The 144179-nt window shown below is 43.3% G+C and overlaps 4 protein-coding genes and 1 long non-coding RNA gene across 11 annotated transcripts in view; 2 read left to right on the top strand and 3 right to left on the bottom strand.

Annotated features, from left to right (window-relative positions):
• MSN (moesin) overlaps positions 1-34407 on the bottom strand; it is a 42412-nt gene extending 8005 nt beyond the window's left edge. Inside the window, 5 exon segments of the mRNA XM_086619582.1 lie at positions 1-69; positions 604-699; positions 9629-9657; positions 9660-9711; positions 34337-34407. The exon segment at positions 1-69 is cut by the window's left edge and continues 206 nt beyond it. Of these exon segments, the coding sequence (XP_086475708.1) occupies positions 1-69; positions 604-699; positions 9629-9657; positions 9660-9711; positions 34337-34348 (258 nt within the window). The 5' untranslated portion in view covers positions 34349-34407.
• A 20891-nt stretch (positions 34408-55298) lies between these two features.
• LAS1L (LAS1 like ribosome biogenesis factor) lies at positions 55299-78937 on the top strand. Of its 3 annotated transcripts, XM_086619852.1 has the most exons (14): positions 55299-55522; positions 56135-56260; positions 56450-56519; positions 57738-57819; positions 58839-59030; positions 60896-60942; positions 64102-64211; positions 65348-65433; positions 66381-66596; positions 67770-67905; positions 68494-68870; positions 71257-71398; positions 76707-77719; positions 78577-78937. In XM_086619852.1, exons 1-13 carry the CDS (start codon positions 55326-55328, stop codon positions 76795-76797), a joined length of 1872 nt encoding a protein of 623 aa, XP_086475978.1. In that variant the 5' UTR covers positions 55299-55325; the 3' UTR covers positions 76798-77719; positions 78577-78937. The 3 variants fall into 3 exon arrangements, with proteins under 3 accessions (XP_086475978.1, XP_086475976.1, XP_086475977.1); XM_086619850.1 differs by lacking the exons at positions 76707-77719; positions 78577-78937 and adding an exon at positions 75510-75633 and having other exon boundaries at positions 55326-55522; XM_086619851.1 differs by lacking the exons at positions 76707-77719; positions 78577-78937 and having other exon boundaries at positions 55326-55522; positions 68494-70780; positions 71257-71294.
• Positions 78938-79845: 908 nt separating this feature from the next.
• Positions 79846-108293, bottom strand: ZC3H12B (zinc finger CCCH-type containing 12B). 4 transcript variants are annotated; one of them, XM_086619847.1, is made up of 6 exons: positions 108237-108293; positions 90420-91194; positions 87051-87190; positions 86072-86306; positions 85875-85981; positions 79846-85320 (listed from the first exon to the last, which is right to left on the bottom strand). In XM_086619847.1, exons 2-6 carry the CDS (start codon positions 91028-91030, stop codon positions 83900-83902), a joined length of 2514 nt encoding a protein of 837 aa, XP_086475973.1. In that variant the 5' UTR covers positions 91031-91194; positions 108237-108293; the 3' UTR covers positions 79846-83899. The 4 variants fall into 4 exon arrangements, with proteins under 4 accessions (XP_086475973.1, XP_086475974.1, XP_086475975.1 ...); XM_086619848.1 differs by having other exon boundaries at positions 108241-108293; XM_086619849.1 differs by lacking the exon at positions 108237-108293 and adding an exon at positions 107717-107732.
• A 5021-nt stretch (positions 108294-113314) lies between these two features.
• On the top strand, positions 113315-123502 carry ZC4H2 (zinc finger C4H2-type containing). The gene is made up of 5 exons (XM_009987856.2): positions 113315-113504; positions 118418-118589; positions 119879-120051; positions 121212-121374; positions 122532-123502. The coding sequence occupies exons 1-5, from the start codon at positions 113452-113454 to the stop codon at positions 122643-122645; spliced, it is 675 nt and encodes a 224-aa protein (XP_009986158.2). The 5' UTR covers positions 113315-113451; the 3' UTR covers positions 122646-123502.
• Positions 123503-125227: 1725 nt separating this feature from the next.
• On the bottom strand, positions 125228-131371 carry LOC147527896 (uncharacterized). 2 transcript variants are annotated; one of them, XR_015222499.1, is made up of 4 exons: positions 131260-131371; positions 130609-130712; positions 129235-129355; positions 125228-125363 (listed from the first exon to the last, which is right to left on the bottom strand). It is a non-coding gene; the product is annotated as an uncharacterized LOC147527896 (long non-coding RNA). The 2 variants fall into 2 exon arrangements; XR_015222498.1 differs by lacking the exon at positions 125228-125363 and having other exon boundaries at positions 127477-129355.
• Positions 131372-144179: the final 12808 nt, after the last annotated feature.

The raw sequence follows: 144179 nt of genomic DNA, 5'->3' as shown, positions 1-144179 counted from the left end.
CTCTGGGTAGAACTTGGCACGAAATTTGAAAAGCAGGGGGCTTTCTTTGCGTACATCCTGTGCTGTTACCTGGAACAGAGTTATTGGATTTTATAGCCTACACACTAAGTGAAGGGGAGCAGATTTATGAACAGGAAGATAAGCAGCATTAGAAAAAAAATTCTCCTTTCCAATGCAGAAGTGAGCGAGTAGAAAAGTAAGGATTTTCAATTCCTTACCACTAAATAGTTCATAGCCTCTCCTCACAGAGCTTAGGACAAGCCACTAGTTATGAATAGTGCTAGGTAAGTTACTTGCCAGGTTTCTCTCCAACGATCATGCTCACACAAGCACCAAGTTAGTGTGTTATTGGGAAGGGTAACAGATCTGCCTGGATAACAAACAGGACTGGATGCAGGATGACCAGGTCAGACACCATGACTCCTGGTACCTGGGGATGAGGTGTGTGGACTGAAGGAAGGCAACACCAATCAGTAATGTTGCGGTACTTCAGGCAAGTGGAGAGGCAAGAACAGACCCCCGATAGAAATATGGAGACTGAATTTGCCCCTGGCCTCCAAGAGAAGGGAACCCAGGTCAAGTGAAAGCTTAGAGCAAGCATACCTTTTTGTTCAATTTCAGCCATGTTGAGAAGCCTTTGGTGTCCTGATACTGAAGTCCAAAAAACCAGACCTCTCTTAGACCAATCGTCTTGACGACCTGAAAGAAAAATGATTAGCAATAGCCCCAGCCAGATGGGCTGATCTCACTGGTGGCAGAGACCACATTAGAGGTAAGTTCAGATGAACACAAAGATGACCAGTGCCCTAGTCTTCTGGCTCCCCTGCTACAGTGCACACACATAGATAATAGGGCATCTGAGGTGTCTCACTTGGTAAGCTTATTCTATTCTTTTCTCTCCCTCATCTCTTTACGGCTTGTTGCTATTTATAAACAGCTGGGACACTATTTTCTTCAGCTACTTATAAGACAACACATATAGCCCAAATACGATGCAACAGGTCTGACAGGTGTAATAGCTGCCAGGAATCCACAACAGCTCTGTTTTCAGGTACACTCCTCACTTATCATGCAAATGTACTACCCCTAGGAAAGCCATCAATCTGCCTGCTAGGTTGGGTCCTGCTAGGCTGTGCTGGTTTAAGGTTTGTATTCTGCTCCACCGATCGGTGCGGACAGGCCTTTCATGCAGCTCTTCAGTGAGTGGCACCATTAAGAGGTACTGCAGCAGGTAAATCGATATGCTATCCCTCGTGCCAGGACAAAGAACCACCACAGAAATTAACTACACCGCTCTGTAAGCTCTCTCCACAGTCATTTTCCTAGCACACCATGGGTGCTATGTAAATAAGAATTAAGAGGGCTTTACAGACATACTGTAACAAGAGACAAGAGCCTCATGGGGGGGCAAGACTACTGCAGAATAATGCTACTGCTGGTAAAACGGAGGGGGAAGTTTCTTGGTGAAGTCTGTTCGCTAGCACAAGGCCACAGCTTTGTGCGCTGGCAAGTGTGGGACATGTCACAAGGTGCAGCAAGTCCAGAAACTGAAGTTCGCTGACATCCTCTCCTGAACCCCCAGGAGTTGTTCTCATACCAGCAAACAAGGCACCTACCTGTCACCTCGATTACCAGACAAGGAAGGGGAAGAGAGAGAAGACATTAGTCTTTAGGTCAACGCTGTACTCAAAGCACAACACTGTGAGCTACTTTTACACCCCACACACCTCTCGGGTTGCTCACAGAGGGACTCAACAACCGGACAGGAGGGGGATGAGCCTGGCCCTGGGGAAAACCAGCTGCCTGATCCTGGTGTCCTCCCTGCCAGGTCAGTAGAGGTAATTTTGTACTGCCTTGTCCCACGTTTTATGATTTCTCCCTAAATGCCTACTTCCTTTTGAATTACTTCCTTGTTGAATCCTAAGGATGCACTCTGTTCCCTTCTGACGTGGTCTCTACTTTTGGCAAGATACCACACCAAGGACATAGGTTCTCTGCAAACACAGTATTAGTTAATATTTTTCAGGGCTTGGATCAGACACTTCGTCTGGCCTCACAAAAGCAGCATTAGGGCCCTAGTTCCTTTCAGACCCAAAAGCCAAAGGGAGCTTTCAGCAGAGACATGCTATTAGTAGCACACACAGAAACAAAGCCTACGCAGGGTCATGCTGCCTATATACATCATCCCACTGGAGTTCGTGAAATTATTCAGCCCGTCCTTGCTTGTATATGGCAAGCTCCTAAAGCCGCGCAAAGACAGGGGAACGTGGGGCAGATAAACCTTCACCCGTGCATTTCACACACCAGGATGCACACAACTAAGGAGAAGAACTGGAGTCTGCTGTATGCATTGAAAGCACGTGGCACAAGAAGCGGCTACTCTGGAGCCCAGGGAAAGCTCCATTCTCGGCAGCACTGACATCTGAATGGGATGGAGGCTCCCCCTCTGCCGCCTGTGTCCGCTTGCCTCACTGCTTCCATTTGTCCACAGCTTGTGCCTGGAATTCAACAGGCTGGGCTGCCAGCAAGGAGCTGAACGGCCTCATGCTGCGGCCCCACACAAAAGGGCTTTCATTCCGCAGCAGGAGCTGTGCGGCAACAGTAGAGACACAGGGAGCAGGCAGAGCCAAGGGGCAGGGGCATGGCACAGCATCAGAGCCCAACCACTGAGCCCACCAGAGCCCTACTGAACCGGACGGGCCCACGATACGGCCCTCCGCCCTCCTTCCATCCCAGCTTCAGCAGGTTATGCAGTTCCGTTCAGCACAGGAAAAAGCCTAACGAAGGAATGGCTTTAGAGCTGCCAGGAGCCCGGCTGGCAGCCAGTCCCCAGTTACGGCAGGGGTTGTATGGCACAGAGCCCTGGGGAACTGCAAGATGCTCCAAAAAGCAAACAGCTCCTGGCAGGGGCTGAGGATGGGGAAGGGCTGGCACAGCACAGGAGAACACAAAGCACTGTTTACACAAAACCGCTATACTTAAATACTTAAAGTTTACACTCTCATCTGGAGACTGGTGTCTTTTCTCCATGCCAGGAAGAGGTAAGTGCCTGGGTCCTGCTCAGCCCGCAGCACCAAGCTTGGTCCCCAGCTGACGCAGACTGCAGGCAGCCTGAAACCCGCTGTCCCAGTGTGCCCTGACTGCCAGGACAAGCTCTTCATCAAGCACCATTAGCTTAAAATTCTACTTAGTAGGCAATACTGCCTCAGGGGAAAAAGAGCATTTCTGGCAACTTTCACTTCACCTTCTACACACAGTCTAAGCACACAGTAGTACTTTTTTTGCTTATGTTCAGAGAAGAAACAAAAGGTTCTTCTAGGTAGCCTCTTCTCTCACTCCTCCATACTCCACATTTTCCAAGTCTGCATGACTCCTCCTGTCCTTCCCCTCAGCACTCACCCATCTCCCTCCGAACTATGCTCTTGCCATCATAGTTCTTGCCATAGAGCGCTGCCCCACAGCAAAAGGAGAGGCATAAGCAGCCTCTTAAATGTAGATTATAGCATTGAGATGACGATTGAAGATTGCCCTCTTTCTCAGCCCAGGAAATATACCATTGCGCTGGCAAACAAGTACGATCCTGTACGAAAGCACTATCTGCACATGGGCAAGACCAAAACATGCAAGCAGAAAAGACATTCCCCTCGCACCAAGTTCCTGCACCAAAGGCCAAAGCACCTCAGGCTATACCACAGCACAAGTCTGTCTTGAATCTCACCTGCTGTCCTAGTTAAAAAGGGAGAGAAGCCCTCTTCATCTTTATGACAGGCATGTCAAGTACTTCTGAGAGAAAACTGCTAGCAAACCTTACTGCGAGAGGAGCTCTGAACTGGTGTCACATCTGCAGTTTCATTCATATGCCACAGTGAAAAACGACCTAGAACATGGTCTTCCAGGTACTCTAATTTAACACCCAAGACGGGCTCCATCTACAGCCATAAATATTCAACTGTTCCCTTTCCATTTGGCTGATGGATACATTCCTAACTTTTCCTTCCAAACTGCTAAAATGCTGAAGTGCTAAATGACAGGATCTTCTTTGAGTTCTTAAGCTTATTACAGTTTGTCATTGGCCTCCTTAGCAACAAGCAGTCCATTTTTGGTTGGACTACTGCTTTTATAAAAGCCAGTAAGTTTCCACATGGTCCTGTGAAATTGGAGACACATTTCCATGCCACTCAACCACAAGCCTTAGCTGGAGGAATCGGCCACCGTCCCAAGACTTGCTGCTTTCTACCATGAAACTGCCATAGTAACTTTTCAGTTTAGTGCTTTCATCTACTGGATCAAGTGCTCCAGACCAGTTTCCTATGTATTTGAACACTACTAGGTAGGACCTTAGCAAGGCTAAAGGCTTCTCTACAGTCTCCCTCTGCACAAAGCTTAGGTTACAGGCCATGAGAGACCAGTCACTCTCGTTTCAAACACAGTCCAACTCAGTCGAGTTACTCAAAGTTAAGAGGGATTTGGTCAGCCTGTGTTGTCAGCTTTAGCAACCATGAAAGAAGAGACTGATGAATGGGCACTCCACAAAACCATTAAACTCACTGCAGAAGATAAGCAACCTTAGAATCTTAGCAATCAATCTTAGGAGCTCTGGCTCTTAATGAAATCTGTAGGATCTTTAAGAATTAAAAAGAAAAAATAAGAGAAATACTCCTACACTCCATTACGTATTAGGCTCAATGTTGAACATAAAATATAGCATCAGTGACTAGGTTTAGAGTGAGCAGAGATATGCTTATTGTTACAGTTTAATCCATAGCTGAGTGCACTTTTCTAATAGGTTTTGATTCCAAAAGCTCATGAGACTGAGGAAAGTCTGCTAGGAAGGTTAACCACATGCTTTCAAAATCTGAAGTGATAGATACTAAAGCTTTTCTAATATCACATTTCTCCTTAACCTGTGACTTGGCTTATGGTTTTTAATTGGACAAATATCACCTTTAATGAGATTGGGTGCTTCTGGTTACTCTAAAGGCTTATTCTGGAGTGGCATGCTGAAGCCACCATTTCCTGGATTTTGCAATGTCCAAAAGCTAGCATTGGAAGGACTGAAGTTTACACAGTTATACAGTTCTGAAGCTGGAGAACCTGAGTTCATCTTAGCTTGGGGAATGAAGTACTGGCTGAACAGTTCAGTACTCACAACTGATTGTTATGAAGATCCTCATGTAAGGCCAATCAACTGGGAAGAGATCCCCACTCATCGACTGCTTTCACCACCCACCAGACAGCTAAGACTCCTCTACCCAAGACTAGGCGTGAGGGGCTCTGAAGGGGAACGAAAGAAGGTGCCTGTAGCAAAGGGGTATGCTTTCACACCACAGAAGTGCAAGCCGCTGAGGATTTTGTGACTAGTCTGTAGGCAGGCTGCCCGAGGAGCCTGCGAGACGCAGTGCCCGCTAAACCAGGGCGATTCTGTGGAAGCTGGCCAGTCAGCTGTAGAGTTAGGGCAAGTCAGTCACTTCTCCCCCTGCCCAAGGCACAGGCTAACCCCTCTTGTCCTCCAACTGGCACTAGTCTCCAGCCCAACTGCACTTCAGTCTGATACAGAAAAGGGTCAAAGAGGGAAAACATGCAGCTATTACTGTTGCAGTGGCCTGTATCCCCTGGAAAGCAGTATTTCAAGGTACCTGTGAAGTAATTAGGCCTGTGGGATAAGCAGCACCTCTGACAGGCATAGCCTATCCTCAAGCTCTTCTTCTAATCCATCAGTGGCAGTTGAGGAATGGGAGCAGAGTTACTGTTCTTGCTAACGAGTCAGTAAGAACTGGAGTTTTGCAGCTGACACTGAGAGGTACGTAAGCAAAGCTGCAGAAGACAGACAGTACAATCCTCCTGTCTCAGTCCAGGTTTTGTCCATGCACACAAGCTTAAGCTATTTAAGCTAAAGCTGTATGGTTACAAGCCAAGGGGATGGGGTGTTACAGGAAGATCTCCAGAATAAATAGTGCAGTAACATAATGATTTATCAGCTCAATGATATTTCTACAGCCAGCTACTTTGGGGCAGAAGAATACTGCCAACAAAGCAGTGAAGCACCTGCATTGTTTTATCACTATAAAAATTCACTTTGGAATTTAACCACGCAGGAAAGAGGGAGACCAGAACATTTCTACCTCAAGCCCATTCACCTACTATTACTATGGAACTTTAGACTCAAACCGCTCCTCCTCATAAAGCTCCTACCTAGATATAAGCTTTCCGGAAGTCTTCTGAATCCTATTTAAAGTCAGAATTATGTGTGGCATAACAAATGTATCTATCTACCTTTTACATAACAGGTGGAAACAAATACAGCCTAAGTGTTACCGAACAAAGCCAGCAGCATGCACTGAGGTAGCTGTGCAGCTAGAAACCTTGGTAATGCTTAGCAGCTTCCTTTTTCTTTAACTCAGAACTGACAGCTCAAAGTGAAAGGGCAGTCTAGGACAAAAACATGCAGGATATCTTAAAATTTTTCTGTGAAAGAGTCAAAAGTCAGGTTTCACATCAGAAGGTCAGTGTGCTGTGACAGCAAAACCGTAAATTTGCTTTGTAGAGGAACTCTCTCTTCCCTCAAAAAAAAGCATTGACGAAAGCAGCTCCTTTTCAGAGCCAGCATCATGCAGAAAATACTAGATTAGCAATTCCAGAAGCACAACATAGTTTAAGGGAGCTAGAAAAATCAATAGCCATAATTTTGTTCTTACACATCCCATCATGGGACCCAAGACCACCTCAGGATAGAAACTGAGATGGAGTGGACAGATTATCAGTCAGACAGCAGTCGTTGCTTAGTCCCTGTTAGCAGTGTCAGCGGGGAAAACAGCTCCAGACTATCCCTTTACAGGAACTAATCCACACAAACAGCTGACAATATATTCAAAGCCCCATCCTCAGACTAAAGGGAGCGAGTTTAGCATTTACTGTCAGCTCACTAGAGGCTTTCATGTTTTCGTTTGCTATTCAGTTAGTGCTTTATGCAAAGATCAATAATCTGAGCATGTCCATACAGAAGAGGTATTTGCTTTCCTTTAGGTTCAAGTCTGACTATAAAGCTTCTTTTGCAATAGAAAAGAACCTTGAATTTTCTATCTCCCCACTTCAACCCCCAAACAAGAAGAAAAAAAGAAAAAAAAAAAAAGAGATGGATAGGCAACAGTCTGTTGTGTATTTGCATTCAGAGACCAAGATGAAATGTTTCCCATTATGGCAGAAGCTGAACAGCTACCTCCTTCACAATTAGTTTCCTTAATTGTAAGGGGCCAATGATTAGACCGCAGGGCAGCAACAGAAGCTGGGATTAGGCTCCTCAACCGCTCACATAGTGGTAGACTCCAAAACTTCTCACTCACGCTAGAGGTAGAAGACTTTTGACATCCCCATATATACTGCCAGCTCCCTGCCTTACTGCTCACAATGTTCTCAAGCCCTAGCAGAGGGTTAGTCTTCCTACCACCATCACTGTGGTGGTACCATACCACCACCACCACCTAGCACTGCTGTGCTAGGACTGACTACTCATTTAGTCGAAGACTGGACATTTGCCACTGGTGAGGCTCTAGGACATTCATTCCAGTATCAGCCCTATCAGGAAACAAGATCACTACCTCTGCAAGGATATACTGTGTGCTAGGCAGTAGGAAACGGTTTAATTCTTATTCCAGCAAGCATGATATATGGACAGTATAAAGAGATGGTGTCCATCAGACCCTTTTAGAAACAGTAAGTTTTTAACAGCTAGCTTCGGACACCTTTCCCGCCCCCACTGTATTTCCTCTTCCACCAATTTAGCTGAAGTAAACATTGTCCCATTTACATTAGCAACTTAGAAACTTAGTTCTGCAACGGTGTTTGTTTTCTTCCTTTGCAAAATGTTTATTATGGGAAAAACAAAACAAAACTTTTGTTTGGACAGGTGCTGTGTGAAACACTGCAGGGAGGAGAACTGCAGCTGTTCAAGAACACAAAACAAAGCAGTGAAATCAATTACTAAGACATAAGAGTTCCCATGCTGGAAACATGATCATATGCTTCTCAGACAGAGACAAGTTGCTGAAGGCCAAGTCTGCCACCACAATGTCAGTCTGCAGCAAAAGCTGCAGATGGCCTAGAGCTGACTAAAAAAAAAAAAAAATAAAAATCATGTGCAGATTAAAAATACTGTTGACTTCAGCACTATCACTTCTTAGGACCTAGTGCTTTGCTTGGATAATGTCAGAAGCCAGATATTGAAAAATACCATGGGAAGCATCCACATGAAGAACACCCCCTCCACAAAAACATTTCACCTTTTGATGAACTTGGGACTATGTCACCTCAGCTCCATTGCATGTGCTTTCATGAACTAACTGTGGTGCAGTTCCACATTGCACACATGGACTCCAGACAGAACCCAGCTCTTGCTTCTATCAATCAAAACTGTCAGATTTGAGTCCACACGGGGTTAAAAATACAGAGGAGCTACTATGTAGTAACACACAGACAGACAGCTGAGAACTACTCTGCAACTGGGAACTTTCCTGAAAGCCTTTCTGCTTTTCCCACAATGAAAGGATGCTCTTTTAGCAAAGCCTGGGATCTTGCTGCGTTTCCCTTCATTTCAGGCTGGCTGCAAAGAGGCAACACAGTACCCAGTGTTGAATCATCCAGCTGAGTATGAGAGAAAGTAGTAGTTTGTGGTTAAACGAAAAAAAAAATCTAACTTAGGTTTGCTGGCCCCAGATGAAATAGCTGACTCTTATGGGTGGGTCAGCTGTTAGTTTCTCTTTGTCAAGATCGGTACCACACAGAGCCACCCCCAGAACGCTTAGCACTACTGAGCACACCTGTATCTGCATGTTTCATCTGGTAGCTCCTTCATCTTGTCAGTAACCCAAGAATTCATGTTACTTGTCTTTAAGCTATGAACTTACTGTTCAGATTTTCCTCCAAGTAGCAAATCCAGTGCCTTCAGGATTACAGCAGAGTAACACAACAAAGCCTGTCAAAGCTTCAACCACTGCAATCGACAGTGTCTGTCATCAGCTGCTCCACCTCTGGACTGCACATGCCCCTCTGCTTCTCCCAGAGCAGGAGGGAATTTGCACAGCCAGTGAACGCAGGGGAGGGCTGATGCACCCAGATAAAGACAGCCCAACACAGTACCCTACATAACTTCTCTTAAAATCTCCCTCAGGGCCTGATGGGAGTATAAATATCACTTCACCTGCACTTAGAGTTACAGTAACATCTGAAACCCAGCTAAGCCTCTGCTGTTGTAGAGACCAACTACTCCTTGAAATCAATTACACAATGCTTGCAAGTGAGCCAACCAAAGATAGCTTACTAGCTCCCTCCTAAGAGTTTTATCATCTTATGAATTATGACTGCAGACATCTACTGCTTTCCAATTATTATTATTACGAGCTATAGCACCAATTCAGTTCATTAGAAGTAAGAATAGCTCCTAACACATTCTTGGAGATAAAAAATGCAGTAGTTTTGAAAAAAAAAAGTATAATTTCTTACTATGCTGAGTTCTCTTGAAGTTATCATACACATTGTTGCTTAATTTTAAAGTCCTTTAGAAATTGTTGCTGTTACCTTAATAGAATCACAACATCTGTATCAACTCTAGGTCTTCTGCAGTTCCATCACTTACCTGATCAAAGAGTTGCTTCCCTGTAGTGTTGGCTGGATGGCAAACTCCAGCTCAGCATCCATGGTGGTAACACGCACACTGATCTGGAAGACAGAAAATGCATCTTTACAACCCATGCTCTAAGTGACACTACCCAATCATGAAAACCACCATCTGCCTACAGCCAGGGACCAGCTCCCGGGCCTCTGGGAACTTCACTGCCAGCAGTTACAAAGTCACCTGCCCTGCCAGCACAGTGTTCCCAGTTTTCCTGTACTTTCCTGTTTCACAGTGTAAGAATTTATTGTCTATGTTCCTACTAATATTCCTATCTATATACCGGCACACGTGAGAGCCATTTAGAGCTTATGAAGTTGAATTTCTAGTGTAGAACATCCTGGTGTATTTCACAAAAGCAGAGATGTTCCAAACCTCAGTCTACACAGCCAGACAGACACCCAACCCTTCCATCTGAAGAATGTATGTCCAGGAAGTCCCCGGAAGCATTAACAACTCAGCCTGCTACAGAAGACTAGTCTATACTAACGATATTGTAGAAAGATCTCCTGACAGTATTAGCCTTAGACATAAGTAGTAAGATTAGGAACAGTTTTCCAGAAGAAACATTATATAATGCACTATCTTGACAGGAAAGTTTCACCATCATGTTTCCACATGTGAAATTAAAGCGGCAAGGGACTGCAGCAAGAGAGTTTGCGGTTTCACCCCACAGAATCAGGAAGACATCTGTACATCTTTCAACAATAGTTCTCAGGAAGTTAAACAGCAGAGGCATTTCACCTCAAAGATTAGGGTAAAACATACCCAATTCCATTCACAACTCCTGATCATTACTGGAAACCACCACGTAGATTCTTAGGGGCAGACAGGAATACTCCTGCCTGAATGCAGATGCCTTAACGTTTGACAAGGCGAAGCAAGGCCTGCAAGTACACCAAGCTGTCTGAGAATTCAATCTCGTTTTCGTACCTATCAACTGAAAAAAGTAGATATTCCACAATTTATGAACAGGAGCTGCATATCTTTTAGATCAAACTGTTTTAATGCTTTTCCATCAAAGCAAAGCTGCAAAATTTAAAACCGTACAGCAGATACTGACAGTGCACCAAACCCCAGCATGCAGGCCTTGCTTCCGTAGTTCTCCTTGCCAACAGCCTTTTATCCCACATCTACAAACCCTAATTTATTTGCTCTTCAGTGCAATCAATCCTCTTAGCACACTCCACCAGCCTTCCAGGGGTGAGGGGAATTACGCTGTGAACAACTTTAGTAAAAATAACTTAAACTCACATTTAGACTATAAACTAACCACATGACACTAGAGACCAAAAAAAGCTAGAGCAAGCAGAGAAATATTCAAGGAACCAACTAATACTGGTATGACCGCAGCCAGTTCTGATCCCTGTATTTCTACCACATGTATGGACAGATTTCACATCTTGTTTACTAAGAAAACAGCAGCAGACTGCAAGAGAGCTACAACCAGGTTTTTCCCCATAAGCAAGAAGCATTCTGCTAGTTAAGTCTAAGTCAAGCGTTGAAAGAGACCACTGCATCCAAATACGTTTTGAAGTTTCCCAAGAAGCCTATGGACACCATTATTTTGTACACGATATATCCCCTCATGATGAACCTCAGTTTTCTCATTTTATCTAAAAATTTAACTATGTTCTGTAAGAGGTTAAAAGTAGGCTTAGCACAGCAAAGCTGAAGTCAAGAAGAGCTGCAGTTCCAATTGTTGCATGCATAAGGAGTGCTACTTCAACACTATTGGAGCAAAGACACCATGAACAAGCAGACTGGGAATAAGCTGGTTTTGAAACCCTCTGAACCTTCTGCCACAATGAAGTCAAACGAGGAAGAATCATCTCACAGAAGCAGCAAGGAAAGAGCAACAACAACCTAAACTCATAAGCAATAAAGCTTTGTTTAAAATTAGCAGCTTTCAATAGCATGCATTTGCCTTAAGTTCTCTTCCTATACCTTCCCAAAATTATTCTTCTCAGATCCCAGATGTTGACCATTGGCTAATTTCACAGTGCTTTAGTGCACCAGGAATCCAGTCGCCTGCTAGAAGGGCTGAACGCTCCCCAAAACAGCTTTGCTGCTTATACTTGAGTAACTGAATACTCCTTTACCAGGAGTTGCTGGCTTGTAAGCCAGTCTTGCCCAGCACACCTCCAGTGAGAGCAAAGACGTCCATAAGCAGCTACTCTTATCTGCTATCATCTGCGTAGGTGGTTGAACACTGAAGTATCTGAGCACAGAGGAAGCATCAAAAAACAGAACCGAAACATTTGTGGCAGCTCTTTGCAACCTGTGCCCAAACAGCTTTTAAGCTATTCAGAGCAAATCAGACCTTAAAATTTAAAGTGAAGCTGCTTCAGTAAGTATCCTCACAATTCATGCAGAATACTTATTTGTAAGACTCACATTTTTGTCAGCACAGTAAAATAAGGTTCCATGCTGGAACCATTGTGACAGTAGGATTGCGTGAACCCTCACCAAGTTTTGTAGATGACACCAAGCTGTGTGGTGTGGTGGACACGCTGGAGGGAAGGGTTGCCATCCAGAGGGACCTTGACAGACTGGAGAGGTGGGCCTGTGAGAATGTCATCAAGTTCAAAAAGGCCAAGTGCAAGGTCCTGCACGTGGGTCAGGGCAATCCCAAGCAAAAGTACAGGCTGGGTGGAGAACCGATTGAGAGCAGCCCTGAGGAAAAGGACTTGGGAGTGCTGGTTGATGAGAAGCTCAACATGAGCCGGCAACATGCACTTGCAGCCCAGAAAGTCAACTGTATCCCGGGCTGAATCCAAAGCAGTGCAGCCAGCAGGTCGAGGGAGGGGATTCTGCCCCTCTACTCTGCTCTCCTGAGACCTCATCTGGAATACTGCATTCAGCTCGAGTTCCCAACACAACAAGAACATGGAGCTGCTGGAGCGAGTCCAGAGGAGCGACACAGAAATGATCCGAGTGCTGGAACACCTCTGCTATGAAGACAGGCTGAGAGAGTTGGAGTTGTTCAGCCTGGAGAAGAGAAGGCTCTATGGAGACAGTATAGCAGTCTCCAGTACCTAAAGGAGGCCTACAAGAAAGCTGGAGAGGGACTTTTTCCAAAGGGATGTATGCAGTGATAGGACAAGGGGCAATGGCTTTAAACTGAAAAGAGGGGAGATTTACATTAGATCCAAGGAAGAAATTCTTCCCTCTGAGGGTGGTGAGGCACTGGACCAGGTTGCCCAGAGAAGTTGTGGCTGCCCCATCCCTGGAAGTATTCAAGGCCAGGTTGGATGAGGCTTTGAAAAACCTGGTGTAGTGGAACGTGTCTCTGCCCATGGCAGGGGGGTTGGAACTAGATGATCTTTAAGGTCTCTCCCAACCCAAACCATTCTATGATTCTAACCAGCAAAACTCCTTCGCTGCCACTCACTTAAATGAACTTAAGCTATCTGACTAGTTATTATCCTTCAATTAGTACATTCCATAGGAAGAGATATACCTTTTCCCCTAGTAGAAGCCCCCTGTGCTCAAGATGAGTAGCAACCTAAGGTTTAGGAGCAGCAGAGTCTTGAATGGGGTCTGCACTTGCAACTTCAGCCCATGCTATTTTAGAAGACAACATGAGCTGACAGATACCACAGGAAACAGGCTTGTGCTTTAGAGAACCACACCCCGGTAACACTGGCTTCCCTGATCTGAACAAAGCTTTAAACACATTCAACAGCTCACTGCTGTTAACTGTCAGTGAGCTGAGCTGGGGAAAGCATGTCCTGGGCTGTACAGGTGACATTTTAACCACTGGTTTCATTGTAATTTAATACTTGGCTGAGAAGTATTTGCTGCAAAACTGAGCTTTGTTAAGCCTCATTGATGTGGAAACAACATACAAATAATTTTTTCCCCCCATACGCTACCAAGCCAGGGTTTGAGCCGGTTGTTGTGAACTGGAAAAGCAAAGTGAGGTTTCTGCCATTTCAGGTGGGGGGAGGCACTGCTCTCCACTCCCAGACAGCAGATAAGACGCCTGACAATACTTGGGAGCAGATGCAGCTTTACCAAGTGTTTTGTTTCATTCCAAGAGCCTGCGTACTGGCACAGAAATAGAAATTGGTTCTCCTAGCATTTAAAAAGGCTGAAAAACCAAGCACCAAGGCGGCTTCATTCCGAAAGATACCCAGGGGCCACCTCACTATCGGCCAGTCACTTCCACTGATCCGAGCGTGCTCTGCCTGCAGCTCAGACAAACTACAGACTGCTGTCATCTCCACCTGAGCAGTAAGTGCCAGGCACTGCATGTTTACCTTCCTCTTTCTTATTAATTTGAAGTTTGAAATCTTACTGTTACTAAAACTGCCCTACTGAGGCATTCACAGCTCAGTACTGCCCAACACAGATGTTATACACAGTTTACACACCAAAAGTGCTATACCAGAAGAAACGAGCGCAGTCCAGTCCCATCCTAATTTAGAGTCTTGTTTGCCTTGTCCCTTGAGAATTACCATGCCAAAGCACCATTTATCTAATTTACCATCAATGCTTATTTTAAGAAGAGCCTCAAGATTCGTTAGCATTAAGCTTTTATATTTTGCATTTCTAAATCATCTAGTGAGATTTTCCTAGGTTTGAGGGCTGTCATAGCCATCAGCACGCTTACCATTTGGGTTGGAAACAGAATAAAACACACCTCCATAAGAAAGCCAACTTGAACTGCTGACCATATACAAATCTAGCTCTGTCAGTCCAGACAGGGAAGGTGCACGCTGCTGAGATGTAAGGAATAGGAGTAAATACAGTGAGAAAAAGACATTGCCCACCAGCAATCAGATCACAAGGTCCACAGCGGCAGAACTCATCCTCAAGAACACACTATACTTTTTCCAAAATTTATGTTAGTAAACTTTTGCCTTAAACTTTCAACACTCAGGAGGTGTTTTTAGAGGACCTCCTGGATTTCATTGTCAATGGATTTACCAAAAATACTCAAATTTATACTCAAATTCTATTTAAAGCAACTCATTGAGATTTTTTCATCATAGTATTTATAATGCACTCACTGCTGCATTCAAGTGTCTGCAACCCTCCAAATTCTGCTTAGATCTTAAACGAGCAGAAGTTTTACCCTAGTCGATGGCCTCTAGATAGTCGTCTTTTGTCTTTCCATCATCATTTAATACAATATTTTGCATACAAACAGTTAGCAACATTATATGAAAAGCATCCAGAGGAGGCCATCTTGCATATTACAAGCAAATTCAAGTATCACATTTCAACAGGCAAACTTATACTTACCACGCTAAAAAACACTCAAGAAAAAAAGCCCATATTTAACTGATTAATTTCATAACAGCTACAGGAAAGAGCTAGAAACCTAGCAACTCTTCCTCTTCTCTATTTGAGGAATCACCATTGTTCTACCCATCTAAGCATAGCTGAAGATTGGCACTACCAGAGCATACTAAAGAGCTTCCTGCTGTCAAGGACAGTGTTGTAGTGAGGGCGAGACCTCCTGCACAGACAGAACCTCTTGCATGGAAGAGACACTGTTCCAGCCCCTAGAGCAGCTGCAGCCAAAGAAAGCTCCTTTTGACAGGCAAAAGCTTTCAAAAGCTACAGGACACCGCTACCCTCCTCCCATGATGTTTAGCAGACTACAGGAGATAGACTTAATAGACAGTGGCATCTGCAACAACTTTTCAGAAATTTTAACATTGCCTGTATATCTTCAAGTCTCACTTTCTGCCCCACTGAGATTCTCAGTAAGTTTTACTAGCGGCTATGATTATTGGTTACCTTCCAGGTCTCTGAGTGAGCCCTACTAATAACCTGCTATAACTGCTTCCTAAGATGAAAATTTGTAGCTGTGTATGGCAGGACAAACAGGAAAGACTGATACCGTCACACTAAGTAACGGATGTATCACTCATACTGATGCCCTAGTGCGTTGATCAGTGCAAGAGGTAGAACAGACAATGCTTTTTGTCATAAATTGAGACAGGAACAGAGCACTAGGAAATTCACATCAAAATAATAGGTAGAGTCAGCACAACAGATTATTGACCTCTACAAAACCCTGACCCTGAGCTAAAGCTTCTTTCCTCCCTGGATTTCCTGAATGCAGGCAAGCTGATATACCCTGCTGGTCTGTAGGCTTCAAGCTTCAGGTGTTCAAATTCCCAGGTTCAAGTTACGAAATGGACTACTTTTGGAGAAAACAGTATAGGGAAAAGTCACACTTTACTGCTCATTTGACTGTTACGGAACAGAATTAAGCTCAGTTATGAAATTCCAGGCCATCCTTTACAGACCTCTCTACATTATAGGGCACCAGCTCACCCAGCTGTTACAGCAGGTAAGGATACCAGACTAACACCACACATCAGTTCCAATAGCTCTGATCAGAGAAGCACATCAAATGCAGCTGGAGTTGCATAAACTCTGAACTCAAGATCTCTTAAGGCACCTTAGGAATCTAAAAGGCTTTCCTGTATTGGCTTTCAGCAAGATTAGCAACAGTATAGTAAGTATAATAAGAATTGTTCCCCTGTCCCTTAAAACACACAAATGTTTTCTGGAGGACAAATGCTCCCCAAGGCTGTGCTCCACCTCCCACCACGCTGGCCAGCCAGCACAGCCCCGCTGCACAGATAGGAGCTGCACACTGACCCACAGAGCATACCAGTGCATCATGCTTCACGAAGAGCGTCAGAAGCAATGCCCCCCACCTGCAGCACCAGAATACTCACAGACATCTGGCTCCTTCCCCAGTGCCAGCACTCTGCTGAAACAGCTCGGGGTCCTCTGTGTCAGGTGAGGCTGGAATCGGGTCATGTGAAAGTGCTTGCCATTTCTAAAGGGATTATACTTAATTAAACCAAGCCCCCTTCCAACAGTCTTAAAGGGCCTTTTCATACCTCTAAGCTTCTCAGGAAGAGAGCAGCAGCAGGTACACCCCAGGCACCAGCCCTGGCCCTGCTGCACCACAGCTCCCAGAGAGAGCACTAACCCTTCCAAGGGCTCCCTGGAGCCTTCCAGCCTTCTCCACCACCCTCCTCCCTGCTCAGCTGGGAACACAGCACTCCCCATTTGACTGGAGCCACGTGAGGAGGCCCATAAGGCCAAGGAAGGTGTCCCATTCCACTCCACTATGACGAACTGAATGAAGTGGCCATTACGTAGTCAAGGAGGAAGCTTGCCCACCTTTGATGCAGTCAGTACCAGCTAGCCAGAAGTATGACTTACATACTAAAGAGTATGTGTCATAACATCACTCTTACAGACACCATGTCTTGGCTTCGTTTTGGTACCCAACTACAGTCTGAAACAGGAACTTGCCCTTTAAAGAATTCTTAAGGATTTTAGAGCAGAACCTAAAGACAAAGAGCTGATGCTACAGAAAAAATGAGCTTCTTTGCACATACGTCTTTCAGTCATCTAATGCTAAGACTAGAAACCAACACAGCAAAGATCATTATCTGAAAACATTTTACCAGCTATGACACCCCCCCATGACTGTTGTTAAGACGAAAATAAAAAACAAAACTGCACTTTCTCCACCCATCCCCTGTTCTCTTTGCACATTTGACAGTGCAGCATCTAAGCTCATTTCACAGAAGTAGTTGTCAGTTAATTCAGCTGGGGCTATTTTTACTGTCACTTCCGACAAAGCCAGACAGATACAGAGCTGACTGTACCTTTCAGCAATACACTAGTTAAAAACACATCCCACCTGCCTCTACCTGCTGTATGCTAATATATAACACAGAACTGTCAGCTATAGATTGCGAATCAAGTTTCTGAAGGTACTGAGATGCCCACAGGTCTTGCAGCTTACTGCCTTTCTTACACGTTACCTTATGCGCTCAACCGCCACTTAAAACTAGCTCAATATTACAAGCTTCAGACTACTTTACATGAACAAGACATACATGGCTGTCATTAAAGCACAGAAAATGCCAACTGTAACAGTTGGACTCAGCAAGAAATGGCAGGTTTACACAAAGGTTACAGTAAAGTTTCATCCACTATTATGCTGAATTCCACAGCTCAGTGTCATCTACCGAGGGAAACTTCAGTTTGTACCTATAATAAAACTAAATTAAAAGCCACCTGCAGAGGGAGGACAGGCTTCTCTATATGCAGTCAGCAACAAAAGGAATAAGGGACTGGATACTCCAATCCCAATTAATGGGCTCAACCACTGTTTATGTTCAGCTTGGCAGAGACATCAAGAACTGCAGTCTGGAAGCACAGAAAGAAGCTCCAATTATTAGCTTCAGTAACAAATACTTTTTCTGGCCTGTTCCCTTATCCCCACCACACGTTCGTTGCAGAAGGATGGAGGAAATCATACAGCTAGTGTGGTACGAAACACACCACCAGGCTCTAGACCAGAAACATGAGGAACTGGGAGCATCCTCCAGATTCTACTGGAAAGTGCATGTTGCTGCTGACTGTGACAGAGAACACAAACATGATCCAAGTTCTCAAGAAGAGTCCATAACCACTGGATTTATGTGCAGAGCCCTGTAGTCACATATGCAATATACTGCTCTACCCTACTTATACCACATGTATTAAGTTCACTTTAAAAACAAACAAAAAAACCCTACACCCAAAACCCAAATTCCCTTCATTTAAAATCAAGTGGTGGATAGGGCTGAGCAGCACCCCATCAATAAAATCTCATATTTAGGTCAGCATTTGAACAAAAAGCTATAAAAGAGCAAATCACTTGAATTGTAGCATGATTATCATATGCAAGCAAGTTGGGCGAATGATAAACTGAGGAAAAGGTGGGAGAAGGCCCCGCCGGCTGACATCTCAGACGGACAGCCGGTTCCGTCGGCTCCGGTGCCCTCCGAAGCTGCGGCAGGCGCCGAGCTCCGCCCGCGCCGCGGGCTGCGCTGCGCTGCGCTGCCGGCGGGGAGAGGCGGCCGGTGCGGCGCGGCGTTGCGGCGGCACGGCTTCGCGGCACGGGCCCGCCCTCGCACGGGCGCTGGCGACCGCGCTCGGGGCGATGGGGCCGGATCCAACCCGATTCGCGGTCAGGGCTCTCGCTCCTTCCCCGCGGAGCCGCGCAGCAGCCAGCTTAGGCTCGGGAACCGCCGCGGAGCCGCACCGTAACGGGGCCCGTCGGCGCCGCGCCCCTCCGCCCAACCCGGCGCCGCACGCAGCGCCAGGAAGCGCTCTGCCCGCACCTTCCAGCAAAGCCCACCGCTGTGGCGCTGATTTACTAACGCGGGGCGGGGGGACGCTGGTTACAGCACGTCGGCCGTTAAAACGCGTCGCTGCAGGTCACCGGCTCGGCCGGCGCTCGGTGACCAGCACGGAAGCTTTTAGAAGTACCTCTGCCCCGTGCGGGGCTCGGGAGAGCAGAGAATTTCTGCCTTATTATCAAAGGGGTTCAAAATAAGCTGATTTGTGTCCACTCTAACAGCGTTTTCTGTACAAGTTTTCTGCCAGGGTTTATAGTAGGCATGGTATCCAGTGGTTGAAAGCTGATCCCTATTCTTGAAAAGGGTATGGAGAAGAGATTGACTGGGGTGGCTCTAAAAACCTGGTACAAAATAACACGCTAAAGCAGGCAGTTTCAAAAAGGAAACCAAGTAATTTATCCTAATATAAACCCTGTCATACTGTAGTGTCAGAGCCTCAAGTACGTTATTTGTTTGGTTGTTAACATGAGAGACTATTTTGAGATGAATTTGGACTGTTCATCTTCCAGTGATAAGGAAATAAAATTCATCCATGCAGCCAGTAGTAAACAGAAATGTTTCATTGAAAAAAAAAAAAAGTCAGTTTCCCTGAAGACACTTCCTGTCAATAAAAAGGTAATGCCTGCAAAGCAGACAACATAGCCACATTTTGCTGCTTTGCTGGTTCTCAGGAACAAGTGTGAGAAGCCACCACTACCGTTCGTGTTGAGTATTGAGAGAGGCCTAAGTACAGAGTAACCAGGCTGAGCCTGAGCAGATCCCTCCTTGCAGGACATGTCCATCGGTTCAGAGATCAGTCACTCGTATCTAGTCAAGGAGTCTACCTGAGGCATCCTTATATAAAACTAGGGCTTTTTTGACTCCAGTGGTGGAGAATCAGATATATCACCCCAAGGACAGTTCCTCTAAAAAACGATGTTTCCTTCAAACCACATTCACAGAACTCACAAGAGGGCTTCCAAAAAAGCTTATTCCTTATGCAAAGGCACAGAGTTGCTGTACTTCACTCACCCACCCTGCCCCAACTCACCCTTCACTCACCCACCCTGCCCCAACTTTTCAGTTTTCTCATAACCAATGTTTGAAAGGTCCAGAACTGTCTTTTTCAATTTGAAAGCACACACTAGTAATGCAGAGCCATGCAAAGCCAGGGCTATGCCAACCCTTCTTAGTTTAGAACACTACAGGCATCATTTACCCAATTTATTTAGTGAACTGATTTGGGCAGACAACTTTTTCAGGACTAAAGTTATACTTTATAGGAAGATTATTACAAAGTTATTCATTCAAAACAATAAAAAAATACAGAGAATTGCCCTACACAACATGGCTTCAAAAATCATTAATGACAAGTTCCCATGTTAAGGGTACTTGAATATAATCCCTTCAGACAGTAAGTAGTCACATCCTACCAGTGGTGTTTCAACACTATAGCTGCTAGCCCCTTACCACCCTGTCCAGAGGGCAAACACGTTTCAGTTTGACAAAAGGAGTTGCAAGATGAGTACTAAGCCAGTAAAAGAAGCCATGGGTGGATCCTCACATTTTACAGTCAAGCCCAGATATCTGTATGCCACTTATTACACAACTCACAACCTTGTGCAATGGATCAATTCCTCTATTTTTGCCATTTCCTTTCTCATAAATAGATTCTTCATACACCTCCCTTTGCTTTCCTGTAGCTGTTCCAAGCCATTAACATTGTCATTTACTATTTCTTTAGAACTAGTTTGAAGAAGCCCTTAGAATAACTACTTTTGTACCTGTTGTTTTAGTTACTTAGAAACCATCCTTTATTAGTCAAAACCCAGAAGGAGACTAAAAAAATCATGAAAAACCCTGAGCCCTCTTCCACAACATCTGGATCAGGAGGTAAAACTTGAAGCAAAATCTAGCCATATGCAGTTGCCATCATTTAACTTCTACACACCAGGTTTTGTTTCAGGGGTTTTCTGTTTTGTAAACACTCATTTGTTTTGTGCCTGTTAGAAGGTGCTATTCTCTGGAGAAACAGTATATGCCTATTATGGCCTCTGCACCCTGATAGCAGGGTTTGCAGTTGTACTTCACATGTCTGAGCCCAACCACATCCCCGGCTCTTCAGCTTCATGGCAGTTAGCAGGACAGTTGGCATGTGAAATGCCAGCAGTGGTACAGGGTGACATTCCTTGCAGCTATTGTGTGCCCCTCCTGGGCAATTCTGTTCACATGTTACAAATAAGTATTTTGTGCTCCCCCCGCCCCCCCCCCAGTTGTACACTGCACACTAGTGTTACGATCCTGGCTGCTCCTGCAGTAACTTAACCAGGAAAACAGTTCCAACACTCCCTATCGCCACTGGAAGCATTTCAGATTTTCTGAGAAGAGAAATCTCAGAAATCTCCCTATCCCTAAACTTGCCTTAGTCTAGTTCTTCCCTCCCAAGCTTCATTCCACAGGCACAGGATTTCCCAGTACCATTAAACAGCTGCAAAAACCCAGTTCAAGGGGTTAAGCAGACAAGCTTGGTAGCCAAGACGCATTTCCAGACAGCCAATAAGGTTTCCAAACCTAGCATCCAGTGGATGTCCGCCAAAATTACAAGCAGCTATTTTGCTGGAAGGGGCTCAAAACCAGATCAAGACAGGATACTAACAAGACAAGTGTGAGCTGCACAGAAGCATCACATGTACAGTAAGTACTTGAGGTTCATGAGCTAATAGACTAAATATTCATTCCCTATGTAAAGGTCTCTAAATTGACCTGTGGTTAAGAATTGTTTTAGCAGTGACTTGGAATTAAGGACAAGTTTTAAAAAAAAGCTATGCTCAGATGCTCCACTTATCATTCAAGAGACTTTCCACAAGGAAGACAGCATGAAGATAACTGCAGTGACTGTGCTCTTCCTTCCAAACGATTCTCGTGTTTAGATGAACAAGTCCGAAGCGGTCTCACATGCTACTCTGTTCTTCAACCAAGAGACACCCAGTATTTCAGCTCCCTGGTAATGAGGGGCAGCCGAACACAGGGCTGCCTGTTTCAGACATCCCAAGCAGTGCCTGGGTGTGGCACATCAAGTTCTTGGCCAGCTCACAGCACTCACTGAATATCTGAACAATAGCCAGACTTCTAGGAGCTAGAACACAGCCTTACTGTGGGATCTGACTGCCCAGACTATGAGCCATTCCTCCAAATTTAACTGCAGGCACAGTCAAGTGTGAGGTAAAGCAATGTTTCACCATCCTGTGATTCTCAGCTTTATCATTTCCAGTGTGCTAGACAAACCCTGCAACTTCCTTTCGGCACAGGGTCTCATTTAGGCTGGCTGCCTTTTCGTGTCTATTTAGGTCATGGTTCCCTAAAACACAGGATTTCCCTGAAACGGCTCAATTCTACACTTTTTAATATTCAGTTTCCCCACCCATATTTGCTTCCCTCACCACCAACATATTTTAGGTTTTAAATAGCTCTGTTGGGAGTGTACATAGTTTATTAAAGACCAGTTTGTGATTGCTGAAGTACTTTTTGTTATTTTAAGCTCCATCTAGTTCAAGCACTCGAGTTTTCCTAATATAGAGGAGAGTAGCTACAACACCAGGATATACAGAACCCGTGTCCCAGAAAGCTCCCAAATGGCTGTGGAGCGGCTCGGGCAGCCGCAGAGTGGTGCCAGCACACACAGGGTGTGGTCCCACCACCACGGCAAACCATCCTCAATGACCCGCACCCACCCTCTGCCGCCTTTGGGTTGGTATTAGCACTCCATGACTACGTCAGAGCAGGACCAAAGAATGAATCAGGCTGAGAATAACTCATCTGTTATTTTTTCCAGCAGAACCATGCCATTGGTCCCATTCACTACATTTACACGGCGGCACTGCTGCTGGCGCAGATCACAGGAAGAGGGAAGGGTAAGATTTTTTTGGGGTACAGTTGGCCACAATGGGCCAAGCTACTGAACCACGTCTTATTCCTCGCTCCCAGATACTCCTGCTTCATCCTTTGCAGTAGCTCTGAAACACAATCCCTTGGTGAGATTTATCCTTCATCAAGCCACTTGTGCACATGCCATTAACCCAGTTTTCTGCTGAGCTAGCAGAACAGAACCGATACTCTATCGAGTTGGACTAACTGAGGCCATGCAGGGCAGGAACACGCAGATCGGAGCAAAACTTTACAGTGGCAGGAAACTGTCCAAGCTCTCAAACACACAGTCAAATTGATCTAGTTCATTGAAGGCTGCAGTTAAGTGCACACCCTCAAGTTCACACTCATACACCTCCAACTACATTGTTTGAAATGGGGCTATTTGAAAAGAACGTCTGATAAACTTCAGTTATCATTTGAGACCTAGATGCATGCATGAAGACATCGCTAAATGCCCTGGAATCCCAGTGGTCAAGTAAGATCTATTGACATGTCTTCTTTTTAAATATGGGTCCATCACATACCATTCCTTACAATGTAGAGAATTAAGGTTAGACAACAGTCTGACATTCGATAGATCAGGCAGACACCATGAGACCAAGCAGTCAAAAACCAGTCACAGTATCACTTAGACCATTTCAGATGCAAAAATAAATAACATTCTGCATCATGTAGACTTTCACAGAAGACCTGACTCAACTGAAGAAAAAAAAAATACACCACAAAAGACTTCTTTAATATAAGAAGACATTTAAATTACCCCTTCCATCCAGAGTATTTACTCTTTAATATTTCAGGGTGTTCTCACAAAGTCTTTTAATAAAGTTACAGCTACCCGAATGTAATACACATCTAGTAGACTTGAGTTAAAGGCTGTAGCTGTGTATACAGTTTTACAGAGAGACAGTCACAATCTAAAGAAAAGAATAAAGCCTTAGACTTACAGTGACCACTACAGAGTCAAGCTATTGTTCTGAAACAGTGCTATAAGCATTGCTAAGAAGCAACTATCAAATGCATCAGTAACATACTGCCTCGGGACTCTCGCAGCTTAGCATCATCTTCTGGCCTATGCTAGCTGCACGAGGGAAAGCATTTTTAGAATACTGCCAGGACATAACCAGAGACGACACCCTGCACAGATCAACTGTACCAGCAAACACACACATAAGGAAGCTGTATTCACAAGTAAATGCGCTTATATTAAGCGTTCCTGAAAAAAGGGTTTGCTTTCAATAGTTTTTAATCATTATGCTTGATAGCTCTTTTACTTTCTTCATGACTCTGCACTCCAGAAGATGAGGTGAAGAACTTCCAGGCATCTACACAATACTTCGCAGGTTCCAGTACTTCCCAAGTTATCTTTGTCAAGAACTATTGTCCTAGCGTAACAAAAACAAGACCCTGAACAGAAGAAGATCAATTAACTACTCTTGCTCAGGCTTGTGAAAACAGATAGATCCACATTAATGCATCCAATAACCCATCTTTCTCTAAGGGAATGGCAGACCAATGAAATCACTTGGTTTACAAGACTGACTGACTCTCCTCAGATCGAAGTTATTTTCAAATTCTTCCAAACACTGTCAAATCAAAGCTGTCATTAGAATATTGTAAAAGCTTTTCACTGGAAAGTCCTCTATGCCAAACTTTTCTGTGATCAAAGCATTTGATAGCCATTTCCAAAGTGATAAGGAAATATCTGAAAGGACAGAGTAATGCAGCACACAGTCCCAAGATATAAAGGAAAAAGCCACACAACATGCACCCCCTCCTCCAAACTGAGGGAACTAGCTTACTAAGAAGCAAGCTATGATGCAGTGAATCTTAAATTTGAAATAACTTACAGGAATTTGAGGGGTTCTATACAGAAAGAAGAGATACCCACTAACCAGCTTTTTTTGCAGTATGAACAAAAGACACTTTCAAAGCTTAGCCATGGGAGAAGCAGTTGGTCACCTCCTCTAAGCTACATTTGGTACTTAGTGGCAGAAGAGACCTTTGCACAGAGGTGAACCAAGTACAAAGGAAGCAACAAAGCCTATATACTAAATTTGTCAGAAGCGAAGCAACAAAGGAGAAGCAAGACAGCCTTCTGTTAGATTTCTACTTGATTATTTAGCATTTGACAGAACAAACACTAAGATAGCATTGTATTTCCTGTGTATGATGCTGAAGCAAGTATTGTTTGGGACATCTCATCTTCAGTTGATTGCTCTGATCTTTTGGTGATTTTAAAGTTACTTTGTCACTCTCTTTGCTCTGTCTTTTGTTAGAGAGATCCAAGACAGACACTACAGTGGTATGTTGTTACAGTTGAAGATCCTGATGTATTCTTATTTGAAAAAGGTCTCTATTCTGTTGGGTATGCAAAGGGGTATTGAAACTAAGCATAATATGTTGCATTGCAGCTTGCAGTCAACCTTCAACTTGAGATGTTAGTAACAAACCACAGAGCAAGATAAAGGGAAGAAAAAACACACCACCACACACACCAACTTAGGGGTTTTCGAGCTTTAACTCGCTTCCGCGTGTACAGCTGTCACCACAACACCCTAAGTACACATTGTGCCTGTCAGTGCAGAAGACGTCAGTGTCTACAGATTTCACATAGCCTAAAACACTTGCTGCACCAAGTCTTTAAAAGAAGAGTAAGAAAATCCTCAGTCTTCAGGAACTTACCGCTAGAATTTACTGCTTCCCAGTTTGTTGTGGCTGGGTCAGAATACCATCAGTTTGAGGTGCAGTTTCGTGTTTTAAGCCAAAAAAAAAAAAATTACATCAGCAGGCAGTAAACACTCTTGGATTTTCCTGAACACCAAGTTCAAGTAACAGAGGCTCCTTGCTTACTTTTTGGAGCAGAGGACTAATGTTATAGCAGCAAGGAAAATGTGTCATCTCAGTATTCCAGGAAAGAATAAGTTACAGCCCAGGTCCCATAACAAAGGCAGCACAACAGAGCTGCAGGCTGGAGGACTAAGATACATTGCTTATTGATTATTCTTGGTTTATTGATTAAGTGTTTTATGGTGCTGAATAAGAAAGCTCTCAAAACCTACCACCTTTGCAATCATAGACTCAAGAGCTTTCAGGTATTATAGGTAACACTAGCCTTTTCTGACCACATTATTCAAGCTACTAGTAACCTTGCAGCTCTGGAGGCAGCTCACAAAATGAGCAGTCGTGCAACAGTTCATTCATACAGCAGCTGATGATTCTCTAGGAGATTGTGAATATTGCCGAGAACATAATCATTTTACTGCTCTCTCCTTCCTGTATTTCACCTGTGCAAACCATTTCTTAGTTTTCCTGCACAGATACACCATTGGTCAAATTCTGCAAGAACCTCCTTTTGCATGCAGGGAGAAAATATTTCTAAAGATGTCTATACAAAGACTTCTATGCTATATGCCTCTTGCTAACTTGCACATGATCAGGTCAACCATTCATTAAAGCACCACAAGCATCTTAACGGATCAGTATGTAAACCCTTACTTTTAATACATATGTACAAATCCTTCCTTTTCTGTCATTTCTAACTGGAACTCCACAGTTACCAGTGACTTGTCATACTAATAGGATTAACAGGATTGTTTTCATATAAGAGGATGTACTAGACCACAGAGTATTGCGTGCATTTTGTATCACCACTTTTTTTAATCAGGCGACTTGACATTGCTTGAATTTGTCAGCAGTGGAACTGCCTTACGTCCAGAGTGCCATTTGCTGCCATTCTGCAAGTCCTGTGGATTATGATCATGTTAGGATGACATCAAGTTCTGGATTTTGATAGAGGAAAAAAACACACCATCAGAACATTCTTGTCCATCCAGCGGCCTGAAAAGACATTTAGCATATTGAGGAAATAGATAAATCTTTATTTTTTAATTCACTATTCCAGAATAGCATATTCACAGGGTGAAAAAAATAATTATTCCTTATTATTCTTAGAGACAACATAAACAAAAAGCCACACCTTGCAGAGGTGGGGGATATTGAGAGCCCTGAAACTTCACCTTAATAATTTGTCTGGCAGCTCATTTTTTGCACTGTAACCAAGCACAGAATTAATACCAGAGAGTAAGTTCGCTACAGTTTAAAAACCATGGCAAGGGAAAATTTAGCCCAGAATTCCATGCTTTATTAGCCTGTATCACATGAAACCAAATACATTTTTATTAAAAGCTGTGACTAAGTGATTGATCAGACTGTAATGGCAGATTCTTTCCTGTATTTCGTCACTTCCACACCTTAACTAGGTCTCCCAATCCAAAAAAGCCTGAGTCACAAGGGCTTACTAAGCAGAAGAGGACAAATCAGTGATATACAGATGGACATGAATGGCTCATGGATGCAGGAAGTCATCAGTTTTGCTTTAAAAAGAAAATACCTGGAGAACATAGGAAGCCACAGAGTTGCAAAAGAGCAGATCTCCAATATGCTGCACAAAATTCTCTGACATCGAATGAACCCCCTCTTCCCCCCCCTCAAAAAAAGAAAAAAACACACAGAAAATTTACAGTATTCACACTCTAGTACAATGAAGTCTGTTCTTCTGTGTAGCCTTCCTCTGCAAAACAAATTGACCAATAGTGCTAGAAACTGGAGAGTACAGATCAGTCTGGACCAGCCATGCCATGCCAGTCTTATTCACTGCTTCAGTCATCCTCTTTTCTGATCTATTCTGAGATTTCGGTTTTCTCTACACAGAATCACTGTTGGAAGAATCTGTCTCTTCTGCCTCCTAGTCTATCATCTCATTCTCGCCTAATTACATGTTTCTCTACGGAGTGGATCAGATTCAGAGCCTTCTCATTCATTTCTCCTTCAGGGGCACCCCTGTGCTTTTGTCTATAGCTATTCATCAACCCACAACAGCCAAAGGGAGAGAAACCTAGCATGGCCAAACACTTCTATTTCTTAGCCTGGAAAGGAGATGAGAACCAAATATTATTCCTTCATCCAAAGTTTGTATTTTTTAATAGGTTCCTCAGAACAACTACAGCTTCAGAGATGTTGGAACAACTAGAAAAAAGCATTTTGCAGGAGTCATATCATTAAAAACTCCTCAAAGAGTGTCTTCTCTCCATTTAATACAAGTTCAACAAGCTGCGATACATAGGCCAAGAGTTTCTGACTGCCCCAGTACTCTGCTGGAGGATCACACATTCACACAAGTGAAAGCATCCTTTCACCGCTGCACAGGAAGAAAGCAGCACTACATTGCTTACCTATGTACCCACAGTTGCTGCAGCCATAATTGCCTCTGGTCAATATAAGGCCCAAACCTCTGCAATTTCAGGTTTTAAACCTCTGAACAGTTGCAGCTGATCCTCTGGTTTTATAGCCACCAAGCCTGCCAGCAACTGTCTCTTCCTACATTCCTGCCAAGTATTTGCTGCACAATCTTTTAAACATTACAGTGAGAGTCGGCATTAGCTGCTGGAGTTGGAAGGGTGGGGTTTATGCCCACAACTTCCAAAACACCTAGAAACAGCCGTCAAAGTGTTACGAAGCGTTGCCCAAAAGAGAAGCCTTCCATGAATCTGGAGACTTCAGCCTGTTTCGGACGGGATAAAAAACAAACTCCTTTGATGCAGTATTATTGACTGTACTAAGCAAATTCGGGCTGTTCCCAAACATCCCTAGGGAAAAGGCAAGTGATTAACTGGCTGCTCACTAGTGCTCTTAATTTACATCGGTTAATTGCCCTGGATGATTCCGAGGCAGAGAAGGATTTCCTCTTTTACAGCAGTGTGTCTGCAACAGCTGAGACTCCGCAGGGTGATGCTGATTTCCAGTACAATCATTTAGCAGACACACAAACAAGATACGGGGAGGTGGGAGGTGGCAGCGAGGAGTCACAAGGAGTTAGTGTTGAGATCTTGGAACTCTTTTCCAAACAGACCCCATTGTAGTCCTCAGAACAGCCATTAAGCACAGATAACAGCTTTATTCTGCAGATTCAGGGAGGCCCTCTCACTGCACAGAAGAGGAAAAGGAAAAAAAAAAGAAAAAAAAGTCAGCCAAATAAGGTTGTTTGAGCTGCACCAAGCCAGGAAAGAGGCCAGGAGCTGACGTCGCCAGAGGAAGCTTTTAGTCAGTTTCCTTTATCCCCTGGAGCAGGGCCAGAGCTACCTCCTTCCGAGGAGTTTCGCCCAGAAAAGTGCCAGCTGATGAGCAGGGACACGCAAAGCCTGGCAGCTCGGGAAGGGCCCTGCTCCCCCTGCACACCCGGCTCCACCAGGAGCAAAGGCCGACAGTATCCAAATCACTCGGGTTCAGTTCGTTCGCTGTCACGTAGCTACACAGGGACTTCAGCGAGCTCTGTGCAGCAGCGTTTCACTTCAGATCAGATATTAAACATAAAACAACTGAAACAAGTTTCCTCTAGTGGCAGCAGTGCCATTTCCTGTCAAGAAAAGGAGTCCATATCAAGGCATCTTATGAACTATCCCCATGAGAAAAGCAAGAATTGTCATTAACCTTCAGGGGTGATTAATCAGACAAGGCAGAGTCACCTCAAGGAAAGTGCTGCAACTCCTTGCAGGTCCAAAAGAGGTGCTGCCTGCAAACGTTAAGGGGACAGGACATTTGCGAGAAGTAAGCGATGACCAACCCCTGATGTCAGGCACTCTTTTCCCCATAAGATTCCCTACCGCAGAAGCAGCAGATCTAAAGCTTTCCTTGGGCTCCTTTTGTTACGTGCATCTCACTAACCTGCTGCTTGTTTATCTGCCTCAAGGAAGACATCAAGAGGTCAAAAACAAAAGAAAGGACTCAACTAATACTTTTAATCTTCTAGAACCTCTGGTATCATAAGCACTCTTGAGCCTAACACTGTCACATTAAAGTTTTAAGAACTGGATCATGACTTCCAATTCAGATCAGGCACTCAGAACAGTTCTTGCTCGCTAGTCTGAAGCCGCTACAACCGATGTTTTCTGCACGCTGCTGCTAGTCAGGTGCACGACTTGCCGTAAGAAGTGGAAGCCAGATTTTACCAGCATGCAAAAACGAAGTGAACTTTAGTTTATCAATGGTATTCTTTAAACTCCCTGTTTACCTTTAACACAGAAGACCCAAAAGTACCAAACAGAAGCTTTTGCTCACTATCAGGCTTAACTGCTTCATCTGCACAAGAGGTAAAACCTGTTCTCACACAACCTAGAAACCAAGCTGATGAATACAATACAAGCTAGGGTGTAAAGGCCTTTCCCGGTTTCTAAAATCCCATAGTATAGGATAGATAATTCACTGTATACCAGTCCAGTAGTTTACTTGGTTCCACTGTACACTCAGCATGTTTTAGCTATTGTTGCTTCTGAAGTACAAAGTCATCTGAAATTCACCAACAGGGGCAACACCGGCTTCTGTATAAAGTAAGGTCTTTGAGAACTCTCAAACACATGGCTTTACAGCAACTCCATGTATCTGATAGTGTTACAAGTAAGGTACAACGGATTGAGTTTGCCTAACAAGCTAGCACCCATGTCACATCAAAGCCTGCCCAACTTTGGTCAGTGCTGCCAAGCTTCCCAAGTTATACTGAGTGAGGGAGAGGAGATGTAACACTGAAGGGTTGGTCCTCAGATAAGACAGAAGGCACCCTGGAACACTGCTAGTGTTCCTTCACAGCACAACAGGATCCAAACCCAGGACACTAAAAGAAAAGTGTCCATCCATTACAAGTCATAGTTTCTATCACTGTCCACTCTTCCCCCTTAGCTTTCAAGACCTCTAGCAAATTCCACAAGAAAAAAAACCACAAAAAAATCACCCCAAACAAGTGCAACACCCTGCTCATAGCTGCCGACTTGTTGCAGCATTTGGTACCAAGTAGCTACACACAAAGAAACTAATTATCCAGAGGATTCTCATGATACCTACCCCAGTCTCTCAGTCACCCTTCTTCTAATCAGACCTATGCAGTTCCAAAGAACAAAGGGAAATATGCTTCAAGGATCACTGGGCATTAGGACCATAAATTTAAGCTACAGACAGGGCCCCTGAAGGCCCCAATGGCTATTGCTACACTGAATTTTAGAAGGTATTACAGGAAAAGGCAACAGCAGAAAAGACTTTTTTTAAAAAAAAAAAAAGTAATCTTAAATAGCATCATAGAGCTGAGACCTAAGAATCCCACTATTCTTTTGTGCTGAAAAGTTCATGCTTGTCCAAGTTGATTTTCTCCGAAGAAACACTTTGCTCTAGAAACCTGGAGACTTGTTCTGAACATAGAGAAACACTTAGTTCTGCTAATACAATGAGAGGAGTCCAAACTTTACTATACCTTAGTTTGAAGCTTTCTATGTTCACTAGATTAGCTCTGATTAAACCCATTTCTCTACAACAAGACGATGTCACCTAAAACAGAACTGCTCAAGTCCTAGTGATAAGACAGTTGAATGCACAACTCATACACAACGCCCACGTTTCAAACTCAGCGGCCTATCTGTTCACATAGCCACAAAGTAAGTACATGCATAGGCAAAACAGTTAATGAATCCCGATAGAGAAATGCTGCTTTTGTAATAGCTAAAAGTAAAGTATCAGTCCATTAAATGGACATGACTGGTACAAAAAAGGTTGCTTTCCTTCCTGCTCCTGCAACTAAGGTGGTTTTTGGAATACTAAAGTTCAAGTGTTTAACCATGGGGCTCAGACTAGCCCTCAACATGACAGTTCATTCACTTCTATCAGGATTTCGAACTGAGAGTGACTTCCAGCTCTGCCCAGCCTGAAATGACTCAGAGAGACCAGAGCCCTAGTCATTAAGCATGAGATCAGAGCCTAGTCATGGCCAATAAACAGACTTCTCATCTGGGGGACTTTTCAGAGCTTGACAATGGCTTGCAAGAGGCATTTTAGTACTCAACTACTTCCACCTCTCTGCAATACAAAACGTGGGAGGAATTATATGCCCTCTTTGGTGCGTGCTTTAATTGTTTACATCTTGCAGACTTTTCAGCTCAAAAAAAATTATAAACCAGAGTTGGTTGCTTAACTATAAGATCACTCTAGATAAAACAGTGAAGCTTTCCTGCCAAGAGGATGGCAGGATCAGCAGGCCGATCCATGATGGACTTTCCACACAGCCCACGAGGCCGCTGGCAACCAAACCCCCCAATTGTGCAGACATTTCAGTTCACAACAGCAAATCACGTGCCACTAGTTCAAAGGTTACCAGAGTTAATCTTGGATTCCTATTAATAGTGCACCAAAGCATAATGCCACTTGTAGCAAAGCTCACGTAACAAAATGGCAATCTCCAGCTAGACATGTTAACATTTAGCCTAGCTTAACGAAGAGTAGGGACTCAGAACTCAACAGGTTTTGCTGCTCAAGCCACACAGCAGCATGTTCTGTAGGCTTGGTAAGATGAATGATAAGAGCTACCAAACACTTTAGACACAAATGTTTTTCCTGCCCAGCCAGAACTGTTCCCTGAAACATTTCCTTCATCTGTCTTCTTCACAATGGATTTATTTTTGCAATGAAGCCCACATATAGCTACATCTAACTGCTCAAGTTTCACCTAGGTTTGACCTTGATTGAGGAAAGTCACTTGCATTTTACTGTTTTGTTAATTAAGTAGCTATTAACAAATCTTAAGCTAACACACTAGTAGTCATGTTTCTTTCACATGAAGAACTGATCGCACAGTTATGCCAGCACATCCTGTTCCTGCAAAACATACCTCAAGAAATAATGTGTAAAATATTATTTCAGTTGGGTCTGCAACCAGAGCAGATGGAGCAGGAAACCAAAGGCTGACACGGCAGAGGCCTGCAGCTCCGTACCTCAACAGGCACAAACATTTGAACCGCTTTCTGCAGAATCTGCGGTGGGCAATACACAGTATCACAGCAAAGCACTTACTTTTCTTCATCTGTTCCAGTTTTAAAAAGCTCTGAAAGCAGAACTGCTCCGTCAGAACCAGAAAGCAGCAGACTGAGAACACAAATCCAGCCCAGGGTGTGTCTGAAGACACCAGAGGCTGCAATGAGCTCCTTGTAGCGAGTGCAGTGTCACAAAGTTTGGATTCAGCCAGCCGGTGGGAACTCTGTCCCATAGCATATCCGCAATACATTAAGCATTTCTTGGCTGATTCGCACTACAAGAAGTCACTCATCGCAACTCGAAACTCTCTGGCTAAAAGGCCTCAACTGCGTTTTCCACAGAAGTCCCCTAACCCGAACTACTTCTGTTAATCTTACAGAACTTATTGCCCGTTTTTTTTTTTTTTAAGGAAGTAAATCTTCATGAATCATTGCTGATGTCCGAAGAAAAGTCTCTCTAAAGCTTCAGAAAATACTGTCTTAACCTTTAAGTGGCCTGAGTTTGATATCCTTTAAGAAGTTGACGTTTTAAAAAAAAATAAAATAATTCAGCCATTGTCTCTGAGAGCTAGCATTTAAGACAGTAGGAAAAGCAGAAGTCAGTGAAACAGTTCTTGAGTATCTATTTTAAAGTAACAAAATTAAACTCTCTGTAAAAAAAAATAAAATAAATGGGGGGAGGAATTCCATTTCAACGTTCACTTGCAAAGGGGTGGGGTTTTGATTTGGTTTGGTTTTTTTCTCTCCTTTATGTAAATCACAGACTCTTAGCTTAAACATCGGATGTTCTTAGGCCACTTCAGATCACTTCCAGTGAGGAAACGTGCAGAGCCTTCCAGTCTGCCCCTTCCTGTCCTATCACTGCAGGGCCGGGACCCATGCTTTTACTTCTACTAGGAGACACTAAGTGGAAAAACCCCATGCTCCTCATTAGTCACCGAACTCCTGCTGCGAGGAGAGTCAAGTACAGACTTGACCAGACTTTCTGAGCACCAAGATCTCTCCAGCCAAGAAATACTTCGAGTCAAGCTGGGACAAGGCTCCGTAGCAACTCGAGCTGACTAATTACAAGCCGTGAAAGCCTCAACTTCTCCTCTTTACGGAGCACGTGAGAGGCGGCCATAGAATTAACTAATTCCCCATCGGGCTCCAGAAAGCCTCATTCGCGCTCGCCTCCCCAGGCCGGGCACACGCCGAGTCCCGGGGCGCACAGGGCGGCGGGCAGCGCTCCGGCAGCCACCGCTCCACCGGGCATCGCGGAGAGGCGGCCTCCGCAGGGCGCTGCCCCGCCGCGCCGTTAGCCAGCCTCCCCGAGCGGGCAGCCGCGGCCCAGGCGGGGCCCCGGCCCGGCAGCCGCCCTGCGCCCGGCCCGGCCCCTCGGGCGGGGGTGCCGCGGCAGAGGGACGTACAAGATGGAGGGGCGGGCGGCTCGGCCCAGCTCCGCTCCCCTGCCGCCCGACCCGCGCCGCGCTTCCCAGGACTCCCTCCTTCACCATCTCCCGTCTCCCTCGGGGCAGCCGCCGGCGCCGCCCGGGCCCCGCCACCGGCCGCAGCCGCTCCCGGGCGGGGCGCAGGCGAGCCCAGGCGGGAAGAGCCCCTCGGGCCGGCGAGGCGGACAGCCGCGGCGCTGCCGTCCTCTCCCGCCGCGAGGCCCAGGCGCCGCCACACCCGCCCAGCCCCGCGCTCCCGTCGCCGAGAGCCGCCCCCGTGGCGGGGCCCCCCCGCTCCGCTCCAGCTGTACCCACCGTTTTCGGCATCTTCCCGGCAGACTGGGCACGGCACGTCGCTGGTCCTGCGCCGCTGGGGCTCTCCGCGGGCTCCGCGCTGCTTCTAACGGGACGCCGCGCCGCGCCTCTCCGCCCGCCCGCCCCGGCACAAGCCCCGCCCCGCAGGCCCCGCCCGGCTGCCCGCCGCCGCCCTCGGGGCTGCTGCTGCGGCGCGGCGGGCCCGGCGCGGCCGGGCCGAAGCTCCAGGAGGCCTCGCCTCGGCGCGAGCGGAGGGCGAAGTGCTTCTGGCCTCCCCGGCGGAGCGGGCCGCTGCGGGGCGGTCGCGGAAGGGAGCGGCTGTGGGGGTAGCGGCGGAGCCCTGCCGGGGCAAAAGCCGGGGGTCTTCAGCGCCTGCGAAACTGGGTGCCGAGAAGGCCCTGAACGCTGAAGTTTATTTGCGTATCAGGTGTCACTGGGACTTCTAGCCCTTGCTAAAAGCGTTGTTTAAAGAAATAATGCTGTTTTATGGGCTAACGCGCTGCTCGAAGTAAGACCACGGCGCTGACGTGACGGATTCTTCGTCTCCCGTTCAGGCTGAGTCATGCGCCCGTGGGGTGCAGCTCAGAGATGGCGGGCGGTCTCCCCGGTCCTTGGCGTGTTGTGCGAGCGTGCTGTCGTGGACAAGGTTTTCAGAGCTGTTTAACTAAAAAGCACACATCCAGCTCCAGGTGCTTCAAAAGCACGAGGGGCTGTGTCTCCCTGGCAGGCAAACCACCTCTAGTCTTCAAGCCTCCTCAGAGGCCACCGCCATAATCCCACGGTATAAACGAGCAATCAAATTCATGGATGAAAAGAGTTCCGAGAACCAGCTGCAGATCACTCACCAGAGCTTCCTGTGCCATCTATGTTTTGGAAACACTGATGGAAGGAATCAAGGTCCAGCATTTTCATGGGGATTTAAAGAAGCCATCTCATCTCATTTGGGACTTCAAACATAACTGTCAAGCAGTGACCCAAGTCCTGTTTTCTCCCAGAAGGAAAAAAAAAGTCCTTTTTAAGGTTAACAACCTGTGTCCAGAAAAAGGAAATTAAATGTTCTCAATATATTTAACGTCTTATTTTTTAAGGATAGTAGAAACCTATGTTCCTATTTCTCTTGAGTTTGTGTCTTCTTGTCAAATCTAAATATTTTCACTCTTGAAGTCATCTTGGTTGATGCAAAGACCATGCAGACTAGCAGAACTTCATACCTACTTTTTTCCCAGCATGTTGAATAAATGAAGATTGCATTAATATGAGAACACAAATTCAGATAAAAAGTAGGAAGAGAGCAAGCCAAGTTCTACTAGGCAGATCAGCACAGACTCCTGCTGAGTAAACTGTTTTCTTTAATTTGATTACAGGATTCTGCTGGGATTAATATTAAACTGAGGTATGCTGAGAATTGACATCAGATTCATAACAACACTTTGCACATCTTTAAAAATTGCAGTTCATTCAAAAGCTCTCAAAGTGCTTTGTAAATACTTGTAATTAAACCCTCAGGGTCTACAGAAAGGAAGTTTCTCTTTTTTCCCCAAGGAATAATATTGTTGTGAATGCATACGTAATATAACAGAAATAATTTTTCAACTAGAGGTTTATAAATGTGTTGATTTGCTTTTCAATGTGATATTTCCTCATCCTGCAGCATGATGTGAGAAAGAAAATCCAGAATAGTTCTCACTCTGTTAAAAAAAAAAATTGTAAAGATTGTGAGAGACAAGGCCTTGCCTCACCTTAGAGTAAACTAGGAGTACTACTGTAAAGAGTAATAAAACTATTCCTGCGCCCATCTGGCAGGAGATGGAAATGAGGTCTGTAAGCTTTGTTTGCTTCGTCTGAATATGCAGGTTTCACCTAAACTAGAATCTCTATGCTGTGTCTACATAGGAAAAAACATCAGTATAATCAGATTGATGTAAACTGGTGTAAGTTTTCTGCACAAAAAGTCACAGGGTCCATAAGAGTTCATTTTACAAAGTCTTCTTGCTTTTCTGATTCATTTTTACATTGAGACTTTCTTAGACAAGGTCAAACAAGACTGCTCCATGAAAGGGTTCCACTTGTTTCCTACAGAAATTGATACTGACAGAAGAGATCCAGAATAATAAAGGTACCTGGTCATGATTTTTGCCAGGTTTGGATCCAGGAATGTTAAGGGTGAGCTTTCTCACTGAATTCATTACCATGCTAACAACATCATATATGACAGGGAGACCCCAGTTCTGCTTCTGTTGTGACTTCTATTCCAACATCTGATTGCTTCACTGGCATGGGGCTTCCTAAGATGGAGGTAACTGTTTGGAGGATTTAATCATTCTTTTTCAGGAAGATGACAAAACTTCAGATGATGAAAGTCTAGCTATTTCCTTGACAAATTTAAGGAGCCCGTAGTTTAGCATCTAGGTACCTAGTGTTTTCTTCATCTTGCTAACAACAGGAGATGTGATGCAAATGAAGCCCCATGCCAGTGAAACAATCAGATCCAAAGCAACTGCATTCCCACTCATAGTGTGCAAGCACTGGCCACGTGCACAGAAAGTCATAGACCGTATGTTGAACAGTCTTCAAACAGTTTGAAGGGGCAAGACAAGGCAAAGTGAGTTCTATAGCATGACAGATGCTTCTTTTTCACCCCAGCCACTTCTCTTGTCCTTCTTCTCTATTACTCATAGCAACAGCCAAACAAAATACCATTCATGCCACATTGAAAGACAAGGGTTCCCTCTGACAGGCACAGGAGTCTCTACGCTTTAGTTCCTCTCCTGCTTCTTCCTCCCCTCTTCCCCTTGGCTGTTGAGGGGGAGGACAAGACATCCGAAACATCTGAACCACACAGTGCTCCAGCTACAGTGTCATGAGCAAGTCCTGCTGCAGAGGTGCTGCACTGAGATCTCGCCTCCCCCACAGACCTCTCCGTTGGCTGCTGAGGAGGGACGGTGGTATCAAGCAGCCTTTCACTGAGCCCTCCCTGCCTGGCCATGTGTGAGAAAAAGCACATCGGTGGATTCCTTGAGAGCCACAGGCAGGGGTTATCTCTCCTCCCTGACTGCAGGATGAGATTCCAAGGGGTAAAAGCGTCACCGGACTAAAGATCCTCCCTGCAGGAGGCTGTAGAGATGAGTAACATTACCCAGGGCCTCAAAAATGCTGTTATTTCCAGGCTGCTCAGAGCCCAAATAATATTAAAGTATTTCAGAATTAGATTAGACCTGGATGACATTAAGCATTCTCCTGGGAGGAGGTCTGGATTTTCGCTGGGGATTTATTGTCTTGGTTTCATTTACATCAAACCTTTTGTAATACCTTCTTTTAAGCAGAAAAAGCACGTAAATTATTTGGTCTGAAATACCAGAATTATTTAGCATGAGCACTTAAACAGGGGCCATTTCATCCGCTTATAGTTTTTTAAGCTAATGCTGAGTAACTTGAACTGCCCTTCACGTAGCTTTGACAGAAGATAGAGGCCTTATTCCATTCAGCTTCCCACAATGTGATTAAAAAAACCCCACAAAACAAACCCAAAGCAAAGGTGTTCCATACTAGAAGGTATATTTCAGAGGGCTGAAAGAAATTTAGTTTGATTCACTTAGGCAAAAGAAGGCATAAAATGAAAGATCAGCACCTCCCTCTCCACGTCCCCTCCCCTGGAAGCTGCAGAGAGCAATGAGGTTGCCCCTCAGCCTCATTCTCTCCAGACTAGACAAACCCAGAGTCCTCAGCTGCTCCTCGTAGCACATGCAGATCAGAACTAGATCTTCAACAAGTGGTTATCAATTTCTTAACTTTTTCAAGAGTTTGAGGAAATCCTGCATTAATTTGCCTTTTAGCGATGGGTGAAACAATGACCTGTCATTTGTGTTGGTTACAAGGGCTGTACACTTAGATTTAGAGAAACCTGTGGAAAGATATCTCACATTTCTCTTCACCTTTTATAACTTCTTTTTCTTGCCTATCCCCTCTTCATAGACACATACACACACTTTTGCAATACACTGTAATTTATGAGATTAAATGGGATCTAGCTTTAACACCAGCAAGGGACCTGACACACAGATAGTAGTGAATCAGCAAGTGCCCTCCTCACAAATGGCTCCTGGAGGAGTTAAAAAGGTTCTAAATGAATTCAAGTGCCCAGATGCCTACATGCCACGTTTGGTGCTGGTGCAAGGAAGGAAAGATCTGCTGACTTAGCATGATTCAGACTCTCACTATTTTGGCTACAGAGTGGTTATTAAAAGTTTCTGGCCATTGACTTTGAAGCAAGGGGACTGTTACCAATCAACTAGGTAGCAAAGCAGCTGTGCTGAGGTGGCAGCGAAATGGACTCTGCCTGGGAGCTGATGTCTATTCCAAAAATAGGTTATGAAAGAAGAGCCAATATAAGTTATTAATTCCTATCTCTCTATTTTTTCCAATCAAATAAACTTCTGGATTCTGGTGTGCTCCTAAAACCTCATTAACCAGCACCCATGAAAATATCTTCAAAAAATGTTCCAAGGAGAATCTCTGATCAGTAAGTCATTCTGTGCGCAATAGAAAGCAAAGAGAGAAGGAATGGGTGGAAGAGGAAATGGGGATAAAAAGCAATGAACAGGAAAATGAGAGCTTTACAGGGACAGCAATAACAAACCTCATTTCTTCCAAAGTCCTGAGACTGCCATCAACACAGGACCTGCCTGCATTGTTCAAACATTACAGCTTTCTCTTTCTTTCAAAAAATGCCCGATCAATTTGCGTCTCCATGAGCAAAGTAAAAGTAGCTGAGGCACTGAAAATCCACAGCCTCCAGCCTAGGAAAAATTAGGCTGTTAAGGTACTGTCCCATAGATTAAGGAAAGAGACTAGAAGATAGTTCTCCTTCGTCCTATGAGCTCTGTCAGTGGGTAACTGGATGATCTTATATTATTTTTAATTAGCCCAGCTATAAAAGTAATATAATAATACTGACTATCTTAGAGGGGGCTGACAAAGTTGTCATTTTAAGGTTTCAGGCAACAGTGCAAATTCTATACTTTATATTAGTTATTTATAAATAAATGTTTCTACGTATTATCTAAATTCTTAATTTAGAAGAATTGTTTCCTGGGTATTTTTTGAAGCTGTTAGTGCAAAGAGTTTATTTTTAAAGTCTCTCAAGTTTTTATAGCTCGAGTACTTCAGAGCACCGCAAGAACCAGAGAGGAAGATGGCAGGACACGAACAGCAGCTGTTTTTCTTGTCCAGGCTCTGTGACACATAAAAAAGGAAAAAACGCACAAGATGGGGATCCAGATCTCACCAACTGCAAATTTGCACAACAGATGCAGAAGATTATGGAGTCTCACTCTCCACATCTTAGTATTTTGTATCATCATGCACAGTAATGGACTAAAATATGCCTCTTTACTTGAAAAATGTCTCTGTGCTCATGTTGCAGAGGTGTCGAGAACAGCTGGAAAGTCAGGGTCATGTATATGACCCATTCACTCTCCACAGGTAGAAATACACCTGTACCACTGTACAATATGATTTGAATAACTCAGTATTACAGCACATCCACTTGTGCATCTTGATCATCCTAGAAAGTGGGTGATGCAGCCTGTTGGCCTAAAAACTTCCTCGCTTACTTGCGAGATTCAAAACTAAATCAGAGTGACAGAGTAACAGATCCTGCATTGTTCTCCCTGCCTTCTTTTTTTCTTTAGGTACAGAGCATTTAGTGCCCTGGGGCGGCAACATGTAGGCTCTTGCATGCACAATCTGCCCCGTGACCCTGTTTCAAGTCTGCAGAATGCTGCTCGCTGCCTTCTCACACGGACAGGGAGGCCCAAGCAAATCTCCCATCACTTCAATATTCCTAGCCTGAACTTGGCTCCCTTTTGCATTCATTAACAGCATAGTGGAACCACTGTGGGAGAGGGAACAGAATTATTTCTCCAAGAATCATCTGTCATAAGTAGCAGTCACCTACGCGGAAGCAGGCGTGGGTGAATAGGTTGTGCGCTAACCCCCAGGCAGCCGGCCTCTGGCGTGGTCGTGGTTTGGGCTGTAGTGCATTCCGCTGCAGACCAGCATGGTGTTCAGGCCATAACTGGGCTAGATTAAGAATTTTTCACACACACCTATCATCACCACCTCTGTCTCTGCTGGAGATTATCACCAAACTATATAAGCAAGCTGCATCTCCATTAGCTTTTTAGTTCAGATCAGGAGTTTGTTTTTTAAGTTAATTTCCTATTCACTGCATTCTGTTTCCCATCGTGGTGCAGTCTCATACCTGGTGAACTGAATTCTTTTTGGATGAAAATTAGCCAGAAGATGTGCTTCCAGGGGTGCACCTATTGTGTCCCAGCTACTGGCAAGCATTCAGTTAACTGGACCAGAACAGAGCAAGTCCAAAATAAGCTCCCTCTGAAACACACTTAGTGTGAATGTTAAATATTCAGCAGCAGCTCTTTTGTTTTCCAGATCTGCTCCTGTTACACTACTTATAGACATGCCTACCTGTCAAAATGATCCAGGCTTGCTTGTGCATCTTTTGAACCTGTTCAAACATTTTTAGCAGGATGGATTTTAACTTGGATCAGGGTGGCAGAACTGAGTTAGGGAGCAAGGACATATGCAGATTTACTGACCCCTCTGTGGGGACAGTAACCTCCAAGGAAGACAGTCTCAAATGCAGCCAAAACAGCACCTCCAGCCTCAGGCCAGCTGAGCCATCCCTGGGAGCCAGGCTATGCCACGGATGCACTGAGTACCAAACTGCAGTTCTGAAGTTGGCTTCTAAATTCTTCCCTCTGTAAACTGCCATAGGCTCACCCATGGACTTAGGCTTCACTGATTGGCATCAGATTCATCCTGGAATGTGAGTGTGCACCTCCCCAGAGCTTTTACCCTCCAGTTAGCCCTGCTCCCACTCATCTCTCCCTGACCTTCTCTCTCATCTGCCATTGTGATTCGAAAACCTTCTTACCGTCTCACACAGAGCAGCTGCTTATAATCTAACTTCCCTCTGCTTCTCCAGGGCTCCAAGACTGACTTGGTGCTCCAGGCATTCCAGCTCCTACAGAGCAGAAGCAGAGCAGGGAGGGAGCACTCAGTCTCAGCACTAACATTAAGTCAGTTCTCCCCACTGTACCGAAATTTGGTCAAGTGAATCAATGCAGTGGAACACAGGGCTCAGACAGCCATAAAGAGGGAAAAGAAAACTGGTCTGTGTTTCCAGGTAGTGGCACATAATGTGGAAGATGATCTCAGCACTAACTGTTTCAGACAAATGACCCTTTACCAGTTCTTTCCATCTAAGTCTTGGCTCCATTCATTTTGCCTGAGACTTAGATCTATTTTTGGAAACCTTAAAAATATACAGGCAGTTGCCAGCCATTTTTATTCCAATGCAGGAACATTATATACTTAAGACATTACTCGGCCCCTGCTCAGATGGCAGGGGTTTTTTTCCAGGTGAACACCAAACCTCGACCCATGACAATGTTGTCTAGTAAGTATTGCAGCTGTTTCTGGACTAGAACATGAAGTAGACTCAAAAACCCAGCACGTTATTGTTCAGGAGATGCCTAGAGCAGGAGTCTAATCTGGGAATGTTCATGCTACCTCTCCCACCCAGCTGATTCACACTCAAGTGAAGGGAATTTCCTCCCACCCTGTTAACATTACACAGTGTTATCTGCAGTCAGGGTTGCATGACTGTGAGATACATGCATCCCTGGGCAGCCCTAACTCCCCCACACACTCTGCATCCAGTTCTTTTCCTCACAGCAAAACGTGACGATGCACCACATGCTGCCTCGTCCAGTTAGACACAGGCGTGACAGGTGACATCATTCGTTTTTCTTAGGTTTTTACTAGACACATGGCATCTCTGATCCGACAATGCAGAGAATTAAGGCATTTAGGCTATTTATAAAAAAGAGGAACAGATAGGTGGGTGGGTAGATAGATAGATAGATAGATAGATAGATAGATAGATAGATAGATAGATACACACATACATACAGTGTTCTTAGCTGTTTTCTGTCCCAGAAGTGGCTGTCTTCAGCAACAGACACAGAGGAGTAGACGCTCAGTCCCAATTAAGCCTATTCTGTTTCAGGAGAATTCTTCTATATTCATAGGGAATACAGACCTCCACTTTTAAAACACAGCCATAACTTTTTTTCTTTGTCTTAGAAGTTTTTTCTATCACTTAACCTGATTTTGTATGTTTGTTTTTAAGAAAAGAAAACCCCTTGAGTTAAAATGACAAGGAACACATGGTTGTTTTTGCCATAGATTATTCTGCAATGGCACTTGCTGACAGTACAGGAGGAACAACCCACTTTTGTATTCTGGTAAGTCCAAGTGAGAGTAACAGCAAAACTTATACATGGTTGTTATTTTTTGTCCACTAAACTGCAAGGCCATTCTGTTTCTTTTTAATGTCAATCCCAAGTGTGCTTTATTTACTAAACTTGCTTGCATCATTCTTCTCTAGGCTGACTTTCTTCAGACATTTCAAGTCTACTTTATGGTAAGACAAATCTAATTTTCTGATACTATCTGGATCGGTTTAAACCCACGTTAAGAGAATATGTTCTATTCTGTAAGGTAGTGGTTCATTTAATCTCAGTGCCTCAGTTTCCTTACATATAACATGAAAACACTGATTTGTCCTGTTTCAAGAACAAAAAGTTACACTATAATTACTCATGTTTCCCAAGCAGTTGGCAGGTGTGCAAGGGAGGGTATGAGTCCAAATGATAACAAAAAGAGTAAAGTGTTTATGAAGTTTGTTACCTTGCTTAGGAAAAAACAAATTTTGCAGCTATCCCACTATGGTCTATCTGAAAGGCTCCCCACAGCGAATGTAGCTGAAGGGTGCGGTGTGGAAGTTATTATCCCTCTCAGAAAAGTTATGAGAGCCCATCTCTGGGAACCTGATTCTGTTGTTCTTTACAGTGGTGTGGACTGAGTGCAGTGATTCAGGATTAACTGTAACTGAGATACAAATCTGACCCTTTGGGTCAAATTCCGGGATAGTTTGTGTATCCAGGCTCAGAAGAGCTTGGCTCTTCACTTTCCAGTAAATGTCTCTATTGATATAATACTCAGGAAAGGAAGAAGAACATTCCACTGACAATCTCTGCTATATTGAGGTCTAGGTTCACCTTTAAAAATTATCATATTAATTCCATATTGGACTGGTTTATATAATCCACAGCTTTTGACTTAATTACCTTGTTTGTAGAGTGATTTGGAATAAAAGTACTATAAAAAAAGTGGATGTCTGGAAGCCATGAACTGATGTGATTTCGGTGAGGGGCTCCCCTGTGCTCATCCCCAGCTAAAAGTATTTCCTCTGCTTCTAAAATAACCATGGTTCAAGGCATCAATATTTCATGAGGCATAAACGGTTCCCCTTTAGGAAAAGTAAAAGCAGTTTTTCCTGTTTGTGAAATCTCCACGTTGCCAAGAACAAGAAAGCTTTCGAAACTCTATCTTTGCTGCTTTGCAGAGCTTCACTGCCTTATAGGGTCTGAATCCCCTGGATTCATACCGGGGGCGGGCTGGGAATGCTGGCTTTTCCTCCTTCTGGGTGATTCTGGGAGGCCCGCGAATGATGTCATGGTACATTTTAGGCTACAATAACAGGAAATCATCAAATGTTTACACTGGCAGACTGAACTCTGATGTGATTTTCCTCCTCTTCCTCTCCACCCCCCACCCACCTCGCCCCTGCCATTGACTTCCTCGATGTATCTGCTTCCTCCGATTAAAAGACTATGAGATGACAACACTGAAGGAGGAAAAAGGAAATTGGGGGAGGGAATCAGAAAGGCGTATTTGAAAAGGGTGATTCTCCATGTATCACTCACGCAGAGCACAGTCCCCCCACCTCACACACTGTGTTGGTACAGCAGTCTGGACACGGGTCAGCAGCCTGTCCTGCACCTCCCTGGGCTGCAGAAACAGAAAGAAACTCTGCCTTCCCAAGCACAGACGAGTCACAGAAGAGACCTCCCTGGCAAAGTTTTGCTTCTGAATTTCCCTGTGGCTGGGGGAACTGTGCCACACATACATCAGGACATGTATGGCATAGGCTGATGGACTCCAAGGCAGAGGAGGCCACACGTTTAGAGCTTGAGTCAGAGGAAGGATGCGAGTGAACTTTACCCAGAGACAGCCACAATTTGAGGCCAACATCAGGTTTCAGTGAGAGGTGAGTGAAGGTGCTGGGTTTGGGCTGGGTTCAGACACTGCTTGGACCAGGGATGCACAGCAGGAATGTTAGACATTCTGTCCTTTCCAGCTTGCTAATATGGAGGGAAGAAGGCAGAAGATGTAAGGAAGTATCCAGAAGACAAGTGGTTCCAATGAGGAAAAACAGGAGCATTGCTAGTCTAACTGGCTTTGGGGCAGTTCATGTTTCCCTGAAGGATATGGCGTGACTATATTCTTCCAGCTCATTGCTACTGTGCTGGGCTGGCAGATTTCACACAAGCAGCTCGGAGCTGGGAGATGCTAAGGAGTAGCTAAGGATGGCTAACTCTAGAGCAGGTATCAGGATTGCTAGAGTTGAAGGAGGATGCATGAAGAGACAGGTCATTTACAGCAATGTGGAAGAAAGCCTGAGAAAGGGGGCAAATATTAGAGAAGTTTTCTGTAAATGAAGATGTGTAAAACAAGAATACCTCAAGATAAGGTAAGATAAAAGGCACTTACACTCTGCATCTATGCTGCAAGTGTAAAGTGCAATTTACAGCAGTTAGCAGAAGGAACAGGAACCACGAAGATGTGACTCCACCACTTTAAGTTACTCAAATACTTATCTGTGGTCAGTGACAAGCTGATACAAACTGCACTTAAACCCCTGGTGCTATGTCCTCAGTGTTATTACCGGTTATGTTATTACCTGAGGCAGTTAATCAGGCTTGTGAGGGAAAGACCATCCCAGCAATGCTCGCACATCATAATCCTCCAGCATGGATCTATCCTGGTCCAGAATAAATAGGAAGCAGGTAGCTGAGATCTTAAGCCCACTTAAACGTGTACTTCAGCCTTAGACATGCTTAAAATGAAGCACAATCTCAAATGCTTTGCTGAATGAGGGGTCGAGGCTTTCCTGTCTTTAGTAATCTTGAAAACAAATTGTAATGGTTTACCTACTGTAAGCTGAGTGGACTAACTAGCTCACCTTTAGGAAGCACTTTAAAGATGAGGAGTCCTGTGCACTCTTATTATTAAATATACCTCCGAGGCAGCAATGTGAAAGGAGAGAGTTGTGCACTCTGTCACAAGCTTTTTTAACAGGCAAAAAGCAATAGTCTAAAACTACAACCTGATCTATGCTATGAAACCATACCGCTGCTGAGAACCATGTGAATAGATGTGGATATGATTCTTAACGCTGCTAACACAGAGGGCACAGAAGGTCAACTTCATGCAAGGCCGGGGTGAGGGCAGGATATTCACTTCATATTTTGCTTCCAAATGAGTGGTGGGATGAAGATTTGTTTCAAAGAAAGCCGAGTAAGCAGTACATTAAAGTCAACCTCACTACATCATTCATGCCTTCTTCTTAAATAGTGACAAAGGTGGCCTCACTGGGGAATGACTTCTGCCGTTTGGCCGCCGGGAGGGAGGGTGCTTGCAATTAAGGCCTTTGGTGGGGAATTACGAGTGTCACTCCTCACCAGTTTTCCTCCAGTGCTCCTCTGCAGGTAAGGGCAGGCTGAAAGAAGGATACTCAAGAGTGTTAGGCAGGAAGGATTTAGCCTTACTGCAAGCAGCTGTTTTTCCAGGCACAAGCTTTAGGCTGAAAACAGGTTTGTTCAACCTGTGGTAGCATCAGAGTGGTTACAGGCTGCCTGGCCACAGCGAGTGGACAGGGCCCCCCATATACACACACACACACATGCTCCCACCATTTAGTCACCAAAGATTTTCCATCACTTCTTCGCAAACTTTTTGGATCTGAAAGCAAACCTTCTGAAACAAGTACAACAACATCAAATCTAAGTATGTCCAGGAAAGCAGTGCTACAATTGCACAGGGACACAGAAAGGCAGAAATATCTGGAAGGGGCACTACTTGCACTTCAGTGAGCAAAAGTGTAATAACACGACCATTTGAGAGTCAGTGTATCTCTCGAGAGTGCTTGTTCTTGAGTGCTGAGAAACATCCAGATTTGGGAACTTTCATTCTCTTCCCGCATATGTCAAATGCATTTGCTTTCTGTGAGTCAGAGCCTGGGTCTTCACCAGGCTGACTTCACCATCCTTAACTGAATTTCCCTTTGCTGCTGAGTCACTCTGCCCACAGACAGGCTGTGCAGATGCTCTGTACACACAGGCTGAATGATTGTGGGAGTGTGCTGCACTAGACCCTAGATTTTCCATACCCTGTGGGCCCAGGAAAGTCACTGCTCTCACTGGCACAACTAGCTCTCACCAGTCATGGTGCTGGTAGTATTCAGGGTAGCTGAGAACCTGGCTTGTCTCTCTGAAGGTGTCTTGAGCTGTGTCAGTGGCCCCTCTCATCCATGTCATGGGTGCAGTAAGTCTGACATCCTGTCCCTTCTGTGAACAGTAGCCATCTCTGTAACAGCCTTTATAGGGGAAGAGAAGCAGTGGATGAGTAATGAAACACTTGACCAAGACATTTCTTGCAAGGGGCTTACGGCTTCTTCGCCCAGCCTTGGGCAGGTTGGTTCCAATAACTGCACAATGTTCAAAGCATAGGGAGCACAGAGTTGTCGTAACTCCAAGAAGCACAGCAGCAAGCACGTGCTTTGGAGTATTTGGGGATGCTATGGAGTTAACATGGCTAAAATCACTGGAAATTCAGCCTATCAAGTGTAGACAATATTAAGAAAACAGACTCAGAAGAGAGGGACAGGAGTACCGAACTTTTAACTGCTTTCAGGCTGTCACCGGCTGGGAAGCAAGTCGGAGTTAATGTTATCTATCAGTGGTGAATGGCCACTGTGAGCAGTCCTCTCCCTCAGTTTGAATCCTGCTCACATCGTTAAGCTTTGCAACTGTGTCAGAAGACAGAAGATCAAATTGCATCAGCTAATTTGCTGCCACTCTGTGGCAAAACGGATAGTGAGATGGAGCATGAAACTGGCTGCAAATCAATGCAAGGGTGTGGGAGACAGCACAGAGTAAAGGCTCCCACTTGCAGTGGCAGCAAAGAACTGCACTTTGTGCAGTTATGCCTCGAAATCTCATTCGAGCAAGAAAACTGATAACCAGGATGGCTCATTTTATCTTGCTGCAGAAGGCTTTATTCTTCCTCTCTCTGCTGCTCTTGATGAGTGGACAACACTAGTCTGAACGTGCTTCGCTGGGATGGGGAGTAGCCACAAAACACACTCCTTAGATACCTTGCGTGGAAACCAAGGTCACATGGAGGTGCCAAAGGGCGTGGGGGTCTAGCAGAGACCTCATGACCGTGAATTTGTTTATCATGCAGAGCATCAGAAACAGCTTGGTTCTTAATCCACTGTTAAATACTTTAAGTGAAAGAGGAAAGAGTTTCAGAATAAGAAAGAAAACAAGCATTGGAGGTGAATGTAGCAAGCTAGGAAGATAGTGACTTCTAAGCACAAAGTGCATGACGTGGCTGGTTAAGGAAACTACTCACCGAAAAATCATGTCTAGGAGTCCAATGCAATCCATCCCCATGCCATTACTCTCATCTGCTCCTAGATCATGTAATGTCTGAGACCTGACTCCTTACTCCCATCCAAGCACTGCAACAGAGACTGAAAGCTGATGAGAGGCTACAGTTGTCAGTTCCCCAGCAGGGCCAAAGGAGCAGGTCATAAGCATGGGTAAGCCTCAGTACCTTCCTTTGTTGGGCTGCACTGGAGTCATCAGGGAATAGTCCCACAAACTGCTCTTGTGGTGGGTAACACCAGCAGGCAGCAATCCTCTTCCTTTATCACTCACTAAAGCACAACTCCTCACAGTGCTCCTCTCACTTGGGAAATCTGCAGCCAAGAGGCTCCACAAGGGAGAGGGAGAAGCGTGGTCTAGAAAGGGGAAGGGACTCTCATCTGCTTTGGCAAAGCTGTATTGCCACGAACAAGGCTGCTTTTCCCCATCACTTTTGCATTGTAGGAAGCTGTGTTGGTGTTTCCCGGTAACAAGCAACTCCTCATCCTTCCACACTGGGGAGCACTGGGAACATGAAAGGAGGGGTAGCTGTATCTATTTCATGCTGGTTCAGAGGTCAGCACAAGTTAGCAGCGCTGGCCAGCATGCGCAAAGAAATTTTCTGCTGGGAAATCCTAAGCTGTTTTGCAGGAACATGTTCTTTTTACTGATATTGTCATAAAAGAAGTCAAAGGTGCTCTTTGTTGTATGATTTAGTTTTAAGTAGTCCTGCAAGGAACAGGGAGTTGGATTCAATGATCCTTAAGGGTCCCTTCCAACTTGAGATATTCTATAATTATGATTCTATGAAAAGTGGTTTTTTTTACTTTCTGATCAATAAAGATGGAAGGATTATGATGAGCTAAAAATGCCTCATTACATCTTTCTTACTTGGGACATTATATCTGTATTAATACATTATTGTGTTCACGTTAAACACATTTAGATGTTGTCTCTTGATTTGCCTTAATTGCAATCAAGTGGTTTTACTGAATCAAAATGAGACAATTTGGTATTCTCAAAATGATGTCTTCAGTCTGGACCTACCCAGAGATCACTGGACTGTGTGACCGTGGTAAATGTCACTGGACATGATCCTGACCCTGTCTGCAGAGTCGCTTCTTATCAGCACAAATTGGCCTCACGATCAGGAGTCCGGCCTGGACCCAGGTCTGCCCTGCTCACCATGCCTGATGTGGCACCGGCTTGCCGGCTCCTGGCTGGCAAGGACCCTGCTCTGGTGTCACGGCTTTGTGCGTGACTCCCGGCTGCCCAACCCTTCAGGAGCCTCTGGCCCCTACTGCATCCCAACAACGCAGTTCTTAGATATTCAGTTTTTGACTTTTTATTCTAATTCAGAATAAAAGCACGTTACCAACTGCTGGGATCCCATCTGGGATGGGAATCCTCACAAAGTCCACTTTCACTGCACATGAAAGACTCTTACCTGAATCCCATCTGTGTAGTTAATACTGCAGAAAGGTTAATTTGTCACATCCAACGCTCTAGTGACTGGGGAGCTGAAGGTTTGGGTGGGCACTGCGTGCTGGTATAAAATGCCACCGGTTTCTCCTGCTCTCCATTGTGAATCCCGGCCTTCTCAGTACCGGAATCTGCTACAGGCTTTTTCGCAGTCTGCCGTCAAAAGCTCTCCCCTTTTTTCAGGAAGAGTCTGTCACGTCCTCTGTAAGGGCTGTGTGTCCATGGCCCAGCCATGACAAAAGGGATGGCACAAACAGTCTGTGCTGGGAACGTGTCTCCTCTGGGATTTCCAGCTGCAGGACAGATTGCCGAGCATTAGGGATCTCTTCATCCCTGTGCTGACCTTCGCCTGGGAGCACAGCCTCTTCCGAGTCTCCATACTGCTGCTCTGGCACAGCGGGGCTCAGGGAGCATCCGCGCTGGACGGCCCGGCAGCCTGGGGACAGAGGCACATGGACTCGGCGACACGACCGCACCAGGGACTGTGGGAGACCTCTGCAAGGACAGGCAGGGTGCCGTGCCGGACACCCGCGGCCCCGGCCAGCGCCAGCCCCCCCAGCAGGGACAGCTGGGCTGCCAGCCAGCTGCTGCTGCAGGAGGTGGAGGAGTGAGGCTGAGCCCAGAAAAAATGGGGAGGGGAAGGTGGTGGTTTAATTTTCGGTTTCATGCCTCACTACTCGAATCTGTTTCAATTGGCAGTAATGTAATTTTCCCCAAGTCGCGTCTGTTTAACAAACGGATAAACCCAGCGCTGAGCTCTCCACAGGGTCAGATCCTGTGATCCAGAGGAACTACAGCTCCTCTATCACATTGATGTTGACTTCACATTGCTGCTGTAACTGCCGGTTTTATGACAAACAGGAGCGGACACTGACTGATGTGATGGGAATGTACATCCGGATCTAAATGGAGTCGTGTTGCAGAGACCAGTGTCATACCCTGTTCTGATGTTCACATCGTGCCTCCCGTGCAGAAATGGGGCTGCTGTCTGCATTTAGAGAGCACTCCCTTCTCGGGGCAGCAGTCGAGGCTGCTTTTCTTAATTGCAGAAAATCTGTCTCTTGTGAAGCACCTGCTGAAAATGGATGTACACCAGCAGAGCTGGCTAAACACAGAAAAAAATCACTGCAGCATTCTGAACCACCTTCTAATTTCACAGCTAGTAAGATGTAACTTTTCCAGTGGACTTGACTTGGATTCTTAAAATGGGGTCATGGCCTGTGATCATATTGTGTACCCTTTCCCAGACTGGTGAAAACTTGAGAACGGTTACTGCTAAATCTCTGTTAAACTGTTGCAATTAATATAAATTTCCAAGAAGACTACATATGTCCACAGAAAACATAGCACCACTTCAATCTAATTAAGAAAAATCCCTATGCACCAGCATGCATGGCTTCACCCTGCGCACCCCCTCCACTCTATGCATAGCAAAGGTGGGTGCAGAATACCTAGACCTTCCTTCCACTGCCAGGGTGTCTCCAACTTCTCGTGTGCTTTGTGCCTGAAATGTTTGCGTTCTTTTTCTTTCTCTTTGGATAAAAACTAATTAATTGTAATTGCATTGGAATAGAGGGAAGTTACCTGGTGTTTCAATGAAAATAAAGCAGCCTTAAAATGCTATCCTGAACAGAAAAATCACAGTAATAGACAAAACTTAATCAAAACTGCAATTAAAATACAGACTCAATGAAATTAAAATACATAAATGTTATTGTATACAGAAATATTTACTTACAAAATAAGTTAGTTTTATAATAATATAAACTATTAAAACTATTATAAATTTTATAATAATATAAACAAAATAATGTTAGCACATCATCATGCTATATAAACAATGGGATGAGTGTTTTTTTCGTGCCTCAACAATATTTGTTATTTCAAAATTAAACATAGGTAACAAGACTATCCAGTTAAAAGATAAACATATTCCTAGTTTATGTCTATGCTGTAAGAAAGTAGATGATGCTAAAATTATATTGAGTACTGCAGATTATGTTCTTCCTTTGGAACCACAAAAGCCATATAGACATTTTGGCAAATAGCTCAGTGACTTTGTTACATTAAAATCAAGAACAGCTGAAATGTGCTGACCCACTGGAAGCGTCCAATGAAATCTGGATCTCACTGAGGTCAAGGAAAGATTGCCATTGACTTCAGCAGAGCCAAAAAGGATTTGCTGTCAGAGGGCTCCCTTCCTGCTACCTAAATGCTACAGCGATTCCTGTGAGCCTGCAAAGCAGGTTATCAAACTGGATATCTGAGTGGCTCTCAGAACCACAGACATGCGGTTCAGCCTGCTCCCTTCTTTACGTCAGTGCATAAGTGCAGGCAAATCAGATCTGCTGCCTTGTTTGGGTAAAATGAAGAAACTGAACATTGTTAAAAAAAAAAAACAAAAACAAAAACAAAAAAACAACCCATGCTTCCTCCTCACTGTCAGAGCAGGACCGTGCACAAACCCAGCATGAAAAATGAGATGATAGTCTGTCAGGCAATGGAGGGCACAGCTAGCATCATGGGTTGTATGCCAGCTGAGGGAGTATGCTGTGGTCACAGGTCACGGAACTGGGCTATGTTGCACACATTCAGGCTATAATGCAGCATCACAGCCTGTCTCCAAGCAGCTAGATGAGAGAGAGATGCTGTGGTATATCAAAGAGCGTGAGGTGAAGTACAACATGGGACAGACAGCTGAAATTTGACAGGTCTGATTAATTGTGTATCAAGTACTGCAACCTGAGGCCTCACCAATGGTTTGAAATATGCTAAGGCAGCAAGTAAATGCAGCAAGAACTATTTGCACTCCTCTCCCACCAAAGGGAATAAATCATGCTGAAGGTTTATTGCTAAAGACAAAGGGGAACAGAGGTTCTGAAGTGTTAATGCTTCCTGGTCCTTTTCAGTTTCTGTTTGAAGATAGCAATGTCATAGTAGCTTTTAAATTTCACCAGGAAAACGGGTATTGAGATGAAATAGTTAACATGCCAAATACCGTGGCTAAGGCTGCCATCACTTGACCAACTGTGATGAGAGGTATAATATCTCCGTAGCCCACTGTAGTGAGTGTGATCAAAGCCCACCAGAAGCAAACAAGAATGTCAGTGAAGTGCAGCTCTCCTGTGTAGGAGGGATGGCTACCCAGTAACTCTGCATAGAAAAAGAGAGAGCCAAAGAAGAGAGTCTCAAAGGCCAAAATCATCAGCAGGATGCAAGTCTCTCTGAGGACTGACTTGAGAGTGTAGCACAGAACCCTGAGGATCAGTGGTGTTTCTATCAGCTTGGATATCTTCAGAAGTTTGAGGAGATAGACAATGCGAGCACAGCCCAACCAAAGCCTGAGGCTTGGCATTCTCTGAATCTGCCCAGCCACAGAGAGTTCAATATAAACTGGGAAGAGGGAGAGGAAGTCAATCATGTTCAAAGGATTTTGGAAGAACAGCTTCTTGTCTGGGCAGAAACAAAATCACACAGAGAACTCAAAAGTAAACCAGAGGACACAGAAAAGCTCCAGATGAAGTAAGTAGGCAGCCTGGTGGTAATAGGGTTCATAGTCATTGTGGAAGACCGCAGAATAGCCAACAGAAGTGAAGTTAGCAGTAAAGAACTCAAATTGTGCCTTCATCTCCTCACAGAATATGATGACAATTCCAACGATGAACAGCAGAGAAACAAAAGCCAAGCACTGCAGAGGGTGGAGAGGGCACACACGCAGTTAGTCCAACAAACAAGCGTTGCATAACCTCGTGGCCCCACCACAACCCCAGGATCCCTCCACAGGCACAGTACAATCCCAGACTAATCTTTCTCAAATCACCACTGTTTTGCTCACATGGAGTGCATTTTCTCCTTCCAGATTTGAAAAATAATAGACAAGTTTGAAGTCAAAGGAAAAAACACCTGAACTCCTATATCAGTGTTTGTAAGGAAGGGGAAATGTCGACTGCTGAAGTAACGCAGACAGACTCACACTGAGGGTCTCTTCAGCACTAAATGTTGGCTCCAGGAATACCAACAGCACAGAGAACGTCCCCTGCAGTCCCTGACTTGTGTTTGTTGCTCTGTATGCCTGACATTTGAAAGAGGCATGGGGTATGCATTTGGTACAGGGAACAGGGGAAAGAGGAGGAGAGAAGAAGGTGACTGTTAATGAGAAGAAAGAACTTTATTTTCTTTTTTAATCTGGGACTCAAAGCATACTTATCAAAGCTATGAAGCCATTAGCATTTTTCATGGACCCATCCAGTAATGCCAGAGGACACAGGCTGTGTCCATCTCCACCTATAGTATTACCTTAGCACTGAAAGAGGAAAAGGGTTTTTCAAACATAGACCAAATCTTTGGCTGCCACCTGGTTCACCAGCTGAAATCTCTTCTTTCTGTCTGGACTATGAGGCACTGGTCATCAGCCTGTTCATTTTCATCCCAAATGTTAAACTCCTCTGGCTGCACCTCTTTGTTATTCAGCTTCAGCCAGCAACAAGATGCCAGCTGTGTCTCGTTTATCTCCCAGAAAGCCAGCTCTTCTTCTAAGACTGACCTGCAGGTATCAATGGGGCAGTGGAAATGTTTGGTCCTATAATAGTTCAACATGTAGCTGAAGATCTCAGCACTCCCATCAAAAAAGAACTCTTTGGTTGTGGGATCATAGTCATAGATGCTTGGGGCATGGGGCTTTGTTAGGCTGCCCAGCTTGGTGCCTGGGAAGGTCCAGAGGGTGCTGCTGTACGTCTCATATCTGACTCCCCCAATATTCAGGAGGATTTTTTCCTTGGAGCCTTCCATTTGTGAAGGAGGAGGGAGGTGCAAGTCCCCATAGGCTCTTATTTTCAGTCAAAAAGAGAAGAACACAAATTAAAAGAAGTAAAGCAACTTTTGGGCAGGAAGGTTTCCCAGGGTAACTCATTCCAGTGCTTTTAAAGCACATTTTGTACATGAAACCTGCATCTCCTATAGGGAGGAAGGCACTACTTCCCATCATGTTCAGTACCTGTTCCTGAACTCTGCTCTGTGGCCTTATTGTCTGAGCATTTTTCAGGAGATGCATCAAATGAAATTACAAACAACTGGTTTGCATTATTCTCCCGTTCAGCTTTTCTCCATGGGGACAGAGCACACAGTCCAGAGTCTGCCCCGACAGAGTCGCTTGGGGAACTTGGGGAGAGCTCCGCTCCCAGGGCGCCTGCCGGGCCGAGTTCACCCAGAAAAGACTGAGATCTGGGAGAAACGGCCACACAGATAAGAGGTCAGTGAAGATGGAACGGAACGTGTGCCGCGGTTGAGTCCCCCTTGCGAGCAGCCCCTTGTAACCAGCCCTCGGTGGAGCAAGCAGAGACCCACTCGCAACCCGTGGAGGATCCACGTCGGGAAGAGATGCCCGAGCCTGAGCACGGTGCATCTCGAGCCCGTGGGATGCCCCCGCCGATGGGGAGGGGTTTCGTTAAGGGAGATGCCTGAGCCTGAGACCGTTGTGAATCATGGGCACAGGTCGAGGCACATTTACCCCAAGGCCTTCCAGCCGCCCACCCTCGCGCTGCTCCCCTCACCCTGACCCGCACACTCCTCAGCGCCCCACAGCTGCCCCCAGCGCCCCCAGGGGAGACCACACCCGCTCTGCACCGGCCTCCAAACGCCCGAAACTCCTCTGGCCGCGGAGCACAAGCCCCGCAGTGAAGCGCCGGACACACCCCCTGACATGGGAGACAACTCCCACAGCCCCCGGACAGACCCGCCACCCGCGCAGCCTCCCGCCACCCGCGCGCCGCGCCGGAACCCTCAGGCGCCCTTCACCGCCCGCCCCGGAAGTGGCCCCCGCGCCGAGAACGGACGCTCGGCGCAGGCGCGACGGGCCGGGCCGGGGCATGGCGGGCCGCGCGGAGCTGGCCTGGCGCCGCGGACGGCGGTGTTTGTCCCCGGCCCGCAAGCGGCTGAAGCCGCTGCGCACTGTGGTGGCGTGGAGGGGCAGGGCGGAGTGGGACCAGGTGATGGTGGGGCTGTACTGCGGCGACAGCCGGCTGCAGCAGGAAGCGCTGGACCGGGTCTCGGCGTGGAAGAGTCGGTACGAGCCGCGCACCGCGGGCGGGGAGGGCGCCGCGGCCCTGAGGGGCTGGCGCTGCCTTCTGCGCTGCTTCTTCTGCCCCTGGAGCGGCCCTCCTGGCCCTCGAGCCCCGGCGGCTCCCTGCGCTCTCTGTCGTGGGCCCGTCGGGCGCCCGGGACCCGGCCGCAGCTCCCCGGTGTTGCGGGGTGCCGCCCTCGTGCAGTGGGCTCCGGGCACGTAGCTCGTGCCGGAGGCAGGCTTCTGCCCCGTGTGCACCGGAGGACGCGGCAGCCGAAGCCTTGCATGATGGCCACGGCTTCCCAGACTGGTTCCTCAAGGCAGAGCGCTGCAGGAGCACATCCAAGGCCCTCCAGTTGCCTTATTCTCTTTGTGTTGCCCCTGCTGCGTCCATAGGCAAGACCAGTCTTCCAACCCGAACCGTTCTATGATTCTGTGTAATCACTCTGTTCCAAATAAAAGCCTTTTGGAAAGAGCCTTTGATGCTGTCGACCTGCATGGCGTTACTCAGGCTGTTGTGTACCACAGAGCACAAAATATAGCTGGAAAGCTATGCGTTTTGCAGAGGAAGTGTATTCGTGTGAGACTGCTCACCTGTTTTTCCTTTATCTCTAGATATGGTCCCAAAATGCCTCTTGCAGTGGATTGTACTGCTGAACTGATTCGTTGCAAGGTTCTGGATTCATCTGGCAGATTGAAGTCACACGAGCTCATCCTCTCTTATGGGCTGGCTCTTGTAAGGTGGGGCTCTGGAGGCCTGTGTGCTGTGAGAGAGACAGACCTGAACAGATAGTGGTGTTCAGTTGTCAAATTTCACTTTGCATCTTTGGGACCACAGTGTTGCACAGCATGTGGGGGATTTGTCTCTGGGGCTGCAAGTTTCTCTGCAGCTCTTGATAGTCATTTATCTTTTTTGTAACCTGCATGCAGGTTTGTCAACTTGATCACAGAAAGGAAACAGAAAATGGTCAGCATTCCTCTGAGACAGTTAGCCAGAGAGGTAAGTATTTAGTAAGAGTTACTTGATAACTTATGTATATACAGTGAGCATACGCATTGTCTGTTAACAACACTGGGTGGAGGGAGCTGTGGGGGGGTCATTCTTTTGTAACCAAAATAATATAGATGCCACTTCTTTCCAACTGAAAGGTTTTAAAGAGGCTTGATGTAACTAGATATAAAACTTTGTTCTTTAAAGTTAGATTAGGAGTAACAAAGACTGATGATCATTAAAACGTTTTTGGATCACGTGTGATCAAGAGTCCTGATTTACATGTAAACAGTCCCACTTGACATATACACCACACGTTTTTGTTTCTTAGCTACTGAGATACGGAACAAAAGCTAAACCTATGGTTTATAAATTCTAGTCTTTGACAAGCAAGGTTATACTTAAAAAGCACTTAATCACATTTGCAGGCATTTTCATCTTGTATCTCTCACTTGAGGTGAGCTTGTCAACTTCTGTGTGGAGGAGGGAAGGTTCAAGGTGTAATTGCAGTAGCAGGACCAGCTTGAGTCCTTTTATTGCCAGCTGCACTGAGCATCATATCTGGGTCTGAACAGCAAGTTTTGAAAGTGAAGAACAGGCAGTACTTGAGACTCTCCAATATATGCAGCCTTGTATGGGGCCCCAGTGTGAGAATGATCAATTGTGGGGTTTATTTTTTTCCCCCTGGATTTTTAAGAAAGGTGCTGCTTCTCACCTTTTAAAACTGATCAAGCTTAAAAATAGAGGTTATTTTACTATTAGCTATAGCTAAAGTTAGTTTTCCTTAGGAAAGTTGCAAAAAATTGCATGCAACTTAGTGTGTACGATTTGAGTATTATATATGATATGATTTGTATCTTTGATGTGCAAACTGTCATCCAGAATGTTTATCAGTTTAAATATAATTTAACTGCTTCTCAGTGTCTCATTAAATTGTACGTAGCACCTCTGTCTAAAAAGACATCTGTTGTTGCAAGTAACATTGAAGAACTGTAAAATCCCAAGTTTGTATGGATCCTAGGCCACTGGAGGAGTGGGATCAGAGAGGAGGGGATCTCATCCCACCCTTGAAGTGGGAGGCTGGGGGACTGTGGTGCAGGAGTGGCCCAGAAGAAGCTGTTCCCACCCAGGTAGAGGTTCTCTGCAGCATTGCAAGGCTGCATGCGGTTGTGGCATTGGCATGATGCAGTGGGAACTGTGAGGTGACGCCCATGGCTTTTCTTCCAGGTGGATATCCCCATCTGGGTTGTGGATCTCCGTCACGAGCTGACCCACGGGAAGCTGCCACGCCTGGCTCTGTGCCGCAAGGGTGAGTACTGCCAGTGGATGGCATTGAGAGGACCTGGCCTGAGGTGCACTCAGGGCAGCAATTCCAGTGCCACAGGCCCTCAGGGGAGCCCCCTTCCCTCCATGTCGGGGCCCTACAGCACAGGTGGCGAGCTTGTCCTGGTAAGGGAGAGTTGTGGTGTGAGACACCAGGAGGCTTTGCCACTGCCCTGGGGGGTAGCTGAACTGTGTCTGGTGGTTCCAGACTGTGGTGCATCACAGAGCAGGTGTTCAGAGACTTTCTCCTTCCCCTGAAAAAAATACTAGAAACAATAGTTTAGCCCTCTTGTTTCCTTACAGCTCAGGAAGTTCATCTTGGGGAAAGGGGTAAATGCTTTTCCTGGTGGCTTGGAGATACCTGAGACTCTTAAATCCCATTTAGGGAGAAATGCAGTAGGTACTGCAAGCCTGAACGAATGACCAGCTCATGGCCTTTGAAGGGATTCTTGGGAATTTTGGGTTAAGCACTGAGGAGCCAGTTAAGCTTCAGCAGGGTCCTTAGATTGAGTTGGGCTTTGAAATAGTGATGGGAGAAAAGGGTTTTCTCTCTGACCTGTCTCATGTATGCCTAGTGTAGTCTCTGCACAAAAAATTAATGTTATTGTTATAGACACTGTGTAGATCGTGGTGGTACTAAAGAATTGACTCATTTTCTCATCAGAATGCCACTGCTGGGACTTAGTTTCTGCTGAAATTTGGCCTAGCTTGAGCGAGGTGCAGCACTGGAAGAGTGTCCAGTGTTTCTTGTTGCCAAAAAGACTGCAGATGGATGTTACCAGGCCTGTGATACTGGGGGGTTTTTGGTTGTGTTTTTTTGGGGTGGTTTGTTTTTTTAAACCTCATTCACCTTTTTATTGATGGAGTTGTATGAGATTTTAGGGTTTGTAACTTGTTAACAGCATTGCTTTTCACAGTGCAAGTTAGCAATGTGTCACCTGTATTTTTTTTTTCAATAACAAAGAAAATGTCACTGAGAAGAGGATATTTTCTTTTCTCCCTTAGGTTGTGATGTTGTGCTGGACTGGCTACGAAAGACATATTGGAGCCGTCAGCTGGGCAATAACTTGTGCGAAGAAAGTGAAGATGAGGACGAGGAGCAGGAAGAAGTGGAAAGAAATGCAGAGTTGGACAATGATGCATGGGAGATTCAAACTCCACAGCATGAGGCCTGTCAGAAACACAAGGAATTCCATGGTAACTGTCACTAGTACAATGGCAGATACAAGGATTAGATATGTGCTCTGCTAGAGAAATCAGTTTGTAAGTGTCATCTTCTAGCCCTGGCAGTGTGTAAAGAGATACCTTTAGCTCAGATTTTGGGATTCCTCTTTGGGCCTTCGTGGATTCTTGGGGTGATTGACTTTTTGTGGTATTAGCTCACTGAATTTGTAACATAAAATCTTTTTCTGCTATTGAATATGCAGTATTAACAGTTACCCTGGGATGGTTTAGGACCAAGCATTTTAAAAATTAGTTGTAGTGTCTTGCCAGCCACAGTTTTGGTATTGAGGCCACTGTGCACAAAGACGACTATGATCCTTTTATAGCTCTCAAAACTCTGAAGACTCATAAATTGAGCAAAAGCAGGATAAAGGCAGTACAGTCAGTTTCAAAATACTTCTCATGTGGACAGAACAATCACTAGCTGCCAATAGTATAAAAAAAAAAATCACAGGTAACTCAACCTGGACATAATGTAAGATATAAAGTGCAAAACAATGAGAAAACTGTAGTAAACTGTTCCACTGGTAGCTTTTCCATTACCAGAAGTCTGTGAACCCAAAATAAGGAGCTTTTCTCGAAGTGGATTTCTAGTTTGAATGACTTACTGGAGGAAGTGTGAGTTCTGATTCGATGACTGGTCTGCAAGTTTGAGGCATTGGAGGTATCAAACAGTAAAACCAATTAGTTATATTTTTTCTGACAAAACATGGCATGCATATAGGGAGTAACTCACCCAGGAGATTACAGCAGCCAAATCCAAGGTCCAGAAAGTGTGCAGAAATGCTGAAGTGACCCTTAGTGCTCTCTGGAAGGTCACACTTTCTGGCTTTAGGTTCTATAGATTTGTTGCAAGTCTTTTCTAATAACAGACTCATACATAGATACAGTAGCTGTGATCCAGAAAATACTAACTAATTTGTTGTGCACTTTGAGTTTAATACAGAATTTAGTAGAAGGGTCTAAACCTAGAGGCAGTACTAAACTTTGGAATGCAGCAGCACTTGCCACTTTTCTTGTCGGAGTGTATGTCTGGACTTCTGTCTGACTTCATGTTGGATCAGATCCAAGCATGTGCTATTCCTTCCTCTCTCTGGCTACCCTGAAAAAACAGCAGAGCCCACACCCCACCCCGAGTTGCTGAAGGAGAGAACCACAGATTGATATGGTAAATTCTATGATTTATATATCCAGAGTAATGGAATGCCACTGATGTGTCAGTCCTACAGTTCAAATGCATCTGAAGTTTTATCTGGCTAATACTGGGTGGTGGGCACCCTGATAGCAGGTGACAATGACACCTGAATGGTGAAGCAATTTGAAAGGTGGTGCTATTTCAGGTACAAAGTAAAAGTGTTCCACAGATAGAGAAAGGACGTTTCATGTAGATGGTATATTCAAGTTTAATAAAATCCTATAAAGATATGGTTCATTTGTGAATAGCCACAGTGCTGTTGCAATAGATTTAAAATGCAAGTATAAGGAATGCAAAAATGCATCAGAGCATGAACTGCCTATGGGAACAATTTCTTTCTAAACTGATCTATTTAGGAATTTTTTTGGAGCTGTCTGGATTTATCCAACTTGTCTGTCTTTGGCCACTGTTAGTGATGGAATACTGAACTCCTGGTTCAACCCTGCTTGATAAAACTTATGTTGCTAGAAAAGTCTGGGAAATGTAGGAGTCTTCACAGTGTTGTCTGAATCAGAATTTATGACTTCATTTGGCTGATGTCTTCCTTGAGTGTATATTCAGCAGAACTAAGCAGCTTGTCCAGATACAAAATTACCTTTTATAGTTGATCCATTCCCTGTTTAAACTATATGTTTATTTCTAGAAAAAGTCAGAGATGTGCTGATATCCTACAAGAATGAGCAATTTCGGGTAAGTGCAGTCTGATCATTGGCACTTGCGTTTTTTCTCATTTCCTGCTTGCGACAATAAGTATTCTCTTCATTCTTACCCAAACTGAAGAGCTGGTGCTCTTGGCCAGGGCTCATTTGAAACACCTGAGTGCTAGCATGACCAAGTTGCTGTGCCAGGAGTTTGTTTCATATAACTGCAGGGATTCCTTTTTTTCTCCCTGTAGTGTCCTCCCATAGTTAGAATCTCTCCAGAAGCGTCAGTGATACAGGGGTGGTATTTGCATCGGTGCCGCAGAGGTGGCAGGAAGCTGGTGTCCGCAGTGCTCCAGCGCTTGCCAGGTTGTGTGCTCTTGCCCGAAGTAGTGCTGCTGCCTAGTGTGTAGCCCACAGGGGACCTGTGCCTGCTGTGTTTGCGAGGAGAGGCTTGGTTAGTTCCTTGTTCGGATCTCTCTCCTCATGTCATAGGTGGCTTGCCAAAGTAGAGCTTCACTGCAGAGAGCAAGCAATTTGAGCTGCGATGGTTTCTGATGTGAACACTTTGTTCATGTTTGTAGATGAGATATGTACTGGTTGAAGATCCCAATTCTTCCTTGTGCGGGTGGCTAGTACTCTGTTTTCTTTCATCCTAGTGTCTCTGGAAATTGAAACCTGTCATTCAGAAGTCATTAGCCTATGTTTTATATCATGCACCGTGTATTTTTGCAGTGCCCAAGGTGCTGCAGTTCAGATTTGTGACCAGTTTGCCCCAGAAATCGCTCTCTGCACAGCTTCCCCTTAGTAATGGGATCATTCTTAGGATGTGTCGAGAGCTGGGTTACAGACCTTGTAAAATGTCTTTGAATACAACCTCACCAATCTACTGTTGTTACTGGAGAGCTGTTCTCTCTTCTATTTCAATTAATATCATTAGGGCTAAAGGAGAAAGTGTGCTAACATTCCAGTGAAGTGTAGACTTAATCAGCAGTGAGAACTAGGGTCAGGAATTTTATTGAAAATGAACATCCAGTTTCCTTCGTTGTCTTGATTTTGGAGTACATAATGTGATGATTCTTTGTTCATCTATTTCTGTAGTGGGTACTGGCTTATTTTGTATGTTTTGCATTGCATTGTAAAGGAGACGATTATATGTGGTGAGTGACTTCTTAACAGAGGGAAATATTTCAAACTGAATAGGAAAATGCAAATTCAAAATTTAAACTGGCCAGGATTGAATGGGGGAAAGGAGTAGTCAGTCAATTGCAAAAGAGTTATTTAAAAACTTTTGTTTCAAAGTGTATGTGAAACTCTCCTTATCCCATCAAATTGGTGTAAATACAGGCTGAAGAGTAAACTCTTGTTGTATGCCTCAATTTAATTGAATGCTGCATACTGTGCTTTTCAGATTTTTCTGTTCACCCTGCAAGGCTGTCTTTCTTGTTGAGTGATTTCAAGTGGTGTACTTCTAAGACTCAGCTGTGAGAAAATACAGCTGAATTGTGAAAAATGAATGCTCTGTAGATACATGTATTGTGGATATAGCTTTTAATGTATTATTTTTGCCACTCTGAGGTTCACTGAGTAAGGGTGGGCAAAGGCCTTGCCAAGATACTTCAGCGCTAAGGAGTATTACTCCTTGTGGCTGATACCTGCAAGTTCTTAGCTGAAGTTTGTCTTTAATAAAAACCACAATACTACTTATATGCATTAATAACTATTGCTAGTAATTTGAAGAGATGCAAACATATTGGTCCTTTGTTGGTCTCTGAAAATCTGTTCTGTACAACAGTAGACCTGTAATTTAAAACTGATTATAGCTGATAAAATCTCTGAAACTTAGAAATGGGTTGAAAAAAATGACATGGACTTGTTCTTGTACCCTTTAAGGGCAAATGGTTTGGTGCGTCCAAGTAATTTCTTAACCGCAACAGCAACTGAATGTTCCAAATATCAAATAGATACTACTTGAAGCTTTTTTTATTTTAAACACTTACCCTGGATTGGCATAGCAAGAGTGGTACAGTATCTTTGCTAGTCTCCCTGCAGGGACACTCTGCTGTGAGTCTCCCTGCATAAAAGTAATCTTTTTCAAGTAAGAAAGAGAATCAATTACACCTAAGTTATCTTTAGAACGGTGTAACTGTACAGTCTCTGATCCAGATACTTCTCTAGCTATTTTGTTAGCTACTCGTTATACTTAAAAGTTTATACAAATGTGTAAGGTGTGAACTAGGCCAAAATAACCTCTGTCATTGGGGCCATGTACTTTGTTGTCTCATTGTTCGTATAGGTAGTCTAGAGGTTCTTTAGTAATTTAGGTCATGTGTTTATACTTGATTTGTCATTTAAAGTATCTTTTGCGTGCAGTAGTAGCTTTGTATATATAGGTTTAGAGAGCTAATCACAGTCCTGAAAATGACGCCTTGTTTTTTTGTTCTCATTTTACATTAGATTCATACCTGGCAGGAAAAATAATTTCTTCTTTTCTCTCAGTAATTATTGTCTTCCGAAAAGAATTTGCTAGATTCTTGTTGGTGATGTAACGTGCTTCATGCCAATGTTTTATAGAAGGTGGTGATGGCAGAATTGCCACTTGGGTAGGTTGTGAGCCGAAGTGGAAGGCATGTCTTGCTGGACAGACTGAGATAAGATATATATCAAGCCAAGAAATCACTGACTTTCAGAGGAGTACTAACCTCCAATATTCTCTCTTCTGTTCTTGGTACAACTTGGTAGTCTGTTTTGTGTATTGCTCCTACTCACCAGATGCTCTCAGCTGATTACAGGTTGTCTAGATGGCTGTGTTGATTTGACATTTTGATCTACTGTATGCATAATGTGACTGGCAGAACCTTGTTCTGACTAGGCAACCTCATCCTCACCCCACATGGGGTGTGGGGATGATTCAAAATGATTCTGTCCTGGTTTGTGCTGAAGTCAGGGAGAGCAAGATTTATAACCAGGATGAGGTTGACAGGTCTGACTTCTTGGTGTTGCTGCCTTTTTAATCTAGGCCTTTTCCAAGTATGACATGGCTTATATTAATTTTTAATATACCCCTAGGAAGGGGAACTTTTGTGAGTTTTTCGAAGTGCTGTTCATGAAGTACATGTGGCAAGTGCATCTTCTCTTCATAGCAATGCCTTTCTGTTCATCATTGGAGCATATTTTCTGTTAATGCTTGGATTTTTCCTTCACTCAGGTTATGCAGACTGTGCAGTCTGTTTCGAAGTCTCGAGAACTGTGGTCTGATTCATCTTCAGAAGTGGACTGGATTTTGGCTCAGATCAAAGACCTGATGCAAGAGAACAGGTACATCTCTGATGAGGAGCTGAAGTGGAAGGTACAGTGCAGAGCTGGGCCTGTAGACCTTTTGCACTACCTTTTCACCATGTCCTTCAGCTGATCATGGAGAAAGCAATTGATTGATTTCCTCAACATCTTTGAGGATTGAGTTGTTAATCTATGTTAATGGGTAATGTTCCCTGTGCCAGATGGTCTCCAAGGTGTTGTCCCTGACTTAGCTGTGCTGGCCTGAAGGCATGTCAGCACCTTCAGTGTCTTCAAAAGCTCTCCCAACAACCTTGTGTAGACTTTGATTTCACGGTAACCTTTAGAATTCTTCAAAATTGCAGGACAATGCTTGGCCTCTTCTATACTTTCTAGTACTGCAGGGCCTCTATGACCTTGAGACTTTATTATTACTATATAAATTTGCGTGAAGATCCTGTCCCACTCTGAGAAACACAATCAGTGTAACTCTGTAGACAGGATAGAGTATCACATTACAGATATGAGCTATAACTCCTGATGTTGGATATAAATATATATACCATACAAGCTGCTGGTTAGTTTAAGAGGTCATCAAATGTTGTGCCAGAAGAAAACCCTGAGGACGAGACTTGCACCTTAAGTGTCATTGCCCATTGGTTACTGAGCATGGAGTAATGAGCATGAAGGTTCTATAATGAAAAGCATAACTTAATAAACATGACATTTCTATATCACTTGAACTGTCTGTTGCTAGATGGTTGGTAGGTACTGGTGGAAGCAAACCATTGCACCTACTGGTGATTATGATCCTCTCTTCCCTAAGCATCCTCTGTTAGCCACTATCAGAGCACGAATGGACCCACAGGTATTTCAATATGATAAATGTTTCTGTGCTTTTGAAATACCAAGATATTTGCCTCTGGAACTGGAGCAGAAATGTTTCCTTCAAGGTTCTGGTTATGTTCTGGTTTACACAAGTATACATTCTGTCCCAGTCTAGTGGGATATATATCCAGCCCCAAACTGCCATATAATTTTAATGCCTTAAAACAAGCTACATCACCTCCTCATAGTTCCAGGTATTTGGCTGTCGAACTTGTTTCAGAACGGGTGCAAGTGGTATTTTGATATGCAAAGGAGTAAGTGGCATTAATAAGACTCTTGAATTGCTCTAGGGAGACAGTGGCTGAAGCTCTTCTCAGTGATGGCTTTCTCATCCCAAAGATGGATTGTCTGAAGATGCTAAATATCAAGTATGAAGGTTAGTGTTTTGGGCACCACATAAGTAAAAAGTGCATAGCTAGTGTTATGTCTAAGTCTGTTCTTTTTTTTCTCATTATGTTGTAATTTGTAATTCTCTGCATATTTTTCATATATCTGCCTCCTTAAACATCTTTTGACTTGTTCTCCAGGCCCTTTTACGGCCACGCTTAGCTATTGCTTTTGCATAAATGTCTGCCATGGAAGGATAGCACTTCAGCACTGAATGCTGCCTGGCCGAAACATCTTCTGGAGATTGCATCTCTGCCTGTCTGCAATAGTTACTGATTTCATGAACTCCCACTAATTCATTTTCTACATTGAAGATTTGAAGCAAACCTAAATTTTTTTTTTGAGCCTCGTTCACCAGTTGTATCTTGGTTCCATGCTGCTGTCAATACATGTGGATTAGGTAAAAGGATTAGGTACCTAGAGGCAATGAAAATTAATAATTTGTCTGTTCTCCTGGGACCTCTTGGAAACATCAGCCAAAGAACTTTCCAAGAAAGATCCTCAAATTTCTGTGACTATATTATAGTAGTAAACATATAGGAGCTTTTTGATTCTGTGTTGCTTTGCTCAGTGTGCCTTCTCTTTGCAGTATGTTTTTAGACAGAAGAGCTCTTCGTTATGTGTGAAATAAGGTCAAACTGGAAAGGGATTAGCAAAACAGGTAGATTTTCCTGTGGTTTACCATGTGATTAGATCAGACGTTGTAATTTTTGCTTTCATTGCACTGTTGTGTTAATTATCAATTTGCTGCTTCTTTTACTTCCCTAACGTAAGAAAATAGTACTTCCAGGTTCAGTGAGAATCCCAGTAAACACCCTGAGTTTGATCTCAGAACAAACTGCTTTACTTTGGAACAAGTGTCATACCTGTGGTTCACAAAAAATTACAAAACTGTGATTTTTGACTTCCTTTTTTTTTTTTTTCTTGTTATTGCAGTAAATAAAGAGGTATGGCAGTTCAAAATTCCTCAGACGTTTTACTGCTTTTGGCAGCCTTTGCTGACAGGCCTCCTCTCCCGAAGTTTTACACAGATCCTAATAGAGAAAATGTTTATGGAGTTGAAGGAATGTTCTGACTCTTCAGAGCTCCGGCCTCAGTTCTTGATCAACTGGATTTCTGAGATGCTGACTGGCATTGCCAAAGTAAACGCTGGTGAGTATGTCTGGAATCTTCTGTGTGTAAAAAATGTAAGTCTCTTCTGTACTATTGCGAAAACAGGGAGAGTGGTGTGACCTTTAGATGGAAAGTTCAGAACCTGATTATTACCTTTTTGTCATGTGAACGCAGAGCTTTTGTTGTTGCATTTTCTTACACTTTCAACCTGCAGCTTATGTATGTCATGGATTTCTTAGCAAAAAATTGAAATTGTTATTGGCAACTTGGCAGCAGCCTCCTCAAGATAGGAAGAGCCAATCTCTCCCATGAAGGATCAGGCCCTTAAGTGCTATTTTTTCCAGATATCAGTACTTGTAGGAAATAACAGCAGATTACAAACAACCTGTTGAGTTCCCTGTTCCCAGTTTTTTCCTCACTTAACAGAAGCCTGCCTTTGCAAGATACTTACATAGTCTTGCTGTCCTTTTTCAGTCGTATCACAGTATTTTCACCCCTTCTAAACTTTACACAAAGGTAATAAGTAACATTTCGTTTTCTGTTCCAAACTCCTCAGAACTGTTTAAATTGGCAAACTCTGTTTCACTCAAGAGACGGGCACAGAAGAGCTTTAATTATTCAAAGCGTGTCACAGGAATTCTCTTAACAGAGCTTTTGTACTGCGATATAGCGTATCCCTCAGGAGGTTTCCAGCTGGCTAATTTTGCCACCTCTTCTGTCCTCTCCCGGTCTGGCTCAGTCTGCAGCAACGTTTTGCCAGTGTCTGTGGCAGTCACAGGTTCATGTTTGATGCTTTCAGTCAGCACTGAGCATATCTATTATGTACCAAGATCCCTGGAATGGTGGTAGTTCCCACCTGTGAAGTCTACTCATTGCATTGTCATCCGGAATGATCTCAGGTCCCAGAAGCAGAATCCTGCATTTATTTGGGACAATGCTGTACAAAGACATCTTGTGGCTTTCCTTTCTGGGATGGCATGCACAGAACCAGCTTGGGAAGGTCTGCACCTCACTGTGGTCACGTCTTGTGGAGCTCATCGAGCTGTGGGTGCATTGGCAAGTCCCTGTAACAACCTTGGTGTGTTTGATCGGTACATCTGGTCTTGGAATGCCATCTTATTTGAGGATGAGTGTTCCAGTAAAAATGCAAAGGGATGAAGGGTGTATTTTTAACGAGTTTTGAGCCTCTTGTTTGCACTATCTTCTTTGAAGGGAAGAAAAGACAACACTGTAACAAACAGGTGCCGGTGAAGGAGCTGTTCCTCCATAAAGTTCCTTTGCAGTGGATAAAACTGACTGATAATTGCTTGGAAGCTCCCTGCTGGGCAACTCCACACCTTCTTCAGCTGTAAGTTTGATCCTGTGGCCTAGAAAAGGGACAGCAAACAGTGCTCTGTAACAGCTTTGTCCTGCTCCCCTGTGATATGCCAAGTTACAGCCCCATTCCTTTCCCTTCCTTTGCATCTAGTAGAAATTGTAGCAGGTGCATATAAAGCCCTGCTTGTTGCTGCTCATCTCCTTGTTAATTCTACAAAGAGAAGGAGGAGAATTTAAAAGGATTGCACCTTGAAAATTAAAGCAGAGATTATGTGGGGAGGTATTAAAGAAACAACTTGGTCAGAAGAAAAGTGACTTGGTAGCAGAGATATGACTGCTTATACAGATGATACAAATTTAGCACAGTTGGTGACTTTTTCACATGAAAACAGCAAAGGAGGAATTAAGTTAAAAGTATCCCAAGTCCTCAATTTTATCACAAAGAGGGAGTATTCCAGCATCCAGCCAGCAGGGAATAATCGGATTTGCCCGTTAGAGGGGATATGTGAACGAGCCATCCTGGAGGAAACTGACACTTAAAAGGCTGCTCAGCTTGATAAACCTTCATCTGGAATCTATTTTGCTTTTAAGACTTTTACATTGCCCTTTTCCTTTCTAGGATCCTCACAATCATGAGACCTCGCTTGCCACGTTCTTCGCGAAAGAACCTTCTCTATCTTGCTTCTGTTTACACAGAAGGAGGTGGCCCTTTGTCCAGTCCAGGCCTCTCTTCAATCTGCAGTGAACAGCCAATTTACACTATAGAGAGCTTACAGTGGAGGGCCAGGCAAGAAAATCAGGTTAAAAATCAAGGGCAGAATGTAGACAAACAAGAAGATGTGCTGGAGAGAGATGGTGTAGAGGAGGTGGAGGAGGAGGAAGAAGAGATGGTAACTGAAACAAATCCTTTGGAAGGACTTGCTCATTCTGGTGATGTAGTGGCTATTGCTGAGAAAAAGGCAGCACTGCAAGGGTCCGCCTGGCAGATCACTGCAGGTAACAAATAACTTTGTAAGACTGAGACACTCTTTGTCACTGGCAAATGTTAATTGAAATGCAAAGACGTCTCAAGCCCTCTGGGTGTGGCCAGAATTGAAACGTGCTTCAAACTCATCTAAATGCCAAATCACTGAAAACTTTTTTTTTTTTTTCAGTCTTCTGTTTATGGGCAGGAGTCATCTCTTTTAAACTCTTGAAATACTGAGAGTGCCTTTTTCGGGAGTATGTTGTTACTACCTCATTAAAGTTTTTGTCAGGCCTTTCCAAACTGTTTAAAATTTCAGTGTATCCAATTGGTGGGGCAGCATATATGCCAGCTGTGAATGGCAAAGAAAATACGGATGTTCCTTGGACTTCTGTTTGTCAGACTTAGTGGTATTTGAAAGCAGAGTTTGGCTGTGCTGGAAATCACCAGTCATACATTCCTAAGTTCCATGCTCCCGGAAAATTGCTGTTAAGACATGGTGACAAACAAAAGAAAGGAGCAAGGCAGGTTTTTAGAGGGAATAAACAGTATATCCAGTGTTTTGTTAGCTTTATTACAGTTTCTCCTCGTTGGAGTGGAGGATTCTGTAGCTTAGATGATTTTTGGGTGAGTGATTTATGGAGGGACTTGAAGACAGGAGGAGGAGGTTGGTGGAGAGAAGTTGGAGGCAAAGTGATATTTAAAGGAAGAAGAGGAAAAGCAGCCAGTAGAAGACAATGAAGTCTTGTACCTCACTCACAGGGAAATTTTCCCAAGTCAGAAAAAAAAAAGCCTTCTGCCTGAGTAGCTTGACTTAGTTCTGCTGATGTGAACAGCTTGTTGGAGCTGGACGTTTTGAGGACAGAAGCAAAATTGTCCTCTGCTTCACTGACTTAGTTACCATCTTTAAACAATTTGAAATTATAGCCACTAGGTATGTACAAACCCATGACAACATGTGGTATGTCAGCTATTTACTAGGTTGTTCCCCAAAGAGAGGTCTTAGCCAGTTAAATATATATAATGGTAATTTGCCTTACAGGTGCATTGGATGTTACCAAGTGCTATTTCTGCCCCTTTTGTAATTGTAAAATTATAACACTTAAAAAGCACTATCCTATGTCAAGATTTTTTGTTCTATTAAATGCCCAAGAATGGTATAAAAAGGAAAACAAATAAATCTGCTGGTTCTTTTGGTCATTGCTTGGGTTTTTGAGCAGGTATAAAGTACACAAAATAAATCCGTTTCAGGCAAAGAGAAGGAAATGGCCAGGTTGTATGTGATTAGCAGGGGTCTCAAACAGTCTGTGTAATTATGGCTGGCTCTCTGGAGTGGAGTGCCTTATCTTCTGAAGGCTTCTGTTTGCTGATCTTCGCTGAGCTGCTAGTAAGCGTTCCAGAAATAAGAGTTCTGGTATCAAAAAAGCATATAGGCTTAAGAAATGTTATTGTCAAAACAATGCCACATAGTAATTTGTGTCTTTCATTTAGATGTGAAATAAGGATGAAATTTAAAGGAGGATTTCCCCGTTGAGAACTGCCTTTGAAATTTTGGCACCACAGTATAAACGAATTGACTCACTGATGTTATCAGTTGCAATGGATGGTTTCCCCTTGTGCAGTTTCTGACCCCCATTGGAAGCCAAATTTAACAAATGTGAAGTCATGGAGAGGAAATAGCAATAGGTGCTCATAAAAACAAATAGCAAAATTCCCAAGACATTGTTGTATTGTTTTTCTTTGCCATCTCATCCCAGCCCAGCTGTCTGTCCAGCATTCCTTAATTGGTTTAATTAGGCTTCCCCAGCCTTATGCTCTTCTACGTTTGTGGCTTCAGTTCTTTAGTCACTGCTGCACTGTTGCTGTGCAGCCACTAATCTCAGCAAGTCGTTAAGAAGCGGATGCTGAATCGAACTGGAGGAATGAGCTACTGGATGCAAAGGTGCTGGTTTCTATCTTTATAGTGTACAAATGGCTCTTTCCATTTACAGAAGTATGCAGAGTAATTTTTTAAATTAACATATGTAAGTCAATGTGTACATTTCAAACAAAAGTATGCTTAAAAAAGGAAGGTAAATATGAAGGGTTACTCTAGAATACTGTGGGGTTTCTTTTAATGAGCATTGTCTTATAGTGGTTTGGACGAGCTGCACTGTGTAGACTGCGTGATGTTACATGACTCCAGATGTGTCCCTGTTGTCTTGCATACTATAGAGACTTTCTCTGGAAGAGATAGTAAGGTTAGAAATAAAATTAGTTAAAACCATAGTTCAAACTTATTTTTGAGTACCTGAAATTGTTCATTTTTGCTGAATGGCTGAGTTGTGTGAGACAGTATTTGTGGACTTGGGGGATCTTGTTTTTTGAAAATCAGTCTGGGGAGCTCTGACTTCCTGTTTATGTACTGTTTTTACCCAGATGAAGTACGATGGAAAGACTTTCCTCTTGGGAAACTCCCAGGTCAGACAGATGACCCCGATGGTCTCATGTTGGATAATTATTCCATGATGTCTCTGCTTGATCAGCCAGTGAGAGATGAGTGGAAGTCTCCTATTACAAAGTGAGTAATGGTGTGGGCAGGACTCTGCCCTCGAACCATGAAATGTATTTGTCTCTCTGTGCCTTGTACTGTATGATGTGAAAAATTAAGGATGAGATTTCCTTTTTACTTCTGTTTGACTAAATAGTTTGACCTAAATATCTACTACTATCTCTAATACCTACTAACTGCACTTCTCATGGATTTTTAAAGCAATGTGTGTGCTTGGAAGGACCTTTGCAGTGCTGGTGTAATAGCGTAGCAGTCTGCTCTTCAGACTGCTGACAACTCTGTGTTCTCTGATGCTGTTAATAGGATACAGTCTGCTGATCCCTTAAATTAACTAGTCTGGAAGTGCAGAACTTTGAAAACAAGCTACGGAGAGCTGGTGCAGAATGTGCTTGGTGATACACTGGGATGAGTAACTTTAATGGGAAGAACTGTGGCTTTACAATTAAAGCGTTGTCAATTCAGGCCTGCTCAGTGGGTATTGTTTCTGCTTGATTCATCCAATTGACATGTAAAATTAGCACCTCAGAGATTGTTAGGTAATCAAAAAGAAACTATCCTTTCCTGCTGCTCCTCTTTCTGATGATTCAAATAATGAAGTCCTTGGTTCTTACACTTCTACCAGAGGCAGGACCAAAACTGCAGCAAGGTAATTTTCTCCTTGCTTTTACTTTGGTTGTGACTGCTTTCGTTTAATGCCCACTAAATCTTTCTTCCTACTACAATTACAAGTTTTGCTTGATAGCCCTTCATTAGAAAGCTGTGGATGCTGGCAGCGGACCTTGGAGATGTTTTCTGGGCAGTGTCTAGATAATGTTTCCAATGTATTTTGGTTATGTTCCAACAAGAAAAAGTCCTCCATATTTAGAGTTCTGTCATAGCTCCTAACAACTAGAAGCTATTGCTTCCATGAAGCAAGCAACCAGCGGATGCATTGGTCCTGATGCACCTTCAGTGTTATGTTCCTTTCTCCTCTTTATCAAACTTTGACACTTGTAGCTGCTTTTGTGATGCTCAGTTGTTGCAGTGAGTCATGTGAAGCAGTTCAAGTCTGGGCATTTTTACGGCACTGACAAGCAGTAGTTGAGTGTTGTGATTAAATGGTAACGTCCCTGACTTAGTATCACCTATTGTGACTTCAGAATAAATGTGATCTAATTCTTTGGATTTGGAGGGCATATAAGGGTAGTAGGAAAGAGTTTCAGGAGGTAAAACTTGTTAGGATTTTTGCAAATCCATTAAAAGTCCAAAGCAGGTAAGATTTCTTGTTTTCCAAAACTTGCTTTCCTTATCATGCTTTAAGAGCAAAACATCGCAGTGTCATTAACATGGAAGCTGGAACTATGATTCTGGGAATGATGATGTCTGTGAAGGTGCTTTGAGATTCTTGCTTGAATAATCTGCAAATACACATATTTGAAGGATCTTAAGAAGAAAACCCAAACACAAAACAAACACCCACACCTCAACAAGTGCACTTAAACACAAGCCTGACCTTTGGCTTAGCAAGTTTCTGATTCACAAACTGCTTACAGGTGGGAGGGTAATTGGGAACACTGTTCTGTTGTGCTTGGGTGCATATGCATCTGCTTTTGAATGTAGCTGGAGATGGGCAATTCAGACCTTTGATCTCAGCTACTGCAAACATTTTTACATACTGGAACTGATGTGCAGTTAAATCTGGACCCTAACAGCATGATGCATGCTCTGCAAGATCTCCTAGGATGCATTCATCCTCCCCTCTCCCTGAACATTGTCTAGGAAATACACATGGCTATCATTTTAGAAGGCCTTTTTCTCATAACAGACTTTTCAGGGGTATTTTTCTCCCATCCATGCTGTAAAAAGCATTGAAAAGTCAGGTTAGTACTTGGTCATAAACATGCAGGTTTAAAAAAAAAACCACATAGCTGTAGAGTCACTCTAGTTTTAAAACAAAATGAAAAAAATACTGATACTGTTAATTAGATACTGGATGGATTCTCACAGTTACAAGTGCACTGTTTAATGATTTTTTTCCACAGGTGAGCTGTTACTTATCCATACTTTAGGTAATGTTCTCTAGATTTTACTTTCTAGGACTCGTTTATGATTCCATTGCTTGCAACAAGTTAGAAATAAGTGATCCTTGCTTCTAGGTATATGAAAAGAAGCAGCAAGTCATACAGAACGGACATGGCTATGGGGAAATGCCAGGTCAATCTGTCTGTACACAGAAGAGGAGCTAATATGTTGCTATAGGATAGAAAACATTGTCTGTCAGCCAGGTGAAGATTTCCAGGAGGTTCTTGGGCTCAAGACTTAGCTGAAGTATGTAAATTTTTAGGAATTTCTGCTCTGTACCATACTTGTGTAACTGTAATGGGAAATTTTGCCACAGATACTTAGCAGAGGAAAGAACTTAGAATACCATAGGTGTGAACTTGGAATACCATCTTCAGGAAGCGGTGTGCTTCATGCCGTAATACTTGCCTACACACTTGGCTGGCCCCTACCTTGACTTAGAGAGTAAGCTGCTGGTAACCAGAACAGAAATGTTTGCCCAGGCACACAGCTTCTCTGTTCCTGGAAGAGACAAACCTAATTTGCATTATAAATTTTTGCTCACATGTGTCAAAACACTCTTGATACCTGCAAATGGACAGCTGGAAGGACCTGTTTTTTCCAGTTTCTTTCATGCTTTTCTTGTAGGTAATGCTTAGTTATTTGGTGCTTGCAAGGATGTGAAAAAACATGTGGTGATGTTGAGGAATTCAAGACAGAGTGGTTGGTGTAGATGGATTGTTTGTAGTTTTATGGTTAGGAGGAAGCTGCCATTTCATTTTACAGTGCATAGTAGTGGGTCGCCTTGGAGAGAATTAAACCTTTTCTGCAGTGCCTGTCCCGAGTCAGGCAAGGGTGGAATTTGCTATGGTGGCACTTTGCAGAGAGGCTTATACTGGTGTTGCCATGGAACTAATCATCAGTGAAACCAATTACACAGGCTGTTTTAGAAACTGTGTTTTAAATAAAGGGAGGGGAAGCCTGAGCCACCAGTAAATATCTTGCAGTTAAGGTTGAGGGTATCATTCACTTTTTACCTAGAGTATTCTGTTCATGTACCATAGAAATAAAAGAAGAGGGACAGTGATGTACATGATGTTAGCTGACTTCTTGAAGAAATCACGTTAAGAGCCGATTTCTGCTGCAGTGCAGTGCCTCATGATTACGTTACAGAAGCGGAATGAGTCCTCACTAACTGCTGCATTGCAGACCTGCACAGAGTGTGTTGCCTGTTCTGTGTAGCATAGAGTTACTTGTACTTCTTGAACTCCTGCTGCAGAGAAGACCAAAGCAATTTACAAAGCATGTGCATAAGGAATCATCTTTCTTCTTGGGTGGGATGTGGCACCAGCTAAGACAAGCAGAGCCAGAAGTATTCTGGAAATGTAGTATCCTGGAAACTTAAAATAGCAAAGATCACACCAATTTCTACTCACTGTAGGCTGGTTTTTTTCATGTTGTCTTGAAACTAGTCATGCATAGATTGCTGCATGCCTTTTCTTCCTATTTTAATATGAAACAATTTCAGCATATATTCAATGGTGAAATTGCCATAGAGGTATACAATAGAGGTATGTAATTAATTGCTTCTAGGAATTTGTAAATTGTCTTAAAACTTCCTTTAATCAGAATTTGCTGCTGTCATCTTTGAAGAGACCTAATTTTAAATAATGTCAAGATTTACAATTGCTCTTACATGATTCTTATGGCTTTGTTTCAAATCATACTGCTGTTCTTGTTCTTATCTCCTTGGTTTCTATGCTGGCTGTATTTGTGTATTAGGGCACTGGTGGTGTCATGACTGTAAAGCTATACAAGACAGTTCTGGTTCAAGGAGTTTTTTTACCCTAAACTACCAGAAAAATAGGAGTCAAAACCCACTGGCAAATCCAGAAGGTGGATTAATTTTCATTTATTGTTGTTAACTGCTTTTGATATTGGAGAAAAAGCAAATCTGTGGGAAAGCAGCATGGTTTGATGGCAGGAGGCATGTTTTCTCATATAGCATTTAGGCATGAACAGGAGCAAGGAGAGATGTCAGACCACTTCCTGTGACAAACCTCTGTTCCATTATCGCCAGAAACGTGGGAACGGAGAGTGGGCTGGAGTAGCTACAACAGAATCTGAAAGACCTAGAACCTCTGCTCGTTTCAAGAAAAGCATGGTTGCACTAGCAAAGCAGGAAGCTGGGCTCTGGCCTGCTTTTGAATGCTGGAAATAAAGAGGTACCCTGTGCTAGAGTAGAGAGTCTCACTGATGCTGTGAAGAATTGGCAGGGTAATCTAGGTGATTTTTAAACTAGAAAAATAGGATTGAGTTGATGAGTAAAAAGGTTCTTTACAATGTGAGATATCAGGTTCCAAGTGAATCCTTTAAAGATTTGTTTTGTTGATAAAATTTAGCTTTCACCTTCACCATTCTCATAAAATGAAGAAAAATTACAAACCAAACCCTTATCTGACCTACTGAACAACATGGTGGTGATTTAAGTTCCTTCACATAGTAGAACTGTGGGTAGGGAAGAGTTTACCTGTATTCTCCAACTGTTCTTTGAGCCTTGTGTTCGACAGTGCTTTATGTCTGGGAACACTGTATAAAAACTTCTTCGTGTGCTGTGCTGTGTTAGCGAGTCATGTATATGGGTCATTTTTTTGGGGATCTCCTGGGACTCAGGCCTAACTGGGAAACTTCTTCAATGAAAAGGGATTTTACACCTGTTTGAGCTACCTTCTAAAATTAGAAATTACTTAGCATGTTGTGGGTGTCACCAAACAGCAGTTGCCTTTGAAGTCTCTGTAAATGCACTAGTTTCTGTGACTTCTCTGTAAAGCCATAGAAATGGCCAGTTTCCATGTGCAGAATGTATAGGCATTGTTAACATTTACAGCTTGTGACAGACTGACTGTTCTTATGTCGGCTGCTCGCTGTGTTAGCGTTTCACCTGATTAGCTTGCATTTCTAGCTGCAAAGGACAGATGAAGGTTCAGACGAAGCTCGTTCCGTGGTTATTTCTGAAGTCACGTCTCCCTCACAATTGTTAGTAACTGGTAACCTTTCTTTTGGTCTGTGCTTTGGTACCTTTGCCTCTCTTGAACGATGTGACTAAAAACTAAGGACATTCCAGCAGCTAAATGTTTGGAGCTAAAAATGAGAAATGACATTTTGTTTTGAAAATAAAACTTGTTAACAAGTTTAAAGTGCTATCAAAATTACTTAGATGATGTAAGCTTCTAAATCAGCTCGGTGCTTATGTGCTTTATTTCTCTTCCTCTCACAGCTCTGCAGAACTGAATATTCCTGCGACAGGAGGATTGTTATGGACCCAGAATGACTTCCATAAAATAAAAAGTGGCCTTCAACTTTTCTAAGGCAGCAGAGTGCTCTGAAGCTTTCAGTATGGCACAAGATAAGTGGCATGGAAGAACTAGTAATGGTGATGGGGAAATAGCCACTCCAGGATATATTTTCTTTTTTGTGAAGATTTTTACCACGTAAAATCAATATTTTATAAAAGTGGTGTGTTTTAAGTTCCATGTGTAGTAACCATTGTCTTGCTTAACCACTGTCATGAACTTTTAGCTCTAGTTGATGTTTGCCAAATACAGTTAAGAGTACTTCAGAATCTCTGTGTTCCATATTTTTTTTCATGGTTAATAAATAGAACCGACTGAAGGCAAACTCTCTTTCTGGATGCTCTTTTTCTTTTTTCACTCGGGTATTCCGGAAAGTGTCCTGTGGTCCTTGTTAGCGACTATCGAGCCCTTCCTATTTCGGTAACGCTGGTTTTGTCCTGTATGAGTTTGCATTCATTTCCCAGCATAAGGTTGTGCTGCAGTGTTCATCTAGCTAGGATTTCACATGAAGCTTCAGGGTTCAAGCCTAGTTATTGCATGACTGAATGCACTGCAGTGTATCAATAGCTTCAAAATTTTTTTTTCTCACCATTTTTTTCAAGTGATAGTCTTGAGGCCGCTATTCTCTCTTTTTAATTAAAAGTTTTCTGCTTGATGTTATTTCTACTCATGATTTTGCTGAGGTTGATAACTAATACTGTGGTCTTTGCTGAGAGCTAGTGCGATCACTGCAGAAATAGACTTGACTACCTTGTTGGAAAGTTGTTGAAAAAAAGAACTTCCAGCTAGTTTTTCCTAAACTCAGTTTTCTTTACCTTTATTAAAGGTTCTTGAAACTTGGAGGCTTCTGCAATTACCTGTCAAAAAATAGAAGTTCAAGCATATATTTATTGCAGGACTTCTCAGTAAGAATTTGTTGGAGTGTATCTGCTAGAGGGTAAGACGGAGCCTTTCTCTGAGTCAGTCTAACAGTTCGCAGTATTCACAAACTACACGGAAATAGGAATATGTCAGTGCAGCATTGTGTAAAACCTGCACAATTATGTATTGCTTGTTCAGGATTATGAAATTTGGTGTTTGTTTGATCAGATTAATTCACAAGAGGAACAATTTTGTAGCTACTTTGCCAAGCACCTGGGAACTGATGACGTTACCATTAATAATCCATAATAAATGCATAGATAACCATAAGATTTTAAGCCAGCCAGTTCAAATGACTTAAAAAGCAAGTTAACACTTACTGTATTTGGTGCTTCTGAGGTCTGTCAGTGCAAACGTAACAGTTCAAAAAAGAAAGGATGATGCTGGCAAAATACTGTACTACATATATTTTTTCCCCTTTGGTAAAAGTTTGCTTGGTAAAATTTGTTTTCAACGAACAAATTACTTTGCTAGAAGCATATTCTGAGTGGAGATAGGAGAGGCAGTGTTGACATACTCCTAAATTACTTTTTTCCTTTGCATTAGGTAAGACTTGTTTAGACTGCTTTCTCCCTGTAAATTAATCTCTCCAGACAGATTTTTACTGTCTGAAAAAACATCTCCAAAGGGAAGCTATAGAAGGGACTGTAGATAGAAGCTGGGAATAAATCATGCAGACAGACATTGCTGAGGAAGGTAAGGCCTGGGTCCAGTGCTTTCGTGGCCTGTGACCCAGCAAAAAGCTTTTGCTGCTTTTTGAATGTCTTTTCAGTGTAAGTAATTGGACAGAGTAGTGGAACCTTATTAGGGTAATTTGTTCCTGGCTATTACGATAATATTGTTCCTAAATATTCTATTTTCTCATTCCCAAAGGCAGGTACTCTGAGAAGGACTTCAGCTCTACCCGGGGGTTACAGTTTCGGGGAGAAAAATGGAACAATTAAGAATATCCTGAGGGATCTAATTAGAACTTGTTTCCAGGAGTGGTATACTTGACGACGTAAGTTAAGCACAGGCCTGGGATTAGGAAAAAGCAGTTTTGTAATACAGGTATTTTATTGGCTTTGATTGGTGTTGTGCTGTATTCTGAATTACCTGGTTCCTGGCCGTTGTGAGAGCACACATGGTAATTGTGAGAAGTTCAGGCAAATCCAGATAGATATGATCTTTGTATATCATTTTCCTTTTGTTAGCTTTACTCCCCACCACTCCAAAAAGTTAAAAGCAGTTTGAGTCAAAGCAGTGGCAATAAACAACATTGTATCACCTCCCCCATAGTAAGGGAAATGATTGTTTAAATAGGGAAAGAAAATTTGTGTAATACAGAGATTGACAAAGGATGTTACTCTGACAAGACAGCAGTACCTAAATAGTACTTTTTCTTCTGCTTTTTAAAGAAAAGTAAAACTCTTGTCCTGTTCCTTCACACATTTAAGCACATATAGAAAATATGAGCATTATGTATGATTTCAGGTATTCTTCAGTAAAACAGCTAAAAATATTAAGAAATAATTTGGACAGACTACAACAGTTGTTTTTGGACAAAACAGCTTTTTGAGGCTTTCGCCTAAAGAGGGTTACAAAATAAAGAACTAGAAACAAATAATCCAATGGCTCTCAGTTTTATTAAATAAGCAAATTTATATATGAAGTGTAACAGGTTTCGTATTATTAAATAATTGTGCAAACCTTTTACACAGAGCAGGGAGAGGAACAGGTAATAGCTTATATATTTCTTTTAAATTCTTCTCTTAATTCTTTCAATACATTTACAAATTTTACATACCACAGACCAAAATCATAGATACTGTATAATGGCTCTTCAAAGGCTAACCAAACACTGGCATGAGAATAATTTCAGTGACTGTGCACTCGTATTTTTCCAGTTGAAATATTGCAAGAAATACAGTTAATAAGAGCTCTGTCACACAGACAAGCTACGGGTGCATAAAAGAGGAGTATTAAAGCTGAACACTCGCCATAGAAATAATAGTGACAGATCTATTAATCTGACTACTATGAGTCCTGTAGTACTAATGCTTCAGGTAAACTTTTGGCAAGTCAAGATAAAGTAAAACTTCAACTCTGTGGAGCAAAGCTTTGCAGAAGTGGTGCATGTTCCTTCTCGTTAGCATGGAGTTTTAAAAATTACTGTAGTCAAAATACATCCCTTGAAACGTTCCTGTTTGTGGTTTGGTATATATGCATGTCACCAAGTATTTTTTTAACTGAATTATTTGGACAGATTTTTTGCACGTTCTGGAATTTCAAAATGCCAAAATTCGTGATTTGAAGCTAACTGGTATTAAAAGTATGTAGAGAAGAACTCCCCTAAATAGATATTTTAGTTTGTGGGTGTGTGTTTTGTTTTGGGTTTTGTTTTGTTTTGTTTTTAATTAAGATCCTTCTGCTTGTTCTAAGCAACTATACCCACACCTTCTATTTTTAAATTTACAGTTAAAGCATTTTTACAAAAGCTAAACACTCATGCTAGCGAGTGAATTACATGCAGCAGCAACTAGAGCAGTGCATGCTTATTACTACAGACATTTACGAATACCACATACTGGTTTAACATCCATTTTCACTCATTTTGTCATTAAGACTTACATTATATTTGGGTCAACCAAAAAAACCCAAAGAGATTTATAAAATTTTACAACAATTAAACAGTAATGTTTAATTCTACGAATGAATAAAGCCAGCTACTTCAGCTCAATATGACGACAGGACTAACAGTAGTGAAATCATCAATAGGTACAATTTAATATATTACTGACATGTAATTCTTACAAAAAACATCAAATAACTTAAACTGACATCCCATAAAGCATTTGATTTTCGATTCATGAATTTAAGGTTATACACTTTTAAGTAACAAATTATGTGAAAATAATACAGCTAAAGATGAAAGATCAGTAAATCAGAACTCCCAGAGAACGCTCTGGCCCCAGTAAAGCACTGAAGTCTACTGCTTAACTCTTGCTGATTGCAGTAGGCCAGGATCTTACCTTCCCACTTTTTTTTTCTCACCTAGAATTGTAATTTCATGGATTTTATTAAAATATAGTTTCTAGAACTGTTATCTCACAGTTTTAAAACATTTGAATACCATGCTCTCAAAAAGAGCATTTATACAAAGTCTTATATTTACAATATAGACAGTTATGATCAGGTGTTAGTAAGATCAACTCTTCCATGTAAGAAGAAATCTAAGCTTATGCGCTGAAGACTAATGAATCTGTCAGTATTCTGAATTGACTTGTAAACATATCTGAAAACAGATGCAGATGACTGAATTATCACTTAAAGTAGTTGACTAGGAAAGACTACATCACGTACAAAATTTCATTACCTCTGAGGAGGAATAAACAAGCACAAAATTTGCAAATTATTTCCACAAGGCTACACAGCCCATTGTGTAACTCTATGCATGATGGATGCTAACAGCTTCTTAGAAAAAGACAATTTGCCTTCAAAGTGCCTTAGGGAAATAGTATGCTGGGTTTGTATTGGCATAGCGTTCCCATTGTTTAAAAAGGAGTTATTCTATCAGTAAGACAAAAGTTAGTGAAAATTAAAACGACTAGACAAATCCTACAAAGATGAGTATCTCCATAAACCACCCAACACTTCATACAGAAATTTCTGCTCAGTTTTCCATCCCAGAAAACATCAAACACACCTACTAAATCGCTTTTAAAATAGCTTATAATTGGAGAAAAAGGAAACAAAAATTTTTTACATACAAATATTTAATTCCATGCAAGATGGAAAATGTGAGTGCACAATAAACTTCATTTTATACCTAAATAATTTATAAATTAATCCAGAAAGGTCTATAGCAAGTATATTGTTACATTTTAAACACATGCAGATGAGTTAACAGCAACGTTTTTACATAAAGTTTAGTGCAAGAACGTATCTGCTTAATAAATAGACTAAAGATAACTATGTAATGCTTCGAGGTGTACACACAGTATCTGTGCACATAATAAACTGGTTTTGAAAAGTTGTCCTTGTTTGTTTATAAACTACAAGTGCCCATTTTAAATAAAAAAGATCCATAATTACTCATGGGCTACTTCCCTGTGACACATGGTGTCACAAACATTTTGGTGAAAATGTAATACTGAAGTTAATCTAGAGATTTATTTTTTTTTATACACAGTTTTTATACAATCAAGAAAAAGAGATACAATTTGTATCAACAAACAAAAGGTCATTTCTGGTTATTTGAGGCATTGCTCTCAGCTGCTTATACCATGCAAGAGAAGAGAGTAAGAATTAATTGCAAATTAAAAATATAAAATGCAAGTTAGTAAGAAATGTTTTTGAAAACTGGTCAAGAGTTAAATCTGTTTTTCCCAACTATTATAAATGTTTGAAGATTTTTTTTCCCCATTAACAGAGATGATAACCAACTAATTAAAACTTTAAGTTTAAACACCAAGCGTAAATACAGAATCACCTTCAAGTTAACTCCTTTTAAATACATAATGACATGGTCATTATATTATATGTTACCTGTACCAACACAAGAATATTTACCCTATGTGGAATGATATAGTTAGCAAATATCAGTAAATTAACTGTAGTTGCACCTGCAGTTGTGGTTTGTTGGTGGTTTGGGTTTTTGTTTTTATATGACAGGAACATATTTTGCAAATGATATTATGAGTCAAACCAACCATTACAGTAACGCAAGTGGAGGAAATGATATGACTTTGTTTCAGACAAACAGATAACTAGAAAGCAGCATGCAAGCCGTTATCAAACCACCAGAAACAACCCTGACTGCAGCCTCACGTTCTGTGTGTTTCACAGTAAGAAACATTTAGGCAGTGTCACACCTTCTCATGAAGAAACAAAAGGCCATAAACCAGGCCTTCTCAGCTTTCATGAAAAAAACTACAGTAGAAGTCAACAAGTTCTAGCTCGAGACGTATCGAGTTAGTAATGGTTCGAAATGTTGAAATATACAATGGATTCAAAAAAGGGCGTCCAGTCAGTGCAGCTTAAAAAACAATAAACGCCTCTTTTGGAGACATTTAGCTACAAAGGTTCCCACCCTGAGCAAGATACCAGTTGCGCAAAACAACGCCACACAAAATTTTATCTCACCTGTTGAAACAGGAACTCTAAAAGCCTTCATGAGGCAAATGCACACCTTTGCGTGGATCAGAAGAGGAAAAATCAGGCCAGCTTTGCCGCAAACCCAAGCTGTAGCATCTCTTTTCAAGATGCAGCCTTCCCCCTCCAGCCCCTTCTCAAGTTGATCTTGTACAGCCATCTTGGGTATTAGGCTCACTCAAACACCCCCAGAGGAAGGGCTGTAGTTCCTGATGAACTTCCATGTTAACATCCAGTTTCTGCTGCTTCCAGTCAAGTAATCCAATTTACATAAAACTGCCAATTTACTTTTCACTTGTCTAGTCACTTGGGCCAGCAGCTGCTTACTGCATAGTTGAGACGCAATTCTGAAGAGAAAAGCTACAGTTAAACTTTTAGTTTAGTGACTGGCGCTCATGCCTCCACACTCCTTAATGTTTTGGTCCTAATCTAAAAAAGTATTTGGCTTCTGTTGGATTGAGAGAACGTACTGGACAATGTAATAGATACTCTCAGGGGACGGTTTTGAAATTTAAGTACCAACTGACATTCAAAAGCTGAAATCAGTTTTTCCTTTTACAAATTGAGTATTTTCATTTTTGTCAAGTTTACTTTTTCTTCAATGTTTATAATATGCCAGTAGGCAGTGTCAAATGACAAAGCTGAAACCCTAAAAGTCATCTGAGTGGGTATAGAATGTACTTTTAAAGGCCGATTAGGTATTTATAAGCAAATTGAAATTTTACACTAATACATGCAATATAATTGCTAACAATAGTTTTGTAGTAACACGTTTGAGACACTGAATGTGACATTGGAGTTGTTAATGAGCTATCCATGCAGCAAGGTATGCATTTCCTATAAAATACTATTAAAAATCCCTATATTTAAAATCTTAAAATTTACAATACAATCAACTCTTATATAGTGCCTCAGCCTATATATCATTGCTACTGTGTACAGAATTTTATACTATTTTAGTAGAAAATATTTACAGTAGATTGGCCCCTTCCTTTTTCATCCAAGTTTTCCTCCAGGTCCTATATACTTCACATTTCATTTATCCAAAAGAGGCTGTAATGCTTTAACGCCCTGTTCTTAATTTGGCAACAATCATAGCTGCCAGCTGTTGTGCATCTGTCATATGGGGATTCTTTTCCATCACAGAAAGGACAATGCTTGGAGGAAAAATATTGCAGAGGTTCTTGTATGTTTGATACTGATGTTCTGGGATGATATGTGGTTCCCGTGGCTCACCACATATCCCAATCCAGGGATTCCTCCAGAGTTGCTCCATCTTCTCAGGCATGCTTCTTACCATTACAGGTTCATAACATGGCTGCATGAGGTTGTTACTCAATGGATATGAGTGATAAGTGTAAGAGTCTGATGCATATGGTAAGGGATCCCAACTAGCATGCTGCTCTCGACAGAGAGGTGGTCTTCTCTGCCTCGTAGGGTTACTTTCATAAAGCCGTGAGTCAGAAATACTGTCCATTCTTGTCATGACCAAGGCACGGCTTGGTTGTGCAGTTGATGGGTGAACATTTTGAGGCACAGCATATTCTCCTGGACAACTGGACCGTGCTCCAACAACTGGATGCTGGGCATGTAGGCCTAAGTGGGAAACTGACTGCTTGCGAAGGGATTGCTTAGGCTCTTCATTTCCATAACTCTGAACTCTATTTAAGGCTTCATGGTAACCATGGGAAAAAGGCTGAAGACGGTTTTGCGATGGCAGTCTGTGGATCTTCATATTTTCTTCTGGACTGGCATCTGCTACACCCAGATACAAGTCATTGTAAGAGGAATAAGAATCATTACTTGTATGGCTTAAGCAACTGTCAGGACAGGGGCTTGAGTTTCTAGAATACATCCCCTGGTCCATATCAGCCCCGTAATAATCTGTGTTACGGATACTACTTATGCTCAAGTTGGAAAAATCACTGAGTAAGGAATAATAGCCATGGTCCCCCAATGATTCATATTTGGGATACTGGTCAGTATAGCTAACTGAGGTGCCATGGCTGTTGGTGACTAGTATAGGAGGATATTGCACACTGGACATATGTTCCAGTGAGGATTTCTGATGCATGAACTGTGAGGAACCTGGCACCGGACTGCTTGCAGAACGAGTATTTAATGCACCAGCTGCATGGCTTTTTGGTGGAGGGAGTGTTGGTACACTTAATGCAGAAACCAGAGACGGGACAGAGCTGGCCTCAGACTTCCGGGCTACTGATAACTTTTCCTCAGGCTCCACAGCTACTGATCTAATGCTTGGATCTGACTGACGTTTTGGGGCAATGCGTTTCACTTCAGAACTGATTTCTCCTTTGGAGCTGGATGGCCCTGTGCCACATTTGGCCAAGGCTCCCTCACTCATAGTTTTCACAGCAGATAATTTGGCACTTATTCGAAGCTCATCCGCTACTGACCTTTGAGGCTGGTTTGCCCGTTCTGGGTGGTAATATTTACATTTGTGCCCATAGGTGCACTTTTTACCTGGAAGAAAAGTGTTCCAAGGTTAAATAAACCAAATGCTAATCAATGCCACCAGTTACTATCTTTCTTCTTTATATCTTTCACCACTTCTCAATAGTAATATTTCTATATTAACTCCCTAAGGAATAATTACATATATTGTATATACAGGCGTTCACAGGCTGCTACCTGCATTCACATATATCACTGCATCAAGGGAAGACACATCACTTTTCTTCCTACTGGCTCGTGATTCCAATACTCGCAACATGCTCAATGCTATATAAAACAAAACAGCTCTAACCCAATTTGTGTAGTTACAAATCTCCTTTCTTGAACACAAGCCAGAAGAAAACAGCAAAAAGCTGTGTTATCCACAAGGTATCTGGTAATCCTTATTTTTATGTTACATCCTTTTTATAATATGTGTATGAAGGGTATAAAAATAGATATAGTGCTTGGATGGCAAAACGAAAAATGGCTTTTTTTTTTTTCCCAGTAATGACAAGATGTTCATTAATTGCTTGCTTTACCTACTTTTGAATACAACAAATCAGTCTGACTTAGGCACTTACCATAAGGACACGGTTGTTTCTTATGCTCAGGAATAACTGGCCTTTTCCTTAAAAAATTTTCAAGGCTTGGACCGTGGCGTCCTAAAGGATCATCGGGAGGCATAAATCTAAGGAGAAGGAAATGAAATGTGAATTTTACTTTTTACTGAGGATTCTGAATTAGTAAATTCCCTTAATTTTGAAGAAAGAAAACATACTTGTCATTCACAAAAGAATACATTAGCAGCCGCTCCTCTATGAACTTCTTCCATTCTGGTTTTTCATTTTGAAGATCCCGATAATTGTCATTTGATACAATGATGCCATCTGAGTCGAAAGCAAGTTTTACTATGAATCGATCATCATAGCAAACTACTCTTCTTCCCTGAACTCTTCGAGATGGGGTGAAAACAAGAATTTTTTCTTTCTCCAATTTACGTAAGATTTCTTGATCTGTAAAATAATTTTAGTTGAGCAGCTTCTAAAAGAAAGGAATGCAGCCTCTGAAATATGAAACTTCTTGCCTTCTTTTCTGACAAAGCATTTGTAATTATGTTCATATACAGTCCCCATTATAAGTTAAAAATACCTAGATGCAGAGTGCCATTTTATTTCTGAGGTTTCAAAGCACTGGGTAAATATTCAAGCTTCATAACCACTCTGCTGCTCTGTAAACAACCATGTACCTTTACTCAATCTCCCTGAAAACATCAAGAACTCTGTCGTTACTGTATTACAGTACCCTTCGTGTTAGTCTAGAGTAAAACATAAGTACTTTCTATGGGTCAAAACACATGCTGCCTCATCAATGTTTAAAATTATACTACTAAATAAGTCCCTGGCCTGATACTACTGATTTTATACTCACCCAGGAACTAAGAATCAGTTCCTATATACTTAACAATGTTTGCTAATGTGAAAATTATAACTACTACTTCTCAAAAGCATTGAAACGATCCAGTAATGTTACAAACAATCAGCATTGTTTACAGGTGCAGATACTTAAATGCTTGTTTCCTCACCAGTGAAACTGTTGTTTTCAAACAAACGGGTGCAATATCATTGTGCAACATCACTGTGCAACATCACATCCACAGCCCAGTACGTAGTACCCATCAGAAATGGTTGTGTCTTATTAATACAGTACTTTTTTTTTTCTTTTTAACTAAGGCGTCAAAGAAAATCTTGATCTGTTACCTGTAATTGGTGCATCAGGTCGAGACTGTTCTTTTCTCCATGCAGGTACAAACACAGTGATATCTTTATGTCCTTTTTCCAGAAACCAATCAACAGCTAGTTGAATTCCCCGGCAGGAAAAGCCTTCTTTATTCCCATGGCTGAAGAACATGCAAAAGTTTTAGAAACAAGGACAAAAGTTATGCTTGGTTTTGGTTTTTCTTGTTGCAGTGGTTTTGGGTTGGGTTTTTTTTCATTGGTTGGATTTTTTGGGGTTTTTTTGTTTGTTTGTTTTCTCCTAAAGCTGCCATGGTCTAAGGATGTAAGGGAAACAAAGTCTGTAAAGATAGTTAAACCTTTTTATTAGACCAGCTTACATAATTGGAAAAAGACAATTGTCCAAGCTATTAAGATTACAGCATCACTGCTACTTAAAACTCTAGAAATGGTGAAATTTCACAATCCCAAAACCATGAAGTTTTTCTGCTTTTTCATTCTATTAGCTGAGCTAATGAAAAATACCACTTTCCCCAGCAAATCGAGCTGACCTTAAATAGTACCATAAAAAGTTATCAATAACAAAAAAGGAATGAACTAACAATGCTGGCTGTCATGGGTGATAGGTGCTTTTAAACATCTAGATTTCAAAAAAAAAAAAAAGTTTCACTAATACTAAATGGTCCGCATCTTCTATTAGGACTTTTTAAGGGAATGAAATAACTCTCTCAAAGTTGCTTAAGCCCTGCCCCCACGAAAAATATTTTTTCTGAAACACACAGGAGTCTCTAAATAGCACACAATTCAGATAAAGGAGTTTAATTTTTTAAATGGCCTAAGAAGTTTCTGCAAAGGAAAAAAGAAATTAGAGGTTTGATAGAAACTAGCAAATCTTAATTATGATCTTATTCAGTCTACCTCATGGATGCACCTATCTTGATTTCCTAAACAGAGTGAACTAAAGAATCAGGTTTTAAATCCTCTCAGGAAATAGTTTAGGAATGCCTGAATAATACATAAGCATATATGTAAGAGAAAACGACATTTAATTATAATGTCTTTAGTAGTTAATTTACACAGGTAAGAGACATGCACAGATCTTTCCATTATGGCTGGATTTCATATTTAGTTTCAAACCAACATTTTCTTTGTCTTAAAAACAAAGTGCATATACTGCTGCTACAGCATATAATTTAATAATAAAAACCAAGGGTTCTGGTTCTTTTCAAACAATTTTGTAACTACTTGAGGAAAAAAAAAATTGGTCTGCCCTATTTACTTAAACAAAACAAAACAAAACAAAACCCCACCCCAAAATAACTCATTCGTCTTTGTTCAGCTTGGCTAGCACAGTGAACGACTTCCAGAATTGCATTTGAAAAGTATAGACTAGTAAGTCAATGCTATGCTCATTGATGCACACTCTTCAAAGTGTATTAATTCAATATTTCCCCCCCTTTCTCAACACAGCTGCAATTTTTCATCAACTGTCATAGGAGTGATGCTCCCCAGTTAGTTTGGCACCTACCAGTCATTATTTCTGAAGAGACTTCTATATTAATTAAAAGCGCTAACTGAATCACATCAGTGATGTCATATTGAGGAATGAGATCCTCACCACGAAAAAGTGTCAGGGAGGGTTACAGAGCACTGTAAGGGCAAGGGGGGCCATGTGCACTTGTGATGCTGCCTATTAGAAAAACACAAGGGGTGTAGGTAGCAGCGCTGCAAGAAAACACGGGAGAGGACTCTGCTATCGCAGCCCTGAAGTCCGAGGGCAATCCACCTACTCAGCTGTAATTAAGGAGCTTTGTGGTGCTGTATAATGCTGGGTGCTCCGCTTGCTGCTGTACTCAAAGCGGCATCCAGCTGCTGCACCGTCCTGTTCCAAGCTGTTAGTTCTGTGTAGCATCCCCCAAAACTGTTTACTTCAAGAAAATTTCAATACTGAAAATGGAAACGGTCCCATTCTCCACATATAACCACCTTTCAGTTACAACATATACATTTTACTGTAAAGGCAAGGCCTCCGTAACACTGAAATAGACCAAAAGCAGACAGATCTAATACAATCTGTATAACTGAGGCCTATGGATCACCAGCGTAGTTCAAATCCTTAAATAATTAATACAGAAGCCACAATGTTGCTAAAGCCTTTTTCTTTAGATTTTTGTACATTTCAGATTTTACATAATTTAATTTCCTTTTAAATTTTCAGATGCATATGCATTTTGTTATGAGTTGGACTCAATGCTTACGGGTCCCCTCCAACTTGAGAAATTCTATGATTCTATGAATCTATAAATAAAGCATCTGTTCTAAGCCATGCCATAGTAAGAGTACACACACACACTTTTCTCCAGTCGCTGCCACGTTACGCTCAGGAGTAACTCAAGCAGTACAGAGAATGCAAATTCAACAGGCACAGGGGAAAAAGGAAAGAAAAAAGTTAAATCCAATATTGGTGATATTGCTTTACAGAAATATCTTTGGGATTGATGTAACCACAACTTGGCACTGGAAAATCCTGTATATAAAATATTCTTACAGGATTTGAGGGGGTTTATGTATTTCAAAACTCAGAGTACTCAATACACCTATAAAAATCTAAATTTTCTTAATACATTGAAAAAAAAAACTCAGATCATAACTTCTTTCAGAGCAGAAAGCTGATACTAAAGAAATTCTATTGTGCAAACACTACTTGAAGAAATCTTGATATCACTGATCACTAAACAGACTGCGTAACGAACTCCCTCATAGAAAATCATACTTTCTCAATGATAAGCAAATCATGGGCTAGTTGAACTGTGTACTCTACAAATATGCTCTAAAGTGGGATGGGACAGGTATCTCTTGAGTTAGTGTTGACCCAAGCAGCCAAGTGCACACACATGTACATTACAAGCACCATAGCTCTGTGAGTGAGCATGTTTAGCTCATGCATATCCCTGTACTGACACAACTAAATTGCTTTTAATTCTGAGCAAGCTTGATCAGCAGGAGCTCAAATACCCTAACATAGTTAAATACCCTAGTATTTACATAGTCCATACCCTAAAATACCCTAAAGAAAAGTATTTTTAACATTGTTCAAGGACTTATTAATTAATTAAACTCATACACACGAAAGCCCACTACAGCTAGATTGCTAGAACAAAAGATGTGAGGAAAGAACTTTGTTTGAAAAGGAGGGGAGGGCAATTGGAATATGGATTACATGTAAAGGAGTAACAGCATAATTAAAAGCCTGGACTAAAGAGTCCATAAAAAAGATGTATTATCAATGTAAATATACTACACGACTTAAAATGACTTTGCCATCGATATTGATTTTTCTCATAAATATTTTACTGATTTATTCTTTTCAAATGTTGTGACAGAGAGACCCACCTCATAGCCACATTGCTTCCATCAATGACAATTGGCCTCAAGTTATCACTGTTATCCACAACTTCATCTTCAAGTGACAATTCAGGGCTTGCTATTTCTTTTGGGCAAGGGCCTCTTGGCACCAGAGTACTAGTGGTACTGCTGGCACTGCTTTGTCCCTCTGATTCACTTTTGTTGCCAAGTCTCACAAGCTCTGCCAGAACATCATTGATGAGCGCATCTGCTCCCAATTTATTCAGTACAGCCTGGATCTGATCTCCTGCATATCCAAGCTTTAAGGCAAAATCCATTTTAGCTTGGTATTCTTTGTCCAAATTTGTTTTGCATTCGTCTAGCTTCAAGTCCTGTGTGATACTGCTCTGTGAAAAACTTGGGCGATCCAAACAAGGGGACCGACAGAGTGGCCGATGTGGTTTAGTAGAAACCTCCTTTTCTCTCCACTGAGTATTGCTACAGCTGCTTCTGAAGTACGGTTGCTCAGGTTCACTTTCTGAGCTCGTCCATTCCTCAGATTCGGCACTGCATTCCCCAGCATCTTGTTCCACATTTCTGTCTTCTCTGGAGTGTCTCTTCTCCATTTTCAGCTTCCCTACCATAGACCAGGCCGTCATCACGTTCAGCTTCCAGCCAGAGAGCTCAGTCCTCTTTCAATTCCAAAGCCACCTGGAATTCATACTCAATTGCATCATGTTGGCGAATGAAAAGTTTACACGAGGCTGGAGTTAATTTCCCTTGCTTACTATGTTCTGGCATAAACAACATCAACATGAAGTTCCTTAAAAAAAAAAAAAAAAAAAGCTTTTGACAAATGCTGTGAAATACTCAACTACAATGATTTTGTTTACAAGTCAGTAGAGGTCCCTAGTCATTCATATTTCTGTGTAAAAATTGATCATAATAAAGCATATAATTACGTTGCCTCTTTAATCACTAATTAAACTCTCTTTCCCTCCCCCAGTTACTCTGCATACAAAAAAAATTACACCTCTCACACAATAAACTTACAGCTGGAATTAATGGAATAGCTCAGTAATATTTGAAGATAATAGAAAAGGGTGACCCACCAACTTTCACTAGAAACCTATCTTTACAGCCTTCTACTGCAGGAACAGCTTGTCTACATCAGAAGCAACTGAGTGGAGTTCCAATATGCATAAAATTTAACATAAACCATTTCAGTCTCTTTCTGTAAGGATTTGCTATCAGAACCAACAAGTTTACTGCAAGCTGTCCACAGGACATGTGAAGGTCAATAACAAAACACACAAAGGTTTCACACAACAAACATCTTGTGCTCTGTTTACTGTACATATTGCACTGAAAATTCCAAAATTAAGGATGGATATTACTGCATTTTGTCAGAAAGTCAGGATAGACATTCATAATTCTGGTCTTATACCTGAAGAAAAATTGTTCAAGGAATTCTAGTGAGAGGTCTGACCAACTAGAAGATTCAAGTGACCTGCTGTCCTGGTTTCAGCTGGGACAGAGTTAGTTCTTTTTAGCAGCCAGAAGAGCTTCGTGTTTTGGTTTTAGTCTGGGATTTGCTATGAGAAGAATGTTGATGGTGCACCGATGTCTATAGTTGGTACTGAGACCTCAAGGACTTTTCAGCTTGCCGTGTTCTTGCCAGTGTGCAGGAGCACGGCAGGCTGGGGGGAGTGTAGCTGAGACAAAGGGTCCACAACACCTTGTATGATGTGAACTCGGGATTGAGGGCTAAATTGGCCAATGAAGTATTCCATATCATGCAATGTCATGCCCACTATATAGATGAGGGTTGATTGGAAAGAAGGGCCTTTGCTCTTCCAGAGTCTCTCACTCTCAGAGTGCTTGCTCTCTCTCTCTTTTTGGGCCTCTCGTTCATCTGGGATTGTGGTGTTGAGACTTATCCGTTTCAGAATCATTTACCGGGATGGGACAGGCGTTGGTCACCAGGTGGTGAGCAATTACACTGTGCATCACTTGTTTGTATATATTATTATCATCATACAAATATATATTAATACATTATTATTAAATTGTTTTTATCTCAACCCACAAGTCTCCTTCCCTTTTCCCCTTGAATTCTCTTCCCTATTCCCTGGGCATTTAATTGCTGGCTGGGCTAAACCACAACACCTGTGAAGGGCTGAAATGACATCATGGAGCCTTTGAAAACAGTTTTTAAAAGGAACTGCACCTACAGCAGTGCATGTTTTAAATTAAATGGTAAACTAAAACCTACATGTAAATGCAGGCAACTGGAGAAAATTGATTACCAAAGTAATTAGCTAGAGGCCTACTTTCAGGAAGCTGCAAGTCCCACTCTTCTCTCCTCTGTAAAAGAGCAGACTTGAGAATGCAGGATCCAGTGTGAGTAACGAAAAATAATGATAGTCTTGATGAAATAATTTATTTTAAATCCATTTTCTCATTTTGATAAATCTTGCTTTTGTTAAAGACACCTCTTTTAGATGTAACTACAGATAAAGAGAAGAAAGACTGAAAGGAAAATGAAAAGGTACCAAACTTCTGAAATAGCACAGTTTTAAAGCTACATGTACTACAGAGACTTCTGTCAGCAAAGATATATTCTGAAGAGGCACGAGAAGCATGATCCTGGATTTAAACAGCAAACACAGAAGAAAGACCTCATACTGACACCAGTTTTCCAATGTACCTTTTGCTTTTAACAGTAAAGCCAGTTACCTTTGTACTCTGATGAATGCTGTAGATGTAAGCTGTGGATTCATGAAAAGCTCTTTCCCAGGATTCCTATGAGAATTTTTGTGACACAAAATAGACAGGACTTTGGCACTGGAACAGAGATTGGTCAAAGACATCCTTTCCTAATAAGCGCCTCATGCACCCAAAAAGAAGTAAAAAAAATAAATAAATATTAAAAAATCTAAAGTATAATGTATGGTTTTTGGGGAGTTGTTGTGCACTAGTATAACTAAGAATACATTTATATCTCTTTCATGCACCTTTTTCATCTCCTGTCATGTCTGTTCCACTCTTTCAGGCTATGAGCAAGCATTAAAAGACGACAAAATTTTCATCAAAACAGCAAAAGCACTCAAGCAAGTACATTAATTATTTATATACAGGACATTATCAAATACATTTGTATTCAAAAGCTTTATAAAAATGTCATTCCTATCTCCCCAAGAAATACTGTGGTCTACCAAACCAGCAAACAATAGGAGAAATACTCTCTTAATGTACAGCAGTGTAATTCCTTTGATGTACAGCAATGCCAAAACTAGGGACTGAAAATAAGTATTAGATTCTGTCTTAAGGGGAAAGTTGTGTCTAGTGTAGCTCAAAGAAGAGCATCTCTGACATTGTTCATTTTAGTATTTATTTGATTTTCTTCCTAAAAATAGAATTTCAAGTTTTTCCACAAAACAAAGTTCGGTAGATACTGAAATCAAGAGAATAATAACAGAAATGCTAACATGCATGAATATGTTAATTTAGTGATGTAAAACAAATGTAATAAACATAAAAACAAAATCTCACATACTAAAAGTATCTTTAAAATGAAAACTTTTTTTTTTTTTCTGAAAAACAAGACGGACATTTTACAAAGCATTATAAGCCACAAAAGAAAAATGAAAGAATCACCAGTGTGCACATAAGTCAAAGCTTATTCATTCTGAATTTTCATATCCTTTCATTTTTAAGTAATAAGATGCTGAAAATCCTAGACCCTCATATACCACTCATCTCAGAAAGCCTTCTTGCTTGACTGTTTCCCTCCATTAAATGATGGTTTTGTGTTGCCTACGGGAGTATTTCAGAGAACAACAGGTCTAAAAGAGTGGTAAAATTTGATAAGCAAAACCATAAAAATGTCAAAGGATCTCTAAGGCAGGTCCCTATTGGCCTAACTACAACAAAACCAACAAAATCCTAAAATTGTCTCAAAGTGAAACAAAGATTATTAATCTGTGAGTCATTTACACAGTAATATATAATTACCTTAAACAGGCCAAACAGTAACATTCTACAAGACTGCACTCTAATTTATGCTCTTTAGTTATATATCTCATTTGGTTGTGGTGAATTTACACACTGGTGGAGATAGTAAATATATATCCAGAATACAATGAACTTCAACCCATGTTTCCAGTGACACTGGAAAGTACCTACCTACTAAAGTTAGGTATTTTAAGTGTGATTACAAATGAGCAATTTTAGGTAAATATCTTAGATTAAAACTTTAATTATTTGTGTGCTTTGTTTACTTTGGGGTAAAGATCTTTTATATTCTGTTTAATTGACTTGTGACCTCTTAAGAGTGGCTAAGAGAGAATTACTGTCACTATTAACTGTTCAGTGAAAAAAAAAAAACACATTTAGAAGAAAAAAATAGAATATTCTAAAATATAGTCCTAGTTCTCATATCATGTGAAGCAGAGTTTGAGTGAAAATTTCTTTTGATGAATATGAACAGCAAGATTTTCAGCTACAACTGGGAGGTTCTAAAGTAAGCAAGAAAAATACATAGCAAAGGTGGCTACCTTGATCAACAACCATTAATGGTCTCAAAATTACTCCAAACAGTGCCAAATGCCATGACTCTCACTTGTTCACACTCTTTGTGATGCACATACATGCAAACACAAACACACACGCATGAAGAGAGGGCTGTTCAAAATCCTAGTTTCCTTAGGAAATCAAGCTAATTAAAGAAAATGCTAATCACTTATATCTAAAAAACCCTAAAAGGACAAGTTTTGAGTCAATCAACACTGTTTTTAATAAAGAAAAACCATAGTCTAAGTCCTTTATGCAGTATAGAACAAAAACACAGTTTCCTTGCATTTGAATGGAAATTTCAATGTCGATAAGTTTAGGTTAGACTTAGATTAGGTTAGTTTTAGATACTTCCTGTTCTTTAATATATGCATTCAAAGAGTATCTCTCTAAATACTTAGATATCATTATTATTACAGTACTTGCTATTTCATTTGACATGATTTTCTCTCACATAGCACTAATAGCAGTATATTTACAACCCAAGTACTTGCCAGCATAAATGTATTAATGAGCTTAATCTGGAATGGATTTTAATTAGGTCTCATGTATAACCTTGTACCTTGCCAAAACTAGAACAAAGGATATAAAAAATTATAAAAGATTAAAAAAACAGGTCATCAACACACTGCACCCTCAGCTTACAAAATATTGCAACTAAGGAAAACTTTACAATACCTGTGTTAAGACTAATTTTTTTCCAATTCATGACACTGTACTGCTTTGGCACTGGACAAAGAACTGTGATTCTTGGTTCAAGTTTAAAGATCTCAATTCTTTTTCTGAAGTTGTGACAACTTCTTTAAGCGTAGTGTCGCAAGAACGTTTTTTGCTTTTGTTAAACTTATCATGCCTGTTTTTCCACCTCTAGTAAATAATCCTACCCCTTTTGCCAGTGGAAATCTCATAAGAATGATCAGCCAAAGTTTCTTAAGATTGGAAATAGCCTTGAAAGCATGATGAAGAGAAAGGAATTTGTTTAGGTTTTCAAATTTACTGTTAACTTCTCCATCGGTTTTATTTCAACAAATGATTTTCCAGAAGTAATCTATTTAAACTAATTTTTGGAGGACCAAATTCACATTCTCTTATAAACACTTAAATATCAATTTAAGATACAAGCAAAATATATTCCTTCCCAACTGGAAATTAAATCAATTGGACTCACTTAAAGAGACTATGATTTTTTTTTTATAGTAATAAAATAATCTGAGTAGCACTATTACTTCCACCTTTAGATTTTTCAACTCCTTTTTTTTTTTTTTTTCTGGAAATGACAACTATACAGGTTTTGCCTTCAATTTTTTTCCCCCTCTTTCTTAACTGGAAAATAATATATCTTATTTGCATATAAACTAATTTCACCATTATGTTCCATTGTCTCAATTCCACATACACATCTCGAGTTTTCTGTTATTTAACATAATATAAACAATTTATCATAAATTTCCTTTGTCCTTCCCTGAAAGTAAGATCTTATTTTAACAAGAAGATAGTTTGATCATAGTCAGATCTAAATACTTCTGAATTCAAAAATTATTTAAACAAAAAAATAATAATTCTAAGACCAATTGCTATCACTGATGCTGGCATACTCACTTCTGTCGCATTTACAAAGAAAGTGGCTCAGATAAAACCCATGTTAGGAAGCAGTATTGTGTATCTAGAAAGACTGCTCTCTGCCAGTCCTGTGCTGTGGTTTACTATTCTTTAGTCGCTAGTGATAGATTGGTAGATGTGTTATGAAAGCACACTATGGAAACACCTACTTCTTTTCATTCATGTCAGCCTTTGGTTGAAAGCCACTAACTAGGGAAATTTTAGCTGTCTCATCCCTCTCTTGCATAGCAGTGGAAAAATATTTGGTCTGTGATGTAATGATCACCATTATCTTTCAAATATTTGAGATGGGAATTAAAAATCTGCTAAAAAAGAAATAAATCTCTAGTCATCTTCAAAGTACTTAAGAACTAAATCACAGTGGTTTATAAAAATCTCCTCTTCATATCCATCTAGGATCTTGTGAGGGAAGCACTAAAAGTCAAAAGGTCCTGTCTGTATCAACTGTAGTCGTTTCTACCAAGATATATCACAGATTTTCCATCAAAAAAGATACAATATGTAACTTCTGGAAAAGTATGAGATTTTCCCCATTTTCTTTAAACAACCAGCACACAAAGCCAATATCTGGAGAAGCAACTTTTGTCAAATAGGTTAGAAAACCTGTTCAAGCCATTTGAATTAACTCCCCAATATGGTATAGAATAAAGACTGAAAGGAAACAGTGATGAGACCCTGGGATCCTTTACAGAAGGAGGAAGGATGGGAGGAAGAGGATGAAGTGAAGAGATAAAGTGATAATCTCAACTCTGCATACAAAGTTAGCCTGCAAACGTGGTATGTCTTTATCAGGGTAGTATCAGACTGAATAGTACAACGGTGAACTATGGATTACATTAAATCTAGTGCTTGAAATTCATGCATCATATAGATTAAAATGACAGCTTTCAGGTAAAGTCTTTGGTCAGGAATATCTTAGTTGAGCTCTATTTCTGGAAGCAATAGGTGATCCATGGAGAATTCTCTGTTATCTCATTGCCTTTATGCTCACTTTGCCCTTACATGCACAGAAAAAAGTTACGGTAAAAACCACTAATAATCAGTTTACAGAACTATCCTTGCAGATAGTTTTCCACTTTTTTGTTTTGTTATTTTTTATACCGTATACTTTTTGAAGTTAGTATAGATGCATAAGGAGCTATCACACAGGGGTAAACAAAAAAAAAATCCACTTACAAGCAAAACCAGAACAAACATTAAAAAAACATAAACAATTTGAGTCACACTTGATTTTGCTGATAACTACAAAATTGAGAAATGAGTTAGTGTGCCTCAAAATTTTCTCAAAGACGGAATACATGCTCATCTCAGATCATAAACAATAAATTCTATCACTGAAATTTTAATGTTTGTTTAGTATGAGTTATATTCTCTCCAAAGACAACTGAATATGAACACACACTTAAGGAGAGAAAAGAAAGCTATTACCAATTTCTGTTTTGAAGATATTATAACTCAGAAATATATATACCGCAGCTTAAAAATTTTAATTCTCATTATGTTCATTGCTAAGCAACCAAGTTTTCTTACTAAACACCTCTTTCAGCACAGTCACCACTGACTAGTAGCACTGATAATGTGATTCAGAGAAAAGAGTGAGACAAAGTTATCTATATTTTGTTCATAAAGGACCAAACTGAAAGCATCTATTTAATTTTGCTGGTACTAAAACAGAAATAAAATGTCTGCTCAATAATAAAGTACTGTAGTATTTATGAAAACACTTTGGAATTATTTAACAATTAGTATTCAAATGACAATGAATATTAAAGAGCTGATGCTAGAAATACTCCATTCGAAGTCTGTTCATTTGAGCAGGACCAACCGAATCAGAGAAGACAGGGTGAAAGAATAGATTTAACAACTTATTTTTGTCCCTTATGACACTATCTTTCCACCATCTCAGTGTGCTCTGAGCCATGCCCTTCAAAGGGGCAATTATATGATGCATACATCTATTATGAGGAACAATCTTTAAATGAAAAATATCTTATTAATTCCTTTCATCAATTTTTCATAAACTCTTAAGCAGCTTTACTTGTTTTCTGTTATGGCAGAGACTAAAATGCAAAATTTTTTAAGAAAACAAACCACCTAAGTATTTTCTCAAATGTCTCTCTCACCTGGATAATAAATACAGATGACGATCATTCTATAGTATTTATTTTAAGGAGAGGGAGGATTGTTTGGTTTCCCTTGTATATTTTTGAGATACATGTAGTTAATAAGGGACTTATTTTTTTTTAATAACGCCCAAAGGAAAAAAAAAATCTAACTGAATAGCAACAAATAAAATTGTAACATCTAGAGGAGTTCCACATGCACAGCTAGGAAAAAATATTGCAAATTTCTCCTTTTGTATGTCTGAAACTGTCAAATAAACACCTTTGCAAGAATTAAAAACCAGGCATGATTTTTATTAAGAAAATTAAGTTATTCCCTCCATGGCTTCAGCATAAATTCCAATGTCCTAGTATCTCTCATTACTCTTCATTTCACTAACTTATCCTTCGCATGCTCCCCTGTGTAGATTCTTCCCTATAAGACAGGCATACAGGAAGAGGCATCTTTCTGGAAGAAGGCTGTTCTAAACAATAGCCAAGTCTTTGACTATTGTGGCTCTTTCTACATCATCAGAAGCTGACTGAAGTATACAAAGACATATATCCAAACTAATTTTCATGTAGCTAGCTCAGGCAGTAAGAGCAACCAAATCATTAACAACATGGACTCCAACACAACACATGTGTAAACCCAGCATGATCGCAGGTCACCTGCTCTACAGTGCATGAACAAATGGAACTCATTCTGTCACCTTCACAACTGAACAACAGGTAGGGCAAGTACACTCTCTAGCTACTACAGCTACGCCTCGTGATTACAGTGTAGACAGCGCATAAGCCTACTAACACAAAAGCTGAAAACCTCCTGGTTACATACATACCAATTACGGTAAAACCATGGAAACAATATGAGTAGAGACAAAGAGAAAGAGAAGCCTTCTTAAAAATGATTCAGTGTTCAGAGATGCTACATCCAACAAGATCTTCAACATCGCAGTGTGCGACAGCACAGACTAATGCATACTCTAAAGGCACGTCCTCGGAGTATGGTTTCCCCCAACACATGACTAATAGTCATTTTAAAGACGTTACAATCTGGGCCTGGAGCACACACACAAAAAAACCAACCCCAAATGCACTGTGCAAGTCTTCAGGAATGTGACAAACCCAGTATTTATTAGGCAGCAGTTATTGTCAGAGGACATAAGCAAAGAGCAGCTGAAGGTGCATGGGTGGCACCAGACTTCAGATTAGCCCTTAATTTTGAAAACCGCATTTCTACAGCGCTCAGGAAAAAAGTGACCAACTCAACACTGGTGTTTTCACGGCACTGAGGACACAATCTTCTCATTGTGTTCTTGTTTCACGAGCAGTACAGATATTACACATTACTGTTTGCTGCTTTGAATATCTTCGGAGGTAGTGAACTATGTTACCTACTGAGAAGTGCTTAAAGCTGACAAAGTATGAGAGTCACAAATAAAAATGGTAGCTTTTTCTCATTCTAATTACACACTTTGGTCGTACACATCTGCTGGGACAGATTCACAACTGAAGTAAGCAGAAAAGATTCTAAAATTAACATTTGAGTATTTTGGAATGTTGTGCTGTGTGACATTATGTGCAATTTTCTTTTGTCCTTAATAAAAAGGATTGGTGATGGTAGCATTTTGCCTGTGTGTTTATCCATCTTGAACCACTAGATTTCAGTATTTAAATTATTTTAAACAGAGATAACAGGAATACACTACAGTTTACATATGCATACCATAATAATACATATGTTGTAATTCAAAAGGAATTAATCACGTTCACTAATTTATTTTTTGAACCTTAGAATGAATTATTTTCAGCATGTAACAAATGTGGTAGCTTAGTATATTTAATTTTCATTTACTATGTTAAGTGTTCCAAGATTGTAGGAAAATAGGATAAAATAGGCTTTTGTCATGGTTTAGCTGCTAAAAAGAAAAGCTTTGTAGAAAATTTTCATATTTAAGTGATTCCAAATGTGATGCTTTTGCAAAAATACAATAGCCTGATATCAGGCTTTAACTAAGATAAAGGCAGCTGCCTTTTGATATAAATATCTGGCATTAACATCACTTATAGTACTTTGGTCGCTGAGGAATCTTCCTTATTTAAAAGCAATACTCTTATTTTAAGATACTTAAAGTGAACACATGTTCAAATACTTTTTGTACTTTTTAATCTAAAAATTAAACCAACCCATTTCTCTGCTCTAGAAGAGATAGTCTAAACCAAAGACCTGAGCACAAATCTGCAGCTCATTTATACATTTAGAAGCATGCAGTCAGTATTCACAGAGCATGCACTAAGTCAAACAGCATTTTTAACAGAAGTGTTAAAATGGTAGATCAGAGTTTTTAGTCCCTTGATAATTAGAGCCATATAAATGTCAGCATTTTGATTCAGTTTAATGGATTTTTTTCTTACCTTACCATGCAATGTCAGTCTCAACACATTAATGGGAAGTTTCAACACTGTCACTTTGAGGAACAGAGAAACCTTAAATTTACACAAATCAAAGGCCTAATATTGTATAGTCTTTTATCAAGCCAAACTCAGAACATCAAGAAAAATATTTTACTTTTTCTACTTATTGTGACTTCTCTGAAATAAAACACTGACACACATTAAGTCTAAAGTAAAGTACTAGCAGTTAACACCAGTAATGTATACCTTGCCCTTAAAATTAATATTGAAACCGCAACTGAAAAATAGCCTGCTGGCTATGGTTATTAATAATTTTTATTTAGCAGCTTCTTCCTTTCTGAGTCAATTCAGATGTAGTATTTTAAAAGAAAAGCAAATTGCCATTTCTGTTTCTGCATCTGTCTGTCTCTCTCCCTTTAACCATCTTTGGAGTAGAACAATAAGGAATGTGACTTAGCACACTTCTGTTACAGAGGCAAAGAGCAAAGGAAGATTTTCAGCATTGACTCACCAGTTAAGACGAATGTAATAATCATCACCACCAATCCCAAGCACAAGCACAGGCTGGGCGGAGAATGGATTGAGAGCAGCCCTGAGGAAAAGGACTTGGGAGTGCTGGTGGGTGAGAAGCTCAACATGAGCCGGCAATGTGCGCTGGCAGCCCAGAAAGTCAACTGTATCCTGGGCTGCATCAAAAGAAGCGTGGGCAGCAGGGCAAGGGAGGGGATTCTGCCCCTCTACTCTGCTCTCGTGAGACCCCACCTGGAATACTGCATTCAGCTCTGGAGTCCCCAGCACAAGAAGGACATGGAGCTGCTGGAGTGGGTCCAGAGGAGGGCCACAAAGATGATCCAAGGGCTGGAGCACCTCTGCTATGAAGACAGGCTGAGAGAGTTGGGGCTGTTCAGCCTGGAGAAGAGAAGGCTCTGGGGTGATCTTATAGCAGCTTTCCAGTACCTAAAGGGGCTACAGGAAAGCTGGAGAGGGACTTTTTACAAGGGCGTGTAGTGATAGGACAAGGGGCAATGGATTTAAACTGAAAGAGGGGAGATTTAGATTGGATATAAGGAAGAAATGTTTCACTCAGAGGGTGGTGAGGGAGTGGAACAGGTTGCCCAGAGAAGTTGTAGATGTCCCATCCATGGAAGTGTTCAAGGCCAGGTTGGATGAGGCTTTTGGCAACCTGGTGTAGTGGAGGGTGTCCCTGCCCACGGCAGAGGGATTGGAACTAGATGATCTTTGAGGTCCCTTCCAACTCTAACCATTCCATGATTCTATGATTCTAACCTTGAAGGGGATATTCTTTCTTAACAAACGCTGAGGGAACACTTGTATTCGTAGAAGAGGTTAAATTGTGTAGAGAGGACTGAATTTGAGGAATCACAAACCAGAATACACAGAACTAGGAATGACTTTAGAAATACCACTAAGCTTTACCTTTCTGATCTACTGTAACTCTTTGTGCCTACATGTGTACTGTCTACACAGAACAGTGACAGAAAAAAGCCCACCATATACACACAAACACATAGACAGATATGCCCACATATATATACTTAAGTTCTGAATCTGTCAATGGATGACTTGATACATTTCACAGACCAATTTATAAAATTGAAATAGAGTTCTCCCTTCAAGTCACACAGTTGTTGTTCTTCCTCACCAACTTCTAGCCCACTGTCCCTGAAATCTCTTTACCACAGTTGGCTCAGTTTAAAACAATGAATGCTGTGCAAGGACTATGGAAATTCAGGGTCACTGCCAATGATGTAAGGTAAGCCACTGAGCTAGCAGATCAGTTTTTGAATGTGATGAGAACATCTATGGGCATGAAAACCTACACTCATGCAATCTTGCTATAGACTCTTAAACAAAACACCTAAGCTAGCAACCTACTTGTCCATGACTCTCCCTACGGTATGAAGAGGCTGATGGGGTCATGCATGCCAGCTGGAAAAGGGATTGGGTAGGAGGGGTTTTGAGGGGCAAGGGAGAGGATAAATGTTTGGTTTTAAACACAGATCAAGTTTACAGTGCATCTCAAAAAAATAATTGCACCTGTGCAAAGGGGAACAACATCCTGCAACACAAAGGCAAGAAAGAACCATCATGACACACAAAAATATCTTATAGAAGTGTTGTCATGCCAGAAAGTAATTGTGCAGCTAGCCCTGTAATGACCTCAGTTTCTCACTTTCCATTTCAACATTGCTGAATGCAAGTGATTGGTGTTTGGCTGGACTACTCAACAAGGCATCAGAGAGTGACAGTGTCATTCAGCAGTGACAAGACATTCAACTGAATTACATCCAAGAGCCACTACTTACTTACCAGACTGAAAGTTAACGAGTACGACCCAGGGGTTTTTGATGGTCTTTTTACTTGAGCAAAATTAGATTAAATACTACAATTCTAGTGATCAGCTTGCAAAGTTACAGATCTTTTTTTTTTTAGCTGATCTTGATGAAAACTTCCTTGTTCAGCTTAGTGGAAATGGTACTGAGTTACTATTCTACTATGTTCAACCTCCCTATAACAAGCAAGACACTAAACAGAAAAGCACAGCACTTTGCTACACCAGAAATAAGACCTCAAAGAAGGTGCTCAGAACTTAATTTTTCTAACTCTGCTCAAATTGTAGCATTGTACATCACAAACATTAAGTATCTGCCCTGCAGGATTGTCTGACAAGTTTAAAGAGTATGACTGAACATCTGTTGCACCTTTCCATCTGGTAGGAAGGTATCAATTTTCACCTCATTCTTAGCATATCGTGGCATTTTGTTAAACTGAAAAATTGCACTAAGAAACTACAACACCACCTCAATGTTTGAGGTACTTCAAATTTATTTTAGTAAATACTTCGAATGATCACTGACAGCAGTATTAGACTATATATAAAACCAAGCTGTGTCTAGCATGTCAGATAAATAGAGGACTTGAAATTGCTTGTGAAGAAGTCAACTACAAATCAAGTGTCAACTGAAGAGAAACCCAAAGGTACTATGGAATTTAAGCATCTTACCTCAAACTTCATTGATTTTGTCACACTCGTAAGTACAAATTCAAAGCAACAGGATGGACATAGTTGGAATTATAAAGTGAGGAAGTGGCATTCTAGCTGTTTCTTAAGACATATGATTTGCATATGGAGTTAACTGATTTCTTGACCTAGAAAGAACAGGTAGCACTTAGCAGAAGACAAGTATAAAGTACAGGCCAGACTTCTGAAGGGAAGGAAATGGTATATTTCTATAGCATTAGGTATTCAACTATACTTCCTGAGATAGAAAAAAAAAATAAGAAAGAAGTAGACAGTAAACACATTCAAAAAAAGGTGTTCTAACAATAATATAGTACCTCTTTCTACCAATCTTCTCTTTCTAATAATCTCAAGCAGTTACAGCTAGCATTATTGCTACCCAAAAAGTCTGCCATCCCTACCAAGGCAACATTTACACTTCAGTTGACAACATTACGTGAAATAGGTGCAGGAGTATAACCCCTTAAAAGATTACTTGTTAGCAGTTCCTTATAGACTGAGATCATGTATTCAGATATAAAACCAAAGCAATACACTAGTTCTCCTAATCCAAATTCTGATAGGAGGCCATTTGGTACTACCTGCTCTGCAGACCTAAACGACCCGTTAATGCTCTGGGAAGGAAAAAAAGCAGTTGTGATTGCAGTTAAGACTAAGACACATCAAGGATGTGATGCACTTCATCATCTTAACTTACACTAATTCTAATTTTGTAACTGAATATTTAGAACACTACTTTGATAGACTAAACTAAATATTCCTTTAACCAAAAATCTCATCCAAACAATCTTTGACAAGCCTGAAAACCAAAGGGTATTATGTTTCTAAAGGTCTCAATATACCGGGTGGACCCTCACATGCTATGCCATCCAACAAGAGGCAGGATGTACTCAGCTTTTAGGACATATGCTTTCTGATAAACTAAAACAACCACTTTAGAAGCCACTAAAAAAAATGCCAGAAGCAGAGAGAGACATCTCACTCAGTAAGCATCAAACAGTACCTTTATGGAAAGCAGCAAGAGGAGCTTAAAGGCATCTTGTGACTTTAGATTTTCACACGTGTTACCTTGCTTTTGAAAAAACAAAGTCAGTCCATCACTGACTAAGGTGATGCTTTGACTAAGGTGTTGGACTAGATGACCTCCTGAAATCCAATCCAAACTAATTATTCTTTTATTCTAAGATTCCTTCGTTCTTATCATGACAACACTGTTCATTTCCAAGGTAAAGTAGCTGGAAAGTCGTCTTCAAGTCTCTCTCTTTCTAAAGATAGATCTAAAAATGGACTAGGCCTAAAAGAGAAATTTTTTTTTGGTGCGGTGGGTTATTTTGTTTTAGTGGGTCGTTTTTTTGTTCATTTTTTAAATCAGGAAACTAGAAATCAGAAAAGGGAAAGACTTGGCAAAGAGTCTGAAAGTAGTGTTTGATGTTAAAAAAAAAAAAGGTGAGGGGGTCAGATAGGGTAATTGCATGTGGGTTTTAGTTTAAAATCCTCAGACTTAGTTTTGATTTTATGTGATTTCGTTGAGGTGTGTGTGGGGTCATTAAATGAGCATATATGTTAAATTTCTTGTAAATGTCCTTACTGAAAATAATTAGAGCCTAAACTTTCCGCTTTAGCCTAAGCTTGATCCTCTGTCTCTATTATAGCATTCCTCTCCAGACAACTGAAATAGAAGTTGACTCAGATAATCAGAACAGATACTAATCTTGATAAGGGGACTTTCTCCAGATGGACTGAATGTGGAAACGGAACTCTTATATTTCAACTACGTAACCAACTAGCACCTTGGCCTATGCTAGGATTTGTAAAAGGCTTTAGTTATACTGTACCATGATACCCTAATGAAATTCTAGAAGAGGCCCCCAACAAACCATGTAAAACCTACGTTTTATTTTGACATGGTGATTTAACCTGCTTTGCTAGCAAGTAGCATCAAATATAACTCATGTAAGAAAATGAAATACAATAGCTTTACAACTCAAAGACACTTAGCTGAAGTATTTGTTTAAATACAGAAAGAATGTATATTTTTGAATCAAAACTGCCAGCTAATGAATAAATTGTTCATCTCAGAACAATAAAACTATATCTTAGGAGATGCTATACTGCTTAGCTCTGCACTTCCAAATATGTTTCCTAAATCTGAAATATATCAAACGCAATACTAGATATCATGGCATCAAAAGCCTAGATCTGTAAAGGTGGTCACGGTATTCTTACTTGCAGATGAATTATCTGTGTTAACATAAATATTTTGTATCAAATATAACTTACCATGAAAAAGAGACAATTCGCAATAAAGGAAATAAAAAGAAACCACATTAACAGATGTAAGGAGTTTTTAAAATATCAGTATTATTACTCATACATGGTTTTCATTTATAATGCCTAGGGGGAAAAAAAAAGCCTTTTCCAACGAACTTACAAAAAATATAAGTTTTTATATATATAAATATATATATATTTTTCCAGCCATGTACACATGCCTTTTCAAAGTCCTTTATGTCTAGCAGATTCCATGATCAAGAGAGGTTAGCGTTCTCAGGGATGTGTGTGAGGTCTAGGTAGCATTACAGCCAGTAGATCACAGGTCCAGAAAATGTCACCAGCCACAGGATCAATATAAGGAAAACATATGACAGTGAAGATGACATATTCCAATTTTTCTAAATGTGAGGATGACCTTGACATTCCCACTAACCCATTTTTCCATCAAGAAGTAAAGATAATTTTGTAAGTTACATTAGCTACACTTGTGAAACACACCTTTCAGTTCTACATACCATAGTCTATGTATGACATCTGGCAAGCAAAAGATTTATCTCATCAGTAAAGGATATCTCCTATACAAAAATGACTACCTGACAGACACATCCATTTCAATAAACAAACACACCAAGCATAAGAAATCAGATGGATCTGGAATGCTGCACACTCCCGGGCAGTCAGAACTACTGATATTCATAATGGAAGTTCATAAATGACCAGTATTTTCATTTTCTTTCTATTCCTACTTCCCATTTATGACTATACATGCTAAACACTGAAACACATTGGAAGATTAAAAAAAAAAAAAAGTAAGTAAGTATCACATGTACCTCAGTAAACCTGAATTAATTTAGATCCGTATTTATCAATTTAAGAAGACACAGTATAGCTTTTGATTCAATTTTACTGTTTGCAAACTTGTGAAGGAAACATATAGTTCTTGTGAAATATAATCTCCAAAGGATTAAACGACAATTAGAAAAGCAGACAGCTATGGAAAATAACATTTTAAAATGAACTGATTAGAAAAAGTATCTCAAACCTCATGTATACTGCAGTAAGTGACCAGTTCCTTATTCACATTTGCACTATAAAGCGAAATGGAAGGATGCGAGTATTGATCATCAGGTCTCCTCTAGACATGTATTTTCCTTATTTCATCACCTTGCTTTCGTCCATGCAAGTCTCTTGCTACCCCTCGTATGTTCTGACACTGAACACCTTCTTAAACAGCGTGCTAACGCAGCCTTCGCAACCCCTCCCTGGCACTTACAGTTACTAAACGAGACCAGGGTTGTTTCCCGATTCCGTACCCAAGTGCCATTCCAGCCGCGCTGCCACAACAGCCTCCTGAACCCAAGACACGCTCCCGAGGCGGCTGCGCGAACAACGCCGCGCAGGAGGCCCCCGAGGAGGCCCCGTGCTCCGTCGCCGAGGCAGCTCCTGATGCCGGGAGGTCCCCAGGACGCCACGGACAGCGGCCAAGCTGGGCGGAAGGAGACGGCGACCAACCAGCCGCCCCTCCTCCCGCTGCTCCCCGTACGCGCCGGGCCGCGGGGGCACCCCGAGACCGGGGTGCGTGGCCGGGAGAGGCGTCAGTGGCTCAGCGCGGAGCCAGGCCGGGGGGCGGCAGAAGGCCGCGACTCGACTGCTACCAGGCCCGGAGACCGGCCAGCGGGGCGGCAGGGAACGTCCCGCCGGCCTCTCCCAGCACGCACACCTCCTCCGCCGCGCCGCCGCTGCGCTGGCGGGGGCCCCCCGCGCTAGCGCCCCCTTCGCCGGGGCACCCCTCGCCCTCCCTCACCAACTCCCTTCCCCAAGCAGGGGCCTCACCCACTGTTGTTGCTGCAGACACCGCCCGCGGCTCCCTGCGGGATCTGGCGGCGTATCGGCGAGAGACGGCGGGGCTCGGCGCGGCCGCAGCACGGGCCCCACTCCGGCCGCTCCCGCCGCATGGAGGGGGAAGGGCAGGCCAGAGCGGGGGAGAGGGGGAGAAGGGGAGTGGAGGAGCAAAGCCAGGGCGGGACGGGATGGGGGAAGGTGCGGGAGTGGGGCTCAGCGCCAGCGGGAGCCCGGGGCCCGCTGCCTCCACCTCATCCCTGCCTGCGCCTCAGCCGGGCCAACGCCGCTGCCCGGGCGCCGTCGCGTAGCAACCGCGCCCAGCCCCCGCTGCTGCAGACACTCGGCTTCTCGCGGCGCTCCGCGCGCTCCCGAAGACAGCACACGCGCGGCCAGCACGCGGCGGCGCGCGCCCGCCTTCCCGCCCGGCGCGGGGGCGGTGCAGGCACGTTTTCCTCTCCCCGCCCGCAGGGTGGTGTGCGCGTGCAGGGGGCGGAGCCGCGGCGGCGGGGGCCGCCCGTCGTGCCCGGGGCGTGAGCGCGCGCCCGTGTGCGGCCGGCTGTCGCTCGGGGAGCGCGCGGGAGAGCCGCGGCGCGCGGCGGTGCGGTGCATCTGCTGATGTTTTTGCAAATAAGGCCACTGTGAATGTATTTTCTTGCTCGTAACCAACGGCTTACCGTTTAAGAGTACCGTTTCGTGGAAACATGTCATAAGGTGGGTTCTGTGCTCCGGTTCTGGAGAAGAACGGGAAAAGGGAGACAGTTTCCCTTTGCGTTGTCCCCGACGGACGTCTAAGCCCTTTGCTGAAACAAGGTGGGGAGGATTAGGGCAGGCAGATGGATGGCAGGCAGCCTTGGTGAAAACACTCTGTCCCAGTTTTGCAGATTACAGGAATGGAGCATGAAATAAAGGACATGACTAAATTCAGATATATTTAGGCCCACTTTTGGAATGGGCCAAGATTGGCACACACAGGTATTTAAGCCTTTAGCGCGCTAGGATGCTAGTGGGTGCTCTTACAGTAGATATTGAAGGATTAACAAAAAAATTTGCAAATACTTTAGGATTTGCATAAATTTGACATTTAAAGACTAGATGCTCTGAAGATCTCAGGGCTAGCATGCAGTTGCATCCATCACATGACCGTGGCATGTAAGGAGTTTCCAAGATCAATTTTTAGCTCAGAACTAGCTATTGTACCTAGACTACGTAAGTTCAGTTAGCAAGTATTGCAGTAATACATGGCATTAGTTTCTGAGATGTATGTTGGCTTCATAACTTCACGCAAATTTATTTTACTTTACAGGTATCTTCAAAAATGGTGTCCCTGCTCCAACGCAGCACAAAGGACAGCAGTGGTAAATAGAAGCAGCAGTAAAAGCACTTGGATAAAACAGACTGCCACAGAGAACAAGATGATAGTAAAGAGCAGGTTGGAGAACACAGGTAAACCAAAGGGAAAAAAATACAAACAACCCTACTTATCTGTGCTTAATGAAAACTAGTAGGTTTTGCTACTAAAACACATTTTTAAAATAAATGGGAGTCTGATACTGGAGTCTGCATTCATTTCAAATTCCTCTTCACTAGGAATTGAAAGCATTTAAAAAGGTGACTAAAGCTGTTATTATCAGAGAAAAATGAGCAAAAAGCTGCAGTGCATTGGTTCTGATGTCATCTATGAGTGCTGAAGAGTTTTTATGACTGACCCGATTTCCTGGATCATTCGTTTCCACCGATCAGTGAAAGTAGAAAAAAAAGGACCAAGCTACATCCCTAAGAAGTTTCACCTTCTCACACTGCCTGGGACAGGGTCTGATCCACATTACATTACATTGATCACTCAATGTAATTTGTTTACAAAAAAGAAAATCTCACTGATAAACATTTACTGCCTCAGTCACAAAAGGTTTGCTTAAACATCATTGTTAGGCAAGCAGAGCAGGGCAGCGCAGGGAAGGTTCTTTGGAGACTGGCCTGGAATCATAATTCAGGAATTTAAGCCTTTTCTACCTTCTTGACAAGAACTCAAGAGAAGGTAGAGGGAATGTTAGCCTGCCACATTCCCTTCTACAGGCCTAAAACTCTTTTGTTACACAGGACATACTGCACTTTTCTTTCTCGCTTTCATTTTTGTGCCTGGTTTCTCAGTAGGTTTTCTGTCATTGTTCCAGACTATGCATGTCATTTCCAAAGGTAGCAAGTGATATTTTTATTGTAGTTTTAGTTTCAGCTCAGCTCAGCGCACAAGAGAACACTGTGTGATTCCTCATCATGACACTTATTAAATGAGAAAGTTCCAGACAATATTTGATATAAATGCATGAGCAACTGAATGAGAACACACCTCAGTTTCTTTAAAATAAATGAGCAGGAGTAGAAATATTTGCAGGTAAGTAGGAGCTACCCCTTTGAAGCCTTGGATAGATAAAAATTCCAAATTAGCTTTATTTTCAGATCTGTTTGCCTGCCTTCCTCCCAGCTGCCACTCCAGTCTTAGGCCCCATCCCTTCTCCAGACAACCCTCCTGGTTGCCTACCCTTTTTCTTTCTCAGTGACTCCCAGTGAGAGGTCCTCCTCTGTCAGGACGTATTCTTTCATTTTTCAGCCTTCTGAAGAGTGCACTCTCTGACTTGAGAACCTATTGCAGACACTTAAATCCATGCTTGTGTGTGACAAGTCATCCAGTCCCCTAGCCATGTTGAGAGGTCATTAAAGAATCACGAGCAGGTCACTGTAGTGGCAGGCTATATGCCACATTTGTAAAGGTAACTCAACCTTGATCAGGTCAAAAAACGCTACCTCAAAGCAAGGATCTGCAGCACTTGGATTAGTATAGAGACAACTTTACCTAAGTAGTTCTTAAAAGCAATACGGAGATGACTCCACCTCCCAGTTGGCCTTTCCTAGTGAAGCACTCTGTAGTTGGACATTTTACTGAAATCTGTCCTAAACTTTCTGTATTGCTTATTGAATAGATTACTTTTTAGACTTCTCTCTCAGCTGACCTAGTGGATTATTTGCTATGATGGCTCTTCTGACACCTTTTCACACTGAGAGACTATTATTATTATGAGCTACACCTGTACCATCCTATTTGCTCAGTGCTAGAACCAGGGCATGACACCCCAATGGTTCTCACTGTCTGCTTATTACCTCACACTCTAGTAGATTTCCAGGCACAGATATTCATACATGAGGGAGATCACTTGCCCTTTAGTCTGCAAGTGTAGATGCAACTGGCTCAAGACATTCAGTTCTGTGACCATAAGCCCTAACTCAAGCATAACTACCACGCCATGTAAACATGGCCACACTGTCTTGCATTCAGCTGTCTTTCGTGTTCCCCAAGACTCTTACCATTTTCATTGCTCTCCACTGCATTCTGTCCATTTTTATTTTTCGCCTCCTGTTTAGGGCCCCAGACCATATATGAGCAAGTTTGATCAGTGCTGAGTAGAGGTTAAGCACTTCCAGTGCCTTCCATATAACATTTCTGTAATAAATTCCAGAATAATTGCCCTGTTCTCATCAGCCTCACCCTACTGACTGATGAGCAGTCCACTATATTAGCTAAGACTGTGGTACTGCTGCTTGTACATTTGTAACACAGAGAAGGTTATCTTTGTCGAATCTGATTTCCCTGCTGTCTAGACCTTGAGCTTAATGTTCATTCTAATGTGCTGACTCTTCAGGCCAGTATGACCATCAGAGCTGGTAAACCCCAGGGTAAATGCCTGGGCATACAGGTGAAGGATCATGAATTTACACAGTGGATCCCTTAGGACAGATCCTGCAGCAGACCTCCCAATGTGTTGAGATGTAACTGTTAACTTCATAACTTAAAACACACTGCTTAGTACATTACGGAAGCCAACGGAAAATAATTACCTGGCTGAGGAAAGACTGAGAGTCTATTCATCAATTTCTGTAAAGTGCTCTGTTATTCTTGTGTAGAATGTCCACGGAAAGACAAACGGCCACTTTCCTCAATCTAACAGTTTTATTTGCACTGTTTTTCTTTTCTATAGTTATGGAAAAATGTCTGCATAGTAGCAGAAATAAAAAAAAAAAAAAAAAGAAAATCCTAAAAACAAAATGTGTCTTTTCTGAACTCCAGACACAGTCACATCACTCAGAGCATCTCGCAGAAAAGAGCATGGTAGTAATAATGGCCACAGTGTTACCCAACAATAAAGGGGTTAAAGTTTTGTGTAACAGCTTCATGAAGGGTTCAGTGGCAGTAGGTGATTTACACACACCTAAAGAAACTAACAAGACGTCCATCCTTGAAGCTGCCAGGAGTGATTAAAACAGAGACTCTTTATCCAGAACTGTCTGCCCTTGGAGGGAACATCCCAGAAACTGCAGAAACGGCATAAACTTTGTTATCATGTTTTTCTAAACTGTGAACATGCAGTGACTTGGGGGAAAAGGTAATTCTGGCAGGGGGAGATCACGACCACCGACTCACAGACCACCTACTCTAATTACACCCCAGACCCAAAAGAAAGGGGCGGAGGAGGAAAACTGAGCATGCGAAGTAATTTACATGAAAAGCGAGAGAAAATTAACCAATTGTTTAAGAATATGTAAATATGTTATGAATTATGCATGATTGTAGTGTATAACTGATTTTCTGTCCAGAAGCCGGTGTGCACGCTAGGAGGAGAAATCCCCCGTGCACCCAGCGCTGCAATAAAGAATACCTGCTTTCTAAAACTTTAAAACAAGTCTTGGAAAGTTCAGTTTCCTTTTCAGATATCAACAGCATGCCTCTGCGTCAAAAAGTTTTTAATCAAAATTGTGAACTCATTCGACAGTCTCTTAGTGTGAATTTAATAATTTTAACAAAACGCTAAACATTGCACAGATCTCAGCAGCAAGCCTTCCGCTCTTTTTGCACTCCTAACAACCTTTGATATAATAAGCTGTGACAAATTGATTTAAAATGTAGTTGCAGGAAGAAGGGCAGGAACGCTCCGCTCTGCCTTGTGGGTGCTGTAGTCTTTCGGCTGTCTCTCTGCCCAGGCAGCAATGGGAAGCTGGACTCTAAGTCCCAGAGCTCCCACTAGAGCCTACCGCACAGGCTCAGAGACCATACCCAGGAGGGGGTGCCTACATTGTGTCTATTGTATGGTTTTTTTCTTTTTTTTTCCCCCTGGAATTTTGTATATTTCACCGGAGGTTTAAATCAGGAGTGAAAGGCATGGCAGATGAGCAAGAAATTATGTGTAAACTCGAGAGCATCAAGGAGATCAGGTACGTTTGCTTTGTGCTGCATCAGTTACGTGAAGCAGCTTTTTCCTCGGGGGAGCGAAGGAGTTGCATTGGTCTCAAAGTAGCTATTGTGCTACTGAGGGAAAGAAAAACACCGCCGTGCTTTATGATAAGAGCCGAAAATGCCTTTTTCTAAGTAGGGAAGGAGCATCTGCTGCTGGGAGTCGCCGCTGGAATGCGCAGCGAAGGGCGGAATGGTCGTGCATTTCCAGAGAATTAGCCCTGAGCGATGATAACACGAGGAGTGCGTGGTTAGGAAGCACGAGAAGCCCCACGCAGCCGGGGCAGTGGTGTCGGGCTGCGGGTGGGGTGTTTTTTGCCCTCTGAATTATTATTTCTTATTCCTGAGGCTCTCTGTCATAACTGTTATTTTTCCCCGCTCACTCCCCGGAAGGAGCCTTGACGGGCTGGGAAAAGAAGGGGGTGGCACGACCAGCGGAGTACGACACCGAAAGCCGAGGGCGGACGTGCCCCCGAGAACGGCACGTCCAGGCGTCCGAGCAGGGCGCGGGAACCCGAGCACGGTCGGGCAGGGCAGCGTGGTGGGCACCGGGCAGAGACCAGCGGGAGGGCAGAGGGGTGCTCAGCGGCCGGGGCGGCGGCCCTCCCGGGCGCTCTGTGTCGGGGGGCGGGCTTCACGTTCGGCTTTGCGCTGGGGCTGTGGCCTGCGGGGAGCGCGGCGTTTGCGCGCGTTACGAAGGGGGCAGCTGAGCCCGTGAAGCTGCCGGCGCTCGGCGGGCTCCTTCCTGCCTTCCCCGTGCCCGAGGGCGGAGGAGCGGCTCAGGCGGGCGAGGAGGCCCCGCGGAGGTCCCCTCCGCGCCGTTCCTGGCCGCCCAGGGCCCGGAGGGCAGATTCGGGGAGCGGTGGATGGGGACGCACCGGCACCAGACTTTTCCTGCCGTCGCTTCCCGGGGCAGCCGCAGGACGAGCAGCGGGCTCGCCCCGCGGCTCCGTGCCGCGCGTTCAGCAGGAATTCGTGTAGCGCCCTGCGTGCGGTGAATCGCGGGATGCGTTGGCAGAGCGGGCTCGCACACAAGGCACGGCACCTTGTGTGCCCGCACCGGCGGCGTGTGCCCGCACCGGCGGCGTGTGCCCGCACCGGCGGCGTGCCGCCTTCTTAGCTTTGGGTAGCTTTTCACTCCTTGGCTTGAGGATTTTCAGGATAAGGCCTGAGCTGTCTGCATTTAGTAGGAATTCATGCATCCAAAAGCCAAAACACGTTACAAAGAAAGCGAGGGCAGTGATTTCGGATGTAGCTGGGAGGTGCAAGGCATGCTGAGAGGGGTAACCCCAGAGTGGTGAGAAGTGTTTTGGGACACAACAGCTGGAGAGGGGCTATCGGGGGGAGAGGGCAGGGGACAAAGGTGCTGCCACCAGCTGCGCATGCAGGTGGTCACGGAGACCGGGCTGGTAACAGCACCTCTTAAAAAGCACAGTTTAACTGTGGAAGAGGTGAATTAGGCGGCAGTGTACGGTCCTCGGCCTTCTTCACACAATACCACAAAGGTGAACAAAGATCAAGCAAGTATATTTGCGTGTCTAGCGCCCCAAAACTATTTGTAGAAAGAGATGGGACAACACGTACTTTGCAGAGTAAGAACAATGCTTTCCTACTCAACTGTTAGGCAGGCTCTGTTTTAAAATACAGATCTAAATATGGCCTACTACAGTTTGTGGTTCAATTATTATAAATAATACTTAATTAAATATCTCGTTAAATTATCTTTTCAGAGAGAGTGGTATCCTGTATTTGGAAATTTATAATGCATTCAGTTTTCTGATAATATTGAATCTAAGACATTTTTGCTATTAGTTTGTGGTATAAGGTACCGTAAAGGTGACATTATTAGCTTTACTGTACAATGAAGTATCAAGAAAGTTGCTTGAATAGCTTTTAAATTAAACGGAATAAATCAACATCAAAATATCAATCCTACTTGCAACACTGATGTCAATTTTGAGTTGCCTTTTAACAAAATCTGATCAAACCTATTTTTTCATCCCCAAATCTTTTAAAAAGAGCTTGCATTCTATGAAGAATTTCCTTCAAAATAAACATGAGAATTTACGTTTACAGATACACCTTTGATAGATTCAGCAGGCTTTATTTTAATCTGCATTCCATGTATTATTCTACAGAGAGGCAGAGAGCAAAAAAGCCTCTACAATCAAAATCAAAGAAATCACCCATTCCTGTAATTGATCTCTATCACTTATTAAAGGCAGCTCAGCTAGGTTTTTGAAGGGATTCTGGAATCTGGTTTTGAAGACCTGTATTTATCTCTATAGACACATACATATAATTCGTAGTCAATGGAATACTGCTGTCAGTAAATGTATGTATATGCCCACAATCCAAACATATCTGCAAATGCTTATTTATATGCATTAAGTAGTTCCACAGAAATAACCCCAGTCATAACATTAAGCAAATACACAAAGACTGGACCTCAGTGTTCTGACTGGAAGAGACAGAAGAGAATGAGAGTGAACTTTTTGATGACAGATGCTAGTTTCACTGCTTAATGCCCTACTGGGACACACTTAGTGACTACTGTCATCAGTACAGTCTAAGAACTTAAATAGAAGGGAAAAGAATATGAGTGCAGAATTTATTAGGCATTCTAGAAATCACACTTACGGTTTCTGTTTTAAAACATGACTCCATGTTGCCTGATTCTAACAGGAAGAGTTCTAATTTGTGTGCACTTTTTCTTTCCTAATATCAAAAGCTAATGATTTGCACTGAAACAATCCCCTGCAATCCATTTGTTGTAGCAATTTGGCAGAGCATGGCAGCCAGTGACTAGTAACAGTGAGGAAACTGATCTATTTCCATTGTCTTAGGTGAACGCATGCCATAAATACAAGAGAGGAAATAAGGAGGAAATTGGGGACAAATGGATTCCCAGTTTTAGTAGTCAAATCTGCCATTACTAAATAAGAGTTTTGTTTTAAGTAAATGGGAACAACAAGACTTGATGAAAACAGCAGATAGTTGGATGTACTTTTTAGTGAGATATTGCTACATTTAAAAGGACGGCAGAGAGGAGAGTATCTCTTTTACTGGTTTAAGTCCAATGTTTACATTCAGACTAGTACATGCCATGGTATAGTAAATGACAGAACACCTACAATGACATTAAAGATTACAATGTTGCAGCTACCTACTCAAAAAGCCCATTGTGCCAGTGATGTCTCATGCACTCAGGAAAAGGTTACCAAAACGGGATGCATACGCAGATACTCACAAAGAACTCAAAAAGACCAATTTGGAAACAAAAATGAGGGGACTGAGAGGAGGATTTACAGGCAAAACATCAGAGCCTCCCCAAAAGGGATGATGACAGAGGGTGAGCTTCAGAGAAAAGAAAGCAAGAATAAAATCTATACAGACACCTGCCATATACTTTAAAGAGGAGTCCTCAGGCTAGCTTTAAAATGTTCTTTGGGAATTTTGGTTGGAGTGAGAGAAAACAGTAACTCTGTTAAAGCCCAGGATATATATATTCGCCTAGTCTTACAAGTATGATAAAGAATAACACTGAGATAAACCATCCATTCCTCAGTGCCATGGGAACAGTTTCAGAAAAAGCCCTTGTGACTGGGTATGGAAACAGTTTGTAAAGGGAACAAATGCCTCACAAAGGTTTAGGAATCCCCTTTCCTAGAAAGGTGATAGACCAGCTCCCTCCAGGGAGGTCTGTGCCTTCTGCTTCCTTTAGAAACGTCAGACCTGTGTTGCTTGCTTCATGTGAGCAAGTCTGGCCTGAGCGGGAAGGGAAGTCACACACCCTGTCCTGGGATTTCATTGCTAATCTGATAGGCAGCTTCCTATAATTTACAGACTGCATTCTATAGTCAGCTTTGCTGCTTACAGTGAATTTGAATCAAACTTACCCCACTTTTGGTTGGGATAGGAATAGGATATTTAAATATGAATGCAAACCTCTTCTTCCCTAGCCCCCTCTTACATCTTGCCTGTAGGAAGTCTACTGTTATTCAGTAGTGCACTTGAAAACCAATATGGATCTATTTGCACTAGGTGTTAGGTGACTAAAAAGGAACGCTACCTTCTTGTTCGTATCACACAAGGCAAAGCAAGGAGTCCTGGAACTCTTTGATTACATGCCTGAAATGTGACATTGCAGCCTCTTGTTAGAAACACTTCAGTGTTGTTGGCACATTGGTTACTCAGTATCATGGTCTAACTTCCCCTACAGGAAAAATAACTGAGGCCTCTTCAATAACTAAATCGCAGGAACAAGAACAGTTTGTTCTGTTCAACAGCTTAGACAAGTGTTGAATCACAACAGCAGTAGGCTATTCTGCTGCTTAAAACTGACTGATGACTGAAACTCACACTCTCTTAATTATTAGCTTTGAAGAGACAGATAAGGACTGAGTATCTAAACATTTTTGTTATGGAATTACAGATTCGCACAAATGGAAAAAAGACCAGAATGCAGAATACAGGCAGAAACATTTACAAATATGTGACAGGTACTAAATGCTAGCAAAGAACCAAGAGAATGCCGTTACTTGCAAGTGGGATGTTCATGGCCAGTGTCATTTGAGTTAACTGATTCAGTAGAACTCTATTAGTACAAATTCTTTGAATCTACAGCAATTGTTAAAGTCTGACAATGTTCTGTTAATTTCATAATTCGGTATAAAAATTCTCATAGCACTGAAAAGCTCACCAAAACTGCTGGGATTAGAATGCAGTTACTTCATTGCACCTCATCCTTTCTCAAGACACATTTAGTCTCACCCTTGTCTATTACTGCTATTACCTTCTTCCATCTATTCATATATAAAGTGACACCTTGCAAAAATATGTTTCAGTGACTTACTGTGGTCTCTCCATATTTTTAATTATCATCGGGATCCAGGAATAAGACCTTGCAAATGGAAAAAATAAAGGCACGACTGAAAGCAGAATTTGAAGCCCTGGAGTCTGAAGAGAGGCACCTGAAAGAATACAAACAGGAAATGGACCTGCTGCTGCAAGAGAAGATGGCCCATGTGGAGGAGCTGCGACTGATCCATGCTGATATTAATGTGGTATGCAACAGCTGCGGACAGCCTGACTAAGACACAGTTGTATATGAATCATTCCACAGGTTGAGGAATTGTGCGCATCAGTGAACTATCACTGGCTCAATAACTTGGACTTTACAGCACCATCTTAGGATCCTACAAAGAGTGCAAAGTAAATTTACCTCAGGGTAATTGTTTTTTCCTGTCTGTGTTGGGCAGGATGTTTTGTAATGTTGGCACAGTAAGCATTTGCACCAAGAGGATAGATAATCAAGCTCATTGTGGCTACAACTTTACCAATAGCCATGGTAACTCTGGCACTCCCACTCCACTCTGGCAGTCCTATAGAAAACTGTTCTTCCTGTTAGTCTGTTCTCATTTCGCACATGGAAAACTGAGAAACTTTGGCAGCTAGGTGGGACTTCTGATTGGAGGTTTTTGGAAGAAAAGAGATTCTGGGAAAATACGTGATATTTGTTAAGTTCTGAGAAAGAGCTGACCTTCATCACTGAGTGGAACCACCAAACATTAAGAAGCAAGAGCCTGAAGGGAATAAATACAAATAAGAGAAAACCAGTTTATAAACAAGGAAGATTAGACAATTAGAGGGGCTAAATGGGAATATATTTTTAAACCTGCAGTTTTTACATCATGTTAGGACACTTACATGACTGTACAGTGGTTTCTAGCTCTGAAGGTACCTGTGCTTTGCAGCAGAAGAGAAAGGCTCCCACATTGTAAGCAAGTACAGGCTACGTACTGGATGTGCAGACTGCACTTACTTACCACTCTTCCCCTACCCAGCTGCACAACCTCAGTCTCTGTTTCATCCTCCTCTCTTTTTCCTGCCAGATTGTCTTTTCCTCTGCTATTTTTCCCATTTACTGCAGTAAAAGAAGCAGGAACCTTTCCTTAGCTTGTTTGTTTACTTCTAACCATCAGTGTTCAGGGATCTTAGAAACACAGAAAATTAGTTTATTCTACTTTAATTTCTTTTTGAATGTCCCTTGAGAGTTTTCTGTAGCTCCTCACTTGTATCTGTAGCCTGGCTAGCAGCTTTTTCTGTTGTTCAGAAGGTCATATAGGTTGAGTGCACCTTTTTTAAACTAAAATGCATCTCATGTCACTTTCAGCTGCTTCTTCCTTGCTCATTTTTCATCCTTCTAGTATCTTAACTCTGTTTTACTATGGCATTGTCTCTAATCTCTTCCATCTTGAGTGAGAAAACTCTGTTTTTTTCTGATGGTCTCTTGCTCACCAGGGAGCTATTATAGGAACAATTCTTTAAATGCATGCCTGTACTGCTGTTTCAGATGGAGAATACTATCAAGCAGTCTGAGAACGATCTCAACAAGCTCTTGGAATCTACTCGACGTCTGCACGAGGAGTACAAACCCCTGAAGGAGCATGTAGATGCTTTGCGGATGACTCTTGGATTGCAGAGGCTGCCAGATCTATGTGAGGAGGAAGAGAAACTGTCCCTTGAGTAAGTCTCCAAAGCAAACATTATCTGGCTTTATATCTTCTCTTGATCCTACTGGTTATTTTGTCATTTTACTTTTGTTGGTAGGTGGAAAAAAGAACTTAAGAGGTAAGCATGAAAACCAAAAGTGAACAAAAAAGGGATGTGGGAGCACATGTATTTGCTAACATTCAGTCTAAATTTGTTGGAAGTTAAATTTAGATTATTCAAGCTGCAAACTCTACATATGACATGCAAAAATTCAAGGGTGGTTGGTTCTCTAGATTTTTATACCATATGCTGCTTCTTCTACCAAGACTTTTTTTTTTTTTCCTGAAAATTTTTTTTTTTTTTTTGCTTGTTTAGCAAGCAGAGATAGGAGGCCATACAAGAGAGGGATGCAAACCAAGTATTCTTCAGCTGGCTTGTGCTACTGCTAGTCAGAATTTTACTTTTTTGCTGCATGCACATGGCAGTGGCATTTAGCCATATACCTATAACTGTCAACATGTAAGTTTACCCTAGATGTGGAATAGATTTGGATCATAAATTACAGTTTCATTTTTAGGTATAACCTAGGTGGGGGAAGGTGACAGAATTAGCTACTATTCAAAGAACAGTGTCCTTTGTTTAAAAGATCAGTTTTAAATCCAAGTGATGTTTTAAGAAACTTGCATTTCTCTTAACACCCAGCACATTTGGCATAATTTTCACAGACCTAGAGTTTTCAAGATTTCTTCTGCGTTTCTTCAGAAATGCTGTTTTCCATTCTAAGCGCCTTGACACTACAAAGAATGTATTAATCTATTGCATACAAAAGTTACTCATTTTAAGAGAATAACATATAAAAATTAAGTTTGACAGAGGTGCATCTAAAGCTGTTAAAGATTAAATATATATGTTGTGTCTATTTTTCATCCTATTACATTTATATCCAAGTTGTACATCAAAACACCTTAGAAGCTGACAATCTAGAATCTGGCCGAAGTGTACAAATGCAGAGGAAAATACCACCAATTCTATTTATGAACTAGTTCAAGTAGTGTCTAAGTGTAGGCAGTTTGACTCTAGTGGAGAAACATGAGAAGGAAATGTGATCCATTATATTTTAACATAAAATATCCTTTACATGGAATACTCTAGAAGGTGGTTATTTTTTTTTAATTTGCTTTTCTTTTGTCAAGCTACTTTGAAAAGCAGAAAGCGGAATGGCAAACAGAACCACAGGAGCCCCCCATCCCAGAGTCTCTGGCTGCAGCTGCAGCGGCTGCCCAACAGCTGCAAGTGGCTAGGAAACAAGATACCCGACAGACAGCAACTTTCAGACAACAGCCACCTCCAATGAAGGTCAGGAGATGGAATGCACAGGGTTTTCTGTCATTGGAACATATTACGTTTATAAAGTTGATCAATATTTACAAAAAGGAAAAATGATGTGTCCTGATTATATTTTTTCCTGCAGTGGTTCAAATCAAAGCAACCCAGTAGACTTAAAGTAGTAGCATCAGTCATCAAGGGTCAAGGACAAGGCTCTGTATTATTGGACTTCTTTATGACTTAAGAGTCTCCATCAGCAGAGATGTAGGCAATTCCGACTCCTCTTGTGTTTGACATGGGAGAAAGGCATGTAAGAAAAAAAAAATGCTGGGCAAAAGAAAAACTGATAGCTGGGAGTTAATCCCGAACGGATTCATATTAGAAGCAATGTACATATTTTATGAGAGTAATTACTGATGGTACAAATTACCAGGAAAGGTGATTGTTTCTGCACTTCTGGGGATCTTCAAGTCAAGACTAACGTATGGATTAATTTAACCTAACCACTGGCACTTAAGTGACAGTTTTACTCAGCTCCTTCTGTAATCAGTAAAAAAGCTAAGCAATTCCATAGGAGTATTCATCCCACACCAGTTCCAAAGATTCACTGACTAAGGAGGCAAACTGATGTAGGTACACTCCATAAGTTATGTACTTACTACCCGGAGTTAGGCCATCAAAAAGCCTTTCTGAAAGTAATATGCTTCAGTCAAATGGAAGTTAAAGGGCTTAGTATGGAGCAAAACGGCAGAGTTCTGTATCTTGTGTTAAATAGGTGGAATTCATCTAATCACCTGCTCCTGCCTTGAATTTGGTGACATCACAGTTGGCCTTCACTGTAACTTCTCTGACTCAGTGAGCTATTATGCACGTAAACATCTTTAAAACATGCAGAATGTTTAACACAAAATAGAATTTAACGTTGAAGTTATTGATACATGCCTGAACCATGGGTCTGTTGAACTGTAGTTTCAGAAATCCAGTGAGATACTCTTGTTTTTCAGTTGGCCTGAAGTTACTGTACAATCCAGAGACCTGGATTGTATAGAATGTAGCACTGGTTTGCCTTCGAAGGCCAAGAAGCCTTAGTTATTTTTTCTGTACTGTGTTAGAATACAATACTCAATAACTCGTGTAACAATGCCACTTAGATCTTCATAACAAGAGGCTGCAATGTCACATTTCAGGCATGTTTATCGTGTCACCAACAAATTCATCGGAACGCGCCCATATGTCCACTCTGCAAAGCAAAGAGCCGATCTCGGAATCCCAAAAAGCCCAAGAGGAAACAGGATGAATGAAACCCAGAAGATTGACAAGCAAACATGTGACCTGTTCCAGTACTCTTCCAGTAGAACTGCAATTGTGGCCAGACTTTACTGAAGCGCAGACTCAAGTATGACCGACCCATTGTTTTCTATTTAATACAATGTAAGCACAATGTTCCTGTTCTGTCTTAATTTCCTTCCAGTCCTTAGGATTTGGTTTTAGGAAAGTATTACTGGTGCTACAGTTTAACATTTCAATCATTCCATGTTTTGGACTCTTAAAGTAGAATTCTTACGTAAGTATCCTAAATACCAGGTTATTCCTATTGGCCAAATGTGATCACCAGAAATGTCCTCTTTTTAAAAAAAAGAGGTTACTATAAGACTTTTCTGTTTTCTCCTGATAATAGAAGACTATGTGAAGTGCTGAAATAGCGGACTGTCTGTTTCACTAAAGATTTTTTTTTTCCAAGCTAGTAAGACTGCATAGGTTTGGGTATCCAGTAGAGCAATTTTTATATAGGAAAGGTTCAGGTAAAAAAACACGTCAGTTTTGATTTACTAAAGTTTGACTGTACCATTCCCTCAAACTTGACTTAAAATTCACTTGGCTGTGTACGAATTTCTAAAAATTATCGAATTTGTGATGCTTTAACATCTTAATATGGTATTATTTTCAGCAGTCAGAAGACTGACTTAGATACAAGGCTCAAATGAACTGTATTAGTGGTCCTCCTAGGCTCTATGGCCAACCAGCTCACTGTGGTGCACGAAATATCACAAATCCCTAAGCCCACAGATTGCAATATCAGCCATTCTGCACGTCTTCTATTCCTGGTTTCTACAGCCAAAATCTCCCTTGGCAGACATATCCTCCACTGGAGCACAAAGGAGTTCACTAACATACACCAGGAACAGTGTCAACTGAAAATTAGGTATTTCACCAGAACTGCCTGGCTTTGGTGTCATCATCCTCCCTTAGCCAAAACTTCCTATTTTTGTATCTTTTAATAGGTCATTTTCAAGTAAGCTTTATTTCAGACTAGGTTTTTTTCTTGCTCTGTATGTGTGCCAAAAGAACCCTGGCTAAAGGATCCTTTAGACCACTCTCTGTATCCATGTCTTTGCTTTGTTTCACCTCATGTAACAACAGTTTCTCCAGTGGGGAGGATGGTAGTGACTCAACTACAGAATCGGGGCTTAAAACTTACTCATTTCTAATCCTGGTATTGTCACTGCCTTTGTTGTCTAAACTGATCTCAAATATTAAATATTCTTTTCACTAACTTCAGGAGGCAGGAACTGCCCGTTTACATTCCTCTCTCTTTAGCCCAGGTTTTCCCCTACTATTATGCTAGAGTGGTTATATTGACAACTTTGCTTGTTGCATAGGAAGAACAGGGAAACCCTGTCTCTGGTCAGAGCTTTGCCAAATGCTGAGGGCTGTACAAAACCAATTTTGCTGGCCAAATCACATATGTTGCCATTAATTTCCCAACTCCACCATAAAGTACATGAGTATTTGATTGAATATGGTCCTATAATTTATGCCAAGCTCAGCTGGTATTCTCCCATTTTAATGTTTCATAGCAAAATAAACATCTGTCAACAGCAGAGACAGAACATGGACCACATGCCACTGAAAACATGTGAACAGCAGATCTTGCTAGCTGAATTACTGAGATTCAGCCTCTGTGAGATAGCAACAATGGAGGACAGTCTGACACACCACCCCCCCCCCCCGTCACAGTAGTGTGCTAACTCTACTGTTACACGTTTCCTAACACAAATACTGGATTCTACTTCTAAATGTCAGAGTAGCCACATGCTGCGCACTCTGTTCAGAGCAATTCCTATTAAGTTTAAGGGAAAAGGCACATAGAGTTAAAGGACAGTATATGGACTCCCTCAAAGCCCATGCACGAGAGCAGCATACTTTGATGACAGTTGTACATAACTTTGATGACATTGTACCCAGTGGAGAATGGGTGAATGGTCTGCAACGAAGTAGTGCAGATACAAGCATAGATTTGTAGAAACTTTGATTTAAAGTTCCGAAGTAGATAGAGTTAGTCATAGCTGCTCTCACTTCACTGTTATTTTGCCAGGTTCTTTCTTTCTTGGAAGATCTTTAGAGCTCTAAACTGAAGTATGCTTAAGGATGCACCATTTACTAATTTAGTATGGCAGTTTTGTATTTTTACTTTTTTAAACGAGGTCTCTTGTGCCCTCGTGTTTAATGTTTTTTTTTTAAAAAAAGAAAAAATAGGAATATGACATACTGTGTTTGTATCAGTCATGCACTAGCATTTACAAATCTGTCTTCACATCCTCTACAGAGTTCCACCATATGAACAGTATGCATTGTTGAGAATGATTCTAACTGAGCATGAGTCAACAGCGTGCCCTGGCAACCATGTCCTGGGGTGCATCAAGCACAGCATAGCTAGCTGGTGAAGGGAAGTGACTGTCCCACTATACTGCACTGGTGCAGCTTCGAGTACTGTCTGCAATTTTGCATGCCTCAAACATCAAACTATTAAGAGTGTGTCCAGACGATGGTGACCAAGATAGTGAAAGGTCTTGAGGGCAAGACTTACGAGGAGTGGCTTGGTTTGTTCAGCTTGAAGAGAAGGCTGAGGGATGACCTCATCACAGTCTACAGCTTCTTCATGGCAGGGCAGCGGAGGGCGAAGTGCTGATCTCCTCTCTCTGGTGATCAGCAACAGGACACAAGGAAATGGAGTGAAGCTGTGTCAGGGGAAGTTCAGATTTAACATTAGGAGAAGATTCTTCATTGAGAGGGTGCTCGGTCACTGGAACAGGCTCCTCAGGGAAGTGGTCACAGCACCAAGCCTATCAGAGTTCAAGGAACATCTGGGTGATGCTCTTAGTCATATGATTTAGTGTTAGGTAGTCCTGCGAGGTGCAGGGAGTTGGACTTGATCTTTATGGGTCCCTTCCAATTCGAGATACTCTATGATTCTATTTTAAGGAGACAAAATCTGTATTATGTATTAAGGGATCCTGGGGGTGGGAAGAGGGAGGAAAGCAGTATCTTTCATAGGGAACCAGTGTTCTTTTCTCTCACAGATTAATCAAGGAAGTTTAACTGAAGAGCTCGTCTTGTGACAGCCCTGGGTCCTTTTCTCCTAGGCAGCTTTCTCAAGAGACTGGAGAGATAATTATGAAATACTGATTTCTTGTTTTCTGGACAGAGAAGGAAGCTGTCTGAAATACAGCTCTTACCAGAAGTCTACTGCATTTTTGCTCCATGGAGCAAAACCAGTCTCTTCCTTTGTACCTAAGGTTCTTTGAGGATACTTCTTCGTTTGGCTTAAATTCATTCTTATTTGGGTTAAATTCTCTTAATAGCCATGGAAAGACCCTTCTCAAAGCTTACAAGACTTACATTACTAAAGTCTGGTTTAATCCTGGCTTTGTCATTCCCTTTTCAATGGGTATTCCAAGCAACAACAAAATCACTGGATTCTTTTGTTATAGATTGTTTCCAGGATCTTTTCCTGGTTCCTCACTTGCCTGAAATGATAGTCCTGTTGTTCTGCAACCAAACGGAAAAAAAAAAAAAATCACAAGCCTTTCCTCCTGCCCCCCCCCCAAGCTCATGCTAAAAGGACACAAACACTCTACTGTGTCTAAAGGCTTTGCCATAAAAATTTTCACACCCAGGCTGGAGTAGATTAGTTGTTCAAACTTTAATGCCAAGGACCTCATTAACTATAGAGAACATGTAAGCCAAAATTTAATACTTGCACTTCCTCAATTGAACTTTAGCTTTCTAAACAGGACACTGACTGACTGAAGTTGTCAGTGGCTTTAGGTTACAGAATCTAATTTTGAAAGCATAGCTGTTGATGTATTACTCTGAATAGCAGACTGTTAAAGAAATTAAGACTTTACTAGCATTTTAAATAAATAAAAGTGCTTTCCTTTATCTTACCGTTTTCTAATTCTTGCGACATACGTTTTCATTTTAGCATTTCAGTATTTTAGCAACATTTGGTGTTTTCACTGGCTTCTGTGTTTTAAACCTGTACCCAGTAGGAGTAACAGTGTGCTACCTGCTTAATTTGTCTGTACAGTCCTTTTTAATAAATGTTTGTTTCATGTCATGCTTTTTTCCTGCAGAGTATTTTCACATCTGTTATTTGCTTAGGCTACTGAGAAGCAGTCATATCCCAAAAGGTAAACCTCAGCTTTCTAATTTTACAGGATGCAGTTAGCCATAATTCTGTTATACCTTTATAGAAACTTTATGGAGATAGGCATGGGGGAAGAAATATCCATTCTAATGACCTTTAGCAAATAGAAAGGAAAAGGAGATAGCCAGACAGGTTTTAACCTAGCCAAACTTCTCAGTCACATTTCTGGAACACAAACCATGGCGTGCTTAACCTCCAAGATGTCTGCATCTGTGTAACAGTCATAGAAAACAGTGTCTAATTCCCCAAACCAGGTACTTCTGAAACAAACCTATCCTCTGCTACCACTGGAACTGGATAGTCTGCATGCATAAAAATGCTTCATGTGCACTTGCAGCCGTCCAGTTATGAAACTCAAACAGACCCAGAAAAATAAGGAATTCATGTCCCTCTGCTGCAGTTCAATCACTGAAAGCTCTGAGGCGTTTATTTCAGTTTGTGACCGGTTCACAGAGCTTCAGCTTGAACTAGTTCCCAGTCAATTTAAACTAATTCAAAACAAAGATGGAAACAAGTCTTGCTCAGGTAAGTTTCAGTTTAAAGAAAATATCTAACACCTTCTGTCAGGTGCTAGATTGCCAAAAGGCCCAAACCCAGATGTATTCTTCACAGTTCTTCACTACTGAGGAACCTCCTGTTTTGTTTTGCTTTCTAAAGTGAAACTGAAAGCAGCAAGAGACATGATTCCCTCTCTGATTTAAGGTAGGGGATAGCTGTCTTCCAAGCAGTCTTGCTTTGCCATTAGGAGATTAGATCTCCTGCTAGTAATAACCTACTCCATTGCCATGCCTGGATTCAGAGAAGAATGTCTGTCCCAGACATCAGAGCTCAGAACCTGAGCTGGGGGAATTCAAGAAGCACAATTTTTTTCCATACGTACTGTCTTCCAACACACAAAACCCGTAAAACTTAATGATTGCCCTAATCTTCCTTTGTATCATGACAGCCACTCCAAGATAAAATAAATTATTTTGACTTCTGTTCTTTTTATTTACTGCCATCTGAATTGTTCAAATTTTGAAATATCCTACACTAATCTGTTCATCCAGCTGCTCTTTCCAGTTCCTTAATCTTGACCCCATCTGTAAGATTATTTATAACATTAGTCACAAAGCTAATGTACTGACTCATACCTTCCCAAGAACTGACTTTGGAATATTCCTTATAACTGACATCAGCTTCCACCATATTTTCCTGAGCTTAGCAAGGTCCTGTAGTAAAATGAGGTCTCAAACTCCTAATCTTTCTATCTCTAATATTTAAGTGTAGCATTAAAAATCCCCAAATACATTTCAAGGGGGGCGGACGCACCGAAGCTTGTCCCAGCCTTAAATCCACTCCTTAATAGTTTCTACTATTGTGCTCTTCAGCCTTTACACTAACTTTCCTCTCTTCCCAGAAACCAGTAAAAGATCAGTGATATCTACTTACTTGTGACCCATTAAAGATTTTCAGTGTCTTGCAGTACTTGAGTTTTTCTACTTATTCTGTGCCACTGCCTAATTCTTCGTTCTTTTCCCTCCTTTAATGGGCAATTTTATATTTGTCACTGAGATAAAATTGTCCTGACTGTGTAACAACAACTGAATCCAGCAGACCACAGGAACTCTCATGATGAGGAGGGAAGGAGAATAGTGGAAACACAGCTCTTTTTTTTTAGCTACAGTCAAAATGGTAATTTGTATGGACAGCTATTTTAAAGACTCATTTTCTGAATGGATATAGAGCTCTAGAAGGGCTTTTTTTCTGTTCCTGATGCACACAAACTTCTATCACAGCATCGACTTTACATGCATGTAGTTAATAGAGATGATTTCTTACATAGGTTTTCTCCAAGAGGTCTGCAGCATCTCAGTTCTGTTAGTCTGCTGTTCTGATCAAGCAGACAGACTAAAGTTGCATTTCCAACAGTTTAAGTTTCAAAATTAATTAACAATGTTAATTAATGTTAACATAAACATAATTAAATAGGTAGTCTCATCAGTGATATAAAACTATTTAATTTAGCCCAACACAAGTACAGTCATCTGTGTTGAAGCTCTGAGTAATAGATGAAAACTGCACATTTCTGTGTCCATTCTCCTCGAAAACTACCGCCCTCTTCATCCTTATTTCCCCTAATTTATCTAAAGAGATCCCCAGATAGTCTCTGTTTTTCAGACAAATGTCATCATTCTTGGTTTGCTTTCATTCATATTTGTAAGAGAAAAATAAAAACTCAAAAGTTTGAACCAGTGAGCAAATTTGGTTCTGCCACAGCTCCAAGCAGCTTCTGGTGTTCCTTTGCTCAGTACTCCCTCTCAAACTTTCACACAGAAAAACTTTAACCACATTTCCTTCAATGCTTAACCACCTAGAAGAGTGACTTAACTAATTTCCTGATGTTTTAAACCTATTACCTTTTTGATAGGTCTCCTATACTTGGATGCTTGCCTCACAGAAAACGACTGAAATGAACTACTGTATTACTATGTCCAGCTGCTTCTCTTCAAGAGAATCCTCCTCCTTTGGAGGATTACCCTGCAAAACAAAGCAAAAACAATGTTGAGACCAATTAGGCTTTCATACTTTCAGAGCACTTTTCCAAAGCTTTAACTGTGATTAATGGAATAACCACTTATTACACGAAGCTACACAATTCTGTTTCTGAAGCCTAAATAGTTTGCTTTAGGTTAAGTGCTGTTCTTTTTAGGTTTATTTGTGTTTTGTTTTTAAAACTTCACACGTGCTCCATGATCTGCTGGGCCAGAGAGCCAGATATCTATGGTTCCTTCTACTTTTACACCATTTCTGGTATTTAAAGTTGGTAATTAATACTGCCCATTAATCCATCAGCTGGAGTAACACTTTTTTTCCCTCAAAGATGTGCCTAAAACCCATGCTGCATCCTGCAGCATGGCTGAGATTTCCCGTAGCCCTTCAGTGTTTTCTTTGGCTTTTCCTGACCCTTTTATTTTCTTAGACTATTCATTAGCTTGAAATTTTATCTTTATGTTTTCCTTAAGGATTCTGCAATGTCATCCTATACCAGACCAGGCACATTCAGAGTTAGACAAAGTATTCCAAAAGATGGCTTGGAAGAAAGGAGAGAGAAAACCCAACCAACCAAGCAAACATTATCAGTGGATCCACTCATCATCTTGTTCACCAAAAGATGCTGAAAATTCCTTTTTCTCCAATAGGAAAAAAAAAGGCATATTTGGGGGAGCAGGGGGAGTGAACACAGATCACATATCATATCCATTAGAAAACTCTTCAGAAATCAATGTTATTAATAAAACCAAGCTGTTATGATAAGCAGCAGGTAACTACATCAGGAGTTTGGGGGTAGGGTTTTGAGGTTTGCAGTGGATATGGGGCCAGTGGGGCACGTTAGGTCAGGTGTGGGGCTCAGAGGTTCTTTGTTTGGGGGGGTGAGGGCGTGTGTGCGGATGCAGTGCCGAGTTCACTACTGCAATGTGACCCTTGACCTTTCCAATAATCTCACGGCTCAGCCCACGCTGGGCCCCCACCAGGAGGAACATCGCTGACACACCAGGTCCCAGAACGCACACCAGCCTGTCACGATGGCTGACTAGCGCCCGCCTCTCCCCTATTTGTGCACTCGCGGTGCCTGGGCAGCACCGTCGTAATGAAAATCTCAAGACATGAAGCAGAAACAGAACAGTATAACCAGGAGCACTTTATGGTAATAACACCTAAGTGTAATTACAGCACTAGACATCTGGTTTGTAACTCCTGCTACAAAATGACGACTCAGAAGACAGAATAACCTTTTCTTCCGTCTCTGCTGTCGGCGCTTTGTGTCCTTTTCTTTTCTCCTGCGGCTGCAGAGAACTGGGATCCTCCCCGGGTGCGAGTCCTTCGCTCACTGCGCCTGAGAACAGTAAGTTACTGACCGGGGCCGTTTAAGTGCTGTCCCGTGACCCAACCAAGCGCCCCGGAGGAGCCCCCGCTCCACGTCACACCCGCCCCGGCGGCGGTTGCTCGGGCCGGACGCCGTCACTGACCAGCATAGCTGTCCCGCCCGTAACGGGCAGCACCACTTAAACGGCCATCGCCGCTTCCGCGTAAGGGTAACCGAACTGTGCAACTTAGGGTCCCCCCGTCATTACCGCCCCTCCGCGCGGCACTCGCCAAGCGCGGCCCCGACCCCGCACCCGCGGCGAAACGGCCTGGAGGCAGAACTGGCCGCGGCGAGAGGGACCCGCCCGCCGCAACGGCTGCCGCCACCGCCGGTACCCGCCCGGGAGGACCCGAGCCGCGGAGAAACGCCCTCGCGGAGGCCGGGCCGGCGCCGGGCCCTCAAGAGCCGCGGCCGGAGACAGAACCGGCACCACCGCGGCCCCGGCGGCAACAGCTGCCGCCGCTCGGAGCGGCTTCTCGGCGACGGACGGACGCTCCCGCCCTCCCGCAGCACAGACCTGTCCGCCCGGTAGCGAAACCGGCCATCGGCGCTCCGGTACGGGCCCCTACCGCGCTCCGAGGCGGCCCGAAAGCGCCCTTCAGTCCTCCTGACGAACACTCGGAACTCAATCTCTACGGGCCGGAAGTCCTCCAGACAGCGGAAAAGCCTCGTCAGTCCTCCGGACTCACTGTCTATGCGCCGGAAGTCCTCCAGACACAGGAAGTGCCCGGTCAGTCAGCCGAACTCACTCTCTATGGGCCGGAAGTCCTCCAGGCACCGGAAGTGCCCCGTCAGTCAGCCGAACTCTCTCTCTATGGGCCGGAAGTCCTCCAGGATACCGGAAGTGCCCCGTCAGTCAGCCGAACTCTCTCTCTATGGGCCGGAAGTCCTCCAGGATACCGGAAGTGCCCCGTCAGTCAGCCGAACTCTCTCTCTATGGGCCGGAAGTCCTCCAGAACACCGGAAGTGCCCCGTCAGTCAGCCGAACTCACTCTCTATGGGCCGGAAGTCCTCCAGGACACCGGAAGTGCCCCGTCAGTCAGCCGAACTCTCTCTCTATGGGCCGGAAGTCCTCCAGAACACCGGAAGTGCCCCGTCAGTCAGCCGAACTCTCTCTCTATGGGCCGAAAGTCCTCCAGAATACCGGAAGTGCCCCATCAGTCAGCCGAACTCTCTCTCTATGGGCCGGAAGTCCTCCAGAACACCGGAAGTGCCCCGTCAGTCAGCCGAACTCTCTCTCTATGGGCCGAAAGTCCTCCAGAATACCGGAAGTGCCCCGTCAGTCAGCCGAACTCTCTCTCTATGGGCCGGGAGTCCTCCAGAACACCGGAAGTGCCCCGTCAGTCAGCCGAACTCTCTCTCTATGGGCCGAAAGTCCTCCAAAACACCAGCATTGCCCCGTCAGTCCTCCGGACTCACGCTCTATGGGCCCGAAGTCCTCCAGAACTACCAGACCTATCTTAGAGACGACTAGATCCTCCCTGACCCACTCTACGCCTCCCCCAGATCATCCCAGAAAGATTATACAAGTGCCCAGGCCTCTCCTAGAGGCCCCAGACCCCTTCTAAAGCTCCCAGATCCATCCTAGAGACCCCTACAACTTTCCAGAAACATTTTGCACCCTCTCAGGCCTATCTTAGAGCCCCCAAATGCTTCCTAGACCCCCAGATACCCCCAGACCCATACTACACCCCCCAGGTCTATCCTAGAGCACCCAGACCCCTCTTAGAGCTCCCAGACCCATCCTAGAGACCCCCATATCCCACCAGAACCATTCTGCATCCCCCACACTTCCTAGAGCTCTCAGACCCCTCCTAGAGACCCCCACATTCATTCTACACCCCCTCAGGCATATTCTAGAGCCCCAAGACCTTTCTTACAGTCCTCAGACCCATCCTAGAGACCCCCACATTTCTCCAGATTTATTCTACACCCCACAGACCCCTCCTAGAGCCCTCAGACCCATCCTAGAGACGCCCAGGTCCCCCCAGACCCATACTACATCCCCCCATGCCTATTCTAGAACCTCCAGACCCCTTCTAGAGCTCCAAGACCCCTCCTAGAGACCCCCACATACCCCCAGACGCATGCTGTGCCTCCCCAGTTCCCTCCTAGAGACCCTAGACCTGTCCTAGATACCCCAGACTAAATTGAACAACACCCAGATCCCCCCCAAACCCTTTCCACGCACCCCCACATCCTTACTACAGCCCCCAATTGCCTCCTAGAGCTCCCAGACCTCCCCTAAAGCCCCCAGACCCATCATAGAGATCCCCAGATCTTTCCAGCCTCATTCTACACCCCCCTAGACAACTCTAAGAGCCCCCAGACCCTTCTTGAAGCGCCCCAGAACCATCATAGAATCCCCCACATCCCCCTAGACCCATTCTACACCCCCCTGACTCCTCCTAAAGCCTCCAGAACCCTCCAACAGCCCCCAGACCAATTCTTAAGACCCCTAGATCCCCCCAGAATCATTCTACATCCCCTAGACTCATTTTAGAGACCTCAGATCCCTCACAGAGCCCTAAGACCCCCTCCAGAGAGCCCAGACCCATCCTAGAGTTTCCTAGATCTCCCCAGATCCATTCTACACCTTCCCAGTCCAGACTCCTCCTAGAGCAGTCCAGACCCCTCCTAGAGCAGTCCTGATCTCACTAGACCTATTCTAGATCCACCCAGGAGTATCCTAGAGACCCTAGACCCTTCTTAGAGCTCCTAGACTTATCCTAGAGACCTCCAGATCCCCCCACACTGATTCTACACCCTCCCAGGCTAGTCCTAGAGTACTCAGACCCCTCTTATAGCCCCCAGACCCTTCCTACAGTCTTCTAGATCCCCCCAGACCCCTTCTACACCCTTTCAGGTCTATCTTAGAGCTTCTAGACCCCTCTTCAAAACCCCCCAGACCCCTCCTATAGACTTCCAGATCCTCCTAGACTCATTCTACACTCTCTAGGCCAATCTTAGAGCCCCCATCCCCACAGAATTATTCTACACCCCTCCAGGCCTATCCTAGAGCTCCCAAACCCCTCTTACAGCCCCAGACCCCTCCTAGAGTCTCAGACTCATCATAGAGACTGCCACATCCCCCCAGACCCATTCTACACCCCCCAGGCCTATCCTAGAGCTTTCAGACTCCTCTTACAACCACCAGACCCATCCTAGAGCCCCCCCCGATCCCTCCAGACCTATTCTACAGCCTAAAAGATCAAACCTAGAGACCTCAGACCCCTTCTAGTGCCCCTAGACCCATACTACACACTGCATGCCTATCTTAGAGCCTTCAGACCCTTCCTTTAGCCCCCTAAAAAATTCTTAAGACCTCCAGATCCCTCCAGATCCATTCTACACTTCCCCAGAAGCCTCTTAGAGCCTTTAGACCCCTTCTAGAGACCCCAGACCCATCCTAGAGACCCCAAGATCCCCCAGGACCCATTCTACAAACCCCTAGAATCCTTCTACATCCCACAGACCCCTCTTAAAGCCCCCAGACCCATCCTTGAGACCCTTAGATGCACCCAGACTTATTCTACAGCCCTCCAGGCCTATCCTAGAGCTCCCAGACCCCTCCTACAATCTCCAGACCAATCCTAAAGACCCCCAGATCCCCCCAACCTTATTCTATACCCTCCTCGAGTCCTCCAGACCCTTCCTAGAGATGCCCAGATTTCTCCGGACCCATTCTACATACCCCAGACTGTTCTTACAGCCCCCAGACCCTTCTTACAGTCCCCACACTTATCCTAGACACCCCCAGATTCCCTCAGACCCATTCTACAACCTTCCAGTCCTATCCTAGAGCCCCAATATCATGCTTAAAGCTTCCAAACCCATCCTAGAGACCCCTCCTAGAGCCCCCAGACCCCTCTTCCAGCCCCGAGACCCCTCCTACAGATACCTAGATCGCCCTAGATCCATACTAAACACCTCAGGCCTATCCTAGAGACTCCACACCCCTCTTAAAGCCCCCAGATGCATCCTAGAGACCCCCAGATCTTCCCAGACTTATTCTACACCTTCCCAGACCTCTCCTAGAGATTGCAGACCTAGTCTAGAGACCCCCAGATCCTCCCCACCCATTCTACAAACTCCCAGACCCTTCCTACAGCCCCTAGACCCCTCTTACAGCCCTCAGACCCATCCTAGAAAACCCTAGATCTTCCCAGACCCATTCTACATCCTCCCAGTCCTATCCTAGAGCCTTCAGACCCATCGTAGAGATTGCTAGATCCCTCTGGACCCATTCTACACTTTCCCAGGCCTATCCTAGAGCCCCCAGACCCCTCTTAGAGCTCTTAGACCTAATCTACAGCCCCCAGACCCATTTTACAGACCCCCAGATTCCCCAAACCAGATTCTACACCCCACAATGCGAATCTTAGAATGCACAGAGCCCTCTGAGAGCCCCCAGACTCATCCTAGAGACTTCCAGATCCTACCAGACCTATTCTAGATCTTCCCAGGCCAATCCTAGAGCACCCAGATCCTTCCTAGAGACCCCAGACCACTCCTACAGTCTTCACACCCATCCTAGAGACACCCAGATCCCCCCCACCCATTCTACACCTTCCAAGGCCAATCATAGAGCGCCCAGACCCCTCCTAGAGCCCCCAGAATCCTCATAGAGCCCCCAGACCCCTTATAGAGCCCCTCAGATGTCCCTGGACCCATTCTACACACCCCCAGACCCCTCCTACTGACCCCAGACCCTTCCTAGAGCTCCTAGACCTCTCTTTCAGCCCCCAGACCCATCGTAGAGACCCTCAGATATTTCCAGACCCATTCTACAGACCTCACACCCCTCCTAGAGCTTTCAGACCCATGCTAGAGACCCCCAGATCCACTCAAACCAATTCTGCACGCCCCGAGACCCCTCCTACAGAACCCAGACCCCTCTTACAGCCCTCAGATCAATCCTAGAGACCCCTAGATCCCCCCAGATCCATTTTACACTTCTCCAGATCCATCCTAGAGACCTTCAGATCCCCCCAGACCCATTCTATGCCCCCCCAGACCCCTCCTTGAGCCCCCAGATCTTTCCAGTCCCCTTCTACAACCCCCAGACTCATCTTAGAGTCCCCTTGAACTCTTCAGCTCTGTTCTACACCTCCCATGCACATCCTAGAGCCCCCAGACCCCTGCCAGGCAAATTCTAAAGGCATTGGCTCCTCTTCCCAACAAGCTCCAGCTGGGGCTGGGACATCCCCAGGTGTGAGCAATGAGGCTGAGGGTGGGGCTGTGGCTATAAAAAGGGTTGGCTGGGCACAGGGGGGAAGAAAGGGGAAGGGGAACAGGAACAGGAACTGGCTGAGGAGTGAATCCAGGGGGTTCAGCCCCATATCCAGCCAGCAACAGCCAGTCCCTGTGGAGAGGAAGAATCCCCCAAGCCGTCCCTGATAGAGCAGACACAGCACACAGCGCTGGGAGCCTCCGTCGCCTACGTAGGTGAGCTGCTGCATATCGAGGAAGGGTCACAGACAAGGAGCGTTTTCAACTTGAAAATGCTGCTTTTGAAATTGTTTTCTACTGATGTGCAAAACCAGACTCCACAACTTGGAAAGTTGTAAAGTAGGTATGTTTATTGCAGCACTGGGTGCACGGGGGATCGCTCTACCACAAATGTGCACACCTGCCATAGCAGTTTTTCTTGTATTTATACAGACATACTCATAACCCCCTTCCCAAAAGGGCAGTCTCTCCCAGGAGCTCATTTCCATAGTCCCCGCCTCAGGATCTGCCTCAGGCTCCTCCTCGACACGCCTCCTGGTGGTCGTGGGCAGGAGTCTTCAGGATGAAGGCTGTAGGTCTTCCTCACTGTGTGTTTTTACTTCTTCCCTAAAATTTCTGGTTTGACTGAGCTTGCAGAGCCAAAATCGGTTCCCAGCCTGGCCTGGGCTGGCCTTGAGTGGACACCTGGTTGTCTCCTACTTGTTATTGTTTGAAGACAAATGTTAGTTCTTGTTAGTCCTTATCTCTCTTCTTTGTCTTTTCTTTCTCCCTACGGGACATGAGTTACAACCTTGCTAGCTTCTATTTTGTCTCTCTTAACGGCTTTCTTTTAAGGTAGTTAGTGTTTCAAAGCAGGGATTAGTATTTGATAACTTCTGAAGTTTCACAGAGCTATGTATTTTCCAGAGTCTTATGCAGTCTTATGCCTATCCATAGAAATAATAGCTAATGTAGTCTCATGTAGTCTTATGCCTACTCCTATACCTATCACTGTATCACTATGTCTCCCACTCACTGGTTCCCTGACTCTAATTTTTAATACCTCCCTTTTCTGGGTTTGTTATTTCTTCTCGCTCCTTCCTTCACCCTGGTGGTTTTTAAGTTTTCTTTCTATGTCTGTGTCTCTCTGCGACTCCCTGGCTGGGTAAGGGATTGTAGATGATGGTCCGAGTAGGGCCACGATGGAAAATGACTAAGTGGACTCAGCTGAGAGAAAAGGCATGGGGAGGATTGTTGAAGAGCGACGCAGAGAGGGGAGCACAGCGCTGCGACACGATGAGTCGATGTCCGGTGTCAGAGGGAAGATGGGACTGTGGCTCCGTGACTGCTGACGTTGGGGGTTTGGTTCCTTTTGAAGGTGCGAAGCAAGGAGTGCAGCAGAATATGGGCACTGGAGCTGATGGGGCGGTGAGCAGTGGGAGAAGGAGCAGTGACTGTTGAGGTGTCACACACCTGGTGCAGCGGTAAGCAGCCCAGAGACCCCCCCAATCCCCCAGACCCATTCTACACCCCCAGACCCATTTTAGAGTCCTCAGGCCCCTCCTAGAGCCCCAAGACCCTTTCCAGAGAGCCCACATCCACCTAGAGATTCCTAGATCTCCCCAGACCCATTCTACACCCTCCCAGACCCCTCCTAGAGATTCCTAGATCCCTCCGGACCCATTCTACATTTCCCCAGGCCTATCCTAGAGCCCCCAGACCCCTCTGAGAGCACTTAGATCTAACCTGTAGCCCCTAGACCCATTTTACAGACCCCCAGATCCCCCCACACCCATTCTACACCTTCCAAGGCCAATCGTAGAGCTCCCAGACTGCTCCTATAGCCTCAGACCCATCCTAGAGACAGCCAGATCTCCCCGGACTCAGTCTGCATGCCCTAGACCCCTCTTAGAGCACCCAGAACCTTCTATATGGCTCTGTAGGGCTCTGTGGCACCATATAGGGCTCTGTAGAGACAAAGACAGCCCCGCAAAGACCCACATTGCCGTATAGAGCCTCGTAGAGCACTATAGAGCCTCGTAGAGCCCTATAGAGCTTCTATACGTGTTTCTAGAGATTTATGGGGCTCTCTAGGGCTTCTAGAGATTTTTTAGAGTACTCTAGATGGCTCTTTAAAGGTCTATAGGGTTTCTGTAGGTGTCTGTAGGACTCTATAAGGCTCTATAGGGCTTCTGTACGTGTTTCTAGAGCTTTATGGGGGTGACGAGGGCTTCTGTAGGGTCCTAGAATGGTCTAGAGGGCTTTATAGGGCTCTCTAGGACTCTCGAGGGCTCTAGAGGCTTTTTGAATTCCTGCCTATATTTCTTGAACCCTTTCACATTCTCCCGCTGCCTTTCCCTCCCTCTCCCTGACCTCATTTCCATTCCTGCCTGTCTTTCTCCTACCCCGTCGCTTTTCCAAACTCTCCTTCTCTCTTCACTTTTCCCAGGCTCCTCGCTTCTGCATTTTATTTCCTCTCTCTGTTTCTTTTCTCGCGATACCTTCAGGATTTTCCCTGTCTTGCCTCCTTTTCCTGCCGGTCCCTCCTGCCTCTCTTTCCCGCTCCCTCTTTTCTTCATTCCTCCATCTCTCTGGCCCTGAGCTTTAGCTCAAGCTCTCCACACTGTTGTCCCGGTCCCCGTCCCTCTCTGGCATCACAGCGTCCTCCTCCTGCTTTTCTCTTCCCTTTTTCTCCCTCTGTCCTGCTGCCTTTGGGCTCTGAGCCTCGTAGCCTGACTCGCTGCCTGGGATTTCTTCTGCCCATTAAGGAAGAAAGTGGTCCTGCCTCCTCCGTGCCCCTGGATGGATGTGTTTGCAGCTGCCAGATGTGGAGCTGGTGGCCGTGGCTGGGTCCAGGGGAAGGGACCATGTGTTGTGGGGCTTTGGCCATGGCCCCTCTTTGCAACGGGCTCCAGCTGGGGCTGGGAGCACCCCAGGTGTGGCCAGTGAGACTGAGGGTGGGGCTGTGGCTATAAAAGGGGCTGCCTGGGCACACCTGTCTGTGGGGGCTGATGGAGGAGAACTGGCTGAGGAGTGAATCCAGGGGGTCCCACAGGCAGGTGCCTCCAGCCAGGATCAGCCAGTCCCCGCGAAGAGGAAGGATCCCCCGAGCCGTCCCCGACAGAGCAGACACGACATCGGGAGCTGGGAGCCTTCGTCGCCTACGTAGGTGAGCTGCCGCGTATCGAGGAAGGGTTGCAGACGAGGAGCATTTTCAACTTGAAAATGCTGCTTTTGAAATTGTTTTCCGCGTCTCCCACTCACTGGTTCCCTGACTCTAAGTTTTAATACCTCCCTTTTCTGGGTTTGTTATTTCTTCTCGCTCCTTCCTTCACCCTGGTGGTTTTTAAGTTTTCTTTCTATGTCTGTGTCTCTCTGCGACTCCCTGGCTGGGTAAGGGATTGTAGATGATGGTCCGAGTAGGGCCACGATGGAAAATGACTAAGTGGACTCAGCTGAGAGAAAAGGCATGGGGAGGATTGTTGAAGAGCGACGCAGAGAGGGGAGCGCAGCGCTGCGACACGGTGAGTCCATGTCCGGTGTCAGAGGGAAGATGGGACTGTGGCTCCGTGACTGCTGACGTTGGGGGTTTGGTTCCTTTTGAAGGTGCGAAGCAACGAGCGCAGCAGAATATGGGCACTGGAGCTGATGGGGCAGTGAGCAGTGGGAGAAGGAGCAGTGACTGTTGAGGTGTCACACACCTGGTGCAGCGGTAAGCAGCCCCCGGAGCCATCCTAGAGACGCCCCCCAGACCCAGTTCTACACCCTCCAAGGCCTATTCTAGAGCCCCCAGACCCAACCTACAGACTCTCAGCTATTTCCAGCCCCATTCTACACCCCCCAGACCACTCTAAGAGCCCCCAGACCCTTCCTAAAGCCCCCAGAACTATCGTAGAGTTCCCCACATCCCCCCAGACCCATTCTAAGGCCCCCCAACTCCTCCTAGAGTCCTCAGACCCCTCCAACAGCCCCCAGAACTATTGTGGAGTCCCCCACATCCCTCCAGACCCATTCTACGCCCCCCCGACTCCTCCTAGAGTCCTCAGACCCCTCCAACAGCCCCCAGACCAATTCTTAAGACCCCTAGATCCCCCCAGACCCATTCTACACCCCCAGACCCATTTTAGAGTCTTCAGGCCCCTCCTGGAGCCCCAAGACTCTTTCCAGAGAGCCCACACCCACCCTAGAGATTCCTAGATCTCCCCAGACCCATTCTACACCCTCCCAGACCCCTCCTAGAGATTCCTAGATCCCTCCGGACCCGTTCTACATTTCCCCAGGCCTATCCTACAGCCCCCAGACCCCTCTGAGAGCACTTAGATCTAACCTGTAGCCCCTAGACCCATTTTACAGACCCCCAGATCCCCCCACATCCTTTCTACACCTTCCAAGGCCAATCGTAGAGCTCCCAGACTGCTCCTATAGCCTCAGACCCATCCTAGAGACAGCCAGATCTCCCCGGACTCAGTCTGCATGCCCCTAGACCCCTCTTACAGCACCCAGAACCTTCTATATGGCTCTGTAGGGCTCTGTGGCTCTCTATAGGGCTCTGTAGAGACAAAGACAGCCCCGCAAAGACCCACATTGCCGTATAGAGCCTCGTAGAGCCCTATAGAGATCCACAGAACCCTATAGAGCCTTAAAGAGTCCCAGAGAGCCCCATAAAGCCCTGTAGAGCCCTATAGAGACCCACAGAGCCCAAGAGAGTCCTATAGATCCCCATGCAGCGCCACAGCATCTTATAAAGCCCCAGGCAGCCCTGCAGAGCCCTATTGAACCTCACAGAGTGTTATAGAGCCCTACAGGGCCTCACAGAGCCCTCTAAATGTTCACAGAGCCCTGTAGAGACCCACAGAGGCCAACAGAGCATTATAGAGCATCACAGAGCCCTGTAGAGGCCCAGACAATCTCGCAGAGCCCTATAGAGCCCCACAGAGCCCCAGACACCCTCACAGAGCTCCACAGAACCTTGTCGAGCCTCACAGAGCTCTATAGAGCCCCACAGTGCTCAACAGAGCCCCACAGAGTCTTTTAGAGCCCCACAGAGCCCTATAGAGCTTTACAGGAGACTTGTAAAGCCCTGTAGAGCCCCACGGAGCCCCACAGAGCACTATAGAGCCTTATAAAGCTCTACAGAGCCCTATAGAGCCCCAGAACACCTTGCAGAGCCCCACAGAACCCCACAGAGATCTATAGAGCTCCACAAAGCTTAAGAGAGCCCCACAGAGATCTATAAAGCCTGACAGAACCCAAAAGAGTACAATGCATCCTTACAGAGTGCTATACATCGCTGTAGAGCCCCGCGGAGCCCTTGAGAGCCCCACAGAGCACTATAGAACCCCACAGAGCTTAACAGAGCCCTATAGATCCTCAGACACACTCACAGAGCACTACAGAGCCCCACAGATGTCTCTAAAGTACTGCAGAGCCCCACAGAGCCTTATAGAGCCCCACAGCGCCTTATAGAAGCCTATCGAGCCCCACAGAGTTCTATAGAGCCATATAGGGGCCCACAGTACCCCACAGAGCCCCATAGTGCCCCACAGAGCCCTATAGAGACCAACAGTGGCCAACAGAGCCCTATAGAGCCTTACAAAGCTCTGCAGAGGCCTATAAGAGCCCCGGAACACCTTGCAGAGCCCCACAGAACCCCACAGAGATCTGTAGAGCTCCACAAAGCTTAAGAGAGCCCCACAGAGATCTATCGAGCCTCAGAGAACCCAACAGAGCACTATGCAACCTTACTGAGCCCTATACATCCCTCTAGAGCCCCACGGAGCCCTCTAGAGCCCCACAGAGCCATATGGAGCCTTACAGAGCTTAACGGAGCTCTATAGATCCTCAGGCAAACTCACAGAGTACTACAGAGCCCCACAGAGGCCTATAGAGTACTATAGAGCCCAAACAGAGCCCCATAGAGCCCAACAGAGCCTTATAGAGCCCCACAGCAACTTATAGAGCCCCACAGCACCTTATAGAACCCTATCGAGCCCCACAGAGTTTTATAGAGCCATATAGGGGCCCACAGTACCCCACAGAGCCCAGCAGAGCCCCATCGCGCCCCACAGAGCCCTATAGAGGCCAACAGAGCTTGACAGAGCCCCACACAGCCCTATAGATCCTCAGACACACTCACAGAGCACTACAGAGGCCCACAGATGCCTCTAAAGTACTATAGAGCCCCACAGAGCCTTATAGAGCCCCACAGCACCTTATAGAACCCTATCGAGCCCCACAGAGTTTTATAGAACAATATAGGGGCCCACAGTACCCCATAGAGCCCAGCAGAGTCCCATAGCGCCCCACGGAGCCCTGTAGAGGCCAATAGAGCTTTACAGAGCCCCACAGAGCCCTATAGAGCCTTATAAAGCTCTACAGAGCCCTATAGAGCCCCAGAACAGCTTGCAGAGCCCCACAGAACCCCACAGAGATCTGTAGAGCTCCACAAAGCTTGAGAGCCCCACAGAGATCTATAGAGCCTGACAGAACCCAACAGAGCACTATACAACCTTACTGAGCCCTATACATCCCTATAGAGCCCCACAGAGCCCTATAGAGCCCCACAGAGCCCTATAGAGCCCCACAGAGCCCTATAGAGCCCCACAGAGCCATATGGAGCCTTACAGAGCTTAACGGAGCTCTATAGATCCTCAGACACACTCACAGAGCACTACAGAGCCCCACAGAGTACTATAGAGTACTATAGAGCCCGAACAGAGCCCCATAGAGCCCAACAGAGCCTTATAGAGCCCCACAGCACCTTATAGAAGCCTATTGAGCCCCACAGAGTTTTATAGAGCCATACAGGAGCCCAGCAGAGCCCCATAGAACCCCACAGAGCCCTATAGAGGCCAACAGAGCTTTACAGAGCCTCACAGAGCCCTCTAGATCCTCAGACACACTCACAGAGCACTACAGAGCCCCACAGATGCCTATAAAGTACTATAGAGCCCCCAACAGAGCCTTATAGAGCCCCACAGCCCTTATAGAAGCCTATCGAGCCCCACAGAGTTTTATAGAGATACTACAGGGGCCCACTATATCCCATAGAGCCCCACAGAGCCCCATAGCGCCCCACAGAGCCCCATAGAGACCAACAGCGGCCAACAGAGCTTTACAGAGCCTTATAGAGCCTTATAAAGCTCTACAGAGCCTTATAGAGCCCCGGAACACCTTGCAGAGCCCCACAGAACCCCACAGAGATCTGTAGAGCTCCACAAAGCTTAAGAGAGCCCCACAGAGATCTATCGAGCCTCAGAGAATCCAACAGAGCACTATGCAACCTTACTGAGCCCTATACATCCCTCTAGAGCCCCACGGAGCCCTCTAGAGCCCCACAGAGCCATATGGAGCCTTACAGAGCTTAACGGAGCTCTATAGATCCTCAGGCAAACTCACAGAGTACTACAGAGCCCCACAGAGGCCTATAGAGTACTATAGAGCCCAAACAGAGCCCCATAGAGCCCAACAGAGCCTTATAGAGCCCCACAGCAACTTATAGAGCCCCACAGCACCTTATAGAACCCTATCGAGCCCCACAGAGTTTTATAGAGCCATATAGGGGCCCACAGTACCCCACAGAGCCCAGCAGAGCCCCATCGCGCCCCACAGAGCCCTATAGAGGCCAACAGAGCTTGACAGAGCCCCACACAGCCCTATAGATCCTCAGACACACTCACAGAGCACTACAGAGGCCCACAGATGCCTCTAAAGTACTATAGAGCCTTATAGAGCCTTATAGAGCCCCACAGCGCCTTATAGAACCCTATCAAGCCCCTCAGAGTTTTATAGAGCCATATAGGGGTCCACAGTACCCCATAGAGCCCAGCAGAGCCCCATAGCACCCCACGGAGCCCTACAGAGGCCAACAGAACTTTACAGAGCCACACGGAGCCCTATAGAGACCAACAGAGCTTTACAGAGCCCCACAGAGCCCTATAGAGCCCCAGACACCCTCGCAGAGCTCCACAGAACCTTATAGAGCCCCATAGAGCTCCACAGAGCCCCACAAAGGCCTATAGAGCCCCATAAAGTTCCATAGAGCTTTTCAGAGCCCTACAAAGGCCTACAGAGCCCTGCAGAGCCTCACCGAGCCCTATGGAGTGCAAGGCTCTACAGAGCTCTGCAGAGCCCTATAAAGCCTCATAGATCCCTGCGTAGCCCTGTAGAGACACTTATAGAGCCCCATTGAGCCCCACAGAGCTTTATAGAGCCCTACAGGGACCC

Source organism: Tauraco erythrolophus, chromosome 13 (genome assembly GCF_009769465.1).
Source record: "Tauraco erythrolophus isolate bTauEry1 chromosome 13, bTauEry1.pri, whole genome shotgun sequence".
NCBI classification, from domain to species: Eukaryota; Metazoa; Chordata; class Aves; order Musophagiformes; family Musophagidae; genus Tauraco; species Tauraco erythrolophus.
Note: the sequence above shows the minus strand (reverse complement) of the source record. Positions and strands in the feature narration are given on the sequence as shown.

Coding starts and splice junctions, on each gene's coding strand:
- LAS1L (XM_086619852.1), top strand. CDS start 55,326: ATGGCGGGCCGCGCGGAGCTGGCCTGGCGCCGCGGACGGCGGTGTTTG. Junction 55,523..56,134: donor GTCTCGGCGTGGAAGAGTCG/GTACGAGCCGCG, acceptor CTTTATCTCTAG/ATATGGTCCCAAAATGCCTC. Junction 59,031..60,895: donor GAAACACAAGGAATTCCATG/GTAACTGTCACT, acceptor GTTTATTTCTAG/AAAAAGTCAGAGATGTGCTG.
- ZC3H12B (XM_086619847.1), bottom strand. CDS start 91,030: ATGACGGCCTGGTCTATGGTAGGGAAGCTGAAAATGGAGAAGAGACAC. Junction 87,191..90,419: donor GGAAGCAATGTGGCTATGAG/GTGGGTCTCTCT, acceptor CATGTTCTTCAG/CCATGGGAATAAAGAAGGCT. Junction 85,982..86,071: donor TATTCTTTTGTGAATGACAA/GTATGTTTTCTT, acceptor CCTTCTCCTTAG/ATTTATGCCTCCCGATGATC.
- ZC4H2 (XM_009987856.2), top strand. CDS start 113,452: ATGGCAGATGAGCAAGAAATTATGTGTAAACTCGAGAGCATCAAGGAG. Junction 118,590..119,878: donor TCCATGCTGATATTAATGTG/GTATGCAACAGC, acceptor CTGCTGTTTCAG/ATGGAGAATACTATCAAGCA. Junction 121,375..122,531: donor AACAGCCACCTCCAATGAAG/GTCAGGAGATGG, acceptor GTCACATTTCAG/GCATGTTTATCGTGTCACCA.